Source organism: Phodopus roborovskii, unplaced genomic scaffold, assembly GCF_943737965.1.
Source record: "Phodopus roborovskii unplaced genomic scaffold, PHOROB, whole genome shotgun sequence".
Lineage (NCBI taxonomy): Eukaryota > Metazoa > Chordata > Mammalia > Rodentia > Cricetidae > Phodopus > Phodopus roborovskii.
Genome location: NW_026126566.1, coordinates 2,631,799 through 2,753,959, shown reverse-complemented (window position 1 = coordinate 2,753,959; position 122,161 = coordinate 2,631,799). Strand labels below are relative to the sequence as shown.

Here is a 122,161-nt window from a genome sequence, read left to right as displayed (position 1 = left end):
GCTGCCTGACTGGGTGGAGGTTGGGAGGCCAATCAGAATTTAAAAAGAAGGAGCTGAAAGATGGTAAGGTCTCTTGGAAATAGGAAAAGCAGTCACCCATCCAGACAGAGTGTCGGTTAGAACTAAGCCATATTTGTGTCTTTGTACCCGGAGCGGTGTGTGAAGTCGGTTTGCCAGTGTGTGGCAGGTTGTGGGAAAGGGTGGTATGAGGTTAGACTGGGAGTCAGTACACAAGCAGATGTCTCATGTCTGGGAGAACTGCTGGAGTTTTCCTTCTGCAGGACTGGGAAGTACGCAGTGAGGAATGTGTGCACAGGGTCTGATTAGCTGAGCGGAATAGCGAACATAAACAGCTAAGAATCTCTGGTGTGAGAGGGGGTGGGGCATAACGAATGTGTTACTGTTACAGGGCGTGGGGGGGGGTGGGTTCCTGGTCCTTTTTGTCTCTTGATATCCATGTGTGTGAGAGCAGCGTCCCTGGTCATAAAGAAACAGGTCAATGAACTTAAAAAGAAATTAATGCCTGAGTGAATACCCAGAAAACACAAACATAAGGCTGATGGAAATGGTGAAGACAATCCAGGATTTGAAAATGGAATTCAACAAACAGAAACATCGAATATAACTCAAGCTGAAATTAAGATGAATTGAAAGGCCCAATAACCCAGCTAAAAGCTCAGGCAAAGCCTCAGGATTACAATGAATCAAGCAGAAAACAGAATATCAGGACTTACAAGTAGAGGGCTGTCTTAGGGTTTCTATTGCTGTGACAAAACACCATGACCAAAATGAAAGTTGTGGAGGAAGGGTTTATTTGGGTTACACTTCAACATTGCTGTTCATCACTGAAGGAAGTCAGGACAAGAACTCAAGCAGGGCAGGAACCTGGGAGGCAGGAGCTGATGCAGAAACCATGAAGGGGTGCTGCTTACTGGCTTTCTTACCATGACTTGCTGAACCTGCTTTCTTATAGGACCCAGTACCAGCAGCCCAGAGATGGCACCAACTACCATGGGCCGGGTCCTCCGGCATTGAACACCAATTTGAGAAGATGCCTTACAGCTGTATCTCATCAAGGCATTTCCTCAGCTGAGATTCCTTCCTCTCTGATGACTCTAGCTTGTGTCAAGTTGACACACAAAACCACCCAGTACAAAGGCCTAGAACAAATAAAGAATATGAAGGAAATTATTACTCTAAGTACCACATAAAAAAATCAGAACACAAACAATGCATTTTAAAGTTGTGGAAAAACAAGAATAAAACATAACCCCAGCAGACAGCAGGCAGTAATAAAAATCAGAGCAGAAATTAATGACAGAAAAAAAAAACCAAAAAACAAACCAATTCAAAGAATCAGAGACTCTAAGATCTGGCTCTTTGAGTAGATAAACAAAATCAACAGACTGTTGACCCTACTTATCTAATGAAAGAGAAGACTCAAAAGAACAGAACCAGAAATGAACATGGAAACATTACAACAGAACAAAGTGGACCACTTACATCTGCCTATAACTCCAGATCCAGGGGATACAATGCCCTTAACACAGAAACACATTGGCACACACACCTCTCTCTTCTGATGCTCTGTCACCAGAGCTTTCTAGTTTTCCCCTTCTCCCAGAATAAAGTGCTTTCAGTGCTTATTGTCTTAGCATTCCTGGTTAAATAGCTGATAGCTGAGAGGAAAGTGCATACGTGTCTCTCTTTAGAATGTCATAGTTACAGCCTGGCTGGTGTCGCACGCCTTTAATCCCAGCTCTTGGGAGGCTGAGGCAGGCCTGGTCGGTCTATGGAGCTAGTTCCAGGGCAGGCTCCAAAGCAATACAGAGAAACCCTTGTCTCGGAAACAAAACAAAAACCAACAACAAAAAGGATGTTATAGTTATAAGTCTGTCCCTGTTTTGCCGTAACACGCCTTCATTGCTACTAGCCGTCCACCTCCCAAAGACTCTAGAACAGTGGTTCTCAACCTTCCTAATGCTTCAACCCTTTAATACAGTTTCTTATGTTGTGGTGACCACCCCACCATAAAATTATTTTTGTTGTTACTTCATTTTGCTACTGTCATGAATCATAATATAAATAAGTATTTGTGTTTTCCAATGATCTTGTGGGGTCACGACCCACAGGTTGAGAACTTTTACCCTAGACTCACATAGGAACCAAATCCGATATCAGAGCTCCCAGAACACCTTTAGCATCATTGGCCTCTTGTAAGGATAAAACTACTAAGAGTTCCAAGGACATTTCTTGTGATGATATATTATTTATGACTTAATAAAGCTACTGGAGAACAAAATGCAAAGAACCACAGATAAAGAGTCAGGCAATGGTGATACACAACTTTAATCCCAGCAGCCATACTAGAAAGCCATAAAGGCCAGGCAGTGGTGGCACACACCTTTAATCCCAGAATTCAGGAGACAGAGGCAGGCAGATCTTTGTTAGTTTAAGGCCAGCCTGGGCTACACGAAACTGATCCAGTCTAAAAGAGAAACAGCTCACACGAAAGTGATCCTAGCACTTGGAGTCACATGCCTTTAATCCCAGCACTAAGGAGGTGGAGACAGGACTGAAATGGCTGGGTGGAGAGGAATATAAACCAGGAGACGGGAACTGAGAGGCTGGCAGACTGAGCTGGTGAAAAGCAGTGCAGTCTGCATTGCACTCTGAGGGCTCATGGACACAGGATCACCCATTTGGGTCTGATCTTCAGCTTGAACCCCAATATCTGTCCCTGGGGTTTTATTATTCGTGTCATAATTTCTGGTTTCAGTCAAAGAAGAAACTGGCTACATTTCCCTCCTGTTTTTACCCTAAACTGCCTCTTCAATTTCTACTTCCTGTCCTTATCATCCCTTCACTCTCTGAAGAGGAAACCTTAACTGCCATTGTGGGATTGGGACAGTGACAGGTTTGGCTTCTTACAACTGGACTTGGGGTGTCAGGTGGGGCAGCATCACGGCATCCCTCCAGAGTGCCTATTTAAAAGAACTGAACTACCAGATGCAGGGAGAAAAGGAAGATCTTCGTTGATGTCTAGAAAAGATTTAAAATGTCCAAATCAAAGTTCATTAGAATCTCTCTGTGGGCTCACAGGAGCCCACACATACAGGCTCAGCAGATACACTCTCTTCTCCTAAAAGTGACCAGCGGAAAACATGCATTGGAAATGTAGGATTGGGCCCTGGAGATATGGCTCAGCGGTAAGAGTGCTTGCTATACCAACACAAGGACCCGAGTTCAGATCCCTACTACCCATATAAAACAGCTAGATTTGACTGCATGCATGCCGGTAACCCCCAGCCTTTGTGGGGGATGAAAACCGGAGGATCACTGGAGTTTGCCTAGTTCTAAGTTCAGAGATACTCTATCTCAAGGAAAGGAGATGGAGTAGTGGCTCTCAAACTTCTTAATGCTGTGACTGTTAATACCGTTTCTTACGTTGTGGTGACCCCAACCATAAAATTATTTCCATTGATACTTCATAACTGTAATTGTGTTACTGTTATGACCCATGATGTGCTTTCTGATGGCCTATGGTGACCCCTGTGAAAAGGCTGTTAGATGCCTAAAGGGGTTGTGACCGAAAGTTGAGAACTGCTAAGTGGAGAATGGTAAAGTTGTCTGACCTTTGAATATGCATACCTGTATATGCATGTATACACACACACACACACACACACACACACACATAATTTTTTAATTAAAAATATACAAAACTAACTTTGTTCTTTGGTGGTTCTTTTGCTTGTTTGTATTAAGGAAGTCTCAGTATACAGCCCCTGTTGGCCTGGAATTCACTATATAGACCAGTCTAGTCTCAAATTCATAGAGATCCACCTGCTTTTATCTTGAGTGCAGTGGTTAAAGGTATGATCCGTTAGGCTGGCTGCTGATGGTTCTTATTTATGAACTGAGCAAGGATGGTTTCAGGAAGAGTACACAGTCACTTGATGTAACCAAGAGTTCAGTTTACTCAAGTGGCTGAACTCACAGCCTTAAGCAGGACATGCATCAACAGAAAACAAATCAGCTAATATTCACACTAACAGTCATTATGTAATAAGAGCAATACAGAAACAAAGAGAATTTCTAACCTCCTCCAGCTAAGCTATACAAAACAGTTAACAGATCTTAGAACTGCTAGAGGCTATACATTTGTCTAAGCAATTAGTCATCATTAAAATCCCAGAACATCCTAAACCAGCCCTGAAGAAGTAAAGATCGTAACTGGGCTGATGAAGCAGGAAAAGGAGCCACACCATATAAAACTACCAAGAACTGAGGATGACAATAGAGACAGTTTGCAGCAGTTCAGCGCTCCATCTCCCTTAGCTGATAACGTGGAGAAACTGGATGCCCTAAGTGAACACAAGATTGCTTTTCAATAGCCTCATGGGACACTATGAGCTGCTGAACATGTCAGAGAGCTGCAGGCTCCAAATTTTAAGGATTAGCTGGGCAGACCTAGCAACTGTGGAGAGAGCCCAAAGTTTTGGGCCTCACTCTGGGAGTGCAAAGCTTGGCGAGATGGAACAAGCCATCAGCCTTCTGTCAGGCTCAGTTTCCCCACATGGCAAATATGGGGTATGTGTTCAAGTAGAAAGTTCTAATCCTCGTAGCTGACTTTTTAAGTCCAGAGAAATCAGATCTTTAATGCTGACCCCGACTCTTGTACAGAACCACTAGGTGGCCCTGTATGAGCAGAAATAGACCAAGCCCCCCCTTCCTAAGATTGTTGGTCTGTGTGCTTTTACTCAGTGCCAGTGAGAAGAATCTTTTGTAGCTGCTTAAGTGGGAGGATGTCTCAGAAATGTTGGTCAGTGTAAAACCAGGCTTAGAATATTATAGCCCTGACACAGACCTCTGTCCTAGTCCATGCCCACTCAAATTTTACATGTCAACTTGATTTAGGAATCCCTAGCACCCTGATAGGGCGTTATTTGAGTGTGCCTTCTGGAGAACATTACTATATGGGCTGGAGTGGTCTAAGAGGGGAATATTTGTCATCGATGTGGGTGAGCTCCATCAAATTGTCCAGAGATTCAGAAAGAATAAATGAAGGCGAACTGATCTGATCTGTAAAATCTGGGACAGAAATTTTCTGCTGCCTTAAACATTGGACCTCCAGGCTGTTCAGCCTTAGGCTCTTAAGATTTGCATCAAGAATCCTTAAATTTCCCAGAGTTTTGAGGCCTCTGGATGTGGACTGGGCCACCTTTTAAGTATCTCAGGGTCTCTAGTTGGCAGATGGGTTGAGACATCAACTTCTTAAATTATTTTAAATTGTATGTAGGAATGTTTTGCCTGCATGCATGTCTGTTCACCACATGTGTGCCTGTTGCCTATGGAGGACAGAAGGGGGCATCAGATCCCTGGGAACTGAAGTCACAGGTGGTTGTTAGCTGTCACGTGGGTGCTGGGAATCAAACCTGGGTCCTCTGCAAGAGCAGTCAATGTTTTTAACTCATGAGGCATTACTCCAACCCCTCATCAGCTTCTGTGCTTATATGATCTAATTCTCCTGGCAAATCCTATATTATAGCAAAACTGATGAGCTCTTACCCAAACTAACCAAAAGAAAGCAAATGAAATTCGAGATGAAAGAGGACATTATAACAGATAATATTTAAATTCAGAGGATCATTAAGGAATATTTTAAAAAGTTCGTATTCCAATATGTTTGAAATCTACAAAAATGAACAAATTTCTAGATGCATATGACCTACCAAAATTAAATCAGGAGGATATAAATAACATAAGTAGAGTATAACAAGCAATGACATTAAGACTAAAGATGACCTTGAACTTCTGATAATCTCCCAAGTGCTAGAACTAAAGGTGTGCATCATCGTGTTTATTCAGTGCTGGGTACTGGAGCCGGGCCTCATGCCCGCCAGGCAAGCAGGCTGCCAACTGTGCACGGGAGGTGAGCTACCTGTCCTATAGTTACATTGTTGTGTGTGTGTCAAAACCATAAGTTTCAGTTTAATGGCCTGCCATTAAAAGTTTACTTCTTGCTCTTGTCAATAACATTGGCTTCACTAACAGGGTGAAAATGGTGCTTGGCTTTCTGTGATGCAGTGGTCCTCAACCTTCCTAATGCTGTGACCCTTTAATACAGTGCTTCATGTTATGGTGGCCCCAGCTATAAAATTATTTTGTTGCTACTTCATTATTGTGATTTGTTACCATTATGAATTGTAGTGTAAATATCAGATATAGAGGATATCTGCTATGTGACCCTGCTAAAAGGTTGTTCCACTCCCAAAGGGGTCACAAGAACAGGTTGAGAAACACTGCTATAATTAGTCAGAGGTTTCATTTCTTTCCAATGGCTCTGCTATTCGCAAAGGGGAATTTGTCCCTTCTACTGTATGCTAACACATCAAGGAAGGGAGGAAGGGCACAGGTTGGCACAGGGTTTAAATGAAGCTGCTGTGGCTTCCATCTGGTTGGTCCCCTCTGAAAGTAATGTTTAATTGTGATCCATACTGTGGCAGAGTTGGGAATTAGGTCTATATAAGAATTGTTAAAAGAGCAAGGCCAAGTCAGGACACTTCCCTCAGTCTGTGCTCCCTGCTGATCCGAAGGACCTTCCACCTTTGCCCTACCATCGCCGTGGATGCCCTTTTCTTCTAGCATGCCTTTCATCGGAACGCAGACCACAGCGTCGATGAGCACGTCAACAAAGGAGACTTCAAAACATATAAAGTACAAGTTTGAGAACAAGAAACAATTCCTCACCTGGGGTGGGGCAGTTGGACAGGTCCACCTATTAGCTGTTGGCCTGGAGTTAGGGGCTCAACCTGAGGCTGTCTCGCTATACCTCATGGATAGCCTATAGCTATTGGTGAGCTATGGCTCCACCCCACAGACTCTTAGTTTCTGCTTGATTAAAGTTATCAGCAGATATATGTAAATTGCTTGTGATTTTTTTTTAAAGGCATGTCTAGGTGCTAGATAGACCTCTCTGTGGTTAAGAGCACCGTGTAGGCATGAGGGCCAGAGTTTGGCCCCACATAAAAAGCTGGGTGTGGTGGCACAAACCTGTAACCTCAGCAGGGTGGGGGATGGGACAGGACAGGACCTGAGGGGATAGAAGGATTGTTGGAGCTTGCTGGCTGTCAGCCCAGCTCCAGGTCTCAAGGGAATAACGCGGAGAGAGATAGAGCAGGGTACTGGATGGTCTCCTCTGGCCTTCACACCTGCTTTCCCATGAGCGTGTGCCAACACCACACACACACACACACACACACACACACACACACACACACAGGGACCCTCATGAATTATGGTTCATCTCTTCCAATGCTTGCTTTTACTTTCACTTTCTGCCATGCTTTGAAGCTCCTGCCAAATGTCATCATTATGACCTTGAAATTCGAAGACTCCAGAACTGTCAGTCAAGACCAGATTCTTTCCTTTCTGAATTCGGTGACAGAAAACAGAGCAGAGGGAAGAGCACTGCCTAAATATGCTCCATGCCTGCTCCTTGGCATGAATGAGTCTGAGAAGAGAATTATAGCTGTAGACCAGGAGGAACTGGAAATTGATCTTTGTATACAGCAAGTGCTCCAGGAAGGGGTAGGAAATCTATACCAGGGTTTGGTGACAACTCAATGTCAGTGCTTACCTAACAAGTACAAAGTCTTATTAGATTCCACTCCTACTACCACAGATGACTATGGCGACAAATAAATTAATTAATTAGTTACATGTAATCAAATATCTCTTAGCAACAAGCCATGAGCACATCAGTGACATTTGCCTCATGTGTTGAGTTTTCACACAACCAAGCTTGAGTACTCTCTCCCAAGTCTTTCCGGCTCTTTGGGGCAATAAGATCAGAAGCTGGAACATAGCTTTGTTGAGTGCTTTCTGCCTGGGTGTAAGAGTCTGAGTTCAGATCCCCAGCACCTGTGGCAGTGCTGGGGAGATGGAGGTGGAGGGGTCTGTGTAGAGAAGAACGTGATTCTTCCACACTGAGTACCTCTCCCCCACTTCCTGTTGTCCTGGATGGCCCTCTGAGTGGGCACCTCAGAGGCTTTGTGATACTAAACCACCATTAGCAAAGGGTCCTTTCACCCTGAGAATGCTATCTGGATCATCAGGACTTTTGTTTCCATGTCCATCCGTTCTAGAAGAGCTACTGGTCTAGAAAGATAAGTACTGCGTGTGAGTATTTCAAAGTCCTCTAGGAAGCATGGATGATCCCCACCATTCTTGTGCCTTCCCGTCTTGATGAACTTCCTACCTCCTAAGGCAGCCAAGGGCAGGGTTCACATTCCAGGAAGACATTTGCCTGGCCCTATTGACCCCCTCCTTATCCTAGCCTTTATTGCACCTATGACCCATACATGGTTCCCAACTAGGTGTGCCTCTGTCACTCCATAGACATTTGGCAATCATGTCTGGAGACATTGTGACTTGTCATCACTGGGTATGGCACACTAGTGGGTGTATTAGTTACTTTTCTTATTTCTGAGACAAAATAACCCAATAAAAAACTTGACATTATATTTTAGAGATTTTCATAGAAGAATATGATGGTCAATATTCATTGTCAACTTGACTGGATATATTGAACAACTTAGACAAACTTCTGGACATGTCTATGGGGGAATTTGTTGTTTGCTTTTTGTTTTTTGTTTTTCAAGACAGGGTTTCTCTATATAGCCCTGGATGTCCTAGAACTCACTCTATAGATCAGGCTGGCCTTGAACACAAGGGTGAGGGATTTATTTTTAAATCCCAGTTGGAGGATGCAGTCCCTCATAGTTGGAAACCAATGGCAGCAGAGCACGAGATAGCTAGTCATACTGTACCTTCAGCCAAGAAGCTGGTGCTCATCTTGTCTTTTCCCTTTTAGGAAGTCCGAGGCCCCATGACGTAGAATGGTCCTGCCTACATCAAGGGTGTGATTTCTCACCTCTACTAATCATCTACAACTCCCTTACAGACAGACATGCCCGAGGTTTGTCTCCCAAGTAACTAGATCCAGTCAAGTTGATAATCAATGTTAAATACCACAGTCTCTTCTGAAAGCCTCTGAAATATGATGTCTCAGGCTGGACGATATTGTGAATAAGGAAAAACAGGCTGAAGAGATGTTTATTTAGGGAGAAATAACTTACAACAGAGACAGATGAACACCAGCAGGTTCCTGCTCCCAAGGATGCCAACGGATGCTCTCTGTCCCTGTCCAGCAAGCAAGAGGGTGCTCTGGAGCCCCTTCCCCAGACCTAGTTCCTCCAGGTCACATCTGCCCCTGTCCCCATCCCCAATGGGCGTGGTCAGTGCCTCAAGTTCAGACAGAGTGAATATCTCACTACAGGACCTGGTGGTACATACTTGTAGCCTTGGGAGTCTAAGACAGGAGGATTTAAGTTCAAAGCCAGACAGAGCTACAGAGTTAGTTCAAGGCAGATTCTAGGCAACTTAGTGAGATCCTGTTTCAAAACCATAAGTTTGTTTGTCTGGATTAATTTACTAAAACAGCAAGAAAGAAGAGGAGGAAGAGGTTGGAGGAGAATGTCTTATCCATCAGGGTAGGTGGGAGAAGATGGAGTCAGGATTCAGTGGGGTTGGCACATTGTAACCCAATGCAATAAACACTGGGTATGGCATCAGACTTTGGGCCATAGTTTATTCCTGTACCTTTGGTCATATGACTTGAGCAAGGTTTTCAGTTTTTGACCGTAGCTCTCTTACTATGACAAAACAACCTTCACAATAAACAACCTTCATGAGTAGAGTTTTGAAGAGGATTGAAAGAGACCCTGTTGCAAAGAGGCTAGCATAAAGAACACACTTGTTACCCGGACGCTGCAAAACACTGCGAAGAGTAGCTGTGTTATTGTACAGAGTTAGTGGATACTATTATAAGCCAGATAGGAAGGTGAGGGAGGCTGTGTGCTTGGACGGTAGAGCTGAGATGGGCTCCTCACTGTGCTGTGGATCGTCATTGGATAGTTTGCCCCATAGCCATCTTCCAACTCATCTCAGAAATATCTATTTAAAATCTAGCAGAATATGGGGCTGAGGAGATGGTCCAGTCAGTAAAGTGTCTGTTTTGCAAACATGAGGATCCATAGCACCCACATACAAAGTTGGCTGCAGCATGCACCTGTACTCCCAGCACTAGGAAGGCAGAGATGAAACGATGCCTGGGGCTTTCAGTGAGAGTCTGTTTCAAAGATAAAGTAGAGATGCAGCTGATGAGGTGACAGCACCCAGAGTAAAGTGCTTGCCATGCAGTTGTAAGGATCTGAGTTTGAATCTCTAGAACTCGTATAAGAGCTGGCCACAGTAGCACTGATTTGTAATCTGTCAGCACTCGTACAAGATGGGAGAATCCCCGGAAGCTCATGAGCCAACCGGGAGCATGTCTCAAAGGGTGGAAGGAAGAACAGACACTCAAGCTTGTCCTCCGATTTCCACACGTGCCCTGTGACATGCACACACCCACTCTTACGAGCATACATGTGCTCCCACAGCCACAAGCATATCATACAAACAAAGGTTTTTTAAATAAAAAGAATAATGCGAAGACGTGATTGAGGATTGGCCTCCAGGCAAACACATACGTGCACCCACACACATGGACATATAACACTAAAATAACAAAAACTAAAGGTTAATGTAACACTTGACTCACTGGCAGAATTTTTGAAATAGCACTAGGTTGGGAGGGAGCCAACTTGGTTACCAGGCTGACCCAGAAGGACCTGCCCTACATGTCCCTTCCCTTTTCTTGATTTACAAAGCTTGGGGTTCTTGAAACATAGTCCCAGGGGAATTGTCTGTCAGGATGCCCCCCACACACACACTCACTCACCCTCTGACTCTCAGAGCACGGAGGCCAAGCCCCTGCAGTCGTATGCCCTCCTTGGGATGTGGCTGAGGGCCTGCATGCTATGGAGCAAGGTTGGCGGCAGGAGTAGTCAGTAGTGGCCCTGCTGCAGTACGTTCCTCTTTGGGCCTTCCCGTAGCACAGCCATGGGCACAAATCTGTTCTTTGCAGTGTTGGGTAGGATAGTAAATGATTAAATGCCTCTGGATGTCTGTCCAGGGAGGATTGTGACGCTATAAAAGAATGAAAAAGAGACGTTTGTTCATCTGTAAAGTGAAGTGTGTATGTGTGTGTGTGCACACGAGCATGCACGTGGTCACCCACATGCTTGCACGTGTGTGGAAGAGAGAGGGCAACCTTGGATGTCATTCCTCAGTGTACGTCCACCTTGTTTTTTTTTTTTTTTTTTTTTTGAGACGTTGTTTCTCACTGGCCTGGAACTTGCCACGTAGGGCAGACTGACTAGTTAGCTAGCCCCAGGTTGCCTGTCCCAATCTCCCCATTGCTAAGAATGCAAATATACAACATCATACTCAGCAATTTTTATGTGGTTTCTTAGGATCAAACTCTTGTCCAGGTGCTTGAAAGACAAGTGTTTAATTGACTTAATTGTCTCCCAATCCCTTTAAAGTGAATTTCTACTAAATAAAGCATAAGACACGCTCTGAACAGAAATGTCATACATATGCTTTTGTGCCACAAAGGTATGTTTGCTCCTTGCTTACCGAGTGCAGAGGAGGAGGGTCATGGAAGTCTAATATACAGCAGGAAAATATGGGGTTCATTGTCTTTGGGAGCTCTGACAAAAGCAGCCATAATGCCAGAGCAATGAAATGATCCCTTTGTAAACCAGAGAATCTCCAAAAGTGAAATTGAGGGAACACTGAATAATCTCTCTTGCCTTTACTCACTCACCTTTGTTTTAGTTTTATTTTTGAGGAAGCCTCCAGCCAGGCTGGCCTCCAACTCCCCACTGCATTCAAGGATTCCTTGAACTTTTGATCCTGCTGCCTCCACCCTGCTGTGTGATGGGATCACAGGCATGTGTTCCCATGTCCAGGTTATGGGTTGTTAGGGGTGGAACCTAGGGCTCCTTGTATGCTGGGCAAGCATTCTATCAACTTGGCTATATTCCCAGTTCTTGTCCATTTAGTTGCTTTTATTACTAAGTCTAGAGATTGTGAAGTGAAGTCCTGGTACTGTTAGAATCCGGAAAGCATTGCAGAAGAAAATTGTAGTTAGACTTTCTTTCGGGATCGCCAGCTCCCAAATAATGACACAGAGATTATTTGTTAATTATGAAAGCTTGGTCTTTAGCTTAGTCTTGTCCCCAACTAGCTCTTATCATTTAAATTAACATGTTTCTATTAATCTACATTCTGCCATGTGGCTTTTTGACTTCTGTTCCATTCTCTATACCCAACTTGTTCTGTATCTTGCTGGCATCTCTCCCACACTGAGATTCGTCCCACTAAGTTCTTCTCTCTGCCTGACAGTGTCTCCTAACCTCTCCTACCTATTTACTGGCCACTAAGCTTTTTATTAAACCAATCAGGTCCTTTAAGCAGGCAAGTAAAACAGAGACACATCTTCACACAGTGAGATAAAATGCCCTACAACAGAAACTGTCCCTACATGGGCTCATGGTAGGAATGGTTACTAGATGAATTTCCAGGACTCGGAAGTCACTTCTGTCCATCTCAGTCAAAATGACTGCTCTTCACTTGGACCTTTGCAAATATCCAATAGGTGGACTCTTGTACAACAGAGGGCCCCAAACAGCACTTTCAGAACACACCAGCCCTGCCATCTTCTGGACAGGGGCACCATGAAGAGCCATGATGCTCATTAGATGGGTACACACCTGGGCACTTCATTTTCTCTTCCTACCAACCACCTCTCTCAACTAGGCTCACCCTGCTTCTGCAGCATTAAAAATGTCAGAATTACACAGAATAAAAATGTCACTAAATGAAGGGGGATGTCATTATGTAAATATGTTTCTCTTATTGGTTAATGAATAAAGCCCAGTTGGCCAATAGGAAGCAAGATAGATGGGACTAGGAGACAAGGAGGATTCGGGAAGAGGTAGGAGGAGATTCAACATGTAGAGATTTGAGAGAGCAGAACTCTGGACCCTCTCTCGGGTAAGATAAGACCACATGGAACTACTTAGATTGATAGAAATGGGTTAATATTTAAGACAGAGCTAGCCAATAAGAAGTGCTAGTAACAGGCCAACAGCTTTATATCTAATACAGTGTCTCTGTGTTATTTGTGGCTGTCGTGGCTGTGGGACCAGGCTGGCGGGAAAACTACGCGTAACAGATGGGTACACACCTGGGCACTTTATTTTCCCTTCTTACCAACAACCTTTCTCAACTAGGTTCACCCTGCCTCTGCAGCATTAAAAATGTCAGAATTCTGCAGAATAAAAATGTCACTAAATGTGGTTGTATCATGCCTGAAATTTAAGCACTCAAGTGTAGAGACAGAGACAAGATTAAAGGCTTGCCTTGCTTCATAGTGAGTTCAAGGCCAGCTTGGTCCTGTCTCAAAACAGAAAAAAAAAAAACCAACCCAATTAGGTAGGTATTGTAGGGTATTCCTGTAATCAGTCTCATTGGTTACAGGTGGTAAGAGCTAAGGCACCAGTACCTCAAGGATGTCCTTGTTCACACAGAAAGTTCAGAAAGTTCAATACTTGTCTGGGCTTCAAGAAATCTTATCTGAATTTTTGTCTTCTCCAGGAAGTCTCATACTGGAGTAAGAGTAGCCCGAGTCCCTGGTGCCTGGTGAGGAATGGCGGGAGGATCTGCAGAAGGGAATCTGTCATTTTGGGAAGGAAACCCTTATATGTGTATTTTCTGGGTTTTCTGTCATCATGGCTATAAATTGTCACACTGCTGCTGGCAAAGTAGAGAGAGACAGAATTCTTTCTTTCTCCAGTTCTGGCCCAAACTGTGACCAACCCTCCTTCTACGAATTCCTGATGATTTTGATAAAATGAGGAGCATCAGACCTCAGATTCCGGCTGCATTTCTTTACATCTAAAGCCCCTAACCTGAACCCTGAAGTGGGAGATGGGGTTTTTCTCCCTTATCTTTCCCTGTCTAATTGTGGATAAACCCTCTGCAAAACCAATCAGCTCAGTGCCTAGTATAGAGAGGACTTGTGATGGACATAACAAAAGCGTAGTGCTGATCCATAACCAGACAGGAGTTTGTGTGGCTAAGGCTAGTCAGAGCAGTGGTACACTCTGAGTGAGAGTACTGGCTGGAAGAACAGCTGACAGCTTTCTCCAGGTACCCTGGGTCACTTCCCAATTCCCTGCTCTGGACGAGGGCTGTCTGGTGGAAAGACCTGAACATACTTCTGAAATAGGAGCACTTTTTTTGTTTTGTTTTTAGGGGTGTTGTTATTATTTTATTTTGTTTTGTTTTGTTGAGACAGGTCTTATGTAACTCAAACTGGTCTCAAACATACTTTGTAGCCAAGGATGACTTGCAACTCCTAATCTTTCCCAGTCTTCCAGACTTAGACTACAGAAAGAGCCAATATGCCCTGTCTAGACAGGGGTTCATGCTTGCTTGCTAGGGGAGCACTCTAACAACTCTACCAAATGAGCTACATCCGCAACCCTCAACAGGAATGTTTAGATTTATTTTATTTTATTTTTTCCAGAGTCTGCCCTGAGAGAGCACAGGAAGTTCTCTGACTGTGGACTTCCAGCAAGTGTCCACCCTGCAGCACACCCCTTTACCCTTTTTTTTTTTTCCTATTAGGGCTTAGCTTATGTTCCCAGTAAAGGCCAATGCAGTGGTTCTCTATTGTGGGTTGCAACTACTTTGGGGTTGAAAGAACCTTTCACAGGAGTAGCATATCAGATACCCTGCATATTAGATATTTACATTATGATCCTTAACAGTAGCAAAATTAGTTATGAAGTGGCAATGAAAACAATTTTATGGTTGGGGGTCACCACAACTGAGGGTTGCAGCATTAGGTAGGTTGAGAAGCACTGGACTAGTGGTTCTGGATGCTACCCTGACATGACCTCAACTTTCTCTCAACGGTGACAGCTCATTTCCAAGTCTGTGCCTGCAAGGCCAAGTGCCTCCCAAATCCTAAGAGAGAAAGGGGGAGGGAGGGAGGGAGGGACAGGGATGGAGGGAGGGAAGGAGGGAGGGAGGGAGAGATCTGATTGGCTTTAGTGAAACCTATGCCTTTATATTGCCTGCCTGATTTTTTAGATGTGCACAGCCACTTCTAGGGTCTGCCAGTCCTGCCGCTCAGAAAGCAGTCATCCATACTCTTCCTCACAGTATCTGTACTTGGAGACTATGGATGTGGCTCAGTTGGCAGAACCCTTGTTTGGCAGGGGTCAACACTTTAATGATAGATGTCCAAGCAATTCTCTAATGTCCTCCCACTGGGTCTCCTATAATACAGTTTAAGTATGTCACTATCTGGATTGCCTCCTCCTAGTTTATTTTGTCATTGCAGTGTATGTCTGTGTGAGTGTGCCATAACACATATGCTTAAGGTCAAAGCTCAGAGGACAATTTGCAAACGTAAGTTCTTTCCTTCCACCACAGGTGCTGAAAATCAAGCTTATGCAGTCAACTCTCAGGCCCCTTCCTCGGCTCTGTTAGAGATAGACTCAGAACCATATAAACACTTAGAGATTGTGACCACTTAGTTAGAAAGGGATTTAACAAAGGTTATAGATGAATGGCCAGGAGAAGAGATACAGAGGCAGGGTATGGGACAACAGGGCACAGAGCCTTTGGGCCTTCTTTGGAGCCTCTCTCCAAGCATCTCATGTGCACAGTACACGAAAGCTAATGAAGTCTTGTCCAGGAGTTTTACCTTCCCAGCAGTGTGTGTGTGTGTGTGTGTGTGTGTAAAGTTTAAACTCTCCACTTAAATAGCATTTCTGGTGACTGATACCATCCCAAGACACTCGGGGGTCCACCAGCTAAGTAGAGCGGAGCATAAATAAATCTCAAGTATCATCAGAGAGCTGCAGTGGGAATAATGAAACACTCCACACACTTAGGGACCGCTTAGGGTTTTGTAAATTTTGTGAGACAATTAGGAGTAAAGATATTCTAGAGAGTATGGAGACGTGGGTGTCCAGAATTCGAACTTCCTGGGGAATCTCATGCTGGGAGAAGGCAGAAGCACAGGGCCAGTCAAAAGAGGAGCTTGTCTGAGATTTCACTCAGAACTAACCAGTTTTGATAATTTGTTAGGTCACCTTGCAAGAGAGATGAGCTGAGACAATGGTGGGTCTGTAGTGGGCAGTACCACACCCTTGCTTAGTTATCTATACCCACTTCTTACCCTCTGTCTAAACCTAGAGCCCATATCAGGATCTAGAATATGGACTTGGGAGGGTCACTGGATCTCTGTCCCTCTACACGAAGTGGCTATAATGAATGGGATATTTGAGAATGCCGCCTCTGAAAGCTCATAGATTTGAATACCTGGTCACCAGGGAGTGCCTCTATTTGAAAGGATTAGGCAGTGTGGCTTTGTTGGAAGAAGTGTGGCCCTGAGGGTGGGCTTTGAGGTTTTAGGACGCCCATTCCAAGCCCAGAGTTTCTCTCTCTCTTCCTGCTGCCTGCAGACCCAGATGTAGAACCCTCAGCTTCCTCTCCATTACCATGTCTACCTGTGTGCTGCCATGCTCCCCACCATGATGACAACAGACTAAAACTATTGATGATGGATGGCTTAGCCAAGCAGGGTAGGGCTGCCAGGGCCCACCTAGGTTCTGATTATTATTAGTATTATTTGTTTTTGTTTTGTTTTGTTTTGTTTTCGAGACAGCGATTCTCTGTGGCTTTGGAAGCTGTCCTGGAACTCACTCTGTAGACCAGTCTAGCCTCAAACTCACAAAGATCTGTCTGCCTCTGCCTCCTGAGTACTGGGATTAAAGGCGTCTGCCACCACTGCCCAGCCTGATTCTTTTTTAATTTCATGTACATTCATGTTTTGCATGTATGTATGTCTGGGTGAAGGTGTCACATCTGAAACTAGAGTTGTTGGCAGCTATGATCTGCCATGTAGGTGCTGGGAACTGAACCCAGGTCCTCTGGAAGAGCAGTCAGTGCTCTCAACCACGGAGCCATCTCTCCAGGTTCTGATACTTACAACTCCAGCATCAATACTATATCTCAGCCAGTACTTGGATACTTGAGAGCAGAGGCCCTGCCTGGCTGCCTTGGAGCCTCTACCACCCTTTGAAGACACTGAACTGTCTGGACAGTCAGGTGATTGTCACCCAGGACTTGGCAAGTGATAAGCAGAGCTCTTCAGAGGACAGACCCTGAGGCCCCCAAGAAGTGATCATCCACGGGTCTGCTGAGGAGCAGCAGTTTCCAGGCTGCTGGCTGGGGCTTCAGGAGGCCTGTGGGAGTGGATGTTCCTGAGACAGAGGACAAAGTCCTGTAATAAATTACGTATACCCACAGTGCTTAGCCACTTCCTCTTTGGACCCTTCTACCTCTTCTGTCCTTTCTCCCTCATACTGCCGGGAGCTTGGAACCTGTCTCCCTACCTGGATCTTTCAGGTGCCCAGAGTGGGACACAGGGAGTCAATAGGACCCCCATACGTGATCTTGACAAGGTAAGAGAGTCCTGGGATATGGGAAGGAGGAGAGCTCCAGGCAGAAGGTGGGATTGGAGACACAGACCGGGAAACAGGGTGGGGCATGCCTGTGGAGTAGAGGGCTGGAGCTGCCCCTTCAGACCTAGGAAGCCCCAAACCTCTGTCCAGCAGGTGAGGGGGCAGTTGACTGGGGCAGCAGGCTTCCTATGGGAGGCTGAGAAGGGTGAAGAAGGGCTATCAAGTCCTATGCTACAGGAGGGCTGGCACTACTCAGAAAAGCGGCCACTGCTGCCTCTGCCCTCCAGTCGTCTCTTCTACTGGAAGGCCTCCCACAAAATCCAAGGGGCTGAGGACAGCACAGGTGCCCGCCTTGTACCATATGAGGAGTCCCAGTGTATTTGTGAAATGCTCTGGTGATATTGTCTCCATTTTATAGGCAAGAGACTGAGGTCTGGGGCTGAGGTGATTCGGCAAGAGTACGGCTGATCTTGACTTCCACCAAATCCATCCGCTTGACCCACAGAGGCGGGTTACTGTGTTTAGTCAATTCTGGGGGCAGAGGCATTGGTTGGTGGCAAGACAGGCACTCACTGGCCTCAGAGCCTTCTCAGGGTTTGAGGGCTGGGTGAATGAGATGGTAAAAGAGACAGATACAAGGCTGTGGGCACCTCGGTTTTGGGGTTTGGTAGCTGGTAGTGTGTGAGTCCCTACCCCGAGTCTCCTAAGATGGGTATGTGTGTTTCCTATTGCTAGGCCTCTACTTGGGATCTATTTTATATCTGTGGATGCCAACTTTGTTCTAATTCATAAGATCTCTGAACTCTGTTCAGAATTGTAGCTTTTTAAAGAAGGGAACCATGAGGATCGTGGCATTCTCTTGCTTGTACAGTAAGCACTTTACTGACTAAGCTATCTCCCCAGCCCTCCTCTATGCTTGAGCCCTGGTAAAGTTCATTCAGTTGGTATTGCTTATTCTTCATGATTCCTATCTCAAACCGAGCAAAAGAACATTAGGAAGCTTGGCACCAGCATGTCTGACACATGAATCAGCCAATCTCTTCTCTGACAGTTTTTTGGTTTTTATTTATCTCTCTAGAACTGTCTCTAGCTCCTAGAACAAAGTAGGGACTCAAGAAAGAACTGTGTTGAAAGTTTTCTGGTACCATCCTATTAACTTAATATGAGTTCAGAAGGTATCCACTAAGATTTCCAGGTTCTGTGTCCCAGAACAAAGAGCTGGGCCAGGGACACATGGATAATGATAGAAATGGAGACCATTTATTAAGAAAGAGAAAGACACCTTCCCACAAACAAACCTGCATTATTGAAAGAAGCAAAACAGAGGCTTTACATAGCATACATATATACCAATAATAGAACAGGAGTAAAAATAATTGATAAAGCAAGATAAAGGGAAAGCCAAGGTGGGAAAATACAGTGTGACTGGGGAAAGAGAAGGGAAATGGGTCAGGGAGCTGGGAAAGGTCCCAAGCTTTGAGGCCCTGAGCTGCAAGTCTCCATCTTCCATAGGTCATCGATGTAGCCTCTGCCTTACCTGGGATATGGAGATGTTGGGGCTGTTTTTAGCATCTTCTGCATTCTTCTCTCTTCTCTCTTTCTTCCCCCTACCCCACTGACTTGTGCCCCTGCTGGGAACCCTTTCTGTTGGGCACACAGGCTCTGGCTTCTCGCCAGTGTGTGATCTTGGGTAAATCTCTTTACTTTGCCAAGCTTCAGTTCTTCCAAATATGAATGATTATAAGAAACATTATGTATATACATATATAAATGATTATCTTGCAACTAAAAGGAATATTGCATCTTCAACTCTTGAACTCATAAATTCTGTAACAATAACAACAGCTGGGGTGTGGCTCAGTTGGTAGGCTGTTTGGCTAGCATGAACTAAGCCCTGGGCTCAGTCTACCTCAGTCCATAAATTGGATACAGTGTAATCCCAGTATTTGAAAGAAAGAAGGAATATCAGAAGCTCAAAGTTATTGTTGTGAGTTTAAGGACAACCTAGGATACATGAGACCCTATTGATAGATAGATAGATAGATAGATAGATAGATAGATAGATAGATAGGTAGATAGATAGAAAGAAGAGGAAAGACAGGGAGGAAAGCAGAAAGACAGGAAACAAGTTTGTTCTTGTATGAGAGAAGTATAGCAGCTTTTGACTCTTTCTTTAAGGCTTCTTCAGGGCCTCTGGCCAGGCTGGGTTAGTCCCGAATGCAGGTTTGTCTGGCCTAAATCCCATCCTTTGCTGAAGTGTACTGATGTGGGCCCCTGAGCCCCTGGTCTGCTGTGGCTCCTCCTCCTGTATCAGCCTTCCCTTTCATTGGGTGGTGACTCCCATGTCCTGGACCCCGTCTCTTGGGCCATGTAGAATATAGTCAATCTCTGGTGACCCAGGATAGTGTCTGTGACTTACTTATGTCTTGCCCAGTCATAGATGTCCTTTCTGCCCAGAGAATACTCATATCTCTTTGGTAGGCAAAACTCTGATAACCTTGGGGCTGGCATTTCACAGGCCAGGGTCAATGCTGGATTTTCTCTTTGGAGCCTACTCTCCTGTGAGGCATCTCCAAGAAGAGCATAGGTTCTGTGGCTTACATGACAGAATCTAGACCAAGTTCCCATATGTTCTGGCACAAGCCCCCAGCACATAGCCTGCCCCCCTTCCTTCATTTTCTTGATACCATTTCACAAGTGTCTTCCTACTGCTCAAGTTCAATGACACCTGGAAGAGGCACTAGTGTGGTAATTCTGTGAAAGCTTTAAGAGCCAGAAATCCATACTCCATCCCCTCAAGGGCAGTCACCCTAACAGCTCTTCAGGTGACCTGAGATGCTGACCCCATGTGTTCAATTCCATTTTTTTTTTTCAGAGTTTACAAGGGGCCTGGACTAGGATAAAGGTCTCACATTCCTAAAGGGCAGAGACTTTCAAATATAATAGTGTTCCTTTCAGGACAGTGCCTCATCTGCCTTCCTGGGCAGATCTATCTATGTAACTACATATGTGTGTGTGTATGTATGTATGTATGTATGCATCCATCCATACATTTGTTCATCCATTCACCCACCCCTCCATCCGTTCATCTACACATCCATCCATCCATTTGTTCATCTGTTCACCCATCCACCCATCCATCCATCCACCCACCCATGCATCCATCCACCCACTAAGGTATTAACTATCTGCTCTCTTACCTCAATCCATTTGTCTGTCCACCCATTTACTGGTTCATGCAATCATTTAGAAAGCTGAGTACTGCACAGTGGAAAGTTCTCAAGTCTCACACAGTTGTGAGAGAGCCATACACAGTGCCTTATAAAAACAGAACCAAGTGCTAAGGCAGAAAGTGGCAGCTTCTGAATGTGACAGGACATGAGTGTGTGTTCCAAACCCAGATCAAACACAGAGACACAAAGGTAAGAGAGAGAGAATGAGGTACTTCAAGGCCTGCCTGAAGTCCAGGATACCCTGTATGTAGGGGCATGTGAGATGGACTATAAGCTAAAAAAAAACTAAGCAGGTTATGATACTGAAGGGTCTTAAAAGGCAGCTGGGGAATTCAAATCTACAAGTCTATAGGGGTCATTCTTATTCAAACTTCCAGATTCTACTCCCTTGTCCTTGTCAACTTTTTTTCAGAGCTCTTCCTGTCTCAGACTCCCCATCTGGGATTACAGGGGTCACACAGTTTCCATCCCTGATACTAGCAAATTGTATTTTGTGCTTTTCATACGCTTATGGATTTTTTGTTTTGTTTTTAGATTTTTGTTGTTGGGTTTTTTTGGGGGGGGCAGGCTTCTGGTTGTTTTGAGTTTTCCTTCTTAATTTCTTGTTTTTTTTTTTTTTTGTACCAATTTCTGACCTACTTAAAAAAAAAAAAACAACTCATTTCTCTTCTCCTCTTACTTTAGGGTCATATTCATCTTCTTTCCACAGCTTCTTAACAGGGAAACTCAGGTCATAGACCTCAGGCTTTCCCTCTCTTGTAATATGTGCTCTTCGTGATCTACAATTCCCATGTGTACTTCCTTCCCTGGATTTCACCAAGTTTGGTCAATTGTATTTAGTTTGTATTATTTAGTTGACATTATTTTACTTTTTTCTTGGGACTTTTTCTGGCCAATGTGTCTAGAGGTATGCTTATTAATTTCCAAATATATTAGGACTTTTCATTTGTTTGTTTGTTTTGCCAAGACAGGGTTTTCCTGTGTAGCCTTGGCTGTCTTGGAATTTGCTCTGTAGACCAGGCTGGCCTTGAACTCTCAGAGATCTGCCTCTCTGCTTCTGCCTCCTGAGAACTGGGATTAAAGACATGCACCACCATCAACCAGCAACTTTTCACTTGTTTGTTATTGATTTCTAGTTTAGTTGTGTTGTAGTCTGAGGGGATGTTTTACATGATTTATTTTTTTAAAATTTGGTAAGGTGTGATTTATGGCCCAGAATGGAACATGATCTCTCTTAGTGAATGTTCCATGTGAGACTGAAAGGAATGTCTACTCTGACGTTTCTGGACAAAGTGATATATAAAAGTCACACTTTGCACACTTGTGGTATCATATTTGGCTGTTAGTGGTGCTGTTTGCCTATTGTCCATACTGACTTTCTGCGTGTTGATTGTCTGTTTCCAAGACTCTGACTGTAATGTTGGATTTTACTACTTTGTCTTACAGTTTCAGCCCCCCTTTGCCTTATTATTTTAGCACCCATGACAGGGGTCAGTGTCAATGCAAGTGATCACATTTCAAGCCAGGAAGCAAGGAGAGACTAGACGGACGAGACCAGGTCACATACTCCCACTCAAGGGCACACTACCCCCCACGACCTAAAGTGGTGACTCCATGTCTTAAAGGTCCACAGAAGCTCTCAGTTCCACCACGGTGAGGACCAAGCTTTTCATTGGTGCTTATGAGGGATACTCAAATCAAACTCAAAACAGAGCAGCATGTCAAAGAATGGCTGAACTCTTCTAGACTACTGCAGCAGCTAATAAAAGCAGAGCTCTGATGTAGGAGCCCAAACGGATGAGTGTGGAGCACTGAAGCCCCTTCACATGGGATGTCACCTCAGCATGCAGAGGGGTGGTGGACAGCAGGGAGCGGTGGAGCTGGAAGCTGAGGGTGGCTGCTCTCTTTTTATCCGTATTTACTTATTGTAGGTGGCAGGGGACATGTGTGCCATATATAAAGCCTTCGGGAGTCCGTTTTCTCATTCTACAGTGTGGGTCTTCAGGGATTGAACTCAGGTCACCAGGCTTTGTGGCAAGCATCTTTACCCTTTAGTCCCCATTGGCTTTCTTTTTTTGTAACACAATGAGTCAAAATACACAGACTAAATAACAGGAAGGAGGTGTGTAAACAAAATACTTCTTGTTTTGTTTGTTGAAAAGGACTGACCAAGGGCAGGGTCAGGTTCCTCTAAGTCGTTTCCTTCCAACGTCTCCCTGCATTCTGTGAGATGGAAAGAGGGGCCAGACTCCCTTCAAAAATCTTGGGCTTGTCGAAGGAGTTCTCAGCATTTTGACAGACGCTAAACTTTCCCATAGCAGAGGATATGGGGATAGGAGGCAGATTTTAGAATGAGGAAGAAGATTCTCCTTCTTTGCTAATCAGATGAAAAGCCATGGCGAGCAAGGTAGCTCAGTTGGTAAAGAGTTGGGAACATGAACTAGACTACCTCTCCCCCAAGCCCAAATCCTACATTAGAAAGAAATTCTGGGATAAACGCCTGCAAATTCTGGGAAACTAGAGATAGGTGGGTCCCTAGGGCTCCCTTGCTGGCCAGTCTAAACCATTTGCCCAGTTGCTCCAGGTCAATGAGAGACTCTGTCTCTCAAGCCCAAGATGGCTGGTGCCTGAGGAACAATGTCTGAGTTTGTCCTCTGGCTCCTGTTGTGCAACAAGCTTCCTGGGAAGATGTGAACAAACATTCAATCACCATAGAGAGAGCCCCCACAACAAACCAAACTAATGATGCCACTGAAGTCCAGCCTGGTGAGCAGTGAGTTTTATTGGGGTTACTTACTAGAGTAGAAGTAACTCAAAAACAGCATGTGTGACAGCTCACAAAAGCTAGAAACTGGGAGCATACCGCACAGTTTGCAGGAGCTTGCCTTCTTTCCTTCCTTCCTTCCTTCCTTCCTTCCTTCCTTCCTTTTTCTATTTCTTTTTTCGTTCTCTCTCTCTTCCTTCTTTCCTTCTTCTCTTTCTTTCGTATTTTAGATTTTATTTATTTTAATTTTATGTGTATTTGTGTTTACTTGAATGTATGTCTGTGCACTGAGCGTAGAGTGCTCCCAGAGAGCAGATCAGGTGTCTGGTCCCCTAATCACAGATAGTTGTGGACAGATAATTGTGGTGCAGGGAATTGAACTCAGGTTCATTTGAAAAGCTGCCTGTGTTCTTTTTTGTTTGTTTGTTTTGTTTTGTTTTTCGAGACAGGGTTTCTCTCTATTGCTTTGAATCCCGTCCTGGAACTCACTCCGTAGACCAGGCTGGTCTCAAACTCACAGAGATCTGCCTGCCTCTGCCTCTTGGGTACTGGGATTAAAGGTGTGTGCCTCTAACGCCTGGCTCGATGCCCGTGCTCTTAACCACTAAACCATCTCTCCAAAGCCCATGGTCTGGTCCTTTTCAAGGCAGCTTGACTTCTCTCTGCCTCTTCTGGATGCTCTAGGCATCTCAGTTTGTTGAAAGTCTCTCTTAGTAGTTCTAACTGCATCTATAAGTTGTGGGGTCTAATGAATCTGATTACTTTCAAGGACCTCATGAGACTATTGCATTATTTTCTTTCTGTTTTAGCAATATTCCCTGCAGGACAGAGGATGGCATGTTTCACCTCCCTTTAGAATGCCCTGCATCTTAATAAGCTTCCCTCCAAAGATGAATTTTTTTAAGGAAATGATTAAACAACACCTTCACCACACATTTGCACCCATGCACATACATACCCACACATACATGAACATACATATACCAAGCTTTAGGAAAGCCTCAGCTTTCCCCAGCTTCCGTGTTCTCCCCCTGTAGAATGGTTAATGCCATCTCTCCTCAGAGCTGCCCCACTACTGGGCATTCTTACCCAACCATATAAGCCATTATTGTAACAACATCACTTCCAGGGGTTTCCTATTAGATAGCTAATTACTGTGTCCTTTCTGGCTCAGGTCTCTGCTAGAACACCACAGATTTAGCAACTTCCTCTCCTGCTAACATATCAGAAAGGGAAAGACAACAGCACTAGAGTCAGGGCAGCTGGAAGGGCATCTCAATGAGTGGGAAGATTGGGGATCTGACTTCTCCCGTCCACCTGAGTGTTTCTGTAACACTCAAGAGCAACCAGAAGCTGGGACGGCTTTGGAATGTGGTTAACCTGGGCTCAATTCTCAACTATACTGTTCATTGACAAAGTGACTTTCCCTTTTGGATCCCCAAGTGAAAATCAAATGGCCAGGCCTGTAATACCAGCAATTGAGAGGCTGGAAGAATGCTAGCTCAGGACCATTCTGAAGTACAGAATGAGATATTGCTGTAAAGATTTAGATCGAGCACTGTCTTAGTCACTGTTCTATTGCTGTGAAGAGACACGGTGATCATAGCAACTCTGATAAAAAAGTATTTAGTTGAGGGCTCGCTTATGTTTACAGGGGCTTAATCCATTATATCATAGCCGGAAGCATAGCAGCAGGCAGGCATGGTGCTGGAGAGGTAGCTGAGAGCTACATCCTGATCCACAGGCAGAGGAAAAGCTTGGCCTAGCAAGGGCTTTCGGAACTTCAAAGCCCACACAGTGATACACTTCCTCCAACAGTAGCACACCTACTCCCATAAGGCCACATTTTAAGGTTTTTCCTGCCGGCGCCAGTCCCACCGCCATGCCAGCCCCAAATAATACACAGAGACATTATATTAGATATAATGCTGTTGGCCAGGCCAGTTACTTGTTTCTTATCTTAATTATCAACCCATTTCTATTCATCTAAGTGTTTCCACATGGTCTCATCTTACTGTAGAGTAGGGCTGGCGTTCTGCTCTCTCCAGTCTCTACATGCTGACCCCTCCCTACTACCTCCTCAAATCCTCTTTGTCTCCTAGTCCTGCCTATCTTGCTTTCCTATGGCCAACAGTGCTTTATTCATTAACCAGTATGAGAAACATATTTACAGAATGACATCTCCCATCACCATATCTCCTAATCCTTCTAATCCTATCAAAGAATCCTACTCCCTGATGACTAAGCATTCAAATATATGAGCCTATGAGGATCATTCTTATTCAAACCACCACAAATAAACAGCCTGTATATAGTTGACCCCTTCCTGGGATATATGGTGATGACTACTTTGCATAGATATGGGACCAGTTAGAACTCTTGATTAGGTGAGCATGGTGGCACATGCTTGTAATCCAGAACTGGAAGGTAGAGACAGGGAAATCTTGATAATTCACTGACCAGACAACCTAATCTACTTGGTGAGTTCCAAGTCCCAGTGAGAGACCTTGTCTCAAAAAAACAAAGTGGGTACTGAAGAAGTAGCTAATTTGTTATACAAATATGACAACTGAAATTCTGGTACAAGCATCCATGTCTATACCATGAGTATGGGGCTGCCCATCTATAACCTTGGTTTTGGAGGTGGAGACAGATCTCTCCCTTCTGCCTAACTAGCTATCTGAGTCAGTGAACTTTGAGTTCAGGGAGAGATCCTGCCTCAATACATAAAGTAGAGATGACCAAGGAAAACCTCCAGCACCAACTTCTGGTCTCTACGTGTATGTGGGCACATGTATGCACCCCTCATCACACACACATACCACACATACACAAAAGGAAGAAAGGGTGAGAGAGAATGAAAGAAAAAAAGAAAAAATGGAAGAAAGGAAGGAAGAAAGAGAAATGTGATGGATGGTGTCTTAGTGTTTCTATTGCTGTGAAGAGAATCCAGAGCATTTAATTGGCTTCCAGTTTCAAAGGATTAGTCCATTATCATCAGAGCGGGACATAGTGGTGTGAGGCAGATATAGTGCTGGAGAAGGACCTGAGAATTCTCTGTCTTGATCTACAGACATCAGAAGGAGTCTATGTCCACACTGGAGGTAGCTTGAGCATAGAAGACTTCAAAGCCCACCCCCATTGTGACACACTTACTCCAACAAGACCACACTTACTCCAGCAAGGCCACACCTTCTAACAGTGCCACTCCCTATGAGTGTATGGGGGCCAGTTACATTCAAACTACCACAGATGGCTCTTGAGAAACAACTCTCAGGGTCAACTTCTATCTTCTATCTTCCATGTGCATTCCCTCTCTCCCTACCTCAAAACTTGTGCTTCTGGCTGACAGGGCACTGCCATACTCCCTGAATTGAGCCCAGAGCCAGGGACCAAGTGTTCTCTGAAGGGGACATAGGATGAAGAGGACAAGAAACGCCTTCTTGCACATAGGCTGGGAATGTGGCTCACATGTCCAGCTATTTAGAGCTGTTTCTGGGGCCAAGCTCTAGTCAAGACACTTGGGGACAGGGCTGACACACTCACACAGGTCCTGTTCTTCAGGGACTCCACACTGGCAGGCTGTGGGGCTGATGTTCTTGTTTTTCTCTTACAGGCTACGGGGAGCTGCTGACCCGGGATGTCAGCGTTCCGGCTGGTAAGGATGGTATTTACTGTGGAAGTTTTCCAAGGCTTAGTCAATCACTTCAAGGAAATAAGAGAGTCAAAGAGACCCCAGAAGGCAAATTCCAGAGACTGGGGATGGTGACTGAGGACTAAGAAGGGTTCTATTACTGGAAGAAAGCAAGTGTGGCTAATATTTGCATCTCTGCAAAGTGGCCACTTGTGCACAGAAATTTTCCTCTCTTATATTCAGGGACTTAGGAGGGGGGGTTCCTGGGATGGGAGGCAGCTCATTCAGTAAAATGTTTGCCTTGCAAGCATAAGTGTCTGAGTTTTATACCCAAGAGCCTACCTTGAAAAAAAGAAGAAGAAGAACGATAACAAAAGAAAGGGGGGGGCAGGTATATTTGGTATTTGCTTGTAATCCTAGCACTGAGTCTGTTGGTACCAGTCTGTGAGAGATCTTAGCTCAGAAAACATGGCAGACAACCCTGAGGAATAATAGCTGAGATTGCCCTCTGACCTCCACACGCATGCGTGCACACATACATTCACATACCACCACCTCTTACACACGTGGGGCAGGAGCTTGCTCAGAGATAACAGAGTAGGAATGAGCCTGGGTCTGTTCACTCTGACCCTTGTTCTGTTCATTCTGCAAATGTCTATGTTGCTATGGCTTGGCTAGATAATGACTCTGTGTGTAGGAAGTGGAGTGAGATCTTGTTAATTGTTTGAATCCAGAAACACAGAAAACGCTAGAACCTGAGAGTAACTCAAAAGAAACACAAAGTTGGGGTGTGCTCTTATTCTCAGGTGCTGTGAGGTTCAGATCAAATAAACTGTGTGTAGCTGAGCCCCTCACAGGACATAGAGAGATGGCAATTGTTTGCCTCAGAGGACAGTGTTGAGCAATACAACCTTAATAAAAGAAAGCTTAATTCAAACTACATACTTAGGGCAATGTCATGCATTAGCATTACCAGTGTACACACTATTAAACTGCATGGCTTTGTAAGTTCCCAGGTAAACCTCCTAGAAAACACAAGACACTCTTTGTATGGTACAGAGTGGCACCATAACCCTATTTCTGTTTTTGAAGCAGCTGATAGGGAGAAGCAGCAGACACATAGCAAGCAACATCCAATTGCTGGTTGTAGCATCCAGAAGAGTGAAGATGAGGAAGCCCTGCCATAACCATGACTCTGGAGTTAAAAGAAGTTAGAGAGGGATGGCATTGTCCTGGGAGGGTCAAATAAAAGCCAGAGTTCCCAGGACTCGACGGGGTAGATATAAGCAGACAGACAACATGGAGCAAAGGGGTCTTGCGAAGGGACAGAGAACTCTACTTTAGTGAGAGATAAACAGGCTTGGAGGTAGCAGGCAGACTGAGCAGGCATGAAGGGTGAGCATCTCCTGGATCTCCAGGCTGACTTCTCTTTGTACCCAGCTATTGTAGCTGCCCCTAGCAGCAGCTTGTCTGGAACGGGCAACCTCTTCTTTAGATTCTGGCTGGGCCTGGGTCTCCCCAGGTTTTTCCTGAGTTGCTCTGCACATTCACAGAAAATTTCCAAGCCGACTTCCATAACCAATCAGACTCTCATCCTCCACTAATGGTGGTTTTTCATATTCTGATCTTGAATGCTTTGTCTCTGTCAAAGTTGTCTCATGATGTCATGTTTTAGCAAAAATGTCAGCAAGGACACATTTGCTTTGTGTCAACAACATATCTCATTCACTCTTATTCAACATTAAGGATGTCCCAACCAACCAGAAAGTACTTTGCTTTGTGTGTGTGTGTGTGTGTGCAACCAGAAAGTACTTTGCTTTGTGTGTGTGTGTGTGTGTGTGTGTGTGTGTGTGTGTGTGTGTGTGTGTGTTTCATACCTACCTTGGTCTTGTACACAAGAGTAACCTGGTTGCCATGGTATTTTCTCAGCCCTCACTACATTGCTGAGAAACTTTCTGTCCTGGCATCTTTACTGATCTGAAAGAGAGTTGTTTACCCTAAATCCTGGGGATGAGGGATACCACAATGGGAATGGGGTATACTGCCCTCAAGAAAGGATATCAGATGTTCTCTGGCATGCATTTGAAATCCCAGAGGTTCCCTAAATTGTTGGGAAGTAATAATCTGTTTCACAAAGTGAAAGTACTTTGGCAAGGCAATTTCTCTTTTTGCAAAAAGGATGTGCCAGAATCCAACCCAGGCTAGTGAACATACTCTACATTTATCCCTAACCTGGGCACTGACAGAAAATTATCCCATTGGTGGGAACTCAGTTTCACAGTCTGACTCCGTTTGCTAATTGGTGCAGAAAAAGGGGAGCAGTTCAGGAAATATGAGTCCTTGTCTATCTGATAGAGAAACAACAAACAAGCCGGGAGATGGTGGCGCATGTCTTTTATCCTGGCACTGGGGAGGCAGAGGCAGGAGAATCTCTGTTGAGTTTGAGGCCAGCTTGGTCTATAGAGAGAGTGCCAGGACAGCCAGAGGTACTCAGGAAACCCTGTCTGAAAAAAATGAAGGAAAGAAGGAAGAAAGGAAGGAGGAGGAAGAGAAAGAAGAGAAAAGCAACAAGCAAAAACTCGCAAACATTATCACATGGGCTGATTCTTATCTATTATGAATAGAGCAACAATGAACACAGATATGCAAGTTTCTCTGTGGCAGGGTACAGAGTCCTTTGGGTGTGCCCAGTATATTTGAGGATATTCAGGAAGAAACTGCTGATATGATTTTATTAAGGTTTTTATTGTAGATATGAGTGAGAGAGAGCAGCCAGAGGCATCTGGAGAAGTCCAGAGTGGAGAGAGTGGAGAGAGAAAGAAGTAGACCGGACATGGCCAAGGCTATCTGTGAGAGAAGAGAAAATAGCCAGAATGAGAGAGAGAGAGAGAGAGAGAGAGAGAGAGAGAGAGAGAGAGAGGGAGAGGGAGGGAGAGAGAGAGAATTCACAAGGAGGGGGCAAACTTTGTAAAACAAACAGGTATCTGAAAGGAGAGAAGCCTGGAGAGGTAAGGAGCCTAACAGGTACTTGAGATACTGAGGAAGCCTGGAGACCAGCTTGTGCTTTGATATGCAAGTACAGGTATATGTCAATGGAGCCACATGTCCCTTCTGCCAGCAGTAAGGGAAATGGCTCCTTCTTTTGGTAGATGTGAACTGGTTTTTTGGTTTTTTTTTTTTTTTGGTTTTTTGTTTGTTTGTTTGTTTGTTTGCTTGCTTGTTCCCAGAATGCTGGCTTTTTAACCCAGAAATCCTCCAATAGTCTATGCTGAGCTCATTTCTGGACATTTGGCCTGCCTTTAGAGTTTGCAGAATTGGGGTTCCCTTTGAACCTAACACCAGGAGTGGTCCAGCTGGTACTATCTGCTCTTTTACAAATTCTTGAACAAGGTGCTAGTGGCTGCTTGGCTACTCATTCATTTCTTAGAGAAGGTTGTCCAAGCGGCAAACCAATCATTCCTCTCCTGGCAGTCTGCACACTCTGGCTCTTTGTTCTTTCCATTCCCATTGGCTGACACCTCATCACTTGGTTCTGACTGGGAATACTCTACTTCTCTTTCATCTCTGGTTAATGTAGGTTTCTCTGCATGGTATTTATTATCTGTCTTTGACCGCTATTCTTCTCGCTTTTGGATTGGTCACACTGCCCAGAGCAGTCTCTTACACCAAAGCTCAGCCATGTAGTGTGTTGTTCACATTGACTTAGGCAGCAGGCAACTGTCAGCGATAGCTTCACTTTACTTGATAAAGTTGTATAGGCAAGTACTTGGGAGATAGAGAGCTCAGTTGTTATAAAGTGCTTGCCTTACAAGAAATGGATCTCTGGCCAGCCAGCCAAGCCTACTTGGTGAATTTCAATCACGTAGGAAACCCTGTCTCAAAACCAAAATCCAAGGTAGCTGACACCCGTGTATGCATGCGCACGTGCACAAACACATGCCCACCAAGGTTACAGATAAGAAGCTTAGAGTCTCAGCCCTTTGTTTTCCTGCAGACTGCTTAAACTTTTAGTGGCTCCCCCCTCAACCTCCCTAAAGAACTTAGGTTCTATTTGATATTTTGGTTTAGGTGTTCTCTGTTATTGACTTCCTTAAGCATAAGAAAGGTCTTAGCCCCTTCCCCAGCACCAGCCTCACCATCTGCGTGCTTACAGTGCCTGTCCGTCTTCCACACAGGGTTAAATCCTAGTTTCCAGCAGACACCCAGGCTGGCCTTCTATGTAGCTAAAGATGACTTCAAACCTCTTTTTCCTGTGTGTATATGTGCATGTGGTGCACTTGCCTGTGTAAAGCATGTTCACATGTATGAGCAAGTGTGGGTGTGCATACATATATGCGTATATGCACATGGAGGCCCAAGGTTGACATTGGATGTCTTTCTCAATCACTCTCCACCTTGAGCTGAAAATCCACTGGCCCAGCTTGTCTAGCTAGGCAGCTTGCTCTGGGGATCTCATGCCCCTGCTTCCTGAGCACTGGGATTATATAGGCAGACTGGCACGACCTTCTGGTTTTATGTGTAGGCACTACAGTTCTCATGCTTGTGTGGCAAGCTCTTTGCCCATTGAAACATAGTCTCTGACCTCAGCTCAATCTTATCAAAGTTTTCTGAGAAATTATTCCTGGACAGTTTTGTTGGGTGAACATAATGGAGTGTACCTGTACAAATGAAGACAGCTACTATTACTATGGGGTATAATGGGATCACCACTGTGCGTGTGGCCATTGTTGACCTAATTGCTCTTATGTTACCTAAGATCATATGTGAGATTTCCCTTGCTGTATTTTTAATTGTCTTTTATCTGTGTGATAGTTGATATTGGTTGTCAACTTGACAGGATCTATGCCTTAGTCTGCTTTTCTGTTGATGAGGTAAACATCGTGACCAAAGCATGTTGGGGAAGAAAGGGTTTATTTGGTTTATTTGTCACTCATTTCCTCCCTTTGACTACATTGAAAGTGCTCACTGAGAACCTGAGTTCCAAACCCTGGCACCCATGTCAAAAAGCCAGGGATAGCGGTGTGACTCTGTCATCCCAGCCCTTGGAAGGCAGGAGTAGCATGGTCCCTGGAGCTTGCTGCATAGCTAGCCTGTCCAAATCAGTGAGCTCCAGCTTCAATCAGAGATCCTGTCACAAGTAAAATAAACAGAGCAGAAAGCAATTGAGGAAGACCTCTGACATTGACCCCTGGCCATCACAAAAATGTACACACACACACACACACACACACACACACACACACACACACACACACACACACGCACGCACGCACGCACGCGCACGCCTCATAGAGACATGTACACAACACCTGTCTGTGTGAGCCCCTTTGGCTTCACTTCTGTTACACCCAGTGTTCTTAAATCAGAAGGAGGTTTCTATGACGATGGTGGGGGGTGGGGTCAATGTGATATGGTGAACTAGCAAAAAAAAAAAATCTGATGAGTCCTTTTCAGCCCGTATTTTCCCAGCCAATGAGCGCGCCTCATAGAGACATGTACACAACACCTGTCTGTGTGAGCCCCTTTGGCTTCACTTCTGTTACACCCAGTGTTCTTAAATCAGAAGGAGGTTTCTATGACGATGGTGGGGGGGTGGGGTCAATGTGATATGGTGAACTAGCAAAAAAAAAATCTGATGAGTCCTTTTCAGCCCGTATTTTCCCAGCCAATGAGCGCGCCTCATAGAGACATGTACACAACACCTGTCTGTGTGAGCCCCTTTGGCTTCACTTCTGTTACACCCAGTGTTCTTAAATCAGAAGGAGGTTTCTATGACGATGGTGGGGGGTGGGGTCAATGTGATATGGTGAACTAGCAAAAAAAAAATCTGATGAGTCCTTTTCAGCCCGTATTTTCCCAGCCAATGAGTGCAGTACTGGGAGATTTCCACTAGGGGAAGCTCCTCCTTTGCTGCCCACAGACTGATTTGTGCAAATACGGATCCACTCTATTAAAATGAAGGCAGGCTAGGAAGCTTCAGCTGCTGTTTCTAGTCCTGGCCTGGCTGTTACTGATGCAACAAGGCATGTGCCTGTAAGGACCTGGGCCCAGTGAACACTCTGGCTCTTTCTGGATTCTATGGATGGCAGGGGATGGGGGAGGTGTCCGTTTCCTCCTGCACTTTCCCTCCTGTCTGCTGCACAGCTCAGCCACCTCCCAGTATCACTAGGTTTTTGTCTCTGTTGTTCACGCTCCTACTTGCTTATGGTGACTCCTGTGAGGGTGCTGACTCCACTCTTGGTGCCGCTTTCAAGATCATTTATTTTTAGTTACGCTCGCATTCTGTGAGCATGTGTATGTTTGCATGTTGAGGGGATACATGTATGTGCTTGAGCACATGTGTAAGTATGGATGTAGAGGCCAAGGCACTATCTTTAGCATCTCTCCTTAAGTGCCATCCATCTTTTTTGTTTTGATTTGGGTTTTATTGCACTTATTGTGTGTGTGTGTGTGTATGCATATATATATATATATATATATGTATATATATATACATATAGTGTGTGTGTGACCCCACATACGAATGCACACATGCATGTGCATAGTGTATGTGAAGGACAAAAGACAGCATGAGTTCACTTGACCAGTGAACCCTAGCATTGGGTTTATAAGCATATACCAGTATCCTGCTTTTTAAAAGGTGGGTGCCAGGAATTGAACTCATCTCCCCAGTACTCCATTTTCAAGTTTGAGACAATCTATTCTTAATCATCTTACCTTACTGCCTTCCATTGATGGGCGATGTCTGTAAATCTGTAAATATGTTTCTGTAAATATGTTTCTCTTATTGGTTAATGAATAAAGCACTGTTGGCCAATAGGAAAGCAAGATAGGCAGGACAAGGAGACTAGGAGGAGAGAGGAAGTAGTAGGGAGGAGTCAGCATGTAGAGACCGGAGAGAATAGAACGCCAGCCCCTCTCTCCTTAAGATGAGACCACGTGGAAATACTTAGATTAATAGAAATGGGTTAATATTTAAGACAGAGCTAGCCAATAAGAAATGCTAGTAAGTGACCAACAGAATTATATCTAATACAGTGTCTCTGTGTATTATTTGGGGCTAGCATGGTTATGGGACCAAACCAGACTGGCCAGGGAAAACTACTCATAACATTCCATGATTATGTTTGGATGTTATTTGTTTCCTTTGATATTTTACCTCTTAGTAAGAGGTTCTATAGGCAAGGCTGAGCCATGGCCCTGCTGAGTGTATTGGCCTTGAAAGGATGGACACAGGCAAACTTGACTAGTATGAGGAGCCTTATGAGAACAGACAAGGGAGAGGGCAAAGAAACAGAGAGAGCTCTTGCCACCTGGGATCATGGAGTTGCAGGTGACAGCCCTAAGACATGTAAGACTCTAGTGGGAAAGGGAAGAATAGGACTCAGACCACACTGTCTGTTCTCTGCTTTCTAGGGTGACCATGTGTGGCTGGACCCTCCCTCTACCAGCAAGACCGGTGTGGCCATCGGGGGCATTGTCAAAGAAATAAAACTGGGAAAGGTCTTAATTGAAGATGATGAGGGCAAGGTTGGTATTGGGTTTCTCTCCACATTCCTCCCCACAGGGTTCAGGCATTTGCTCAGCAATACCATCAAGGAAATCCATTTATCCCTGGGGCAGGATGCCCTGGCGGAAGGACATATTTGTCTTGACAAATATGGAGAGACAGTGAGAGCTATTAGGAGAGTAGGAAGGAGTGAGGAGCTGATTTGAAGCAGAGAGGATGGAGGTCCAAAAACAGATGTGCGGAGAGGAGGAGGCAGGAGTGACATCTTGGTGAGGAAGATGTACGGAGGAGGAGGAAGGGACAAAGGTGTCCAGGATAGAAGTGGACAGCTCATGAAAGGACAAGTACCAGCCATCACATCACTTAACTCCTCCTTGGGCCGACCTCCCTGCCCCCAGGGGCTATTGGGAGAGACACAAGCATACAATGGCCCACAAAGGAAGGTTCTGACTGCCTAGGAACTCTGAAGACTGGAAGCCAATAAAATAACGTGTTCCTTCTACACTTGAGCAGTGCTGTGGAATGTTAAAGCTATTCTTATTTGCATGATTCTACTCCAAGAACTCTTAAGGTTTCCAGCTGCAACCCAGTGCTAAAGCAAACTCCCAGCTGCTAACTCCTACATCCCTATGCAAAGCTCACGCTGCCCCAGCCTCAGCCCCACACAGACCCTGGTCCCTGGACAGGGGCTGAACAAAGACATAGATGGATTTGACTCTGTCATAGGTATCTCTTGACCCAAACCAAGATCAAGCTTGCCCAGAGACCTGAGAATGTGGAAGAGAGAGCAGAGTTTAGAGGGCTGGCCTTTGGGGTGAGTTTGTGCCTGTCGTTACAGGAACACTATGCTGAAGACCTCAGCACCCTCAGAGCCATGCATCCCAACTCAGCCCAAGGAGTGGATGACATGATCCGCCTAGGGGACCTGAACGAGGCAGGTGTGGTACACAACCTCCTGGTCCGATACAAGCAGCACAAGATCTACGTGAGTTCACCAGTGCTATGTCCTTGGGAAAGCTGGGGAGGTCTGGAGCTTGGCACAGCTCCCCTTATCCTCACTCGGTGAGGTGGGCCAGGTGCTTGGGCTTCCTCAGTCTCTGCTACCAATCCAAAGAACAGGAGCAAGGCTAGAGAGGTGGCTCAATTGGTGCTCGCCTAGAACGCATGAAGCCCTGGGGTACATTCCCAACACACAAACTAGACATAGCCATGTACATCTGTAATCTCTGCACTAGGAGTGTGCTGTGGGAGGTGGTGGCAGGAGGATTGAATTAAAAGTCACCTTCAACTACATGAGCTTGGGGCTCATGTAGACAGGGCTACACAAGACTGGGAGAAAAAAAAAAAAAAAAGCAAAACTGGGACATCATTCCCTGGAGGACAGGAGACTAGTGCAGAGAGACAGCACAGTGCCAGGCACACAGGAGACGCCCAATAAGTGCTTTCCCTTCTGCTCTTCTCTCTCTGTGCTGAGCAGCCCTGGGTGGATACTGGGGGATAGCAGGGTGGGCACAGCCTTCAGTCATATTGCAGAGTCAGTGTCATCAACAGAAGACTTTACACACTTGAAATAGAGTCTTGTGGTGGTCCAAACCCAGGCTCCCTCCCACAGGTTGAGGGGAGCTTAGAGACAGGTAAAGGGTCCTCTTTCAAACCTGGCAGTAGGTGGAGGCTGGAGCCAGCCCCCACCCCACTTCTGAAGTCTGAGATGGAGTTCAGACTTTGTATCAGTGTCTCTTGGAGTGATGGGGGCTCTGTCCAAGTGGATATGATCTGGAGAGTTACTGCCTGCGTGGTCTGAGCAGTCAGTCAGTCTGGCTAGTCTGGGAGTAAACTGGGGAACATGAGTCAAGGGAGCGCTTACAAGAGGGGGAGAACTTTAGGGAGGGGTTGCTGAGGGCAGGCTGCTTCTGCTCTGGTCCAGGGTAGATCAAAGCTCCTAGGACTGTACATTCGGAGCTCCTCCTCCCCTGCATTCCTGCAGGGCCCTCACAAAGATAATCCAGTGGCCTACTGGGACTCTCTGGTCTTGCCTCCACAGGGGCAGCTGTGCTGAGTGGGGGCAGGGTACTCAAGAGCAGGCTATATCCTGGGCCGGAAATTTATACAAGATGTGATTGGGGTCAGTGGGGACAGCAGATGTCACTCAACCTTCACAGAGACCTCTAAAAGAGGCAGGCAAAAAACTCATTTATGCAATCAGCACTTTTTTTAATTCTTTCCTAAAACTAGATTGGGCGCTACACATCTAAGTTACTGGGAACAAGCCTCCAGAAGCTCATTGTCCTAGTAGATACCCCATCTTCCCAGAGGAAGGAGCTGAGCAGCTGAGGACAGCTCTGGAGGTGTTCCAGTCAAGGCTGGGGCCTAGGCAGCAGCTCCCTCCCAGGATTGGCAGGCACTCACTACCTACTCCCTCCCCCAGACCTACACAGGATCCATCCTGGTGGCTGTGAACCCGTTCCAGATGCTGCCCCTGTACACTATGGAGCAGGTTCAGATCTACTACAACCGGCACATGGGGGAACTGCCTCCCCACGTCTTTGCCATTGCCAACAGCTGCTACTTCAGCATGAAGAAAAACAAGAAGGACCAGTGCTGCATCATCAGGTGAGGCTCAGGCCCCATTCCTGGGGAGGACGTCAGCCATGGCCTCCAGGCCCCGGAGGCTGCCAGAAAGAAGGAACGCTCCTGTCCCTGAAGCTCTTGCGGGGCCTCTTCTTAACCACGGTTCTTAGCAGAGGTGCTAGCCCAGAACTGCTCCTGCTGTCCTTCTTCCAACGGCATGTCCATCAAGAACATGCCTTCCACACCCTAAGGACATGCTCCTCCCCATCCTAAGGACATGTTTACCACATGTCCCTGAGGATATGTTCTTGAAGACACGTCTTCCATACTCTGAGGGCTAGGAGTGACATGTGCCCCTCTAATCTCTGGTTCTGCTTCCCTGCCTGGCCCAGCCTGGCCTCCCTGTGCACACACCTTCCTCCTGCTGAGGGAGGGGACTATGAATGGAAAGAGAAGGAGTAAGAATCCCAGGTCCCTCCCTAACTTGTAATCATCTCTCACTCACTCATTTGAGATCTTTTTGCGCCCCAGGCAGAGGTGTAGCTTAGCTGCTAGCATGTTTGCCTGGCATGGAGAAGGAACGGGCCCTGCCCACACCGTAGCATGGACCAGGTGTAGCTGTGCACACCTGTCACCCCAGCACTCAGGAGGTGGGGGCAGGAGAATGAGACACTTAAGCTCATCCTTGGATACATAGCAAAATTTAGGCCAGCCTGGGTTAGTTACATGAAAACGTAACCCTGTCTCAGAAATGAAAATAAACAATAAACAAAAAGATCTTCTGGGCCCTGACCTAACAGGGGAAACGGCAGCAGGTAAAAGAGACGCCAACTTGTGCCCGAGGCTCATGGCACAGAACAGTAGAGAGGCAGGCTGGCAGGGGCACATTTGCATGCAGACGGTAAGAGCGTTGAAGGCAAGCCTGGCAGAGGCAAAGAAGCAGGGGAGGCTGCCTCTCTGAGTAGGGACACCAGCACGGCATCCCACGCCTTCAGTTCCCCAAACCTCTAACTGGAGAGGTCGATGTCCTTGCCCACTGATGTTACAGGTACGGATCGAAGCCCCAGGTACATACACCTGCTGAAGTGTCTAGGCTCTTGGGTCCCAGGTCACGTGGTTAGAAATAGATACTCTTTTAAAGAAAGGAAATAGACTCCCTAGAGTGGGAGTGAGTTAGTAAGCTGGGGGGAAACAGCCAGGCCACAAGCCACAGAAGCTTTGGTAGGTCGTTTCTGTAGCGCCTGCTCTCTGTCTGTAGTATCATGAGCTTTTCTCCCACGAGCTCTGCTCCACACAGCCCAGGTGGGAAGGGCTGTAGTCTTTCTCTGCCAGCCGTTTCTCTGTACGTTAAGTCTGGTGCAGCTGGCTCCCTGTTTCTGTGATAGGCCCACAGGTGGAAAATTTAAGTTCAGGGCTCCAGAGAAGGCAAGGAGGTGTTCTGGACCTACCTATCTTTATCCCTTCCTGCCTTGCTGCAAGAGGCGTCCCACACAGAGCGAGGCAGAAAGGCGGGCTCCCTGGTGCCTGGCAGGAGCCTGGGCTCTCTTTTTGTCCTGGCCTCTTAGCCTTTACTTGGCTGCTGTCATAGAAAGGCAGACAGTACTTCATAGACATCCTGTGGCTCCAGAGGGTGGGGACTCCAAGTGGCATCAGGCCATCTTTTACCTAATCACTTTTTTGTTTTGTATGTGTTTCTCAGAGACAGGCTCTTATGTAACCCACCCAGCCTGACCTCAGCTTTGCTGTGTAGCTGAGAATGGCTTTGAATTTCTGACCTTCTTAGCTCTAGCTCCCTAAGTGCTGGGATTGTAGGCATGCAGCACAGTATTTTGTTTAAGCAAAGCTGGATATTGAAACAAAGCTGGCTCTCCAGGACAGTGAGCAAGTCCCAAGAGTCCCGCTGCAGTAGTCAGTGCCAGCTTCAACAAGACACCTAAGGAAGCAAGAAAGCACTTAGAGTTTCAGCACGGCGGGGAAGGCACCAAGGAAAGGGTGTGAGGCAGCTGTTCACATGGCATCCTCAGTCAGGAAGCAGATGAATGCTAGTACTCAACTTCGTGGTTCCTTTTTATTGAGTCCAGGACTCCAGTCCATGGGAAGAACCCATCCATGTTAAGGGCGATTTTCCTGCTTCAAGCAACCAGTCTAGATAAGTGCTCACAGATATGCCCAGAGGTTTGTCTCGATGTGATTCCAGAGCCTGTCAAGTTAGACACCAATACCAACCATCACACAGAGTTCCTTACATAAAAACGCAGATTCTGATTAGGTCAGGCAGATGGAACCCGGGATTCTGGACTTCTGTCCAGGCGACAGATGCCACTGCCTGGGAGCCATATTTTCATCAGAAAGACACTGAGTCACCTTACTTGTCCTGCCAGGTAGCCCTGGAATAACACAGGTTACAGTGTGCTAAGAGTCTTTCAGTCTAGCAGAAAAGAAAAGACAATGCACTAACTTCCACCAGGGGTGATCAACTTGTTGACATTGTCGTCTACAGCTGTACTGAATGACATCATAGCTATCCTGGAACACATGTGGCCCACAAGCCACAGGCTGAACATGCTTGCATCATAGATAGTCTGAGATGCCCAAGGGGAACTTCAGGGCAAATGCAATGTGGGATTTCTTCATGGGAAAGTGTGTCCCTGTCAGCATGTACCAGATGTAGGCCTGAGGGACTGGGGAGTGGGGTGGGTGTCATTTTTAGAGAGTCGCTAGATGGTGGTAAGTCTCTGTCTAAGGCCTTGTTTTCTTGCTCTCTCTGCCAGTGGCGAGTCCGGGGCTGGGAAGACTGAGACCACTAAACTCATCCTTCAGTTCCTGGCCACAGTCAGTGGCCAGCACTCATGGATTGAGCAGCAGGTCCTGGAAGCCAACCCCATCCTGGAAGGTAAGCCATGATCCTGAGGACCTGGACAGGAATGACCCTCCCCACATGTGACATTACACAAGCCATGACCTTCAAACAAGGGTGGGTGAACAATAGTGCATGGTCCTGAGGCAGCATGGAGGGGACAGGTGATTACTATGGTGAGTGGTTACCGCCAGATATACAGAACATTTCAGCCAGATGTAGTAGCTCTGGGAAGCCAAGGCATGGGGATGTGAATTCAAGGCCTAGGCTACATAACAAAACCCTACTTCAGAAAGAACCTAAAGGAGAGGCTGCAGGGACAGCTTAACTGGGGAAACACTTGCCATATAAGCATGGGAACCCAAATTTAACCCCCAGCACTCACATCAAAACCAGGCGTGGTGGCATTTGTAATCCTGGCATAGGAGAAGCAAAGACACTTAGATCCCCAGAGCTCAAATAGCCAGCCCAACTTGATCAGTGTGCCTCAGATCCAAGATCAAGCTGTTTTGAAGCGTTTGTGTGTTTTGGGGTCACTGAGAAATTGCTTCTAGATTACATACCATTAAGGCTGCCATGGGTAACCCTAGAGAAGACAAAGAGGAAGAAGCAGGAGTAGACAGAGCAAGGATTCAGGCTCAGATGCTGATTGGAAAGTTTGGGAAGGGACAAGAGGAACCAGGATTGGGCAAGGAGGTGGTCAAGCTGGATGCCTGGCATCAGAGCTAATGCCCACAACCACTATCTCACTGATTACACTGAGAGGCCCTGCAGGTGCACTTTATAGTGAGCTCACAAGAACAACCTAATGGTAGGCTTTGGATCAAACTTCCCCTTTGAAAAGTTGCATTAGGTGTCAATGCCCCACCCTTGGGTGTAGTCCCTGGTAGGGGTGTCCCAGACACAAGTTAGTTGGCCCCGGGTCTGGTAGCTGCTACACGCAGTTTATTTCTTTCTCTTTCCCCATCTCTGTTATTTTACCTTTTTATTGCATGGAGGGGTGAGCATGTATGTGCAGTTGTACACATGCACATGTATGTATACACATATGAAGGTCAGAAGTCAACCTTACGTGCATTCCACTTTTGGTTTGAGACACTGACTTGAAACTTCAACAAAACAGGCTACTCCTCACCTATGTAGCAGGAAGACTCCCCCTTCTTCTGCAGCCTGTAAGAAGGGACCCCCCATACACACACATACTCTGCCACATGGACCTGAACTCTCCTCAAGTCTTCACACATGCTGTGTTTGGGTCATGCTGTCTGTCTGTCCAAAGCATTAATAACTCTAACAACGAACTCCTTCCCCCAAAGGACAACCACCCCACTGTTGGTCTTTGAACCCTAGACTCCAGACCCTTCCATCCCCCTCCCCTGAGACCTACCCAGATGACCCCTAAATGGAGACTTTTTCTTTGGCTCCTGTGTGAGCACCTTCCTTTCACCCTCAGCCTTTGGCAATGCCAAGACCATCCGCAACGACAACTCCAGTCGCTTCGGGAAGTACATCGACATCCACTTCAACTCTAGCGGGGTGATCGAGGGCGCCAGCATCGAGCACTTCCTTCTGGAGAAGTCGAGAGTCTGCCGACAGGTGACACTCTACCACCCCCTGGCGCTTCTTCACTGCGGTGGCGCTGTCATGCTCCTCCCACTTCTGTCACCTCCCAGACTGCCTGTGCTTCTCAATATTGCTGCAAAGGGGACGACCATACAACTTGTACATGTGCATATGTGGTATATGCATGTATACATGTTTGTAAGGAGTAAGGCTTTTCCTCCCGCTGCTGGTCTTGTCCCACCGCCACACCAGCCCCAAATAACACACTGAGACTCTGTATTTGATATAATTCTGTTGGCCAGGTACTAGTTTCTTATCGGCTAGCTCTGTCTTAAGTATTAACCCATTTGTGTTAATCTATGTATTTCCACATGGTTTCACCTTACCGGGGAGTGGGGCAGGCGTCTGATCTCCCCGGTCTCTCCATGCTGACTCCTCCTTATTATTACCTCTTTCCTCCTTGTCTCCTAGTCCCTCCTATCTTCCTTTCCTATTGGCCAACAGTGCTTTATTCATTAACCAGTATGAGAAACATATATACAGAATGACATCTCCCATCACATGTTAGTGTGTGCGCAGATACACAGGTGTGCACATTTGTGTGGTGGACAGACAGTCGATGCTGAACGTCTTCCTCTATCACACTCCAGCTTATTTTTGGATACAGGTCACTCACTGATTCAATAAGATTAGCTGGCCGGCATGCCCCAGGGATCCTGTTTCTGTTTCCAAGTACTAGGATTACAGGTGTATACCACCATATTTAGCATTTTACATGAGTTGTGGGGACATGAACTCATGTGCTAGCACTTGCATGGCAAACACTTTACCAACTGAGCAACCTCCCTAGTCCCAACATATCTACCTATCTTTCGTTTTTCCTTCCTTCCTCCCTTCTTTTCTTTCTTCCTTTCTTTGTTCCTAACTTGCTATATAGGTGCAAGTAACTTTGAACTTCTAATCCTCTTTTCATCCATGTGCTTTTCTTTATTCTTTGGTGCCTACCATGCTCCCTCCAGTAGAATTAACTCTGAGAACTGGCTAGAACAAATCTGAGGCAAGGCTCTTTGGAAGCTATGACAGAGGGACCTGGGGACAGGAGGATCCCTGGGGTTTGATGGCCTACCTTCTTGGTTCTAGGCCAGTAAGAGACCCTGCCTCAAAAAAACAAGGTAGACTCCCAAGTGACTACATCCAAGATTGTCCTATGGCCTCTACATTCATGCTCATACATGCATACCTGCACACAGAAGAACATACACTCATACACAAACAAAACTATATATAGATACACTATATAAGTCAATTACATGAGTGAATTTAAGGTCTAGAAGAAACACTTCTAACACAGAAAGGGCTTCTGTGGAAGAGGAAGTGGAGATTTGAGGAGGGGGAGAAGCAAAGTAGTAAGCAAGCTTATTTCATGATACTACACACTCACAACAGTCTGAATTTTCACAGTGAGGATATGGTTATAAATAGTATTTACAAACCCCACATCTAGCTGGGTGGTGGTGCATATGCCTTTCAATACCAGCACTCAGGAAGCAGAGACAGGTGGATCTTTGTGAGTTTGAGACCGCCCAGTCTACAAAGCAAGTTCCAGGACAGCTAGAGCTGCTATATAGAGAAACCTTGTCTCAAAATCAAAATAAAAAACAAACAAACAAAAAAACCAAACAAATGAACCCACATCTACACAAGCCCATGGCCGTTGGCTCTCCAGAGCATCACTGAGTGAGTATAAATCCCATGAAACCATGAGTTGCAGAGTCCCCGCGTGACTTTCTGGGCTAGGAAGCCACATCAAGATGAATCTAAGATCAGGGTAACCTCTTGGCTCCTCAGATGATACCCAGATCTTCTGCTCCTTGGAACACAGGTGACCTAGGTGTGCAGCCTGGCCCTTAGGTACATGCCAGAGCCACACATGGTTGAGAGTTCTTCAGGATGTAACTGGAAAAGTTCTGAGGGACTTGCTCACATGTCCCTTTCAATGCCCCTCCTCTTAGGCTGCAGAGGAACGCAATTACCACATCTTCTACTGCATGCTGATGGGGATGAGCCTGGAAGAAAAGAAACTTCTGGGTCTGGGCATGTCCTCTGACTACCATTACCTGACCATGGTGAGCCCCCAGCTCTTCTTCCCAAGTTGCTCCTCAGAAGCCATGGGAGGAAGGGAAGGACTAGCACATGTTTAAACCTCTATCTTGACTGTCAGGTACTTCTCTAGCTGGGCCCTAAGGGCCCCTTTCCTTCCTGTTCGGAGACAATTTTATGACCACCTTAGTGTCCTGCCACCTATTTCTCTTCTGCTCCATGTACTCCTGGGACCCCAAACTAAGGCTCTGGTCCTTTCCCATATACCCCATCTTCTTCTGAAGCCCTTCCGGTCTACAAGAGGCTCCCAGAAGAGTGAGTGGTAGATGGTTATCCACATACTCTTGATCCCGCCCCCTGTGGCTCACCTACACTACAAGCTCTGAGAACATGAGCCATGTTCTCCCTGACCCCTGCTTTCCAGGACAGTGAGATTCAAGCAGTTATGGGTGACATTGGATCTTTGAAGTAGTGGCCAAAGTCAAAGTCTTCATCAGTCCTTACCTAGAACATGCAGTAGTTGTCCTTTGGAGTGTCCCTGTGACCAGCTTTGATCTCTAATCTATCATCTACTTGCAGCTAATCTATCATCTACAGTGCAAACCTCTCTGATAACAATTAGTTACTAGAAGTTCAAGACATTTGGCACAGCTTCATTCTTCCCTGAGAGCTGACCCTTCTTGCAGCAGCCCTTGCACCCCACCTCTCAATTCTGTCTTATCAACATCTGCCCTGTAAGAGGCCCAGCTCAGACCCCTTCTTCAAGGAACCTCTCCCTACCTCCCAGTAGGTCTGGGCTTGGCCTCTGGTCTTAGCACTGGTAAGAGGTCATAGCAGGTCACTGGCTTCTCGCTTGCTCCTCTTAGACATACAGTAGCCGTGTAAATACATAGTAAGAACTACAGGCGGTTAGTTCATGACTCCTAGCCAGGAGCACAGATCCTGATACGTCATCAAACTTGAGAAGTGCTTCTGAAGGGAAGACACCCACTGTATCCCCTAGAGACAGGCTAGGCAGGCTCAGTATGGATGGATGACAAATAGAAGCCTAGAGAAGGGACCCGCTCATGGTCACCCAGTCCTGCCAGCAAAGCCCAATTGTGCTTTAGCTGTGATGCCAGCAGAATTGTCATGGTCAGAGCCTGGGCCCTTCCTTGAAGCTTTAACAAGTCAGGCTCAGCCACCTATCCTCAGTAAGCTAATTAGAGGCACAGAGCAGGGAAGGGTTTCTTCAACGTGGCTACAATGGGAAGGTGCACAATGAAGCTCCTCCAGGCTGTACAGCATGTGGGTTCCTGACATGAAATTTAGGTTTAAATGGAAGGAGAGAGCTGTACATAACTAAGCAGCCTTGTCTCAGCTCTAGTCCTCCTAAGAGGTGGCTTAACTGTGTGGAATTTCTCCCTCTGGCTGGCACACTAGGCCTTTTCTTCTCCTCTTGTAGACCGGAAGGGCTTCGGAAGAAGATGGGGTATATGGGAAAAGGACCAGAGCCTTAGTTTGGGGAAACTCCAAATTCTTTTTTTTTTTTTTTTGTTTTTTTTTGTTTTTTTTTTATGCATATAGAGTATTTTTTATTTAATTTTATATAACAAAGTCCAATTAAATGAAAACAAACATTTATACACAATATTTGGGAATTTGGGCGTCGTTCTTTCCAAACTACTTCCTGCTGGTAAGGGGCGCTGTCTTGGGGGATTCGAAGAAGATTCAGATATCCTGGCTGTAGTCTGTAGGGCTGTTTTGTCCAGCTGTTTGGAATGTAGGATCAGCTTGTACTCTGTTTCAGGCGGTCTGGTGTGATCAAACCACATTAGTCTGGAAGGAATCCACATCTTTTCATTTTCTGTGGAAACAAAAATAGAAATACTTTTCCCCAGTAACTTGTTCTTCAACTTAAATTTTGGAGTCAAAGCGTTTTTTTTTTTTTTTTTTTTTTTTTTTTTTATTATTATTATTTTACATGTCGATCCCAGTTCCCTCTCCCTCCCTCCCTCCCTCCCCCCAAGCCCTCCCTCCCTCTTTCCCTCCCTTTTGCCCTCTCTACCCTCTCCCATGCACTCTAAACACCCTCCCCTCCCAACCCCCCACCACAATACAATATGTAGGGGAATGCCATCCAGTTGGGGTCATGTAGATCTGACAGGTCCTGTGAAGTAGGGACTAGGGCTTCTCTCCTATCTCTAGAATAAGGCAGTTATCCCTCCATGGGGGATATGTTTGCAAAGTCCTTTTGTGCACCAGGGATACATCCTGGCTCCACTGTCTGAGGTCTCTTAGGCTGCTCAGACCTTCTGGCTGAGACCCATATTCAGGGGGGTCCGAGTCAGACCCCTGTTGGCTTCCCAGCTATCAGTCTAGTGGCCCTTAGCTCCTCCTTGTTCAGGTAAGCTGTCTCTATGTACTTCTACCGCATGGTCTTGTCCTCTCCATCTGCTTCTGGGTTCTAGTTTGACTCAGTGTTTATGTATGGGTGTTTGCTCCTGTTTTCAACAGGCATTAGTTGAGGACTCCATGGAGAAGTTAGTTGTTGATCTCACTCTCCGGGAAGGGCATTTATGATAGCCTTTCCACGGAAGCTGAGATTGTTAGTTGGGAGCAGTCTTGTAGTTCCCACGACCTTTCTTTGTGTTCAACTTTATCTTCAAACCAATATTGGCTCCATCTTTTATGTTCTCTCTCTCTGTCTCTGTCTCTCTCTCTCTTTCCTATTTTCCATTCCTAACCAGGCTCAATCCTCCTGGTCGCACATGCCTTCCTCTCCTCCCTCTCATTTTCTCCTACTTCTCTCTCCATTAGCTGTCCTCCCCCACTATACCTGAGGTCTGGGGGACTTGTCCCTTCCCAGTTCTGTGAGGGACTTTATATGAATCTCTTAGAATACAACTTGTATCCTGGTTCCTCTGGTGATGTGAATTATAGGCTGGTGATCATTTGATCTAGGTCTAAAATCCATATATGAGTGAGTACATACTGTGTTCCTCTTTTTGTGACTGGGTTACCTCATTCAGGATGGTTTCTTCAAGTGCCATCCACTTGCCTGCGAATTTCAAGATACCATTATTTTTTTCTGCAGAGTAGTATTCCATTGTGTAGATGTGCCACATCATTAACCATTCTTCAATTGAAGGGCATCTAGGTTGCTTCCAGGTTCTTGCTATTACAAATAGTGCTGCTATGAACATAGTTGAACAGATGTCTTTGTTGCATTGATGTGAATCCTTTGGGTATATGCCTAAGAGGGGGATTGCCGGGTCCTGTGGTAAACTAAGGGAAATTCCAAATTCTTAGGATCTGTTGTTTCAACAACCTCCATGTGGTCTTACCTCTGGGAATCCCCCCTTTTTTCTCCTTTCTTCCTTCCTTTCTTTCTTTTTCTTTTCTTTCTTTTTTCTTGCTAAGTTTGTTTACACGGCTGCTGCCCTTCAGAGTCCACTCAGAGCTTATAAGTTGGCTTTTCTGGGACCTTTAACTAAGTTCCTAAGCTGTTTTGACCTTGCTGGTTCCTGGCTGGAGGAGGTGAGATCTGGGATGACCCTGTCAGCTGAAGTGTCCTTGGTCTGGCAGGGGAACTGCACATCCTACGAGGGACTCAGTGATGCCAAGGACTACGCACATGTTCGCTCAGCCATGAAGATCCTCCATTTCTCAGATTCTGAGAACTGGGACATCAGCAAGCTGCTGGCAGCCATCCTCCACCTGGGAAATGTGGGGTTTATGGGTAATGTTGTTCTGGTCTTGATAACACCCCTGGGGAGGTCAAGTAGAGAGAAAGGGACAGCAGGAGAAAGAAGTCTGTGTGTCCTTGTGCCAGAAGGATTATGTGATCCAACCCAGTCTTGGAAAAACATATCCTGAGACAGGATGACCCCTGAGACTCACTAGCCCGTCTAGCTAAACCGAGTGAGCTCTAGGTTCAGTGAGGCCCTGGCTCAAGAAAGTAAGGTGGAGTTTGTGTGTGTTTGTAACTCTAGCGATGGTGAGAGGGTGGTGGCCATGACAGGCAGGTCCCTGAGCTCACTAGCCAGCCAGTCAAATCAAATGATGAGCCCTGGGTTCAGTTATAGACACTGCACAGTGTTTGCCTGCCTGGGCCCTCTATCACATCAGATTTCTCTCTCAAGATTACTGCTTCTCTACCCAGCTGCAGTCTTCGAGAATCTCGATTCCTCTGATGTGATGGAAACTCCAGCCTTCTCCTTAGCAATGAAGTTGCTAGAGGTATTGGATCATCATATCTGCTAGTTCCGATTGGGGGCTTCGACTGACAGAGCCCTGATTCTCATAGCCCTGTCCAGTTCTCCACTTCTATCTCCCACACTTTCCCAGCTCTGAGCCTGCATACTGTGGACTCCTGGGGAAAAGCACCAGGGCAGGGCAGGATGAGCTGATTAGTAACAATTCAAGTGACCAGTGTCTTCTCCCTCTTTTCTGTATATACCCTCTTTTAGTGGTTCTATACCCACCCTCTCCCTATGGGATGCTCTCGGGCTCCAAGCCCCATACTCATCAGAATGTTTGTTTTGTTGGAGGGCTCATTCCCCTCCAACCTTCCCTTACTCAGAAGACTTGCTTCCCAGGCCCAGAAGACTAACACGATCAGCATCACCAATAGGCAATCCTCCATAAACACTGTAATGGCACTCGTGAGACCAAGGCTGTCACCCCCACAGCCCTGGCTTTGTTTCAAGGCATTTCCATCTCCAAGGGGTCTTTGGTCACAAGAGGGAATAGGAGCAGGCGCAAGTCCCAAGCCAGGCTCTGCTGCACAGGTATGACCCGGTCCCACTTCCTTCCCAGGTGCAGAACCAGGCTCTTCGAGACTGTTTGATCAAACACACAATCCCCATCCGTGGAGAGTATGTCACCAGGCCCTTGAACATTGCACAAGCTACAGATCGAAGGGACGCCTTTGTCAAGGTACAAAGCACAGGGCGGGGCAGAACAGAGATGGTTGGGCAGGTCCCAGCTTGGGGGTAACATTCCTTGGGTGGCCAGTGTCACCAATCTGCATGCAGTCTTTCTGGGTAATGGCTTCTTCTGTTGGCTCAGAGACTAAATCTTCAACCTGTGTCTCCCCAGGGCATCTATGGGCATCTCTTCCTGTGGATTGTCAAGAAAATAAACGCTGCAATCTTCACACCACCCTCCCAGGATCCCAAAAATGTGCGGAGGGCCATCGGTCTTCTGGACATATTTGGCTTTGAAAACTTCCAGAATAATAGGTATAAAGACCTTAACCTATATTATTTCTGAAAATAGTATATAAAGGACTAGGAAGACAGCCCAGTCAGTGAAGTGTTTGCTATACGAGCTTGAGTTTTCTCCTTCAGAGCTCATAGGGAAACTGGGCTTGGTGGATTTGTAATGCCAGTGCTGGGGAGGTAAAGACAGGAGGACCCAGGTGGCCCACTAGCTAGCCAGGCTAGCTTATTGGTGAAAAGACCCAGTCTCAAAAAGCCAAGCTGGATGGCATCAAGGACTAATATCTGAGGTTGATTGAGTGCACACACACACACACACATGCACAATGTATCCGTGCATACTACACACATGCACATTGTGCCACGCACACTATATACATGTGTAATGCATTCATACACAACACACACACACACACACGCACACACACACACATACAAAGATGAGCAATGATTCTGACCAAGCTTGAGGGTACCTGTCCCCTTTCTCCACCTTACCCTGACCACTAGGCTGGGAGCACGGACTTCATACTCCCAATTCATAATGCTGGGGTGTCTGAAAGCAAGTCTGGACCTTCCTGCAAATATAGCCTGTGTACATTTTAACATCCCAGTGCCCAAAGAAGTCTATGTAACTAAAGGTCATCCCCAAGAGTCAGCTCACTTCCTAGTATCCACCTCTCTCTCTCTCTCTCTCTCTCTCTCTCTCTCTCTCTCTCTCTCTCTCTCTCTCTCCCTGGGAACCACTGATTCTCTTCCTGATTTTACCACATGGGGTCAGAGTGGCAGCAGAAATCAATAGCACGGACTCCTCTAGGAGCCTTTGTGGACCATTTCTGGCCTTAAACATGAGTAAGTTTGGGCTGGAGGGATAGCTCAGCTGTTAAAGGCGAGGCTCACAACCAAAAATATAAGAAATGAGTAAGTTTAGGCAGAGCATCACTGATCCCGTGTCCCAGAACAACTGGAAGCAGGTGTGGACATTGCCGCCAGACACCACTGTGATCAAGGCTGGGGAAGAAAACTAGGTGGGCAGGGGTCCAAATCTGGGCAGGTGATATCCAGGGCAAAGTGGAAGGCAACAGGTGGCCAGAGGGGAAGTAAAGATAGGGGTGCGCTTCCAGAGATTTTAGAATCAGTACCTGGGCCCTGATAGTCCCCTGGAGTCAGAGCAAAAGGAAGCATGTACTTAAAGGTGTGTGTATACAGCATATGTCTGGGGCAAGGATGCCTCAGGGCTCCCTAGGGCTCCCTAGACTGCAGTGGTACCCAGTTGACCCTGCTCCATACTGAGATGATGGTGGTGGTGATTCCACAGCTTCGAACAACTCTGTATCAACTTCGCCAACGAGCATCTTCAGCAATTCTTTGTGAAACACGTGTTCACAATGGAGCAGGAGGAGTACCTCTCTGAGAACATCACCTGGAACTACATCCACTACACCGACAACCAGCCCATTCTAGACCTGCTGGCCCTCAAGCCCATGAGCATCATCTCCCTTCTAGATGAGGAGAGCCGCTTCCCACAGGTAGGTGTCTGCCTCTTCCACCGAGTGGAGCCTGGATCCTAGTCTCTTCTCTGAGGTCAAGCAACTCCATGGTGTGGCGTGTGGAGGGTATTCTTGTGCACAGGGTTGTCACCACCTCTGCTTAACAAGCTCCAGCTCAGCACACCTCCTGCAGGATGACTTCCCAGATTGCTAAAGATCTGGATGTTTGTCCAGTGAGTAGAGTAGGAGGGCTGGCAAAGAAAGGAATAGCCCCTAGTCCCTATCGCTGAGTCTACAAGTCAGCAGCCAATGTGAGCTAGTTGTCCATCCACAGTGAGCTGTAAGTCATCCTGAGCCACCTTGCTTTGCCTCCTTGCTTGGCCTCCCAACCTCCTCGTGACACTGGGGCCTCAGCCCATAGAGCATCTGGTTTCTTCCAGGGGACCGACATCACTATGCTTCAGAAACTGAGCAGTGTGCATGCCAACAACAAGTCATTCCTGAGACCCAAGAACATCCACGACACCCGATTTGGGATTGTACATTTTGCGGGTGAAGTACACTACCAGGTAGAAGGTGAGCACAGGTCTGTGTATGACCCATCTGGGGCCAGCGTGGGGTACCATAGGAAGGAGGTAGCCAGGGAAGAGAGAAGGATGACCGCAGACTGCTGCTCAGCCCCCTTTCTCCACGTACTCAGTCCTGGATTCTAGCCAGGAAAAGGTTCTACCCACTGGGGGCTGGGCTTTCTGCCTCAACCAAAGCAATCATGATAATCCCCCCAGGTAGGCCCAGAGGCCTGTCTACCAGGTTGACTAGATTCTGTCAAAATGACAAAACACTCACTAAGCATTGCACACACTAAGGATGCCCTTTGTGGCTGGTTTCTTTCACTTACTCTAAGGTTTTGAGGTTTGGATGTGCTGATGTAAGTGCGTGGGATCAGCCCAATGTTCTCATTCTTGCACACTAAACTCTTTACTAACAGAGTCATCTCGCCAGCCCCCTTCGTTTCTTTTCATTGCAGAAGAATAGTCTGTGTTACTGGCCCATATTTTGTTTCTCTCTTCAATCGATGGGTATTTGACTTATTTCCACTACGCAGCTATAATGCAGCTGTGAACATCCAGTGCGGGCTTTGGTGTGGACACAGATTTCAGTTTTTCTCAGCATATATCCAGCAGTAGATTTCTAGGTCAAGTGTAGTTTTTGAGGACCCACAAAACTGTTTCCAAAGTAGCTGTGCTGTTTTACATTTTAAAATAAGTGTGTATGAGAGCTCCAGCTTTTTCACATGCCTTTGAATTTGTGTTAGCAGAGCATGACTTCCAGGAGTCTGTCCTCTCCTCTCACAGCTTGGGTCCTGAGAAATGAACTCAGGTCTTCAGACTTGGCAACAGGTACCTTTACCTGCCTAGCCATCTCAGTGGCTTATAATAGTGTTTTCCATATTCTGGCTATAAGTACCTTGTCAGATATATGGTTTCTAAAATTTTCTCATCCTGAAGGCTTGTCTCTTTCCTTTTGTCTTGGTGCTCAGGGCCTAACACACAGTAGGCAAGTGCTCTTTCTCTCCCACTGAGCTACATCCCAATTCCTTGAGTTTTGTTTTTGTTTGTTTACTTGCTTGCTCGCTTTCTAGAGAGGGGCCGGATGCATAGCTCATCCTCCACCTCCAAAATAGCTGGCATCACTCCCGGCTTCATAGCACTTTATTACCGGTGCCAAAGGTTTGATTTTAAAGAAGTCTGGGTTGCCCCTTGTCCTTTTGTTACTTGTGGCATAGCTTGCAGTCCACTGTAAGGTGTAGTGTCATGAAGGTTTTCTTTTTCGTTGTTTTTGTTTTGAGACAGGGTCTCCCTATGTAGCCCTGCCTGCCCGGGAACTTGCTGTGTAGCCAGGCTAGCCTCTAATACCTCTGCCTTCTGAGTGCTAGAATTACATCCATGAGCCACTTCTCCTGTCTTTCTCCTACGTGTTCTTTTGTTGTTGCTTATTTCTGTTTTGTTTTGTAAAGCAGATCACTATGTAGCTGAAAACCACCTTGAACTCCTGATCCTCTTGCCTCCACCTCCCAAGTGTTGATATTTGCACCACCATGCCCAGCTTATGTGGTGTGGGGAATTGAACCCAGGGAATCATGGATGGTAGGCAAGCACTGTACCAGCTGAGCCATATCCCCAGCTCCTTGCAACATAGTCTTATGAAAGGTTTAGATTTTACTCTTAGACATTGGATCCATGAGTTAACTTCACATTGTAGTCATGTCACTTGTGGTTTTGAGTAGAGGAACAAAGGAGTAAGGTGTCAGTCCTTTGTGCTTAGAAGAGTGGGAAGGTGGCCAGTGTGCTCTTGTGGTAGAGGGATATCATCTGCAGAAGTCTTTAAGCAGAGATGCAAATCTAGGTGCAATCCTTGCATGCTTTTCCTTTAGGGAGACAGATGGGCAGAAAGGCTGGTAGCTTACCCAGAGGAAGCAGGGTCTGGAGGTGGGGGAGCTGTGTTGGAAAACTAGGAAAATGGGGCTCCTTCATAGTCCTTGCCACCCCCTAGCCTTAAGCTCTTGGAAAGGAAGAGTCCCTGTATAAGTCAGGGTTCGCTAGAAGAACAGAACTAATGGAATCAATCTATATTAAAAGGGCATTTATTAGAGGAGTTTACAGACTGTGGGCCAACATTGGCTGTCTCCCCTTGGGGAGGACAAAAATCTAGTAGTTGTTCAGTCCAGGAGGTCGGCTGTCTCAGTTGGTCTTTGGTATATGCTGGGATCCTGAAGCAAAGGAATGCCTGAGCCACAGGACTGATGAACTTGCCACAGAAAGCGAGGGCAAGCAAGCAAAAAGTGAAAGCTTCCTTCTTTTTGTCCTTTTATACAAGCAGCCACTGGAAGGTCTGGCTAAAATAGGTCTTCTGACCTCAAATTATCCAGATTTAGGGTGTCTTCCATTTCTTTTCTTTCTTTCTTTTTGTGTGTGTTCTAAAAATTTATTTAATTTTTTCATTTCAATCCCATTTCCCCCTCCCTGCCCTCCTCCCACTCCCCCCACTTCTCTCCCCCCCCCCCATCTGCTGCTGGGAGAGGATAAGGCCTCCCTCTCCTAGGAAGTCTAGGAAGTCTGTCCCATCATCTCGTCCCATTTCAAATGACCCAATTAAGCAAAATCCCTTGCAGATCTGCCCAACTGCTTGGGTTTTAGTTGATTCCCAATGTAGTCAAAGTGACAACCAATATTAGCAATCATAGGTCTCAAACGCAAAGAGGACATTGAGCCCATCCTCCAGCACCCCTATGTATTCAAGAGTTAGGATTTTTTTTTTTTGTTTTGTTGTGAAGTGACATGAAACTTAAGAATGAAGGGACCAGAGTCGGCACAGGACACAAGACCAAGTTCTCAGCACAAAGATTTATTTGCTGTAGGGACAAAGAACTCCCTCTGGGTAGAGCGGAGAGACACATGTGGCCTGTAGGCAAATGACAGTTTGTAAAGGTAAAGAGGAGAAACCCTGCATTAGGATAAGGTGTTTAATTTTGGTTGGACAGGTCAATTAGATGAGCCAAAAGGGGGCTTTTGATTGCCAGACCTCAATACTTTCATAGCTGGACCTTGGTGGTCAGCCTCGGGAGGAGGAAGAGGCCAAATATGAAACTTTGGTGGCTAGCTTTAGGAATGTAATCTAATGGTTTAGAAAGCAGAGAGAATGGGAGGGAAGGGTAAAAGGCAAAAGCTGTCTGTGCCTCATTTGCCATGCTCCAGCCTGCTAGCGCCCTCCAAAGAGGATGCTAAGATTCAGAAAAATTCTTTCTCCAGGCACAAGGACCTAATTTAGAATACCCAGATTCCAGAAAAGCAGACACTTCTCTGGTGAGACACAGCTCACATCCATAGTCTCAGCACTGCTGTGGTGAAATGGGACATGGACACAGGGGAATCCCTGGGAGCTCAAGGACCAACAGCCCGGTGTACATAGTGTTGAATAACAAGAGATCCAGCCTCACCTGAGACAGAAGCAGGGGTATCCTCTGACCTTCACACACACAGGCACTATGGTATGCCCATGCCCATACTCTCACACATGATTGCATGTACACACACACACACACACACACACACACACACACACACACACACACACCACAGAGTATTTTTAAAACAAAAGCAAGGTTGGGTAGTTAGCACCAAGCCTTACCTAACCTACATGAAGCCCTGCCATTTGATCCCCAGCACTAGGTAAACTATGAATACTGGTACATACCTGTAATCTCAGCTATTAGGAGGTAAAAGCAGGAGGGTTAGAGCATCCTCAGTTACAAAGCAAGTTTGAAGCCAGCCTGGGCTATGAATGCCTGATCTCAAAAAGTGTAAAGCAAAAAAAAAAAAAAAAAAAAAAAATACTAACATGTCTTATTTTCCTTATTTTCCTTTGGGCTTCCCTGTTATACCCATGGTTTCATATGGTCATGGCGCATCTCTCCTTGTAGCCATCTCTCCTTGTAACTTCACACAGTCCCCTCTCAGAGTTTAATGACACTGGCCATACTGGGTCAAAGCCCACCCTCATAATCTCATTTTGCCTTAATCATTAAAGGCCTCCCTCAGGTTGGAGTAATAGCTCATTTAGTAAACTGCTTTCTGTGCACATTTGATGGCTGGAGTCAATCTTCAGAAGTCATGTTAAAAAAAAAAAAAAAAAAAAAAAGGCGGGGGAGAAAGAAAAAGAAAAAAGCTGTAAGCCCAGCACTGGGGAGACAGATCCCTGGGGCCTAGCCTATTTGGTGAATTGCAGGCTAGTGAGGGACACACACACACACACACACACACACACACACACACAGAGAGAGAGAGAGAGAGAGAGAGAGAGAGAGAGAGAGAGAGAGAGAGAGGCTGACAGCACCTGACCTCCACATACATGTGCTCTAGCCTCCACATCCACAGGCACATACGGGCACTGCACTTACGCAAACATGCACATTTACAGGCATACAAACCCTTCTCTTCACACAGGAGATCCATATTGGATCCATAGTACTGAAAGCAAGGACCCCCAACAAATAAATTCAGCCCAGAACACTATCCTCCCATTTCTGAAGGCTAGTTCGAGTTGGGAAACTAATCTTATCAGAATGTCCAAGACTCAGAAGCAGAGTAACCATATTCTCTAGGCAACAGTGGGGAGTGGGATGGGTTGCAGCAGGGGGTTGAGAGTTTCGAGGTCAGAAGTGTCTTAGTGCTGGGTGGAGACAGGCATTTGGTCTGAGTGGAAGATAGAGAGTATGCTACAGTGAGACACTCTGGAGTCCCTCCAGGCATTCTCATCTTACTCAAGTGATGGGGGACATGGCTCGTTTGGCCTGAAGGGTCACTATGCTGTCCCCACAGGCTTCCTGGAGAAGAACCGAGACATGCTGAGCACAGACATCCTCAACCTGGTTCATTCCTCAAAAAACAAGTTCCTGAAAGAGATATTCAACCTGGAGTCACCACAGATAAAGCTGGGTCATGGCACCATCCGCCAGATGAACACAGGAAGTCAGTTCTTCAAGGTGGGCTCCTCACCTGCCACCCTGACTCTAAGGCACTGGCCCACACAGATATGACCAGAGAGAGCCTTCTAGGGGTATGCAGCATCCCCAGCATGCAGCATTTTAGTATGCAGCAACCCCACTGTGCAGCAACCCCAGTGTGCAGCATCTCCAGCATGCAGCATCCCCCAGTGTGCAGCATCATAAGTGTGTAGCTGGCACCCAAGAAGGCTTGTACTGGAATGAAGGAGAGAAAGAGGGAATGAAGGAGAGAGAGGGAGAGAGAGAGAGAGAGGTAAGGATGGAAAAGAGAGGAGGAAAGAAATAAATTCAGAGGGAAGAAGGAAGAGGGGAAAGTAAAAAAGAAGGGAAATGGGCTGGAGAGATGGCTCAGTGGCTAAGAGTGCTGGCTGCTCTTCCAGAGGACCTGGTTCAATTCCCAGCACCCACATGGCAGTTCACGACTGTCTGTAACTCCTGTTCCTGAGGATCTGACACCCATGCAGACATGCAAGCAGGAAAAACACCAATGCACATGAATTTTTTCTAAAATATCATTTTTTAAAAAAGAATGGAAGTAGAGAAGAGGAAAGGGGAGGAAAGAAATGAAGGGGAGGAAGGAAGAAAGGGAAGAAGACAGGACAGCGGGAAGGAGAAGGAAGTGAAAGGGAAAGAAGGGATGGGGGAGGGATGAAGGAGGAAGTGTGTACATTTGTTCCAGGCGGCGACCCTCACTGTGACATGATCCCCAATTCCGCAGGCATAGCTCCCCTGTCCTCGCGCCCCTTGTTTCTCTTTGCAGTCATCAGACTCCACCAAGCGCCCCCTCACCCTTGCGGGCCAGTTCAAGCAGTCCCTGGACCAGCTGATGAAAATCCTGAGTCACTGCCAGCCCTACTTCATCCGCTGCATCAAACCCAATGAGTACAAGAAGCCGCTGGTAACTAGGAGAGGCTGGGGTGTGCCAGGACGGGGTACTGAGGGGTGAGTTTGACACATAGAGTTGACAGCCAGGGCATGGCCAGCATTATAGCTGCCCACTGTCCCCACGTCACAGAAAACTGGTGTGAGTTGGTTGTAGCTCAGTGGCTTGCCGTGCTTCAGTCCACTCACACTCTTGCTTTTTAGTCCTTCCATCCATCATCTTCTGTGTGTACTTGGCCAGGCTCTTAGCCTCGTTTTCCATATCTTCCATGAAGTCAGACTTACTCTTGTCCATCGGATGTTAGAAATGAAGCTGTAGTCACAAGAATGTCCCCGTGACCCAAAGCATCTTTGGGTGATCAGCAGTGACAAGCTCACCTAGTGGGAAGTCTGCTGGGACTTTGGATTCGGGTTTGGTCAGAGTCTGTTCTCACGTGGTTGGCTCATCTGTATGAAGCTATGCAGTTTGGCCTTTGGGGCCAAAGTTTATATTTGGGAAGGCAAAACTCAGGAGAATCAAAACTTACATTTGGGAACTAGAAACTGTAAATGTATGTAGGGGTTTACAAAATGGCACTTTCTCAAAACTGAATGCTCTTGTCTCAACTAACCTTTTGATAGAAAAAATACTATGTTTCTTGGAAGGGGTATAACAAGGGTAGGAAGTTATGCTATGACATTTCTCCCATGTAAAATCCACACATAGCAGTAGATAACAGTTGTTTCAAATGTTGGCATTTATGAGTCAGGCCCACTCCTGTATTAAAACCTACGGGAGCTTTCTCCCTGAGTGGTAGGGACTAGAGGGACACCCATGATGCCCTAATCTATAGAAGCTGTTTGTTCAAAGGCTGTAAGCACAGATTCTCCCCAAACAAGGAAATATTATTTGCAAAGGCAAAATAACTAAAAACCATGTCACAGGGAAATAAAAAGATATTTATGTGTACATGTTAGCATATGTATGCGAGTGTGTATTGTGGGGATGCACATATGTGTACATGGAGGAAAGCATTTTATGTTTGGTATCTTCTTTTATTGCTCTCCAAGTTATATGGTTTTAAAATTACTTTATTTTATGTGTGGATGTTTGGCCTTGGAGACATTTTCAGCCCTCCCACTGCTGTCTTCAGAATGTCATTTGAAATTCGGGTGCAGTATGACATGCTTGTAATTCCAGCACCTGAGAGATAAAGTAGAATGTCATTCATGTTCAGCTATATATCAAATTCTAGGCAACGACCCCCCCAAAATAAAAACAGTCATTTTAGTTCAATCGTGCATTTGTTACTTTCTTCTGGTCTTTAGGGAATGGCTGGATGGGTCCCTAGGCAGGTTGACACCCCCCACCCCCCCACCCCCGCAGTAGCAACAGTGAGTGATTTTGGAAGGTGGGATCCTTGGCTCCTCACCCCAGTCTTCTCTGCCCACAGCTGTTTGACCGAGAGCTGTGCATTCAGCAGCTGCGTTATTCTGGCATGATGGAGACCGTACAAATCCGCAAGTCAGGTTTTCCCATCCGCTACACATTTGATGAGTTCTCACAGAGGTTCTGCATGCTGCTGCCCAGCCCTGAGCGCAAACAGGTGTGTCTAGCCACTGATAGAACCTTGTACCTCCCATTGAGTCCTCTCCACCTTCCTGATCACCTGGACCATCCCTGGATCCCTAGCGTCAACATGATCTGTCTGTCCTTCCTTTTGTTCTCCTACTCTCTTTGTGCTGTATCGGCAAGATGGCTGACTCACAATGGCTCCTTCTTGATGCTGGTGGCTGTGTGTGTTTCTTTTCGATGCCTGTGGGTTTACTCTACTCTCCTGAGGACATCAGGTCCAGGATCTGAGGGGTGGCTAGGAAGCATTGTGGGATAGGATGTTCTGCCATCCTTTTGTAGCCTGCAACCATCCCAAAGTTTGGATTGGTCTGAGGCTAAGTGTTCCCAAGCTACATGGAGGCTCCAGGCCCACCAAGTACCCTATGTGCCCCTCATCCACTCAACCTGGCGTGTACGCAAGTGTCTGAGTGTAGTCAGACAACCCTTGTGGGGAGGCTTGTATGATAAAGGGACCTCTGCTTGAGCAGCCCTGGAGGAGGCCCTCACCGCTCTCCAGAGGCCCTGGCCACCCCTGGTTTTCTCAACAGTTTCAAGACAAGCACCGCCAGATGACCTTGCGCATTGCTGACCGGTGCCTGGGGACAGACAAAGATTGGAAAGTGGGAAGGACCAAAATCTTCCTGAAGGTGAGATCCCCTCCCCCTGCCTCCTGGGAACAATAGGGAGGGAAGGGGAAGGGAGGGGAGGGGAGGGGAGGAGAGGGGAAGAGCTCCGCCCTGCCTGCCCTGTCCCAGCTAGACTGTATGCTGGTTTCTCTAACCATCAATTTATGCAGTTTGTCCCATAATGGGGATCTGGGATCCAAACAGGAAGGAAATAGAGAGACAGGGTAACAGGGACTATCCCAAGGGAACTGCCCAGGAAGATGGAGTAGCCACGAAAGGCCACACAGAGCAGGGCTTAGTTTGTGATGGAGAAGGAATGAGAAGAGAAAGTTCACCCCTACATTCCTGGCTCCTGAGTCCATACCCAAGGTCTAGTCCAGTCTGTGTCCCCAAGCTCACCAGGGCACATGAGCACCTCAATCCTCCTGATGCTAAACAGAAGAAGAAAGCAGGAAAGGAGGGAGGGAGGGGGAAAGGGTGAGCAGGACCATACCTCTGTCTTCTGTAAAGACAACCCCTGCCTTCCTGGGCTATGGTGAGGCCTGTGATTCCTGTCTCAGGCCTCAGGGAACTAGGAGTAAGAGGCAGGAGAGACACCCACGGGTGAGGATACCCATCTCCTCATGCCAGCTCCCGTGAACTCTGCTCCTGGGCTGTGGGAACTATTTTCACACAGAAATGAGCTCGGGTGTGTTATACAGTCCACTGCAAATGTGTGGCTCTGGGAAATGAAGACTGACAGATTGAAAGAGCAAAAGAAGGCACTAAAATAAGTTTGGCATTAGGGTAGGATACAGTTAGAGCTCCTTCTGATCCCCATCATGGAGTCTGGGACATAACTGACTTCCAGAGACCAAGACCTGGTCCTGAGCAGGGCAGTGGTGTGAGGGAGAGGTACCAACATGACGTCACCTATCCTCAGGACCATCAGGACACAGTGCTGGAGATCCAGAGGAGACTGGCCCTGGATGGAGCAGCAGTCTGCATTCAGAGAGTCCTTCGGGGACACAAATACAGGTGCCTGCCCCACAATTCATCCTAAAGTTTGGATTGCTCTGGCGCTAAGTGTTCTACAGCTATTTGGAGACCCCAGGCCTAGCAAGTTCCCTATGTGTACCACACTCACTTAACCTGGAGTGCAGGCAAGTCATCCAGCACACCATGTCCCTCAGGCAGGCCTGGGAGACTGAGGCACAAGATCTCCTCAGTGGGGACACTCAGCTATGTTGAAATTCTAATGCATTACTGGAAAGACACTCCATAAGCAAAAGGTATCTGCCTTAATCTCATCTTTATGTGTGTCAGTATACATCACACACACACACACACACACACACACACACACACACACACACACACACACACACACACACGGTCTTGTTGATGATTTCAGCTGCCAGCCAGCCACCATGTTTTCTGTCAGCCTCTCACCTGAATGGAGCTTGCCAAGTAGACTGAATTGGCTGCCTGTGACCCCAGGGATCCCCCTGTCCCCACTCCAAGGCACTGGGATTATAAGTACACACTACTATGACCAATAGTAAACTCAGGTCCTTGTAGTTGGGAGAGAAGCAGTTATACATTACATTTTTAATGAGCTATATAAACACAATACCTAAACAAGAGGAGAAATATACTTATCACAAAATTGACCTTAAGTTTGTATCATTAAATGAAAATTCATTCCAAAACAAAGTAATCATTTCTATACCATAATCCCCTTTTTACCTTTAAAAAGAGATTGGTTGTGGTCATTAACCATTTATAACCAACCCCATTTAAGCGAAAACAAACATTTGTAAACAATATTTGGGAATTTGGGCATCATTCCTTCCAAACTGCTTCCTGCTGGTAGGTGGCACTGTCTTGGGGTTCCTAAGAAGATGCAGAAATCCTAGCTGTAGTGATCTGCAAGGCTGCCTTGTCCCAGCTGTTTTGAATGTTGGATCACCTGGGACACTGCTTCAGGGGATCTTGCTGACCAAACCATGTTAGTCTTGAAGGAATCCACAGCTTTTCATTTTCTGTGGAAATAAAAATAGAAATTCTTTTCCCCAGTAACCTGTTTTTAGACTTAAATTTTGAAGTCAAAGCATTTTTAAAATATATAAATTGGAATAATACATTTCTTTGAACAATTGTTGCTATTTCCTCAGCAGTCAAACAACACAAAGACAACACAATACCATACAGTATCCAAAGTCTCTGTGTGCTCTCCATCTTTACATGGCTTTTTTATTACTTTATTTCTTGTACTTTTTTTTTTTTTTTTTTTTTTTTTTTTTTGAGACGGGGTTTCTCTGTGTAACTTTGGCTAACATCTCAATTAGTGGCTAACATCTCAATTAGATATAACCCAATCCCAATACTGAAAGTTTCATTTGGTGACAAGATATAGGCAGTTGGGTCTCTGTATTTCCCATTGTTTGGTGATTTCAGGTAGATCACCTTCATATATGTATGTTTTAGGAAGTTTCTACTGTATTTATACAGCCCCTCAAATGACCTCTATTTTAACTGTCTCTCTATATTCCCTCCCTTGTCCCCATCTTCTATTCACCTCACCACTTGATTCTCCTGTCCCAGTCCCTCACCCATCTATCAGTAGCTATCTATTCTATTTCCCTTTCCTAAGAAAATGTATCTGCTCCTCCTCGTTAATTACTCTAAACCTAACCTCTGTGGCTATATGGACTGTTATCATTGACTTGGTTATCATTGACTTAGTAGCTAATATCCACATACAATAATTCACATATAATACAAACCATATTTGTCTTCCTAGGTTTCCTCACTCAGAATATTTTTTTTAATTTCATATATTTACCTTCAAATTTCATGATATCTTTTTTTTAATGACTAGGATATTTCCAGTTTTTGGCTAGTATAAATAGAGTAGAAATGAACATGATTGAACAAGTATCTCTATAAAAGGAATGAAGAATTCTTTGGGTATACACTCAAGAGTGATATAGCTGAATCTTGAATTAAATCTATTTGTAGATTTATTTGTAGATCTATTTGTAGCCACTGATTTCCACAGTGGCTATACAAGTTTGCAGTCCCACCAGCAATGGATGAGTGTTCCCCTTACTCCACATCCTCACCTGCACGAGCTGTCACTTGTTTTATTGATCTTGACCATTGTGATTGGTGCAAGATAAAATATCAAAGTAGTTTTGATTTGCATTTCCTTCCTGACTAAGAACATTTAATTTTTCTTTAAGAGTGTCTCATGCATTTGGTTTTTCTCTTTAGAGAATTCTATCTAAATCTGTACCCCATTTTTTAATTGTGTTATTTGTTTACTTGATGCCCAGCTTTGGTGGGGTGTTTTTGTTTGTTTGTTTGTTTGTTTTTGAGTTCTTTATATACTTTGGATATGAGCCCTCTATAGTATGTGTAGTTGGTAAAAATCTTTTTCCATTCTGTAGGCTGCCCCTTTGTCCAAATGATGGTGTTGTTTGTCATAGAGAAGCTTCTCTGTTTCATGGGTCCCATTTATTGATGATCTTAGTGCCTGTGCTATCCATGTTCTATTCAGAAAATCTTTTTCTGGGCCAATGAATTCCCCACTTTCTCTCCTGTCATGTTCAGTGTGTCTGGCCTTATGTTGATGTTTTTGATCTATTTGGAGTTAAAGTTTTTGCAGGGTAATAAGTACGGATATATTTGCATTCTTCAATATGTAGCCATCCAGTTTGACTAGCACCATTTGTCAAAGATAATGACTTCTTGTCCCCTCAATGTATAGTTCTGTCTTCTTTATAAAAAAAACAAAAAACAAAAAACAGGTGTCCATGGGTGTGTGGGTGTATGACTGGGTCTTCAATTCAATTTCATTAATCAACACGTCTATTTTTATGCCAATATCATGTTGTTGTTATGGTTGTTTACTATAGTTCTGTAGTACAACTTGATATCAGACAGGATGATGCATCTAACAGTGATTTTATTATCCCAGATTGTTTTAGCTACCATGGGTTTTCTGTGTTTCCATATGAATCTGAGAATTGTCCTTACAAGATCTGTGAAGAATTGTATTGGAATTTTGATGGAGATTGCATTGAATTTGTAGATTATTTTTGGTAGGATGGACATTTTTACTGTATTAATCTTACTGATCCATGAGCATGGGAGATCTTTCCATATTCTGATACTTTCTTCAATTCTGTTCTTCAGAGTCTTAATGTTTTTCATCATAAAAGTCTTTCACTTGTTTGGTTGGTTCGTCTTTCTAGGCACTATTGATATTACAGACTAGTTAGATGGGTAGTTTTTTTTTAATTTTTAAAATTATACTTATACACTTATTACATGTGCGTTTGTGTAACACAGCATGTGTGTGGAAGTCAGAGGACATCGTTCAGGAGTCATTTCCCTCCTTCCACTATGTGAGTCTTAGGGAATTGAACTCATGTCATCAGACCCCACAGGAAGCACCTTTACCTGCTAGATCATCTTGCTTGGCCCGTTAGTTCTGATGCTGGGACTGATCACACACTAAGCTTGGACTCCGCCACTAAACTACATTCCCAAGCCTTTAGCTAACTTTTTTTTTTTTTTTTTTTTTTTTTGCCACATAGGCAGTACTGTGCATAGGATACTTAGCAGAACTCCTGATCTTCATATACTAGACATCAGTAGCATTCTTGCCCACTCCTCTAACACAGCAACCAGAATCTCATAGACTTTGCTGAATGTGCCCTGGGGGGCAGCTACCTCAGACCGCTGCTGTGAACACCGGAAGGAAGCTTTGCTTTGTGGTGCTTTGGTTGTTACCTTGGCTGCCTTTTAGATCATGTGGGAAGTTAGTTCCACGCTTTCTAGTATATCAAAACCTAAGCGGTATAGTCCTTTATATAAAACAGCATTGCAAGGCATGGTTGTACATGACTATAATTCCAGAACTCAGAAGGCAGAGGCAGGAGAATCATGAGTTGAAGGCCAGGCTGAGCAAAACCCCGTCTCAAAAAGCTTTTATTTTATTTTATATTTTTAATGTATGTGTTTTGCCTGCATGCATATATGTGCATCATGTGTATACCTAGTACATGTAGAAGTCAGTGAAGGGCATGGTTACAGATGATTAAGAGCCACCATGTGGGTGCTGGGAGTTGAACTCAGATCATCTGAACGTTCAACGAGTGCTCTTAACTGCTGAACCATCTCAATAGTGCCCCCCCAATAAAATGGCACAATATTGACACATATAACCTAAACATATCCTCCTGTATGAATCAACCAATATCCAGATGATGTAATACAATACCATGTCATGCAAATAGCTATTAAACTGTATCACTTGAGAAACAGTGATAAAAATGAAAGTCTGTGCAGGCTCAGGGCAGGTGCAGTCTTTCCAAACATTTCAGTTTGTTGTGGCTGAGCCTGCAGCTATAGAGCCTGTGTGTACACTAGCGGGCTGACTGACTCACTCTCTTTGTGTGTCTGTCTTTGTCTCTCTGTCTCTCACTGTGAGTGTGTGTGTACACTAGCGGGCTGACTGACTCACTCTCTTTGTGTGTCTGTCTGTCTCTCTGTCTCTCACTGTGAGTGTGTGTGTGTGTGTACACTAGAGGGCTGACTGACTCACTCTCTTTGTGTGTCTGTCTGTCTCTCTCTGTCTCTTTGTCTCTCTGTCTCTCGCTATGTGGTGTGTGTGTGTGTGTGTGTGTGTGTGTGTGTGTAGACTAGACAAAGTTCAAACAGCCTGATGTAATTGTTCTATACCGAACCCACGAATAATCGATATTGAAGTTCTTTGTATGGTTTTAATATGACAGAGGCAAACTATTCTAAACCTAAGAAATTCATCTGCAAAAGTATTAAAAGTGGTAAGAAAACACACAATTGAGTACGAAATAAAAGGTCTATGTGGGCCAAGCTCACTTGAGAGGTCTCTGGTCTCTGGAGCCCTGCTTCCAGACTCTGTGTCCAGCCCTGGGTGGAGGGGCTGGCAAGAATTGACACTGCCTTCTCAGATGACTGAGGCTGTGTCAGACTGACAGTGAAAGCTAACTAGGACACAATGTAAACACCAGATGGGTGTATCATCCTGACTATAATTTCCGCTTTAGAAGTAGGAGATGAGATCTTCAGAGCAAATTGGTTGCAAAATTAATCATATCAACAAGATCTGGGCTTGGTTGAGAAACTCACAGACTGGAAAGGTGGAAGACTGGCGATAATTGTTATATCCTCTTCAGGCCTCCACATATATGTATACACAAGCATATGGGCCTACACACATGCAAAAACACATGCGCACATACACATGAAAACAGAAAAAGAGAAATGAAAAGGTGGTAATAGATTGGGCTCCTTCATATATCCCATCATTCAAAAGTGTGGGGAGTTATTATTTATTTATTTAACTTTAGCTTTTGCTTGGGGGTTTTTGTTTGTGATGCTTAGGACTGAACCTAAGGCCTCCCTTATACTAGACAAATGCTCTACCACCGAGCTACGTCCTCAGCCCAGAGATGTGGATTGTTAATAGTAAATCTCAGTATTCTAACCTGCATGTCCATCTTGTGGTCTTGTAAAGGCTTCCGGGCCTGATATTTTATTATCCACCTTTGTTTCCAGATCAACCCCTTGGCTCCTAAGCACTTTGCAGAATGTAGAAGAGTTATTTAATGCCTCTAATCTGCATTTTCCCTCTAGGAAGGAGTTCCTGAGGCAGAGACAGGCAGCTGTGACTGTTCAGGCTGTGTGGCGAGGCCAATGCCAAAGAAAGAATTTCGAGCTGGTGAGAGAGAGCTTGGGAAGATGGGCCCTCTGGGGCAGCAGAAGACTGACCCATGAAAGACCCGTCATTCATGATTGTTTCCCTGAATTAGATCTCCCAGGCAGGAAGCGTTCCATTGCGAACTGACACAGAATACAGATTTTTAAACCACCAGACACCGGCCCTCCATCTATTCTGTTCTTCTCATAATCTCATTTGTGGGGGGCTCAGAATGTTCCCCTCCAGAATTTTTGGTACCCTCCCAGAGCTGGACTGGGTTGCTGGCTTCTCTGCCCTAGTGTGGAGTCAGTAGACTAACCAGCAGGAAGGGCCTCACATTGCAAGCTTTCTTCCTCCTTTGCTTTCCACCACAGGCCCCAGACGGTGACCCTGCTCTCTGTGTATCAGAGTGGCCATCACTGCATTTTCTTGGGCCTTGCTTGACCCCTTGTTCTTGTCACGGCTATGACTGTAACTGCAGCGTAAGAGGGTCACATCAGCAGCTGGCCCCGACTTTTGGCACGCTGTGCTAAAATAGTATGTGGTAGTAGCCGACAAGAATGGAGGAGCCACTTGGGGACTTGTTATACGGAGAGCATTGTTTTATTAAATATTAATCACTCTGCAAGTAAAGGAACTGAAGCAAGAGGCTTAACTAGATTTGCTCAGAAGTGAATACATCTGGCATCCATGAGTCCGTGTGACTTTCAAACCCTTAGGCTGGGCCACTGAATCTGTCTTTGATTACCCAGCAGGCCCATCCTGGACACCCAGGGACCTCTGTGGCCTGGTATAGATTGGCTGTTCATCCATTTCTTACTCTCCCATTTAAAAGACACCGCCCTGCCTTAGTGGGCTCACACAGGAGCTCATTGTCCAGCAATCCGGTGAACTCGGCTGGTTATTGTAAAGCCCATGCCAGTCTACTACTTATGCTGCATTAGATATTTCCTTGTTGCAACAACAAAATGCCTGATAAAAGCAACTTAAGGAAGGAAGGGCTTATTTGGGCTTACAGTTCATTATGGTAAGGAAATCATGGCAGCGGAAACATGAGACTGCTAAGTACATTGCTTCCACAGTCAGGAAAGAGAGCAATGCATTCCTACACTCAGCTAGGCTTCCCTTTTTTTATACAGTGCAGAAACCCAACCCATGACATGGTGCTGTCCACATTTAGGGTAGATCTACTTACCTCAGTTAGCCTTACCTTAGAAACTCTTCACAGACAAGCCCAAAGATCTGTCTCCCAGGTGATTCTAGAGCCTTCCAAGTTCACAGTCCATATACGCTTTTTACCAGGGGCTTATTCAGTGCTTATTTGACTGATGGGCTCTTCTCCACCTCACAAGCACGTTAGCATGTATGGATACTTGTAACACCAGCACTGCACCAAAAGCCAGGTGACCAAATTACATTGAGGATCTCCGCTCTCTCAGGAAGGTGTCTTGTGGTAAATCGAATTATCTTCTGCTCCCACAGATCTTAGTGGGCTTTAAGCGCCTGCAGGCCATTGCCCGGAGCCACCAGCTGATGAGACAGTTCCAGACCATGCGACAGAAGATAGTGCAGCTGCAGGCCCGTTGCAGGGGCTACCTGGTGCGACAGCAAGTCCAAGCCAAGAGGAGGGCAGTGGTGATCATTCAGGCACATGCCAGAGGCATGGCAGCCCGGCGGAACGTCTGGCAACAGAAAACCATTGTAGGTGGTCAATTGGTATGAAGAAGAGGTGGGGCTGGCTGGGCCAACAGGGAAATTGATGAGCAGCGATTAAGAGTACGTATGAAAAGTACTTTAGAATATCCAACATTCTCAGACAAAGATGATCATCCCCTTAAAGGTACAGGGAATAGGGGTTAGATGTGCTGAGAGGCGCTGTCCCATGAAGAAGAGCAAACTGTTCAGGAGGCAGGAAAGACCAACATTCATTTAGCATGTGGGAGACTGAGAGAACTGGGGCCAGTAGATCAGCATCAAGAGACCCTTGTATCCTTGTATTCGGGGCTAGGGAGAGAGCTCCATTGGTACAGTCCTTGTCTCATTAACTTGATGACATGAGTTGGATCCCCAGAACTCACATGAAAAGCCAGATATGGTGGCCTGTATCTATAATCCCAACACTGGCAATATGGAGACAGGAAGATCCCTGGAGGTCACTGGCCAGCCAGCCTAGCCTACTGGGTGAGCTGTCAATGAGAAAACCTGTCTCAAAAAACCAAAAAGCTTACAATGTAGACAGCTCCTGAGGAACAACATAATGGTTGTCCTCTAACATCCACACACATACACACAAACATAAACACCACACACACACACACACACACACACACACACACACACACACAGAAAGAGATGCATTTTAAAATCTCACTCTTGCAAGACCTCATTCTTTATTTCCTGGCTCATTTGGCAAATATGATGAGGCAAAGGAATGGAATAACATTGGCTTTGTCTCATAGACACACATGGGTTCTACTGCACAAACGACAAGCAGACCATCTGAGAGGACAGACCCTCGGACCATTGGTAGCTGCAAAGCACTTGGTCATGCTCATTAGTATAGGTCCCAAGGCTTTCCCTGTGGTCCCTTGATAAAATGAAGGGACTGAGGGGGCCTGAGTGGTGGCTTAGCAGCTGGTGTCTGGGTTCCTGAAGTTTGTGGAATGCCTCTAAGCCAGTGACCACAGCTCTCCTCCCTGATTAATACTGAGAAAGGAAGAGCCCTGATGAATGGTCTCCACTCATTCTAGATGTTAAATTGCATTATTGGGCAGAGTATGTGGCTCAGTTGGTAAAGTGTCTGATATAAGGGCCTGAGTTCGAATCCCCAACATGCATAAAATATCCAGCCACAGTGACATTCACCTACAAATGCAGCACTGAGGAGGCAGAGACAGGGCCCTCCCTGGGCTAGGTAGCCAGCCAGTCTCACCAAATTAAATGGAGAATGATTGAAGAAGACATTCATGTACATACATGTGCACAATCACAAAATTATTATTTTAGGGGGGACATCTTGATTCAGGCCAGTGATAGCAAGATGAGGGTCACTAGGCTTCTAGAGTGCTTTGCCCTGTGGAGGTAGGCAGAGTTGAACCCTGGAGGCCAGCCCTGCGTGCAAGTGACCTTCTCTCTATGGGCTGTGTATAGGGACCTCATGTTATTCTGACGAATGAGCCGAAGGATCGGGGTGCTGCTCCTGACAGGAAGCGTCAGTCCATCTACGACACCGTCACTGACACAGAGATGGTGGAAAAAGTGTTCGGCTTCCTCCCAGCCATGATTGGAGGTCAGGAAGGCCCAGCCCCAACACGCTTTGAGGTAAGATAGCCCAAGCAGGGATGGAAGGAACCTTCTTGGGTTTGCGGGGCTTGTGGTCAGATTCCATTGACTGAAAGCTCGGCCTATGTCCTCCCTGTTTGGTCCTCTCAGGACCTGGAAATAAAGACCCAGAAACTGCCTGAGATTGACCTGGATACAGTGCCTATGACAGAGATGCCTGAGGATGTGGATGGTCTGGCTGAGTATACCTTCCCCAAGTTTGCTGCGACTTACTTCCAGAAATCAGCCAGCCATACACACGTCCAGAAGCTCCTCCGATTCCCACTGCTCCACCATGAAGATAACACTGACCACTTGGTACCAGCTGTTCACTGGTTTACATGTAGCCCAGCCCCACTCCCTAACCCCAAGCCCAAAATTTGAGCTGTGGTTCCAAGGGAATAAGCAAAGAGCCCAGGTCACCATGGGTTCCAGCACTGAAATCAACCAGGCTTTCTGTTCATTCTCCAGGCAGCTCTAGCTGTGTGGCCTATCATCCTGAGGTTCATGGGTGACCTCCCAGAGCCAGTGCTCTATGCCAGGAACAGCTCAGTGATGCAGGAGAACCATGACAGGCTGGGAAAGGACAGTGGCGCTCAGGATCTAAAACACAATGAATATGCCCAGGTATGTGGTGAGGGCAGCAGACAGGTGTCCACCAGAGAAGGACCTAGGAAGCTAGGCAGAAGCATCATCCCCTGAGCCCAGTGTCTGAGACTTAAACGGCATCTGGGAAGTCACAAGTCAAGAATGACACCAGGCCTGGGGATCTGGCTCAGTTGGTAGAGTGTTTGCCTAGCATGAACAAAGCCCTGATGTGGAACATACTTGTTATTCCAGCACCCAAGTCCCAGAAGCAGGAGGAGCAGGATGTCAAAGTCGTCCTTGGCTATATAGAAAGTTGGAGGTCAGAGAAAGATAAGGAAAATAAATAGGGTTGGGGAGATGACTCAGTGGGTAAGAGTATTTGCCATGAAAACCAATGCCAACTCCCCTGAAACCAAGCCGGGCACAGTAGCTTGAACATCTAAGCCTGGTGCTTCCTCTCTGAGGAAATGGGAAATAGTCAGAAGACCCTCGAAGCCTGAAGACAGCCTGGTATGTACAGTGGTGATGAGGCCCTGTCCCAAAGAAGATAGAAGGTGAGGATTGATGCCTCAGACTGTCCCCTGACTTCCACACATGCACTGGCCATGCACAATCCTACACATACACCACACACACACACACACAGAGAGAGAGAGAGAGAGAGAGAGAGAACAAACAATCCTACATATACACCACACACACACACACACACAGAGAGAGAGAGAGAGAGAACAATCCTACACATACACCACACACACAGAGAGACAAACAATCCTACACATACACCACACAGAGAGAGAGAGAGAGAACAAACAATCCTACACATACACACACGCGTGCACACAGAACAAACAATTCTACACATACACCACACACACACACACACACAGAGAACAAACAATCCTACACATACACCACACACACACACACAGAGAGAGAGAGAACAAACAATCCTACACATACACACACGCGTGCACACAGAACAAACAATTCTACACATACACCACACACACACACAGAGAACAAACAATCCTACACATACACCACACACACACACACAGAGAGAACAAACAATCCTACACATACACCACACACACACACACACACACACACACACACACACACACACACACACCACCACCACCACCAAACAAAGCAGGTGCCACTACTGAATGATAGCCCACTAGATGCCAGGTGCTTGTCTTCATTTAATCCACAGGTGTACCAGTTCTATGAAGTACCCATTATTGTGTTTATCAATCACAGTGAACTGGTATGCAGGAGCTGATTTAAACCCACTCTGCTGAATTCAGAGAGCAAACTCCTTTCTTATTCCTTCCTATACCCGGGATTGAACCCTAACCCTGGTGCATGCTAGGCATTTTGAGCTGTGCCCCCAACCCAACATGGAACAAATTCTTGATCCATGATCTGTCACTCCCTCTGACGGAACTGGGGGGATGAGAAGATGGCTAGTCTGGTAACAAGCTGTTTCATGGAAGTAACAACCTGAGTTCAAGACCCCTAGGACTCTCATGAGAAGCTGGTTATGACTGAGACTAGAGAGATAGCTGAGCTGCTTTCAGCAGCACATACTGCTCTTCCAGAGCACACAAGTTCGATTCCCAGCACCCATATCAAGCAGTCCACAAACACCTATAACTACAGCTCCTGGTGGACCCAACACCTCTGTCCCCTGTGGGCATCTTCACTCATCTGTACACATTCACGCACAGACACACATAATCAAGGAGAATTAAAATAAAAGCTTCTGTTTAAGCTGTGTATGGCAGCATGTGCCTGTAACCCTAGCACTGGCAGGGTTAGGAGTAGAGGGCAAGAGGACCCTTGCATCTTACTGGCGGGCTAGCCCAGCAAAGTCAGAGAACTCTAGGTTAGGTGAAAGACCCTGTCTCAGAAACGAAAGTAGAGGGGCCTGGAGGGAGGGCTCAGCAGTTAAGAGCTCTGGTTGCTCTTCCAGACTTTGGTTCCCAGCACCCACTACCTATAAACACTTCTAATCCCAGCTCTATGGAATTCAACATCTTCTGGACTCTTTGGGCACAGGCACATAAAAAATAGTTTAAAAAAAATAATACTGAGAAGTGATTGAAAAAGATCCCTGATATTGACCTCTGTGCATGTATATCTGTGCCCTCACCCCACCACACACAAACATACACACACACACATGAACACACACAAATGCCTATACACATATTTACATATACACCACTTAAAAATATTTTACAGCACCTTTTGATCAAGGCCTCCTCAAGGCCCAGTTTCATGCAATGAACTAACCTAAATCCAAAGAAATTACTTAAGCATGAGTGACAGCAGGCAGGGGTCCTCTGTAGTAGTCCAGGAGTCACCATGTCACAGACTCAGCATGGGTACCTATGAGGTCCCATGTTCTGGCTAGCCACAGAGGAGTCTAAAAAGTCTCTGCAGACCTGGTCTCATGGACCACCCAGAGCCACTGAGGCTTCCCAATCTCCAGAGGCATGAGCTCCACCAGAGTGTATTATGTAGAGACAGCTGTGTAACAGGTCACCTTGAAGCACAGCAGCCTAAGACAGGGCAGATTGGTTCTTTCTGAGTTGGGGGTGACTGGTTGGTTCTGATTCAGGGTCTCTTTGGAAGATGCTGCCAAACTGTCAATTTTCACTGGAGTAGTCTGTAGGCTTGACCTGGGTCTACTCCCAGACCATGGACAGTATGTCAGTCCTGGCTATATGGTGCCTGTCCTGAGCTATCTGAGAATTCTCAAACATGGTTTTCCTTCACACCCAGTGATCCGAGAAGGAAGATGTAGCATCTAGTCTTGGAAGTCACATACCTTATGAGACAAGGGCATAGCCAGAACGGAAATGTCAGGAAATCACATTGGAGACAGATGGCCTTCCTAGGCTGGACTCCAGAAGACAATCTAGCTGCAGCTCTGTCCTAAAGGGTGGACATACAGACACTGGACTGGCTTTGCATTCAGTTTTCTTCCATGCACAGTTTTATTACACGTAGTCCAAGCAAACCCTGCCCACACTCCAAGCCAATGTTTCACACTTAGTTCCTGTACCCAAAACCAGTTTTACCCAGACAGAGCTGGTATCTGGCAATGAGTTGACCTCAACCAGGCTGAATCTCATACTGAGCTCTAATTTGGGCAGCAAATTCTCACAGTGATGCCATCATGGCAAGGTGCATCCTCTGCCCCCACCTGTGCTACTGGGTTTGTAAAGTAAGCCAGAAAGTGATTCAACATCAAAGATAAATGCTCTAGCCCTGGTGGCTACAGGGTCAACCACATGAGCACTAGCATTCCTTGGTCCCCTGTCTGCTTCTACGGAGAATAAGCAGCTGGGACAAAGGGTCCTGTGATATCCTTCATGGAACTGAAGTGGTCCTCATGGATCACTGGCCAGATGCACCCAGCTAGGTGTGTGTGTGTTGGCTCAGTATTAGATCAGTGCAGGCCATTCCTTCTATCCCATGCATCTGTTTCCTCCTTGGTAAATAGGGATGGTCACAGCTGTGCTAACAGCTGTCTGTGGACTTCTAGGTGGCCAGAAAGCTGAACACCGGTGAAGACGCATTCAAGCCTGATGTCCCTGTCTCAGAAAGACCCATGACTAACCTGGAGAAGGTGCACTTTATTGTGGGCTATGCCATCATGCGTCCCGGCCTCAGGTCAGTCTCTTCCCTGGCTTCTGTTCAGTGTTTTCAGCCACTTCACTGGCACTTAGCCCATGGTGGCATCATCCTTATCGTCTGCCTTGAGGTACCAGCTCTTCTCCTACTCTCCAGCCTGGGCCTCTAGGTCTCAGCACAGCAGATGTTAGAGCCACCCAGGGCTCTCTGTTAAGAAAATCATGAGAGGCTGCAGGGATGGTTCATTTTGGTAAAGTGCTTACCACACCTGCATGTCAACCTGAGCTTGATTCCCCAGAGCCCATGGAGAGACAGAGAGAGAGAGAGAGAGAGACAGACAGACAGACAGACAGACAGACAGACAAAACTGTGAGCTTGCAATCCCTGTGCTGGGGAGATGAAGACAGGAGGGTCTCTATGACTTGCCAGCCAAATCAGTGAGTCCCTGTCCCAAAACATCAATAAGTAATGTGGAGAGCCACCAAGGAAAATTCTAAAAGCCCACACATTCCTGGGCATGAGAGGGAAGGGGAAAACACACTGGGCAAACATAGTTTTTGAGCTTTTTTTGCTTGTTTGTTTTTGTTGCTGTTTTGTTTCGTTTTTGCTGGAGAGAGGTTTAGTATAGAGTTTATTAATTTTTAAGATTTTTTTTAAAAACACGGTTGAATTTTAATATGATTCTTCCTGTAAGCCTTGGGATTCATAATTCGTATGCCTGTAGAATATAACAATTACTTTTTAAAGTTATTTTTCCCAGACATAATTATTTTTATTAATTATGGCCAAACATTGTCTTAAAATAGGCTCATCATGGGCTAGAGGATCATTCACTTTATTTTGCTTTTTAATTTTCTGAGGCAGTGTCTTACTATGTAGCCTACACTGGCCTGGAATCCATGATTTTCTTGCCTCAGTCTCCCAGGTGCTGGGATTATTCTGGGTCTGGGTATTCACACTAGAATAGACTACAGGACCCTGTAAATGAGAAAGTTTGTCATTATATTATATATGTTAAAATATATGTATTTAAGCCAAGTGGTGGAAGCTCCTGCCTTTAATCCCAGCACTCAGAGGCAGGTGGATCCCTGTGAGTTTAAGGCCAGCCTAGTCTACAAGAGTGAGTTCCAGGACAGCCAGGGCTATACAGAGAAACCCTGTCTCAAAAGACAAAACAAAACAAACGTGTGTGTGTGTGTGTGTGTGTGTGTGGTGTGTTTATAATATATATATATATATATATATATATATATATATATATAGTGCAATTTGCTTTATAAGAATTAGGAGTCTGGGTTACCTCACTCAGGATTATTTTTTCTACTTTCATCCATTTACCTTCGAATTTCATGATAATTCTTTTTAAATTGAGTGATACTCAGTTTAAATGTACCACGTTTTCTTTATCTTTCCTCCTATTGATAGAGAGCTAGGTTGTTTCCAGTTTCTGGCTTTTATGAAAAGAGAGCATGGTTTCAAGTGTCTCTGAAGCAGGATGAAACATCCTTTGGGTAGATGCCCAAGAGCAGTACACTTGAATCTTGAATTAGATATATTCCAAGCTTTCTGAGGACCTGCCACACTGATGTCCTTAGTGACTGTACAAGTTTGCACTCCCACCAGCAATGGATGAGTGTTCCCTTTACCCCACATCCTCATCAGCATGAGCTGTCATTTGTGTTATTAATCTTAGCCATTCTGGCCGGTGTGAGATGGAATCTCACCGTAGTTTTGATCTGCATTTCCTAATAGCTAAGGATGTTGGACACTTCTTTAAATTATTCTAGATCATTTGTATTTCCTCTTTTGAGAATTCTCTATTTAGATCTCTATCCCATTTTTAATTGGGTTGCATGTTTTCTTGATGTCCTGTTATTTAGTTCTTTATACATTTTAGACACTAGCCTGCTATCAGAAGTATATATAGTTGGTTAAAAAAAAACTCAAGAATAGAAATGGAAGAAAGTACACAAACTCATGAAATTTAAACTGCTGAATGAAAAGTCAGTCAAGACAAAAATTGAGGAAGGGAATTAAAACTTTTCTAGAATTAAATTAAAATGAATATGTAACATACCCATAATGAAGAGACAAGCTCATAGTACTAAGTGCTTACATTTCTTTTAAAAGATTTATTTATTATGATCTCTGGTTATGCCCAGAAAAGGGCATGAGATCTCATTATAGATGGTTGTGAGCCACCATGTGGTTGCTAGGAATTTAACTCAAGTCCTCAGGAAGAGCAGTGAGTGCTCTTAACCTCCAAGCCATCTCTCTAGTCCTTCCTAGGTTTGTCTTAATCTAGTAAGTTGACAAGCAGAAGCAGACCGTATACCCCCTCTTTTCTCTCTGCTGGAGGACGTGACCATCTTCAGGGTATGTCCTTCAGGGAGGACAAGAAAAGTAATTTGAAGTAACTGTGAGGTTGGGGGAAGGAGCGGATTGGCTTAAACGTGAGCCAGGGAGAGAGGACCAAGGACAGCTGCAAGGGCAAGGAGGCCCTAACCCCCATCCCCATCCGATGATGGGGGCTGGGGAGCACAGACTCAAGGGAGGAGCTGCTTTGTAGTTCTTGGCCTAGGGGCTGGGGAGCAAAGTCCCAAGGGAGAGGATGTCTTGGAAGGAGGACTGAAGGCAAGGCCTTGATGAACTGGAAGGGGGTGTGGTAAGGGGCATCTGGAAGACATCATGTGCTGGGCACAGTCCTGGGCTATGCTAAGACTGAGTCAGATGAGACCTTTCATTACCCTGTGCCTGAGCAGCCCGTTGTGCTCCTCTCTCAGAGCCTCTGGTCTGTATCTTTCAGAGATGAAATCTACTGCCAGATCTGCAAGCAGCTCTCAGAGAACTACAAGACCAGCAGCCTGGCCCGGGGCTGGATTCTGCTCAGCCTCTGTCTGGGCTGTTTCCCACCCTCGGAGAGGTTCATGAAGGTGATGAGAGCTGGGCAGGAGGTGGGACTGGACTAGGGAGGGAGGCAGTTTACAACAGAGACAGGCTCTGAGTCCTGAACCCTGGACCAAGTCCAAAAGTCACAGCTAGTGAACAGCAATACTACACAAAATACTCTTGGCCTCGTTTTTCACACCTGAGAGGATGCTTTACTTGGCTCCTTTAAGCTCTTATGTGGCAGTGCAGGGTCACTGCCTCTGTTTCCAGGCACAGAGACACTCTTCAAGACTAAAATGGAGACAGACTTGGGATGTAACTCAATTGGCAGCATGCTTGCCTAGCATGTATAAAGCCCATTCCCCAGCACCACATAAAAACGGAAATGGTGATGTATGTATGCCACAGCCCTTAGGAAGTAGAAGCAGGAGGAGCAGACCTAACTGTCCCACAAGGTGTTGGACATACTGATGGACAGTTAGGATCTGTCTTAGTGTGACTAGAACCCAGGGTTTCATCTATGCTCGGCAAGCACTACCAACTGAGCTATATACCTCCAGCAATGCAGAGCTTTAAATTGACTTGGGCAGAAAATAGAAGGAGCCTCCATTCTGAGCGTCTTCTTCTTTCCACCATTTTCTCACACCAGTATCTGCTGAATTTCATTGGTCAAGGGCCAGCCAGCTACGGGCCCTTCTGTGCTGAACGCCTACAACGCACCTTCACCAATGGGGTGCGTGCAGAACCCCCCACCTGGCTGGAGTTGCAGGTAGGTGCTGGCAGGGATGGGAGATGAGCGGTATAGGGCAGGACACCCTGTCCAGGCTTTTGTCCTTGGCTCCTTCCACCTTCTCTGTGGCATCTTCTTGAAAAACAAGTTTTTCAGTGTGTGTATGTGAGAGAAAGAGAGAGAGAGAGACAGACAGACAGACAGAGAATGTGTGCACACATGTGCACGCACCTGCATACTGAGGTCAGAGGACAACTGGCTGGAGTTGGTTCTCTCCTTCCGTGTGGGTACCAGGAATTAAACTCAGGTTACCAGTCTTTCAAAAAGTGCCTTTGCTTGCTGAGCCTTCTCATCGGCCGCTCTGTTGCATCCCTGGTACTTAGCATGGTTTAAACTTCAAAGCCACCCTCCCCACCTCTCAATCCACATTTCTGTTTTGTTCCTGTCTCCCATTATCCTGGATGGACAGATACAGCTGCAGTGCTCCATATACAGAGCACAAACAGATGGCTTCCAGTTTCCAGAAGGCGATGGTCCTTCAAGTCTCTTGCCTTTGTAGCTCTATTTGTTGGGAGCTGGCACCACATCTCTCTGCTTTGTCTCAGACACCTTCGAGTTTTCAAGTCCTCAGAAAGGGTCACTCCAGACAACCAGGACAGAGGGAGCACTCTGGCTCACACCACAAGACAGTGGGCCTCCTCTGGCCACATCTCTTTCATGTCCTCTCAATTCTAAAGCCCACAGAGCTTCCTTCCCATATGCCCTCAACTGTTGGTGAACATGAAGCCACTCACATCCACACAGTGGCATGCCTAGGACCCAATGTCTCAAACTATTGTCTGAGTTAACCTCAGAACCTTGGGTTTTCATCTAAGTGTGGCCAATTATGGCCTGCAGGCTGCACCCTGGGAATTGACAGCCTGCCTCTCAAAAGTCCATAACTCACCTGCTATGTGTGGGCAATGAAGACCATCGGACACTGTGCCAAGTCTCAGCCAGACCCTGGGTATTCTGAGGGACCCACCCTCAGAACTCTATAGGGACAAGCAAACTTAGGGATGGGGAGCCTCTAGAATCTGGTGATTCTGGGGCCCAGGACTACGATGTGCCATCTCTCTGTCCCCAGGCTGTCAAGTCCAAGAAGCATATCCCAATCCAGGTTGTCCTGGCAACTGGAGGGAGTCTGACTGTCTCTGTGGATTCTGCCTCCACATCACGAGAAATCTGCCAGCATATTGCTCAGAAACAGGGCCTCAGGGACCATCTGGGCTTCTCCCTCCAGATCGCTGTATATGACAAGGTATCAACTGGGAGTCTTAGCCTACACTTGCCTCCCATACATACCTGAGCCAGAGCAGCCTGAAGCTAGAGTCTGTATCTTATCAACCTGCCCTAGCTGCCTCCGCAGCCACCATACAAACACTCGTGGGCATACACATACAAACATGTGTGCACAGACATATGTATACAGGCACATGCAAACACACATCAGAAATACCTCGCATGAGATGTTCAATCCTCCTGCCTGCATATTCACAGGTCAGCAGTTACACCTTTACCCAGACAGGGCCAGACATGAGTCTTCACCCTCAGAACACATGAACACTCACATTTGCCTCTAAGGGTCTAACTCTACCTCCTTTAGGAGGCATTATGGGGAGTGATGGACAGATCATGATCCTTACAAAGGCACCTTTTGAGGGATGGGGAGACAGTTCAGCTGGTAAATCATGGATAGTAAACATGAGGACCTGAGTTCAGTCCCCCCAGAACCATGTAAATAATATGAGTGTAGTGAGATAGTCCTTCTGTGGCACTGACCACGCCCATTGGGGGGTGGAGCCATGGGCGGAATATATGAGCATGGTGGCATTTGCTGCAGTTCTTTAAGAACGGTAACCGGAGACTCCCGGGAGCTCATTGGCCAGCCAGTCTAACCAAATTAGTGAGCCCTAGATTCCATAAGAGATCCTGTCTCAAAAGCTAAGATGGAGAGCAATTAAGGGAGATTTGCTGCTCACCCATGCCCTCCACAAGCATGCAAGTATACACATAAATACATGTGCATATGAAAGAAGAAGAAAGGAGCTTTGGTGTCCAGGGGGACTTGAGAGTGCTTCCTGGCTCACACAGGGTACCACAGTCCCTGTCTTCCACAGAGGGTGTTAAGGGTAGATGTCTCCATGGGTCATGGCACATACCAGCTGTTAACCCTCTTTGCCCCCAATTCTGGCCTCAGTTCTGGTCCTTGGGCAGTGACCGCGACCATGTGATGGATGCTGTGGCCCAGTGTGAGCAACTGGCTCAGGAGAGGGGAGAGAGCCAGCGCCAGGCCCCCTGGCGCATCTACTTCCGGAAGGAGTTCTTCACCCCCTGGCATGACTCCCAGGAGGACCCTGTGAGCACTGAGCTCATTTACTGTCAAGTCCTCCGAGGAGTATGGTCTGGCGAATATAATTTTGAGAAGGTGAGGAGCCCTGAGAAGTAGCCCCATTCCTAGCATGTGGCCATCAGGATACTCCACAGTAGGGGGACGCGGAGACAATGGAAGTGACAAAGAATGTGGCAGATGGATGAGGAATGGGAGGTAGTTACAGGGTGCAGGTGTGGGGTCTACCATGGGTGCAGCCATCTCCCCCCCCAGGCCTGGCTTGTGCCTTCTTCCTGTGGGCTGCAGGTTGGCTTGGGCATCTGGGTTCCCTGACACCCACAGTATCAGGCAGGGATGGCCTCCCTATCTGCCCCAGGCTGTCTGGCCTCTCACAGCAGCTGCCTGGTGGAGCAGCAGGTCCTGGGGATCAGGAACATGGCCTCAGACCTGGAGCTGTAACTCTGCTGGTAGTCTGAACGACTTGACTCCTGGCACTGCATAAACTGAACATGACAGTGAACGCCTATAATCCTAGCAGCTGGGGGTGGAGGCAAAAGGAGCAGAAGTTCAAGGTTATCCTTGGATACGTAGGGAGTTTGAGGCCAGACTGAGATATGTGAGACCTATCCTAAGCTTGGGGCAGGAGGGAAGCTGGGTAAGAGGAGGATGAGGAGGAAGAAATTGTAGAGGAGGAAGATGAGAAAAAGAAGGGAAGGGAGGGGAGAGAAGGGGGAGGGAAGGAGGAGGGAAGGGGGAGGGGAGGGAGGGGGAGGGAGGGGGAGGGAAGGGGAAGAGGAGGGGGAGGGGAGGGAAGGGGAGGGAAGGGAAGGGGGAGAGGGAGGGAAGGGGAGGGAAGGGGAAGAGGAGGGGGAGGGGGAGGGAAGGGGGAGGAGAGGGAGGGGAAGGGAAGAGGGAGGGAAGGGGAAAGGGGGAGGGAGGGGAAGGGAAGAGGGAGGGAAGGGGAAAGGGGGAGGGAGGGAAGGGGGAAGGGGAGGGAAGAGAAGGGAAGGGAAAGGAGAAGCCTTGGGTTCACATCTGCAATGTATAAAATGCCAACAGCTCTATCAGCGGGGTGCACTGTGGCGATGTGGCAGCAGGTACAAACATTGTGCCACATCCGGAGGCTGGTCTTGCCATCCCAGACGTCTGCCTGGATAGTAAGGCCCTGTGCTCCCTCTCTTGGCCTGAGAGGCCCGTACCCACTCAGAGCAGCAGTGCTGAGGTGCCGCTCCTGCTTCCTACCTTGTCTGGGTGGCAGTGAGCCCCAGGGTGCTGAGCTGGGAGCAGCCTCATGTGGGCCCTTACTCACACCTCCCGTGCTCGCTCCCGCCATCGCTGGCACACAGGAGGAAGATCTGCTAGGCCTGCTGGCCCGCCACTGCTATGTGCAGCTTGGGGCCACAGTGAAGAGCGACGCTGTCCGGGAGCTGCTGCCCAGCTGTGTTCCCTCCAAGCTGTACCGGACCAAGTCTCCAGAGAAGTGGGCTAGCATCGTCACCGCTGCCCATGCCAAGGTCAGCCTGGGGCAGGCTGGGCACTTGGCCCTAAGCCTTTCTTTGAGGGGAGATGAGAGGGATGGATCTCCTCCCCCATGAGTCTCCCCACATGCCAGGGGTCAAGAGCTTTAATAGGCACAACCCTGACTCGAGGGACAAATGCCTCCTTTAGCTCAACGCCTCACCACAGGTTCCTGTCATCTTGGTCTTAAGTTTCTCTGCCCAGCAGCACCTAGCTACCCCTGCCTTCCAGGGCTAGAGATTCCACAGCCACTGAATGCTGACAATTCTGTGGTCCTGGCATAGGCTCTCGATCACTTCACTTCATGCTGGCCTCCAAGCCTCTCCAGGTCCCCTCACCCGGCACATGGGAAATCGTAAATCAGTGTGCAGACATCTTAAGTGTTTGGTATACATGGCAAATGGCCAAAGCGCCGTTAATTTATGATATGCCGTTAACAAGCCTAAAGTCAACACATGAATGTTTCAAAGTGAAAACAACAACTGAAATTTGGTTCATTACAGACACAGCACAGTGGAACGTGTTAGGAAGGGAAAAGACAAGCCCGATAAAGAAAGGAGCTAGAAGGAAGATAGAAGCAGAAGCTTCTGCGAGAGGCTCCCAAATATGAAGAAAGTCAGAGCGAGGTACCTAGGATCCAGGGACATACAGCAAATGGTCATCATAGACATGCATTAGCGAGAGTAAACCTATGATCGTCAGTTTGCTATTGCTGTGATGAACCAGCTGAGAACGCTTTTTAAAAAGAGGAAGGGGTGCGTGAGATGGCTCGGTGGAGGAAGAGCTCGCTGTGCAAGGCTGACAACCTGAGTTCCGATCTCCAAGCCTGTGAAAAGCTGGATGATGTAGCACAAGCATGTGCAATCCCAGTGTACACCTCCAGGGAGATGGGAGGCAGGGACATGAGACTTTCCAGAAGCCTGGGAGTCAACTAGCCTGGCCCATGCATCAGTGAGCAGCAAGAGACCTTGTGTCAACTTGGTGGAAGGCGAGGACCAACACTGGAGGTTGTCCTCCGCCCTTCCACATGGCAGGGTGACGGAGGTGGCCTCTGGGGTTTTGCACTCCATGTAGGCCCCGTATACCCAGTCAAAAGCCTCACCACTGGAGGTGAAGGAGCAGACAGTGGACGCTGCCCGTTTGCTGTGGCCCCTGCTCTTCTCCCGGCTGTTTGAAGTCACCACACTCTCTGGTAAGAGCATTTGGTGTGGTGGGGTGGGGGAGGATAGCGAGCTGCTCCTGGTGGCCAGCATGGCCTTCACTCTGGGTCACCTTCTGTCCAGGCGCCCGCCTTCCCAAGACGCAGCTGATTTTGGCCATTAACTGGAAGGGGATGTGCTTCCTGGACCAGAAGGAAAGGACACTGCTGGAGGTGTCCTTTGCAGAGGTCATGGGTCTGGTCGCCAACAGGTAAGCCTCAAATCTGTTACTTCACAACCTGAGTCCTTGGTTTAGATGTATGTGGAACTCAAGGACAGATATGGAGAAGGGGGAACTTGTCCCCAGGAGCCAGGCTGCAGTAGTGGGGCAACCACAGGACTTAGGGACCCACCACTCCTAGGGTTCTCAACCCCTAGGGATTCTTCCCAGGCTCTACTACAGCTCCTTCATCATAGTGTCGACAGGTGACTCAGACCAGGCTCTCTCCAGGACAGTAGAGCAGTCCCTTGCTTCCCCGTATGTAGCCGCAGGATTGTCACCTTCTCAAAGGCTGCTTGGGGACTGAAACAAAAGAGTGAGGCAGACCCCAGTTCACACTGCCCCTTTGTGCCCTCAGGGAGGCCCCAGGCGGACAGAGGATGCTCCTGTCCACATTGCATGAAGAGTACGAGTTCCTCTCCTCCAGTAGTGTGGCCATTGCCGAGCTGGTGGCCTTGTTCCTGGGAGGCTTGAAGGAGAGGTCTGTGTTCGCCATGGCCCTTCAGGACAGGAAGGCCACAGGTGCCTATTGGAAAAGGGAAGGGGTGGCAGCTCATGGGACTGGTGGACAAGGGTGGCTTTCTCATATCTACAAGACACAAAGCAAGGCTTAGCGACACAGGCATCCATATTACGGGGTCGGCAAGTCTCCATCTGCAGGGGCTAAAGGAGGGGAGGTCTCACACACCACCGAGGCCACCAGAGCTTGCCATCACAGGCAAGGCTAACTCATACCTGGAGGGTCTTACACATGGGCTCAGAAGTCGGGTCACAGAGCACTCTGACCAGGCATGTAAACCACCACCTACGTACTCTGCCTCCTGCCCAGCCCCTACCCAACCCTAGTCAGCCTCCAGAAGTCTATTAGGCTGGGGATGCAGTGAGAATTCCCATGCCCTGCCTGCCCAGGGCAATCAGGTGACATTTCTACACCATCCTCTCAGAGTGACTTTGGGCCCATGGTTATGTGCCTCAGTTTCTCCATATACTAAATACCATCTCTGAAATGTCACTGTAGTCTGGGGACTTTGGCTATCTCTCAGCAAATGTATTTTTGTCTCTATATGTGACCGGGACCTGCAGATGATGCTAACCTTCTGCCCTTCAAGAAAGGAGACTTACTGATCCTGACTAAGAAGCAGGGACTGTTGGCCTCGGAGAACTGGGTCCCAGGCCAGAATGACAGAACAGGAAAGACGGGTCTGGTACCCATGACCTACCTGTACATCATCCCCTCGGTCACCAAGCCTTCAGCCCAGCTGCTGGTATGTCACACACACATCTCTGACCAGCTGGGGCACTGAGTAGGGTTCTGAGATGCTTAGTCTGGGACCTCACTCACCGTCTTCCTTTTAGGAATCCAGAAGGGACACCCACACGGCATTAGGGCAGCTCTGCCGATACCTGTTAACCCCAAGTGATGGAGGAATTGGCATATTTATGCAGGCACTTAGTAGGTGTTCAGTGAAGGTTGTTCTCTTCCTCTCACCAAGGAAATGTCCTAGGGACAAACTCAATCTTCCTCATCCCAGGTGTCCACATCACACCTGGCCCCAAAGACACCCCTTGCCAGCCAGCCCCAACAGCTGTCCTTTGAGAAGCCAGAGACAGGCCTGCAACTCAAGGCTGCCATCCACAGCAGCTCCCAAATCCCTGACCAGAGATGTCCTAGGGAAAGAGAGCCATGGATTGTGAGACCCAGAGTTGCCACACCCTGAGAACAGGGTGGGACAGACTCCACAGCTAATTGATGCTCAATAAAGAAAAGGAATGTCTTAGAGGGGTCCAATCAACGTGGTCACATCATTGGCAGAGGGCTATCACCTCTGTGTTCTGACCTCTTGCAACTCACTGAGGCAGCTAAATCAGGAAAAGCCTAGAGGAAGAGCCTTGTGGGCAGTGTCTCCTGGGTAACCTTAGCCTGTTCCCCTGCAGAGCTTGCTGGCCATGTCACCAGAGAAACGGAAGCTGGCGGTCCAGGAGGTGCAGACGGCAGAGCTGCTGCTTGAGGAGCAGGCCACAGAGTCGCCGTACACCCTGGAGGAGTTCTCCTACCAATTCTTCAGGTGCACTTTTCCCACTCCAAAGGCTGCCAGGAAGCTGGGGTGGCAGGTGCATGGCCACGGGTACAAGGAGGAGGAGGCAGCAGCCACCGTGAGGGGCTAAGCAGGGCCAGAGAAAGCCTCGGCACAGGCCCTTACAACAGTTCTGTCTCTGGCAGGGCCCCAGACAAGGAGACCATCAGCAGGGCCTCGATGCCTATGGCCCGCAGCCGAGGCCATCTGTGGGCCTACTCCCCAGAGCCACTGCGCCAGCCACTGCTCAAAAGTGTCCACGAAAAAGCCAAACTTCGGGATGCAGCCTGCCAGATCTTCCTTGATATCCTTCCTACCAGCCTTTCCTAGGGGCAGGCGAGCCTAGGGGCCTAACCACCTGGGTTCACTCCAGGGCCACAGCCACCTGTGAGGGGTCAGGACTCCTGTGAGAAAGCACATTGCAGAGCCAAAACTCGGCTCCCTGCAGGGGTATCTGAGGCTCAGTAAAGGGCCTGGAGAAAATGTCCATATGGAGTGGGGTCCAGCTTTGGGGCCAGTGTGAGCCTGGGTCAAGGGCCAGTGAAGGACTTGATTCAGGGGGGCCAGTGTGAGCCTGGGTCAGGATTTAGTGTGCACTGGTCCAGAGGTCAGTTTGGGATTTGGTTCAGGGATCCGTGTGAGCATGGTCTGGGGGTCACAGTGAGCAGCTTGGTTCAGGGTTCAGCCTGGGCCCTGGGGTAGCATTGGGCCAGGGTTAAGGCTGTGGTGCAGGTTCAGCCTGAGGCTGCCGGGGTACTGTTCTCCTTCACAGTCACACCCATTCTCAAGTACACGGGCGACTACCCTTCCCGGCAGTCATGGCACAGCCTGGAGCTCACGGATCAAATGTTCTCGTTAGCCCAGCAGGATCCGGCCCTTCAGGATGAAGTCTACTGCCAGATTCTGAAGCAATTGACCCACAACTCCATCAGGTCTGCTGAGGTGTAGCCTCCTGTCCTAGACCCCAGACTAGTCCTCTGCTAGGGCCAAACAGCCACACATAGGTCTGGATCCACACACAGCCACCAAAGCAGCCGTGGGAAGTCCAGGGCCCTGTGTGTTCTGCTAGTATCTGAGGATGGCTGACAAAGGAGGGACAGCCCTGCCCTGCACCCTGCCCACTGCCATCCTTCTTCTGTGTGGCCTGGGCAGGCATGGCCTCTCTGAACCCATTTCCATAAAGTGGACTGTAGCACCTGTAGACATGAAAAGTGCCCTGTTGCTCTGGGCAGCTGGATTGCAGGCTGCATGGCAGCCTTGATGTGTGCTATGTCCCCTTCCCCTTTCCCATCCAAGCTCCCAAACCCACAGGCCCAAGTGTTCAGTCTCTGCTTCTGAAGTTCTGTTGGCCTTGGCACAGCATAGAACTCTGCCACTGATCAGGGCTACCCCACAGGTACAGTGAAGAGCGAGCCTGGCAGCTACTATGGCTCTGCACAGGCCTCTTCCCGCCAGGTAAAATGCTGCTGCCCCATGCTCAGAAGTTCATAGACTCCCGGAAGAAGAAGCCGCTGGCTCCTGACTGCAGCCGCAGGCTCCACAGGGTTCTCAGGTAAGCCTGCTGCCTTGCACCCCAGAGCACCAACCCTGGGCCAGCTCAGGGGTAGAATAGAGGAACATGGCTCTGGGGACCTCACGTCCCCTGCTGGGAAGATGGGATCAGATGGAGGAAGGGGCAGCAGGTCCAGGAGGGTCCCAGGGAGGACTGAGTAGGTCGGGGATGCTTCTATCGGTATCAATAGCCATCTTTACCCCCTGACTCCCCTACCCCATGTCCGCCAACTCAGAGCATAGCAGAGTCAACTGGTGTCCCAGCATGTCTGTGGTATCTTAGTCCAGCCCAGGGTGGCTGAGGTTAGAGGCCTGCCTCTCTTACTCCCTGTACCATCTCCTTCCTCCCTACTGTCATCGAGAGGGTCTTCCCATGGAGCCCTGTCAATCGCCATTAACTCTAGAGTGACAGTGAATTTGACATGTCCGTGCAGGCACTTAGTAGGTGCTCAGTAAAGGCTGCACTTTTTCTCTCACCATGGATATGTCCCGGATACAAACTCAACCTTCCTTGGCTCGTTTCAAACATGAGACCAGAGTGTCCATATTTTCCCCTGTCCCTCGGAGTCTCCTGCCTTCTCTGTCTTCGCCTTGACCGTGATGAATGTGGGCTGACAGTGAGTGACCACACATAACTATAGTCGTGGAGGAAGTAGCATCCTTTGAAGGACCACACTGGAGTCCCCACCCCCTGCTCAACCCCCTGACCTGTGAACTCAAGAACATTCCTGTCCATAGTGCCATAGCCAGCAGGCCCTGTGTTGCTAGGGAGCCCATGTGTCCCCAGTCTCCTTGAAGGTAGGTGGGACTGGACTCATCTTTATCCCAGGGTCATAGGCAGAGCCCACCAGGCAGAGACAAAGCCCAGGAAGTGTGCGGAACAGGAATCCACCTGCCCCTCTGCACTGGTCATTGAGGGCTCTTGGTTCCACACGAGGCTGAATGCCTCGAATGAGGCTGGCAGTTGGGGTGGGTAAAGGAATGAAAGGCAATGTGACTCATTCTGTCCTCCTCAGGATGGGACCTCGGAAGCAGCCCCCGCATCACTTAGAGGTGAAGGCTGCTGAACAGAATGTCTCCAAACTAAGCCATGAGGTCTACCTCCCCAATGACACCTGTAAGGTGAGTGCCTGATATCTGCAGTGAGTCTCAGGCCTCAGGAGGATGCAGGACACATCCTCACCATCCCAGCATGCTCTTTGTTCATTTAAATGGATCCACAGTCTAGGTTCCGAATGGACTTTCTCCCTCCTACTGCCCCTACCCACATCTGTGTCATAGCATGCCTGCCTCCATTCTCCAGGCCAGCGTGGGAAGCAGTGCACTGAATTAAGGGGCCATGGAGAGGCTACCGGTGAGAGTAGAAGAGGGATTTTCCCAAAGGTATGAGTTAGGATTCTCCCCCAAGGAGGAAAGAGAAAGGAAGCCAGAGGCTGCGCAGTAAGGCTGAGTCTGGGGCTAGTGGACCCCTGGAGACATCTATGGTGAGCAATAGCAACGGGCCTTTGGCCCAGAGCTTGCCCTGGAGACTTGAGGAAGGACAGGTAGGAGGTAGGTGACCACTGGGTCCCAACTGAGAAAAAGAAGCATCCAAGTGGAAGATGACTAAGGCCAACCTCTCTCTCCCTCTCTCCCTCTCTCCTCTCTCTCTCTCTCTCTCTCTCTCTCTCTCTCTCTCTCTCTCTCTCTCACACACACACACACACACACACACACACACACACATCCGTGGTACATGAGCGTTGGTGGCTTGGGTACATTTAAGTCCCCACAATCTGGCTATAGGATCACAATACAGGTCCAAAGGGCCAGACCTCCTGGGTCCAGCCTGGGCCCAGGATAGTAAGAGTTGTACAAAACAGTGTGCTATGTGGTTGATTTTCTGGGGGTGATTCTCCAGACAGAACATGGCCAGCCCAAGGCTTATAGATGATAAAAAAACAATTTCAGGGTGATGGTTCAGTCACTAAAGTATTGCCAGACAAACAGGGGGATTTTAGTTCAGATCTCTGGCCCCTGAGTAAAAGCTGGGTTCTATGGCACTTGGGGCAGTAGAGACTCCCTGGGACTTGCAGTCACCCTAGCCAAATGGATGAGTTCCACATTCAGTGAGAGACCCTGTCTTTGAAAATAATGTGGATAGCAATTAAGAAAGACACATGAGTAAGTTGAGTACCTTTAAAGGTGTAGTGGTGAACACTTTTAATCCCAGCACTTGGGAGGCAGAGGAAGGTAAATATGAGTTCAAGGCCAGTGTGGGCTACAGAGTTTGTTTGGGGATAGCCAGGGGTACACAGAAATTGGGTCTCAAGAGAAAGACAAAAAGAAAGGAAGGAAGGAAGGAAGGAAGGAAGGAAGGAAGAGGGAGAGAGGGACAAAGGGAGGGAAGGAAGAAAGGACAGACACTAGAGTTTCAACTCTGGCCTTCACATACATGTGTACACAAATGCACATGACCCACATGAACATGGATAAATAGCACCCCCCCACACACACACACACAGGTAAAGGAGGACATAGGCTTGGGAAGCCTTCTTGCCCTGCCCATGCTGGGACCTGGGCCTCACCCGCTATCTCTCTGTGCAGACAATGGATGTGAACAGCAGTAGCCGGGTGCGAGACCTGTGTGAGGGCATCGCCACTAGGCTGAAGCTGGCCTCCTTGGATGGCTGTAGTCTCTTCATCAAGATCACAGACAAGGTGAGCAACTTGCTAGGCCAAGGAGTAGGACAGGGTCCTCTTGCCTGAGGAGGCCTCCCATGACCAGCAGACCTCAGCCTGCCTAGAACACTATGCTAGCCAGGCCCTTCAGTGCACCCCTGGAGCTATTGGGATGAAGGGGGTGGTGTCTTGCAGTGGCGCCCTCTGCTGGTCAACCCCAGTGAGCCCACCCAGCCAAAACATGGTTTCTGGATCCAGCTCTACTGGCTCTCCTTGGAGGATACTCCCCGGAAGCCGCCATGCCTGCCCCTGCCTCTTCCCTAGGTCATCAGCCTGAAGGAAGGAGAGTTCTTTTTTGACAGCCTGAGGCAGGTATCTGACTGGGTGAAGAAGAACAGACCTCAGAAAGAAGGTGAGGGGCATTTCTGTGGAGGAGTGGCTGCTTCCTGAATCACACCCATTCTCACTCACCCCCATGTGCCCTAGACATGCAGACGGCTACTCCCTGAGGGTGGGGGAGGGGCGTCCAGGGACATGTCAGGAGTCGGGGAGGAGGAAGTACCCAGACTTTCCAGGCCAGAAAGCAGCAGGAGTCCTGTGAAGGCTAGGACTGTTTTCTTCAGGATTGTGTCTTTGGAGCCTTCCGGGATAGGCTTGGTGCCCACTGCCGCCCCTCTTCTAGGGGCCCCCATAACACTTCCCTACCAGGTGTTCTTCATGAGGAAATTGTGGCTCAACGTGACCCCTGGGAAGGATGTGAATGCAGACACCATACTCCACTACCACCAGGTACCCATCAGGGGTACCCTTGGGGTCACAAGAACCATCGCCATCCTATCCCAAACCAGTTCTGAGACATGGGAGGGAGGGGTGGGCCAGGGAGGGACTGGCTTGCCCTAGGCAATTGCAATGAGGAGAGGAGGCCAAGACCCTGAGGGTTCTGGGGACAATAGGGCACGCACGGTAGCTCTGAGGACAAGGTCTACATTATGAGCTGGGAAGAAGAGCACGCAGAAGGCTGAACTTGATGCACCAGCCCATGCCCACCACAGCCCAATACCAGGGAGCCCTCACTTAGGGCTCTCCCTGAGGTCCTCAGCCTTTGGCCTGCTCAGTTAGTGAATGGGAAGGATAAGACACCCCCCCAGGCTCCTGTCACCTGAGGCCCAGCATGTCTGCCACTCAGGAGCTACCCAAGTACCTGCGAGGTTTTCACAAGTGCTCCCGGGAGGATGCCGTCCACCTAGCAGGTCTCATCTATAGAGTCCAGTTTGGCATTGACCAGTCTCAACTGGCTAGTGTCTCAAAGATCCTGAAGGAGCTGGTGCCGCAGAACCTCATGCGACTGATGTCCTCCGAGGAGTGGAAAAAGGTCTTTAAGAGGGACTGAGTGGATGCGCAGGCCGGGTGGCTTGGGATGCGGGCTGCCTGCATCTGGTCTTTTCCTGCCCTGTCCTTAGTACTTCTGAGGCCCTGCCTCTACTCTGACTTCCAGATAGATGGGCATTGCCCTGGCCTGAGTCTCAGAGCCCTGGGTGTCCATGCCCTGTGTGCCAGGCCCCATCCGGACAGGGCAGCCTGCCTGCCCAGGTCCTCAGTGGCTCTCTTTTCCATCAGAGCCTCCTTCTGGAATGTGACAAACACAAAAACAAGACCGTGGCAGAGGCCAAGGTGGAGTTCCTGAAGTGGATCTGCCGCTGGCCTACCTTTGGGTCTGCCTTCTTTGAGGTGAAGGTAGGCTTTAATCCATGCCCAGCTCCTGCCCCCAAGCAGGCCCCATTCAGCTGAGCCCTCAGTGAGTATGACTGGGGGAGTGGGTGTTCCAACTGTAGCTCTAACGAAACGTTTAGAAAGTGGCCACCTAGGAGCTGAGGAGATCTGGATTGACAACGTGCTTGCCTTGCAAGCAGAAGGACCTGAGTTTGGTCCTCAGAACTCAGGTGGAAACACAATAACAAAGCTGGGCATGATGCCACCTGCTAGCAATCCTAATGCTGGGGGGATGGAGATTGGGTGGCCAGCCAGCCAAGCCTATTTGGTGAGCTCCAGGACGGTGAGAGACCTTATTTCAAAAACATATACATGCATGCAATGTATGTACATACAACCAGTGAGATGGCTCTGTAAGTTAATGATCTGAGTTCAATCCCTAGGACCCACATGGTAGGAAGAATGCATCGATCAACTCCTGCACTTGTCACTGACCTCCACTCACACACGTGCCATGGGCAGACACACACAATAAATACATGTTTGAAAAGCAAAGGTGACTGGCACCTGAGGAATGATACCCAAGATTGACCTCTGACCTCCACACACAGGCACATGTGTGCACAGACCACACACATGCGCATGCATGCACACCCTGTGTATACATGAACACACACACAAGCTGGTTCCCTGACCCCCAGCCTTGTCTACCATCATTGTGTCTCTCTCTCCTCAGCAAACCTCTGAGCCTTCCTACCCCGACATTCTCCTCATCGCCATCAACAGACACGGGTTGCTACTCATCCACCCCAAGACCAAGGTAGAGCATCAGGGGCTGTGCAGGCATCACAGCAGTCATCCAGTTGGGGCGGGACACTTGCCTTTCTGTCTGCCCCTCCCCTGCAGCCAGCCTCCTGCCACTTGCCTCTCTGTCCCCAGGAACTGCTGAACACCTACCCTTTCACCAAGATCTCCAGCTGGAGTAGTGGCAGCACCTACTTCCACATGGCATTGGGGAGCCTGGGTCAGGGCAGCCGTTTGCTGTGTGAGACCTCTCTGGTGAGCATGGGCCCCCATCTGCCACCCCTACGCAGCACCCCGAGATGCTGGGGAGTTCTCATTACTCACTTCCACATGGAAGTTTCTCACTGTGAGAGACTGCTTACCCAGGACCAGGCTAAGCCAGCCAAGGCATGTCGGGAGGTTAGATGGACCCCCAAGGCTGGCAGCCAGCGGTCACGTCCAAAGACTCTGAGCTGACTCTGGGCCATGGCAGCCCATTCTGGGGAGAGGGTGGGACTCAGGTCCACTAGAGAAAGCAGCAGCGAAGCCCAGCATGAAGGAGTTTGCTGTCCTCCTCTCCTTCAGCTCTACCACGAGGCCTCAGGGCTCTCCCTGCACCCACAGCCTCTGACCTAGCCTGTCCTATCTAGGGCTACAAGATGGATGACCTGCTGACCTCGTATGTACAGCAGCTCATGAATGCCGTGAACAAACAGCGTGGCTTCAGGGCCCCAGCCCTGGCCAACCCCTAACAGGTCCCATCTGCACTCAGCCTTCCATGTCGGGCTTCCATACCCTTCTCGGCACATCAGACCACCCCTCCTGGGTAGAGAGGCTGACAGAGGTCTCAATCCTCCTGGGAGGTGATGGGTAACTCTCCTGAATTCACAATAAAAATTCACCTACCGGGAGGTTGTGTGTGTCTCGGAGGGGTAGGGCGGGAGGGTAGGCGGACAACCTCCAGTCTGGGAAGCTCTCCACCCACCAGAGGGTCTCATCCAGATAAAGCAAAGGGCACTATGATTTTTTCCCGAAACCAGGTGACATCATACTCTCCAGGCATGACTTCATCTGCCTTTCTCCTTCCTCCCCTCCCCTGCCACCGCTCCCTTCTCTATTGTCGTCAGAGGGGTCCCTGGAGACCCTGCTTCCTGCTGTGCCACCTGGAGGGCCTGGTGGAAAGGACATGTCCATGGCGGTAAACAGGACTTTGGGGACCTGTCCAGTTGATAGGCTTTGAGAGATAACCCACCAGCACCACACACTCACCAAGCTAGCCCACATGGCCACTGCCACCTAGGCCTGATTTTGTCTACAAATCCTGGTGGCAGCCAACCTGGGAAACCCGAAAGTCTCTGGCCTGCCTGTCTGGGGGTGTCTCTGAGTGCTGATCATCGGCCGCAGAGGTAGCTCTACAGCATGGTCCTCTTCCATCCCTCCCACAAACCACGCAAGTACTCCCAGTGTGTGAATCAGCCTTCATTGTGCAGACTGCTTGCAGGTCTGAGCTGGCTGGGGCAATCCCCCCCCCCCCCGACACATACACACATACTGGGAAGTGGGACCCCAGCCTTGGTGGGCAGCCTAGCGGCTTTCTGCAAACTCTCCTGAGTAGTGAGGGCGATGGGAATCTCAGCCCTCCAGCTGGGTCACCCCAGAGGTGGCTGGATTTGCAGTGTAAGCACAGGGACCTAATGTGGTTGAATAACTATAGGATTACCTCTCCCCCAGAAGCCTCCATCTGCATGGTGCTGGCCCTGGGGCTGGAACAGCTTCCCAGCCAAGCCCAAGGGTCTCTCTGAGACTGAAACATTCCCAGGAGAGTGGAAAGGACAGGTGTCAGGCTGGGATCCGTGGGCCGAGCAAATGGCAGATAACCCTGGCCCCAGTTTGTTCCTGCCCCAGAGATTGTAGGCACCTGAAGAAATGCCCATGAGGGCAGGCCAGGTCTCAGTGCAGAAGGGAGTACTATGTAGCCCAAGGTAGACTGGGAACAGAGGGAGGGGCCGGGGATGGAGCAGAAGTGCGAGGTGGCCAGCGGGAATTGGGGCAGGCAGGCACATGGGGCTGAGGCCCTTCAGACTGAGTTGATGTCCACAGACTTGGGCTGGGCCTTGCGTGAGGTCATGTCAGACAGCTTCTTCAGCCTCTTCTTCAGCTCCAGGGGGAACTTTTCATAGCATCTCTTACACACAGGCTTCATATCGAACTCCACAAACTTGTTCCTGCAGACAGAGCCCCAGCAGTCTAAGCCTTAGCAACCCTGACTCCAGACAGTAGCCCAGAGACAGAGGAGCAAGATTCCCTCAGCTGCCAGCCCTCTGCCCTCCCACCTCAGCCTGTCACAGCCAGCAGACCAGGCTCCAGGGAAAGATGTTGGCCAAAGGGCCCAGGAGAAGAAGAGATGAGCCTCTATCCTCCCTTTCCTCATAGAGGTGTCTCTCTAGAACCCTCTATGGCTTTCTGCTGCTCTCGGAAGCCTGAGCTCCACCCCACCTCACAGTTCCAGACACCCCATACCCTTAGAGTCTTGAGGAGAGAGCCAGCCACCTGACAGCTTGCCTTTACATATACTGTTCCCAAAGCCCAGGATTCTTGTAAGGGTGTAACTGCCTCCTTCATCGCTCGCTAGGGTTCCTGGGGTCCCTCATCTGCCGGGCCAGTTCCTGCCTCACACATGCCCAGGGCTTGCCTGAGCGTGGAGTTCAGGGAAAGCAGACTGGAGAGTCAGGGATGCAAAGTGCCCACCCGCCACTCACTTCAGAGTGAGCTTCATGTTGCAGGCAGAGCAGGAGAAGCAGTTCACGCACCAGGCTTTGCTGAGGGCTGACACCACTGTGAGACCAGATGTGGGTTTAGCAAGCCCCACCCAGGCCAGCTGCAGGCCAGATACACACAGCCAGGGCCAGATGGACCTGCAGCTGTGTGACAACCTCCCCTCCACCCACCACCACTCCAACCTCCAACCCCTCCCACCCACCACCACCCCACCAGCGCCCCCCACCCCAGGAGAACCGGCTGGTTGAGAGAAAGCAAGGGAGGGAGGGGTCTGGGGACAGAGGCCTCACCGTCACCCTCAATCACATGACTGCAGTTGTAACAGACATCCCCAAAGAGCTGTGGACAAAGGCATAACAACCCCTTGAGTCATTCCTGGGGACGCCGAGCCCACTAGAAGCACTCCCTGGGAAGGGCCACAAGTTGAGACACTGCCCCCCAATGCCCCTATTGCTTCCCACTGATGCATCCCATGAAGTCCTCCTGCAAGAATGAGGGCCAGGGTGGGACCTCATCCCATCAGCCTCTGGGGCCACAATGGCATTCTATCAAATGAAGACACTGTGTGGACAGCTGCTTACATCTCTTACTTATACTTGGGCTTCAAGTCTAAGCCGGGACCCAGGGCCTGAACACACAAGCCTGGCTTCTGGTGCATACTATGGACTTTCAGGTGCCTACAGCACCCCCCACTCATGTAAGAGGAGACCCCACAAGCCCAAATACCCCAGGAAGCATCTTGCTGTGCTTTTCAGCACATGGGGACACATTGTCCCCCAGAGAGAGAGCAACAGGGTCCATAACCTTTCTCATGACCTTCTCCAACAGGTCACCCAAGCACCATGTCCACACATGGAGATGTCTGAACACAGCTCCAGCTCTGCTCTCTCAAGGTCCTGAGGCCCCTGACCGCCCTCCAGCCCTGTGTCCTGGGGCCCCTGACCGCCCTCCAGCCCTGTGTCTTTTCAGGATCATCCCCGGCCGTACCTGGTTATAGTGGGTCTCACAGTAGGCTAGGCCCTTCTTCTCATAGTGCCGGTGCCCCAGGAATGGCTTCTCACACTTGGCACAGACAAAGTGCTGAAAGAAAGAGGCAGTGACTGGGCAACATCAGGGCTGCTGCGGGGACCCCAGAAGACAGGGAAAGGGACAAGGCTCACAGCTGGGCAGAACCGATACCAGTGTGGATGCTGTAGGAACCAGCTGACCCTTCTGTTTTTACTTTTCTCAAGGCAAGGGCTCATGTAGCCCAGAATGTTTTCAAACTCGCTGTGTAGTCAAGGATGATACTGAGCTTCTGATTTTCCCAAGTGGTAGGATTATAGGCAAGCTCTATCATGCCTGCCTTGATACAGTATTGGGGACTAAACTCAGGTCTTTGTGTACACAATACAGGCACTCTTCCAGCTGAGCTACATACATTGCCAGCCCTCCTCATCATCCTTGAACATATCACAACGATACCCTTTGTCACTGGGATCCTGCTTAGCAAACAGATCATGAGCCCACATAGGTGGAGCTGCCCTGATATTAGTAAGTGCCTCATATGCATACACACACACACACACACACACACACACACACACACACACACACCCCGAGCCTGGAGAATCTAAGAACAACTTACTATCCTTTTGAGCATGTAAGGTCCCACAATACCCCAGAGAGAGGGCAGCGCATCCCATAGCCTTTGCTAGGAGACCAGCCAGGCTCTGCTCATGGACATAGAGATGGCCAGGCCACTGGCACTGCAAGCATCCCCTCCAAGGGTATTCGTAAGAGTGTGACAGTGCTCAGGAAAAGGACAAGAGCTGACCCAGGAGTCTACCAGCTCCATGTCTGTATGGACCTGTGCACCCAACAGGTCCTGTCATCCACAGCCCCACAGTTGCTCTGGGCAGACTGTGCCTAAAGGTTTGTTCCAGACTGCAAAGATAGGTAAAAGGTAAGGTGAGTGTGGCTACCTGATCATGGCCTGTGAGCTCTTGTTTCCTGGCTGTCATAGAGTTCTGTCCAGAACAAGGAGAGGCTGCCCTCAGAGAAATGTTTTCACAGGGAACCAGCCAGTGCACAGCCTGGGATGAGGCTCAGAGAGACTGCTAACCAGGCCACTTCTTAACATGAATTTGTGTCCCGCTCACAGGCTCACCTCCACATGCCACTGCTTGCCCAATGCGTTGACCACACGGCCCTCAATTGGCCGGCGACAGGCCCCACAGATGGGGACGCCCATCTTGTCATGGCAAGGCAAGCAGTATAGCTCACCCTTCAGCTCTCGGGCATCAGCAGTCAGCTCCTTCCTGGAAGACAGCACACAGTATCCTCAGGGGCAGCCCTGACCTTCTCAAGGACCACTGCCACCCTTGGTCCAGGGAACTGTGCCTGAGGCGTCTGCTCTCGCTGAGCCGGCTTGCTCTGATCTCTGGAAACTTCCTGTGTGCACCCCAGACAGGCCCCAGAGCACAGAATCCCCGCCCGGGCATGCAGTGCTCCATCCAGATAGGTTCTTAAGAGAAAGGCATGTTTCTTCTGACTCCCCTTTAAACCCGATGCAGTGTCTGGGGCAAGCACGGGAGGGATGCTGGGGACCATAGGATACTGTCAGCTTTCCTCTCCTCTTTCTCCTCTCTTCAACACCCATATGAATCTTACACACGCTACTCTTTCTTCTCTGTTCTATCTCAACCAGAGTGCTACCGTACAGGGCTGCCCCTTATGTTCTCCTCAAATGACAAGTGCCCCTGGACAGGGAGCCCTGGAGAGAGGGGCTTCCGGCCTCATCCCACCTCTACCCTGCAGCTCTATGCCTCATGAGCACCCTCTATGCATACCTTGTTTGCCTCTGTCCTGGGTGGGACCCCAGAAGCCCTGCTCTATGACAGCCACGATTGCCCTTGCCATTTACAGAACCAGGACTAGGCACCTACCCACAGTGGGAACAGCTGAAGTGGTCCGGATGGTAGGGATCATTCTTGAACATGAGGGCCTGTTCATCAATGGCTAGGTGACACCGCTGGCAGATGAATTTGCCCAGGCCCTTGGCTTTCTCACGGCTGTGGCAAGGCCGGCAGAGGTGCCTGTAGGAGATAAGAGGCCTGTCAAGGAGAAGTCCTCCCTTACTTTTTCCCAGAATTGCCTGACCACCTTCTGGGAAAGGACATCTAGAGACCTGCGTGTAGCCTCATTAACATCTGGGTAATTCAAAGTGAATGAGCCCAAGTTTGAGAAAGTTTTTCTGTCGCAAGACATGGAAAGTCATAGGTGATGATTCTGGAAGGGGTGCCCCGCACTCTGCAGAAGATGAGGGCAGGAAAGCCAGCTCGGCAGGTAAAGGCACTCGCCACTAAACCTGACAACCTGAGTTTGAACCCCAACACCATATTCTGGAAACAACACACATACATTGGCATGCCTGTATTTGCTGTCATTGGAAAGCATGCATCTTTGCCAAGGTTTCCTGAGCCTGGGCATCCTATAATACAGAAGAGATACTTAGCTGCTATTTGCTGAGATGAGATGTTTTCCTTGTCACATGTCTCTTAGAGCAAGTCACAGGGAAGGTGAGGCACAGAATGCCACAGTGCATGGCAGAGTAGCCAGATCCAAGCAGGGCTCACTCATCCCTTCCTTTGGAGTCTGCCAGATGAAGAGGGGCCCTAATGCTCACAAGTGCTTTCTGTCCCCAGAGACAAGTAAAGCTGTGTCACATGGAGGCTCCTGAACCCAGCCACTGCCATCACAGAGCCTTTTTTTGTGAAGACTTTAGTCATTTCTGATTCTGTTCCTTGCCCTGAGCAACAGCTGTGGTCTTAACAGAGAAGGAAATCAACACAGGTTCTGTTTCCTCATCATTGAGGGTGCAAAGAATTTAGATTCAGGGTCCTCAGACAAAGGATGCACAAAATCTCCAATCCAATGCCCCTCGCCCTCCATTCCCCACTTGTCACCCCAATAGGGTAACCCTGCTGGAACCTGGCCCTCCTCCCTAGGCTCCAAAATCCACAGGGGCAATTCTCCACCTGTCACTAGCCTCCACAGCTAACCAATCATTAGCCCTCTTTCTCTGTGTGTGTGTGTGTGCGCACACACACACACGTGGGAGCATGTATAGCATATACATATGTGTGTGAACTGCGCACCTGTGCCTGAAGTTGTATATACAGGTGTGCACACATGTGTGCAGGTCAGAGGTCAATCTCAGGTCAAACTGTTCTCCATCTCATTTCTTTTGACACTCATGTCCCGTCTCACAGGCTCTGTCACAGAGACTGACTCACGAACCCCCTTATCCAGGTGGACCCCCGCTACCTCTGTGTTCTCTGGAATTGTGCCACAGAGCATTACTCTCTACTTGCCCTGAAGTCTTATCTTCTGAGACCAGCACAATGTTGAGACTCAAGCAAGGTGTCTGATGCTACTTGCTGAGCTACTGACTCTGTGAGTTCAAGGTCAGTCTGGCCTACAAAGTGAGTTCCAGGGTGGACAGTGCTACACAGAGAAACCCTGTCAAGAAAAAAAAAAAAAAAAGCCAGGTGGCACTTAAGGAACAACATCTAAGGTTTATCTCTGGCCTCCACACACACAGCTCAGCTCCCTAAAATTCTATTGCAAAATTGTGAAAGTGTCAGTGTCCTTGAAGCTACCTCAGTAACAGAAAACCTGTGATGAGCTGAAGGAGTAACTCCAGACCCAGCGTGCACAAGGTCCTCGAGTCAATCCCTCGCCTCAGAAAAATGAAAAACCATATGTGAGTCCAAGAATGCTCTGCTCAGGACAGCCAATTTCATGTCCAGCCCATGTGAGCAAGAACCTAGGTCCTCCACAAGGGCAGCAAGTGCTCTTAACTACTGAGCCATCTCTCCAACCACTGACCTTTTCTTCAGTGACGAGATTTCTCCCTGGCTTGGAACTTTCTGGTCTGGTTACTATAGCTGGCTAAAGAACCCCCAACGACCTCCCTGCCTCTACTCCCCCAGGGCTGAGATGATTATAGGCAAATGCTACGACACCAAGGTTCTTCACATGGGTTTTGGGGATCAAATTCAGTTTTCTTGCTTCCATGGAAAACACTTGACGAGCTATATCCCCAGCTTCTTAGGTACCACTTTAATTTTCTCTCCAAGAGGCCTTTAGAACTTCGTGAAGTCACCATCTACACACTCAGCTCAGTTTCCTGTTTTATGAGCTCGCTTGTGCACAGTCCTACACATACACTCCACACAGAGAGAGAGAGACAGACAGAAGAGAGAGAGAGGTAAGGTGGAGCATAAGAATTCTCATGTTCTTTAACCCCAGCACTCGGAAGGCAGAGACAAGAGATCTCTGTGAGTTCGAGGCCAGCCTGGTCTACAGGGTGAGTTCCAGAAAAGCCAGAGCTACACAGAGAAACCCTGTCTCCATCCCTCTCCCCCTAAAAAGAATTCTGTTAAAACGCATCAGGCAAGCAGAAAGGAACAAATGTGCATAAAGCCTTACTTCTGCAGTGGCATGTGCTGGGGTGTAGAGCCAGGCTCTGCCACTTGCTAGAGCTTGCCACAGGGTGAATGATTTAGTTTTCTGAGCCTGGGCTTCCTCAACTGCCAAAGGGGGCACAATCCCCAGCTGCACAGTGCTGTGTGAAAAGACAAACTGAAAATAGATGCCACTGGGTAGCAGGGCCTCTCCGGATGTTAAGCACACATAATTGTAAATGTTTTGCTTGTTTATTTTTGAGACAAGATCTCATGTCTCTCAGGCTGACTTCAAACTCACTAGGCAGATAAAGATGACCTTGAACTTCTCATCTTCCTGCCTCTGCTTCTCAAGCACAGGGAACACAGGTATGGGCCACCACAGTTTATGCAGCCTTAAGGATGAAACTCAGGGTTTTGCCCTCACACTAGACAAGCTCTGTGCTGGCTCGGCTGTATCCCCCCAGCCGTAATTTCAAACACTTCAACTGAAAACTTTAAGTCTTTTGAAACTAAGAATGTTGATTTGGCTGTGCTGTATGGCTGCCACAGTAGTGATATCAGCCTTGATGAACTTGGATGAGTCACAGGCAACGCCCAACACATCTCAACTTTGAGCCACCCCAGAAGAGCAAGAGCCGTGGTCATCGAGCCACTGAGGCCCTCCTGCTGGCCATGCTCTGCTGAGAAGCCCTCCCAGGCAAAAGTCAGGCCTGCTGAGCTGAGCTGCAGCCCCACAGCACAGACAGCACCCCCTTTATACGGCGCCTGCAGCTGTGCCGGGCTCTGCATGAAGGCCATGATTTATTCCACACACCCGAATGGGGACTAATTATACAGGACAGGACACAAGGACCCTACAGCAAGTGTCTGAAAGAATCCCCTCTCATCTGGCCCTAGACTCCTCAGCTCCAACCCTGGCATGTATAACAACATCCCCCCACCCTCCCCACCCCACCACCAACCCAGTAAGCTTGGGATCCTGGCCCGTTGCCATGGTAGCTGACCCCTCCCTCTCCCCCCACTAATAGAAAAGCATCCCCTTCTGAAATGTCCTGTTGTGTCTGTCAATTCCAGCTAAAGACCCCCACCCGGCCCAGCCCTAGCCCACTCCCAGGCTCCCAGGACGGTCACACACTTGGCCTCTGTGATGCTCTGTGGCCTGACGGGGGGGGATGGGGGTATGCACAATCTGAGGACACACTGGAATATTCAGTACGTGCTCTGTGGAAGCAGACCCAGCTGGAAAAGCAGCCTACCCCACAAAGGACCCCTCAGGAATGAAGCTGCTTTTCAGGTTCCGAGGCGCTGTGGGCTCTCCTTAAATAGTCAAGCCTCCTTCCCACGGCTACAGGGAGTCCACCTGGAGCACCATCCACGGTCCGCTCACAGCTTACCTGCTCCCTTTCCTTTCCCTCCTGGATCCTCTGCAAGAGGTAAGGGGCAGGGATGGGCAGGGAGGGCTGGGAGGCAGGGGTGGGCAGGGAAGGGTGGAGGTCTCTGGAGACTAAGTGGAAGTGACAGAGCGGAAACGCCATGCAGTCACACGGGGCCCTGAGCTGTTTACCGATGTCCAGGACCCTGAAATTCTTACTTTTTAGAATTATTATTATTTGTTAAAGCCATGGCTTAGGCTGGTCTTGAACTTTCTATATAATGGAGGATGACCCTGACCTCTTGCCCACGCTCCAAGTGTTGGGATTACAGGCACTTGCCACCACGCCCAGTTCATATGCTGGGAATCACACCCAGGTCTCATGCACATCCGGCAAGCACTCCCCCCCTAAGTTACATCCTCAACACAAATCCTTCTTTTTTTGAGTGAGGGGATATGCATTTTCATTTTACACTGAGCCCCCAGATTTAGGCAGCCTGTCCTGGAAATGCCCCCACGAAGGACAATGGGCGACTCCAGTGCGTGGTATGTGATGAGCCACTCCCAGCTCTGGCCACAGGGTCACCTTGGCCCCCAGAGGTGAAACAGTATCCTGGAACATGCAGGACTCCCCCATACCCCAACTTGGGCTGTGGAACACCTTGGCTCGGAAGGGACTCCTGGCCTGAGGCCCTGGCAGAGGTTTCCTAAACCTAGCTCTCACCCAAAAAAGCTGGACAAAATGGAGTTGACCAGCTAAGTGTGGAAAACTCTTGAATGCTATGACAGACCAGTGCAGCCCTGTTGGAAACCCTGCTAAGAAACACGGGAGGAGCAAGAGTGTGGGACAAAAAGTAGTGACATATTGCTCATTGCAGACCAGGCCAGAGTTCAGGAAGGTCCCGGAACTCAGAGTGAGCAGGCTCACCAGGCAAGCCAGCACAGAAGGACTGGTGGGTGCCACACACCAGGCTCTTAGCAACAGATCCTACGTACTCAGCTCTGGGGAGTATGTTTAAGGGACCTCCTCACACATAATGCTACCCCTGCCTTCGGGTGGGATTAGTAAAGGAAATAATGGCTCTTCTTGTCCTCACAAGCGCAGGCTATCAAGCTTGCTTCCCTCCAGTGCTAACTCCACCCTGAAAGCCTGAGGGAGTAGATCACAGGCACAGTGCAGAAAGCAGCTTCCAGGTCTGGGTCTTCCAACAATTACCCCAGGCTCTCCTTACTCACGGGAACAACCACGCCTCAGTTGGATTTGCCTGAGATTCAACCAGCTCCAAAGACAGAAAATCCCCCAGACACAAGAGTTACCTTTGGTAGTTTAGCAGCTATGCCAAGCTTAGAAAAGCTCTGCTCCTTCCAAGGTAGTGCCAGGAGACTCTGAAGGCATCAGGGGCCTTGCCTCTGACTTTGGGGGTGCACTCTGGGATCCTATAACTGGTTCTGTATTCCCTCCAGCTCTGTTCCCCTGTTCTGCCACAACATGAATGGCCTGGAAACAGCCCTACCAAGTCTGACTGACAACTCCTCCCTGGCTTACTCTGAGCAATGTGGACAGGAGACTCCCCTAGAGAACATGATCTTCGCTTGCTTCTACCTTCTGGATTTCATCCTAGCTTTTGTGGGCAATTCTCTGGCCCTATGGCTTTTCATATGGGACCAGAAGTCAGGGACCCCGGCCAACGTGTTCCTGATGCACCTGGCTGTGGCCGACTTGTCTTGTGTGCTGGTCCTGCCTACCCGGCTGGTTTATCACTTCTCTGGGAATCACTGGCCATTTGGGGAAATCCCATGCCGACTCACCGGCTTCCTCTTCTACCTCAATATGTATGCCAGCATCTACTTCCTCACCTGTATCAGCGCTGACCGATTCCTGGCCATTGTACACCCAGTCAAGTCCCTAAAGCTCCGAAGGCCTCTCTATGCCCACCTGGCCTGTGCCTTCCTGTGGGTGGTGGTAGCTGTGGCTATGGCCCCACTTCTAGTCAGCCCACAGACTGTGCAGACCAACCACACAGTCGTCTGCCTGCAACTGTACCGGGAGAAGGCCTCCCATCATGCCCTGGCATCTCTGGCTGTGGCTTTCACCTTCCCATTCATTACCACAGTCACCTGCTACCTGCTGATCATCCGAAGCCTGCGCCAGGGTCCCCGTATAGAGAAGCACCTCAAGAACAAAGCCGTGCGCATGATTGCTATGGTTCTGGCCATCTTCCTCATCTGCTTTGTGCCCTACCACATCCACCGCTCGGTCTATGTGCTTCACTATCGTGGTGGTGGGATTTCGTGCACTGCTCAGCGTGCCCTGGCCCTAGGGAATCGTATCACCTCATGTCTCACCAGCCTTAACGGGGCCCTGGACCCTGTCATGTACTTCTTCGTGGCTGAGAAGTTCCGCCATGCCTTGTGCAACTTGCTCTGCAGCAAACGGCTCACAGGCCCACCTACAAGCTTCGAACGGAAAACCAACGAGAGCTCCCTAAGTGCCCGATCTGAGCTGTGAGACTCAAGCAGGCCCTGTCACCAGGCCAGCTGTAGACTGTTGTAGGGGGACCAGCTGTCCACTGGGGCACATGCTACTAGAGCCAGCTAAAGAAGTCTATCTTCCCTCACCACACCCTGGGCAAACAAACTGAAATGTCAGCACTTCTCACCCTGCTCCAAGGTCTTAATGCAAGGCCATGCAGTCTGAAAACCCATCCAGAGGGAGTGCTAACTACAGGATGCCCCGCCCTCCCTTCCATGGGGACAGGGTTGGCCTGCCTTATTTACAGCTCCCAGACACTCAGTGACTTCACTGGAGCTAAATAGGGAAGAGAGCCACAGGGACATTTCTGGAACAATGGGAATCTTTCTTCCCCACGAAACTTCCATCTTCTTTCATACCACAGATGCCCAGAGCAACAAAGCCCTACAGAAGAACCCAGAAAGAAAGCTGCCTGGGACCCAGAAAAAGAGGCAGCACAGATCTCATTGGAACTAGAGGGGTGTCTAATATTTCCTTTGAAGTACATGGTATGTTCCTTACAGTGCCCTTGCTAGCCTTGGGAGATGGTCTCTTTAGGAGTTTAGGGGACACAGACTCTATGATAGCCACACATGAGTATATTTCAGACTGGCTGCATGTGAGTCCAGCAAACACAGCTCTGGACTCTCCTGCTATAACCATGTCCCACACCTGCCTCTACTGAGAAACTCTAGACATAGCAGGTGGCCTGGTCAGGCATATGGCATAGTTGGACAGCCATTAGAGCCTGATGAGGGCAGGGAGCCAGGTGTGTGAACCTGTCTTCAGTTCACTGAAGCCCAGAAGGGACATCCCCACTCTCTCCCAAGAGGCTTCTGCCAGCCTCAGCTGCCTGGGTTTGAACTGTTGGACTTGTCAGCATGTGTTGGCCAATCTTATGCATCCATTTTTTTTTTTATACTTGTTTTTACTACTCTTAAACATAATCGAGCCTTAAAGTGAATGAAATGTTTGTGCCAGTTCAACATGACACATGATGCCCTCCCCCTGACATTCTCTTCCCTTCCACTAAGAATGACCAAGCCAATGCTTCCCTTATTGCGGTTCTAGTGGCCCCATGGCATGTCTGCCCGAGGCTGATCTAAAGCTGTGCATCTTGAAGATCCAGGCCATTCTAGGTTAGAAGGGCTCTTAACTTAACCCTTCAACCACACCCTGCCCATCAATGGAGAAACCCTATCTTCGTCTGTTACATTTTGTGTTTCAAAGCATGGGGTAGTGGCCTGTTCATGGCTCATCTCAGAAAGAGCACAGCCCAGACTGATGCCCCTGATGTGCAGCATTACTTCTCACCAGTACAGGCCTGTCCACCCTTGTGGTCCCTCACCAAGACAGCCTGCTGAATACAAGACCATGCTTTACAGATGCCAGGACCAGAGCGAGGTCTTGTGCCTTCCCAGTGGCATAGCAAAGGAATAAGATCACCGTTGGCTGGGACAAAAGTGACAGAGGGGCTTTGACAGAGAACCGAGTACTCAGACAGGAAGGGCAGTCTTGTGGGAAGCCGGGGGATTTCTGGAAGACAGCAAAGCCTTTCCTGGAACAGAAGATGCAGAAGCAGACTTGGGTCAGAGGAGCAGAAATTTGCAGCTCTATTTGGAACCTGTTGTGTTGGAATCTCAAATGGAGATACCACACAGGCAGGGGAACTGAGCAAAGGAGAGAGCTGGAAGAGGCCGCCGTGTTGTCTAGATGTGCCACTTGAGAGATCCAAGACTTCATCTTCAAGGGCAAGTATGAGCATGGGCCCAAAGAACACCTCTGTGCAGGGAGAAGCTGGAGGAAGCTAGCACAGAACAGAGGCCTCACTGGGAGAGGATGTAGTTTAGTCAAGCTGTGAGGCCACTGGGGGTCAAGGAGGGACTTGGTGATACCCACACTTGACCTGAGACTAGAGGTCAACATGCTTGGAAGGGCTTCAGGGCACAAAGGTGTTTCTGGGAGCTCCCCCAACCCTTTCCCACACAGGTAGGGGACCAGGTCATGGCTGCAGGGGAAGTGTAGAGCCCACAGTGATGGAGGCAGGTGTGAGAAGAAAGTCTAAAAGCTTCTTGGAAAGGGAACTGCCAGAGTACCAAAGAAGCTTACAGTTCTGAATTTAGGGTAAACTGAGCAACCTGGTTAAGGGGTATCATCCAGCATTCTCCAGCCAGTATGTACAGCAAGAAGACAGACATCCGGGGCAGCATGGTTCGGTAGCAGCAGGTAGGATACCAGGCATAACAGGGATTTGCCTGCTCCTCATCCATCCATAGCCACCCAAGACCCTTCATGCCTGCTGCTCCCAAAGAAGTATCTCTTGCCCAGAGGAAGCCCTGTCTGTCCTCACTCTCCTGCCCCCATCCTTACCCATACCCTGGAGACCTTGTTCTCCGTCTAGGAGAAGTAGAACAAGGACTCGGCAGGCAAAGCCTGGAAGGCCCCTGCTACTTTGCTGGACCTTGACACCTAGAGTGCAGCTGCCTCACCTGCCTGCATTCTTCACAAAGCCCAGGTCAGCCAGCTCCACGTCGCACAACTCACAGCGGAAGCAGCCTGGATGCCAGTTGGTGTTCATGGCCTTGATCACGCGTCCAATGACAAACTCACCTAGAAAAGGAGAGGGCTCAGCTGTCAGTCACAACATGCCCCACCCTTCAGCACCTCCCAAGTCCCGTGTAGCTTGGTGCTCCTCCCAGTTCAGCCTTGTCCAAGAACCCCTCTTTTAGGGACCTGAAGAGCAATGGTCAGAAATACACAATGAGATGATGAGTAAAACCCCAGGCTAAGTAGTGTGCCAGGATTGTCTGTTCCCTACTTGTCCCTCCACACCTCCTAGGTGCGGTCACCAGCACTTACCGCAGAATCCGCAGCATGGAGCAAACAGCATTTGGAAGTCATGTTCACAGTACTTCCGGCCCTCAAACTGCAAATGGGGGCCACAGACAAGAGACAACAAGCAAGTCATTCATACAGTCCTTGCCCCTAATAAATAACGGGGGTCTGGGGTCTGGAGAAGAGAGCCTTCTAAAGCTAACTGGAGCAGGGGACTAGCCCCAGCAGTTTATCAGAGTGCCAAGTGGGGGGTTCACAGAGACGCTGAGGCCAGCTCTTGGGGATTCTGCTCTCTGTTGAGGACCCTGACAGTAGACCAAACTGAGGTGGGAGGTGGGTGGGAAAGAACGGGTCAAATCTGCATCACTGTCCCGCTTTGTTCTCCATGTCTGACCAGATCGGTGTCCCCAGAAACTACAGAAGAGCCACAGAGGGAAGAGGAAAGAAAGAACACGGGCAGGGCCTGGGGAATTGGGCTGACAAAGAAAAGCACCCAAGGGCTGCTGTCAGCCACTGCCATGTATGACCAAAGCATGACCAAAGCTTGCCTCTACGTTCCTCTCCCTTAAAGCTTTGCTTTCTTTAAAAGGAAAAAATCTGGGGCTGGGGATGTAGCTCAGTTTGTTCAGTACTTGTATAACATGTAGGAAGCCCTTGTTTCGGTTCACAAACTTGCATAAACAGGGTTTGGTAGTGCACTTGGGAGATGGAGGCAGGAGAGAGCAGAAGTTCAAAGTCACCGTCCATAACTCCCTCCTCCTAAAGCTACAGGCAGCTCTCCCCAGTGAGTCAGAGAGGCTACAGCGGCTGGACCTTGCTGAGCAGCAGTGTCTCCCAAACACCCACTCCGTGCTTTGCTTGGCTGTGGTCTACAACTCCTCACAGAGCTCTCCCCAATGCTCTGCTGCCTCTGCAGCCAGCCAGCACCTCTCAGGAGCCTGGAGAGCGACAGGAGACCCTCATCTGACATGTGAGACATGTACCCACATCGGTCAAGCACCGATACCATCACCGCCCTCCCCAAGAGAGGACAGTCCCCTCTGAGCTCTAGCATCCCTCCACTGCAGCCCAGGGTGTGGAGTGCAGCCAGTGTTTAACCAACTCTGAGGGGGAGGCCGCAGAGGCTCTGACTTTGGGTCCGCCTGATGCTGTGGTGTAGATCTCACTGCCAGGCTGGTACCATGCTGATGTCACAGTGGCACCACACAGACGGAAATAATCTCAGACACATCAATGATGTAAAAGTCTAATGAAATAATGGGAAGTAGGACATTTTAATATCTTTTGTATCATAAGTATCTTTGTTATCTTCATTTTAAATAAAGTACTATACTCCTGGACATTGATATGGTTCACTGTGTGTGTGTCTTTATGTGTCTGTAGGTGCCTCTCTCCCTTGGGGACAGGGTCTCTCACCAGCCTATGGTTCACCAAACAGGTTGGACTGACTGACAGGCCTGGAAGCCTCGGGGATCCACCTGTCTCTAGTTTCCCAGTGCTGGGACTACAGCATACTGCACAAGCCAGTACGCCATGATTTTTTTTTTTTTTTTTTTTTTTAAACATCGGTTCTGGGGATTAAACTCAAGAGCTTGCTTGCAAGGCGAGCACTCTGATGACTGAGGCATTCCCTCTCCCATGCATGAGTTACTTGGGAGCAACAGCTGTGTTTAGAAAGGACTTAACTTCTTGCCCTTGTGAGCTGCTGTGGGCAACTCAGGACCCTTTAGTTTTATCTGAACTGCCTCAAGACTCAATGACACCCCTCCTGTGTCCCCTGGTTTCCCAGCTTCTCTCTCAGTCTCGGTACAGCACAGGGCCTGCGCCCCCCTCTCTCTCCCACTTTGTTTCTGAGACAGTGTCGTTATGGAGACAGCCCCGTGTGTTGCAGGCACAAGCCGCATGCCTTGCATCAGAAGCGTCTTCTTCACATGTGGGACAATGGTGTAACTCCTCTGTTCCAAACCCAAGTGGCTCCAATCTCCCACAGAAAAGCTCAGGACCCCAGAGGAGAGCCACTAGGGTAGAAAGATCCAGAGTCCCTTGTCTCCCTTCTGCCACTCCCTTCCTGCTTCTACCTCTACTACACCAGCCTCTCCCCAAATGTCCCGTGTGCCTTCGTTTCAGAACCTTCACATATGTCGTGCCCTCAAACATCACCTGCTCACCCAACTCGTATCTGTTAGCTCCCCCCACAGATAATGGAACCACGCAGCCATTGCATTTGCCGTCCGACCCAATGGAGAGCAAGCATGGTGGCAGAGTTCTTTTTGCCCCAGGATCTGCCCAGAACCTGTCGAGGGGCAGCTGAAGAAGAGTGAGTGACTCCAGAAGTTCCCAGGTGAGGGATGGGCCAGCACAGGGTGTGAAGCTCCACTTTGCTGCCTCCGAGCCTGACCAGGTCACAGGAGCCTCCTCACCTCATAGAAGAGCCCCTCGGGGAATGGCCGGAAGCACTGTGCGCACACAAAGCAGTGCTCGTGGTAGAGTTCCCCATTGCTGTTGACGATGCGCTCTGTGGGGCTGAACCGGGCCTGGCAGCGCTGGCACATGGCGTCGGCCAAGCATTCGGACATGTTGCTAGAGGGGACAGAAGGAGGAGAAGGTCAGCACTGGCCAGTAGACTTACAGGGCTGGCCCAGGGACAGACATGTCCCTGATTAAACGGTTCCGGTGGATCCAGCCTTTAATGGTGACAAGCGTGGCACAAAGTTGTAAACGTCCTTAAAACATGAAATTTTGTGTGTGGGGAGGACACATGTATGGGGGGGGGGCGGAGGGATGCAGGGGTGGAAGCCAGAGGGCAATCCAAGCTATTGTTCCTCAGGCAGGCCCAGTTCACGGTGGGTGGTCCTGGCTTTTAAGAAAGCAGCTGAGCCAACAACTGTGGGGGACAAGCCAGTGAGCCACTTACCTCCGTGGTTTTTGCCTTGGCTCCTGCTTGAGTTCCTGCCCTGACTTCCCTCAAGATAGATGGGGATCCAGTGTGTAAGCCAAATAAACCCTTTCTTCCTCAAGTTGCTTTTAGTCAAAGCATTCCATCACGGTAACAGAAAAGTAAATCCGTCCACTCATGAGTAGAGTTTTTGTCACAGGGACAAAAAGCTAACACACAAAAGAGCAAAGACTTTTGCAAGGAAGGAGAGATGAGGGCAGGGCCAGGAAGGCAAGGGAGGAGAGGAAGGAGAGACTGGGCCACGGTCAGAAAGTCACGGAAACAGAGATGGAGGCAGGGCCAGGAAGGCAAGGACTCTATGCTTACTCCACACAGTCCAGTCTGACAGCTCCAGCCAATACCTGCTGAACCTGGAAGAAAGTGGAGGCCTCTCTGTGCTCAGTCAGTGAGGTGTTTGCCACACAAGCATGAAGAACTGAGTTCCAGACCCAGAGCCACCCCTTCCCCCACAAAGCATACTGGTACCCGCTTATAGTCCCAGTGCCAGGGAAGCAGAGACAAGCATATCTCTGGGGCTCACCGACCTGCCAACCTAGTCTACCTGGGTGAGAGCCAGGGAAAAGTAAGACATTCTCTCTCTCTCTCACACACACACACACACAAATAAAGGTGATCTGGAGAGAAGGCTCAGATGCCGTGCAAATGTGAGGACCTGAGTTTGAGTACCCAGAACCCATGTAAAAGACAAGAACAGTGTCTGGAGTGTCTGTAGCCCCCGAGTTCCTAGGAGGATGTGGGAGACAGGAATAGGAGAACCCCAGAAGTTTGCAGGCCAGCTAGGCTAATGTGCCCAAAGTGGAAGGTGTGGACCAAGCTTAAGGGTGTAGCACATCCTCACATAGTGCAGGGCCAAGCAGATCGCAATTGCATAAGGAGAGCTGCCATTGTCCTGTAGCCCCGGATGCTTTTCAGAGTTCCCTGACCTGTCCAGGGAAGGACCATGTCCTCCTGCATCCCTGCCACAAAGCAAGGTCAGAGATGGATGGACATTCCATGCCTTCCTTCACAGTCAGTCCAAGGGCAGACAGCAGCTTACCCAGCTTCCTCTGAGGAGACAGAGACAGCAGGCCCCACTCCCAGAGCACAACACTGCACGGTTTTGAGAGCCAAACCCAGAGCTGAATAAGTGTACCATCCTGCTCCCCTTATTCAGCCTTCACCCCCACAACTGCAAACACTCATAGTCTGGACAGATGACGCAGCTAAATTATCACAAGACATCCCTAAGGTTGACAATAAAAAGGTAGTCTGGGATGAGATAAGGAATTCTTTCTGCTCCAAAGACACAAAGCTTGGGGGTAGGGATCACCTGAGGCTAGACTCATGCCTCTTCCTGTCCCCTTGTCTCCCAGGGATCACACAGGTCTGGCCATCTAGACGGTTCTTTCCTCCCCTCCAACCCCTGCATTCGAGTGAGAGGGCCTGGGAAGAAGGACGATGGGGCTTCTTTTAAAGATCTTCTTGAAGCTGACATGGCGCCATACCCCTTTAATCCCAGCGCTTAGGAGAAGCAGAGGCAGGTAGATCTCTGAGTTTGAGGTCAAACTGGTCTACACAATGAGTTCCAGGCCAGCCCAGGTGTGTGTGTGTGAGAGAGACAGAGAGACAGAGACAGAAAGAGAGAGAGAGTGCCTGTGTGTGAGCACTTGTGCACACATTTTGTATCTTGTCACCGTGTATGGGAGTCACAGGACAACTGGCAGGAGTTGCTTCTCTCCTTCCACCTTATGGGACCCAGGGATTGAACTCGGGTCATCAAGCTTGGTGGCAAATGTTTAAGCCTGATCTTGAACCTGACCTTCCTGTCTCTGCCTTCTGAGTGCTGGGAATCAGTGCAGAGCTTCATGTATGCTAGGAAAGCACTCCACCAACTACATCCCTAGTTCATGCATTAAAGTCCTATGAACTTTAGTACCTCATCTGTAAAACAAGTCCAGCATCAACTGACAATAAAAGGCAATGCCTGCAGGAGAACACGCAAGCTACTTCTTGCCTCCATCACGGGGTCTTCACTGAGTGTCTGTGCTGTTTCAAGCGCTAGCCAGGTTCAGGGTAAAGAGAGGCTCTCTGTTCAGCAAGCACAGTCTCTGAAGTTCCGATGGAAGCTTCCTTCACAGCTTCCACCCCTGGAACGATTAGGCCTATCTCCCTAGCAGCATCAGCATCAGAGGTCTCCTGTGCACATTAACAGGGTTTGACACAAAGACAGCCCTATTCCTTGTCATGTGAATACCAGGAAATGAACACGCTGCCTTGGACAGCTGGACACAGGATGCGTTTTCACCATCAGAAAAACCTTCCAGGAGCCAAGGACATGGTTCAGTTGGCAGAACACTTGCCATGCATTCAAGAAAGTCATGGACTGTATCCTCAGCCCTGCATAATGCTGGGTACAGTGGCTCACTCCTGTAATCCTAGCACTGTGGAAGCAGAGGCAGGAGGATCAAGGTCATCGTCAGCTACACAGAAAGTTAGAGACCTACCTGGAGCACATGAGGACCTGTCGCAAAAGGAAAAAGAAAAGCAGAAAGGAGAAGAGAGCCGAGAAGTGGGAAGGGGACACATTCCTATCCAAATCTCCAAATCCATCCAAAACCCGTCAGAGGTAACAGCTTCTTAGAAGCCTTACTTATACCCCCTTGGTCCAGCTGCTTGGCTTCCTTTTGTCTAGAACACTCCAAGTATGTCACACCTGTCACAGCAGAAAACTGGTAAGAAGTTCAAAGAAAGCCTAGTCAGGTGTTGCATAAACACGAGTGCGCACATTCCCGGGCCGTGCTGGAGCTCCAGTTTCTTTGCGGTACCCTTACCCCTCCTTGCGCCTCTGTCATGCTGTTTGTTATAGCCGCCTCAAGGTTACTCTCAGTTCCGTGGTCACCTGTACCCTGTCACCACAGTTCATGCCAGACACAACCAAAATTGACCAGGGAGGGCTCCACTCCAGCTGGGCAAGTGCGGGCGAACCACAGGTCCCTACCTGAGCAATGGGATTGCTCAGGCCTGTGCTGGCCTCTGCTGGGCTCCGGAAGAACCAGCATATGGTAGTCACCCAGCTGATAATCATTGATGACAGCAGCTGAGTCAGTGCTGCCTCCCCAGTACCTTCCCTCTGTCTCTGTTACCAAACAAAGACGGTGTGTGCGCACACACAATCATGCGCATGCATGTTCTGTGGGCGTGGAGGTCAGAGGTTGAGGTCACATGTTTTCCTCAAACTTCTCCACTTTTTTTTCACAGACTCTCTTACTGGACCTGGAGCTCACCAGTTCAATGAGGCTGGCCAATGAGCTCCAGGCATCTGCGTGTCTCTGCCTCCCTGGTCCTGGGGTTACAGACAAGAGGCCAGCTTTCTTTCTGTTTTTAAGATGGGTGCTGGGATCTGAACTGTGGTCCTCCTGCTTGCACACTAAGCATTGCATCAACTGAGTCATTTCCTGAGCCCCACAAAGACCTTTTCCAGGGCTACCCTGCCCGCCTGTGACTGTGGCTCTCTGGCCCCCTCCCCCACACTTCTTCTTCCTCCTCCTCTGGGGCCATTTGTTCCTTAATGCCAATGACCCTGTGGCCACTACTCTCTCCCCCAGGGTTTTACAGGTCTCTTCCAGCCAGATGTCCCTGGGGCAACATGTATAGGAGCCATGTCCTCTGGTCTCACTCCTCAGGGACTCCCAGGACCCTCCTAACCCCAGGTTAACCCCCTGAGCGGCTATGGGGACCATCCCAAACCCTGCTGTCCCCATCTCCCTTCTCTGCCTTGTCAAGTTTCTAGGAGATCAAGCAGTTTCAGCTTTAAAGATAGTCTAACCAGTTCTGGGATCATAGCCATGTTTTGGCTAGTGATGTCCTGACCACTACATGTGCCTCTATAAGGTGACAAAAATCACCCCTTCTGTAGCAGAGAACATGGTTCAGTTGCTGGAGTGCTTGCCTAACATTCCCCAAGCCCTGGGTTCAGTCCTTGGCATGGCATAAAACCAAGTCTGTAATTCCACTACTTGGGAGATGGAGGCTGAATCAAAAGCCCAAAATCATCCTTGTAGCTATTGTTAGCAACGGCTAGTTTAGGACACAAGAGACCTTGTCCCACAAAATGAAATAATCTCAATCTGAAAGTCACCAAAGGGATGACATGGGACAACTGGTGCCTATCTTCAGTGCCTTAACCTCCTTAAACGCTCAAATCTCAGACTACATCAAAACCAACCCAGCAGTGGCGCCTGCTCCCACCCTGTCTCCAGCCCAGCCTCTCAGAATGTCCAGGAGGGGTTTCCTAAGCAAGTTCTGCAGCCAAGTACTAGCTTTTCCGGCCATTGTTGTCTGCAACCCCACCCAGCCTCTCACTATTTTCCTGATCTCTTCACAAGCCTTGGTTGGCCAGAGTGGGGCGCTGCAGGTACACCCCCCACGCAGCTAGCAGGCCTGCAGGCAACCAAGCAAAGGTTGTCAGCAGCATTCCCCTGGTAAGGCATGGCAATGGGAGCCTCCTCCACAGTCCAGGAGTTGAGTTACTGGCTGGATCGCTAAAGGGCAGCAGGGTCAGATCTGAATAGAAATAGTGTTCCTGCTGAGCTGCACAGTCAGCTCCCAGCAAGCAGGGCCTGAGGAGGGGACTGGGCCTGGGCAGGTCTCAAAATGGGGCTGGGTTCTATCTATCTATTCCTATAATATACGGTGGGAGCCTGAGCTCTGTCCAGTGCGTACTGTGGTGGGGAGTACAAACCAATCCTTGGAACGGTTAAGAAACTGTCAGCCAAGCAGGACTTGGTAGGGTGTGCCTTTAATCCTAGCACCCGGGAGGCTGAGACAAAAGGATTTCTGTGAGTCCAAGGCCAGCCTGATCTATACATCATTAGTTCCAGGCCAGCCAGGACCACAAAATGAGGCTCTGTCTAAAAGTTGAAGAATAAGGAGACTAATAATAAATGAATAATAATAATAAAAGAAACCAGCTGCAGGCCCCACACACGTTCACATGCCTCCTTGCTTCCTTCTCTGAGAGTCTGCAGCATGAATGCCAGCTTCAGAGCCCAAGCCCTGGGCTCTTGTCCCCTAGATCTTGGTCAACCAAGAGCTAAGTGTCCGTGCTAGAGGATGGTTCAGCTGGTAAAGCACTTGCTTTGTTAGTGTGGGGACCCGAGTTCCGACCCTAGAACCAATCTAAAAAGTGAGTGCAGTGGTTTGCCACTTGGAATCCCACAGTGGTGACTCCAGGGGTGGGTGGGCAAAGCAAAGCTAGGAGGGTCTCTGGGAACTCCCTGGCCAGCTATCCTAGACAGTGTAGTGAACTTCCAGGCAAATAAGAGAGAGACCCTGTCTCAGGACAGAAAAAAAAGTACCTGAGAAATGACATCAAAGGGTGTCCTGACTGCCATTCATGTTCTATGTTTTATGTTTCCTACACGCTCTGTGTTCTGTTCCCTCACCCCAAATATTCAATTGCCCATGAGTGTACATACACGAAAGAGCCAAGCATTCCAAAAAGAAGCCCACATGATTTCTACTTGTAGTGAGTGACTTGCCACCCCAAGACAACTGTCCTAGGAGCATTGTGGCCACTGTGGTCTGAGCTATCACTGTAGTCACTAAGGCAGAGGCAGAGCAGGGAACCCTGGGCTATCGCTGTGAGCCTTCTGGGTAAGATCAGGATGCATGAATAGATCTGCCCAGCCCATCCTAAAAAAAACATTCACCATTGCTCCTGACAAACAAGGGTCAGCAGACAATCGAGTCCAGGGCCTGTCTTCCGCACTCAGGGGCCAAGAACACACATCAGCAAATCCAGAGACAGAGTGCTACTCATTAACCAGCCCTGCCCAGAATACCATTTGTATGGCCGCCAACTCCAAAATTGCCCAACCATCTTTGATTCAACAAATATTTTTAAAGGCCATTTAGAGGCTGAGTCCAGAGGAGACAAAAGGCTCCCAGATGCCCACATACCCACTTTCTGACGTAGATGGCTGCAGGCATACAAATGCTTAGGCAGAGAGTTTTGGTAGGCAACATTAAGTTCATACCTCCAAAGTATTTCAGCCCCTCCCATTCAGAAATCTTAAATGCTAGAACCCAGGACTGTCTCGACAATGTACCATTTTAAAGACATGTGAGTGTGGTGGCACACACCTGTAATCTCAGCACTCCAGAAGTAGAAAGAGGAGGACCAGAAGTTCAAGGTTGTTACCTTCAACTACATATTGAATAATATTTGTTTATTTCATTTGTGTGTGTGCATATGTGTATGAGTGGTCCTGGTAAGATCAGGGTGAATGCAACTGAAGACAAAAGATGGAGGGAGCATCTGCAGAGCAACCCCTCTATGCCTACCTTAGGATGGTCTTCCTCTTTCCTGTAATGGCAGTTGCATGCTCCCTGTGATGGGCAATAAAACACACAAACAAAGCCATGCCATCTGAAAGCAGAACATCCTTGGGGGGAATCCCAAAGAAACTGTCTTCCTCTGTATGATATGGGGTGTTATGCCTCTTTGATAAATGGAGTCTATCATGCAAGTATGGAAATGCCCCCCCCCCCGAAAATATACTTTGATCTACAGAAGTTAAGTGTGGGACAAACTGTGGTAATTGCTACATGGTCTTTTGTTGATGATAAAGCATGTGACTGAGTCATGTGATCTTCCAAGAAAAACAAAATAAAACAAAACAAAAAAACTTGCCCCCTGTAAGGGAGGAGCCACAGTAGGGAAGAGACAAGCAGACACTGTCCCCTGCGATTGTCTCTGTTGGAATAATGGATGTGGGGTGGTGAGATTAGGGTGCTGGCTAATCCTTTTTACAGCTTGCAGAACTCAGGGCAAGAAGAATGTCAATTATATCTATGCTAAAGACTCTTCCAAGAATCCAAAAACTTAATAGAGAATAGAGAGTGAGGAGGAAGAGAACATGATAGAAACTGTAAAAGATATCCTTGTTTGATCTTTAAGAGAGAATGGAGAATCCATGATTCAGCATGCAGATAGGGACATTAATAAAGGACTAGTACGGGAAATTGCAGTAATGAGGGAATACTCTGTGTTTGAACTGAATGAATTGGGGAAGCCTTTTAAACAAGAAATGAAAGTTTGGACCTGAGCTGGGCAAGACAGTGCAAAGGGGTGAGGCGAGCTGGGGTGAGGAGTCACACAGTGACTCCATGGCGACAGCAGCACACTAAGATGAAGCTGTGAGAGGGTTCGTGGGGAGTGGTTGTGGATTATGGAGGGTTACAAGGAGTAGGGTCTCCCACACACAACTGTAACCGTTACTATTGATGGTTGCACTAATCACATCTAGAATTGCCAAACTGGCCTCTGGGGCCCTGAGCTGCATTGGAGGGAGAAGGTTAGCTGAGTACCAGCAGACATCCTGCTGTGCTTCCCAAATGCACATGCAGCTGGTCCAGCTGCCTCACATTCCTACTGCCATGTCTTCCCAAGTCACGATGGACTGACTGTGTCTTCTCAAACTGTGAGCCACAGTAAATGCCCTCTTCCTCAGGTTGCTTCTTGTTGAGTGTTTGATTACATCAAGTTTGTTCCCAACATCGTTCTTTTAAAGAAACAATTGATAGGGAGTAGAATTTGGGCTTGGGGGGGGGGCGCTTACTGCTTCTTTTTAAGCATTCCTTTAGCTATCCAAGACTAATTGATACATGCTTGGAGTGGATGATGGCAGGCCTTGAGAGATCCTGCCTACACTCTATAAAAGGTTTGTTTATGTAATGCTAATCCGGGAATGTCTTGCAGCTCTCTAAATGCATCTGAAAGAATGGTACAGGCAGAAGTTTAGGACTTTACATAAATGCATTGATACTACTTCTAGTTCTTTGAAGAACATACATCACACTTTAGAAGTGATTGTTTTAGCCAGAGAAGCCACTTACTTGGTCCTGAGATTCTCTGGAGAGCTTGCTTAGAGATTTTAACAGGAGAGTACAGCTGTGACTGTCACAGAACCTGGCTTTGAAGTTCCAAGGTCATTACACTGCCCACTGGCTGGGTCCTTCTTTAATATGGCACCCTCCCTTTCTCCATAATACACGTAGCTCCCGTCCTCTCCAGCCCCACCTCTCTTGAGTTCTCCCCTAAGACTGGCCCACACCTAGAACTCCCTTTCTCCCTCTCACATCTGTTGAAAACAAAGTCTTCACCAAATACTCCCTGCTCTGCACCCCACAACAAGCTATTAGTGACCTGTTCCTGTAACTGCAAGGAAGATGTTCTCAGGAGATTTTTGTGTCTCTCCCTTTGGCTATCAGACAATTTTTGTTTTGATTTTAGTTTTTTGAGACAGGATTTTTCTATGTAACAGTCCTAGAACTCACTCTGTACACCAGGCTGGCCTTGAACTCACAGAGATGCCCCTGCCTCTGCCTCCCGAGTTCCGGGATTAAAAGTATATGCCACCACACCTGGCTTGGCTCTCTGACTATTGAAAAAATAATCCCCCAAGAAATCAGAATTGCCCTGGGATTCTCATCATGGGGAAGAAAGATGATGAAGCCTGGGAACAGCCAGAAGAGGGGCTTGTTCCCAAGAAGAGATTCCACATGATTCTGACAACTCTCAGGCTATCTTTAGGAGAGCCTGGAGATGAGACCTTGACAGGTCAGTGATGGATAGCGCCACACCCTGACCAGGACCTGCTATATTCCTCTTGCCTTCTTTTAAACCTGAACTTCCTGTCAGGACCCTGAAGATGGATTGGAGAGGGAGACAATTTAGGCAGTCATGGGGCCCCACTTCTCTTCCCAACGTGACTGCATGGAAAAACTTTCCTTGCTCTGTTTTCCATTATTCCTGTCTATTAATTGGCCCAGTGAAGTGGTGGCTGACAGAGCCTACGCCCTGGCTCTAACAGCTCTGACAACGTCCTGTCCACTCCACCTCCAGGAGGCCCTGCCTCCCAACTCCATCCCCTCAGCATCCCTGGCTGCTAACATCCCAGATGTGTTCCCTAGCTCCTTCCAGCCCTCTCTCTGCACAGCACTAAAGGATGCATTTACAAAGGATGCTATGCCAGCTCTTCTTCGGTGGCTTCCTGAAGCCCTCCTTCTGCTCTTCCCTACCATTGCCTAGGGGGAAGAAGGGCCCTGAGGGGTGTGAGCAGAGAAGGTGTATCCTTGCAGCCTGGCTCCAAGCAGCATGAAGGACTGGCAGGGGACCCGGGACCCACCTCACTGAGGCAATGGACACAGAGCTCATGGCACGGGGATGAAGAACCCCCACAGCTCCTAGGACAAGAAGAGACTCACCCACTCCAAAGTCTGAGTCAGATGTCTGCTCCTCCCAGACAAGCCTGGCTGGGCTCCCTGTGTGTACAAGGGAGGGAAGCCAAGCCTGGAACCTGTGGTGGACACAGTGTCATCTCACAGCTACTTAACACACATGAACAGGGAAATGCTTGAAGGCAAGACCTGAAGAGAGTCACCAAAATGTCCAAAGAGGGTGTCACTGAGGAGGGCACTGCAGAAATCTCCTGTGCTGCTGACGTCCCGTGTCTAGGGGTTTTTCTGTTCTCTAGGATGAGCAGTAGTACCCAGAGCAGAAAGGAGCACATTGTCCCCTGTGACCCCATGGCCAGCAGATATCCGATCTCTGCTCCCACCACCAAAAACCTTCCTGAATTTTCCTTGCTGGCTGCCCATGACTGACCAATCCAGAGAGGGCTGAGAGACCCAGGATTAACAGTGTCACATGTCTCTACTCTAGCTTAAGATAATAGTTGGGTGCCTGGCTACTTTTCTTTCAAAGCTGAGGGCTGAGGATGGACAGCCAAGAAATTGGTAAGGATTTCTGCCAGGAACTGGGGAGGGGTGGGAGGCAAGCTGAGACTCACACAGAAGCCACCACAGCGACCACCACCCTCCCGGGTGGGACAGGTCCTTGCAGTGCACTGCCTAAAGCAGCAGTTTTCACGCTGGGGCAGTACCCAGAGCTGGGTGGGTGGGGAGTGGGGGGATGGCGAGAGTGCAGGGCGGGTCTCACTCCATGACAGGCTACATAGTGTTCCAAATCCAAGGCTAACCCACGACTCCCAGCCACAGCTTCAGCGGTCAGCAGCAGTGTGTTCCTGAGGCAGACAACCGTCCTGTCCCTCAAGGGATCTTCAGGCCACTAGCCCACATTCCTGGGTGTTGCCCTGGCCTCAGGACCCTTTACCAAAGGTTACAAAAGCGACAGAGCTCCCCCAGGAGCTCCGGTGTAGCAAGGCATAGTGTAGAAAAAGCACTCCTGCGTGCTCTTGGCTATAAGGGGGTCCCTTGGAGGCTCAGCACCCAGCTTTGAACAGCACACGTGTACCCAGAAGTAACTACAGAAGCCAACACTGCCTGGACTCTTGTGGACATGTGACCCACCTCCCGAACCTCTGGAAGCTGAATTATCTCGTCCTTGAAATGGTGGGAAGAGACCTGAGAGCCTCGCCCAGGGCAGACTTGAGGAATATTCCCTGCCCCTCACCAAGCCGCTACACTTGGGGTTTAGAGACAGTCCCCACAGGACCCTAAGCACCCTTTACCCCTCCCCCGCCCCCGTTTCACAGAGGAAGCAATGGAAGACTCTAGAGTGACTATCACCCAGGATCACACAGAGGGTTGCCAGGAAAGTCCATGGCTGTCAGCCACGTTTTAATGCTTTCGTCTATAGTTGGCCGGTGACCTTGGACAAGTCCCTGATCTGGATCACCCGGAGAGGATCACGGGCGGTAGAACTTACCTGCCATTGCTCACACATGCCCGCCCGCCCGTCCACCCGCAAGGAAAAGAGTGAGACCCCCTTGTCGGGTCCTCTCAGTCCCAGGGGGGTTTGCAGCCAGGGAGCAGCCGATTGCAGGCCTTCCCGCCACGATCTGCAGTCCCGCATCCGTCCCGGCCCGTGTCACCCTCCACCCGTAACCTAAAGCATCTGTTACCTTCCTGTCATGGTGGCCACGCGCCTAGCAGCCTAGCACCAGTCCGATGGCAATGCACTGGCTGTGTCCCTGACAGAGGAGTCACGGTCTGCTGAGGGAGGAACACACCCAAAGTGAGAGGACGAGGGCGCTCCGCCCAGCCGGCAGCCGGGATGAGGGGTGCAGGGAACTGTCTCAAGGGGCACAGGGGATGCTGGTGCTAGCGTCAACCCTGGAAACATTAGAGACTGACACTAGAGACACCCAACTTGAGTAGGTCGGTCACGTCCTCTCCAAGCCAGACTCCGTTGCCACCTCCCGGATTCCGGGCATACTTTTCCTTTTAAAGGGAATGAACTTATAATAAACATGCACAAGTTCGCACCCCACCCCACCCCCATGCACCCTCCCTCCCACCTCATCCACCCTCCCCTAAGACACTTTTAAGGGATGTGGTAGGGAAGCAAAACCGAGAAAGAGAGCGCGCGTGTGTGTGAGTGCGCACTTCCTTGGAGTTCCCACCGCTGCCCCAGGCAGGAAAAAACAGTTGGATTTATGCCTCCAAGACATTTCTGGGCACCAACTGCCTCTCTGAGCACTGAGGGACTCCACTAGTCTGTGCAGTCCCCTATCCGAGAGGGCAAGGTTCAGGGTATCCTTCCTTGCATGGTGAGCTTAATCTGCCCTTAAGACCCAACACCAGCGCTTTTCTGAGAAACGAAACGGACCACACCGCACTGTTTGTTTGTTTTTGACAAGGTCTCTGGTAATCTGTGCTGACCTCAAACTCCCTTTAATGTTGCCAAGAATGACCAGAGCTCCTGCTCCTCCTGCCACTGCCTCCCATTGCTGGGATTACGAAACAGCTCAGTTGATAGAATGCTGAGGATGGAACCCAGGACTTCGTGAATTCTAACTAGACACTCCACCTACTGAGCCAGCCAAGTAGTATATGGTATAGACTCCTGTCTATAGCGAAACACCACTGATAAATCAAGGAAGATTACCCTCCCTAAAATAATCGGATGACATAAAAGTACTTAGGAAATCATTTTCTCATCGCTTGCTGAGAAAAACCTGTTCTCGTGCAGCTGATATCGTCAAACAGCAGGATCCACAGGTGTTGTTACTATTACTTTTTTGCACTTGCCTTGGCCCTTTCTGTCAAGTTGTAGTTTGAGGGTTGGTTATACACAAAGTGTGAAATATTCTGCAGTTCCTCTGCCAGTGTCAGGGGAAATGTTTCCACAATTGTCGACACAGGAATAGGTATGCAAGGCTGAGCAGGAATTGCCTGCTGAGTGGTTTAATCAAGCACAGAGGTCTCCGGGGAACCAAAGGAAATGAAAAATCAAAGGCAGGAGCTGGGAAGATAGTTCATGGCACAAGCATGAGGACTGGGGTTCAAGTCCCCACCATGTAAAAGAAAAGCAGATTTGGTTAGTCCTATAAGCCTGAACCCCCAGTGCGGCTCACTGGCTGCCTGTTTAGCTCTGGGATTCATGAGAGATCCCATATCAAAGGAGTATAGTGGAGAATGATTCAGTAGGACACTCAACATCTTCCTCTGGACTCTGTATGCATTCACCTGTCCACACTGCTCACACACCACACACACTCACACAGGGACATTGTATGACTGTTGTATGATTGTGGGCATGCAGGGATCTGCCTATGGACCTAGGATCATTTGTTCAGCTGCTACTCGGTGGACATTGCTTAGCCCCACTAGAGATGCAGAACTTCCGAACAAGACCAGCCCACCCCCCGCCATGGGGGCACAGTAGACACTACAGCGTTCTATTGTGTGTTGCCTTGATTGAGCCAGGAAGCAAAGAGGTCAGGCACTGTGTCTTTTGCAACTGTTAGAATTTGCTGGAGATATGAACGTGGGTATGGGCCTTGCTAGGCATGACAGGTGCTAGTGTGGCACATGCGGTGCAAGTGTTCATGCACGGAAGGGGTAGGGGGCGGCTTTCCTGGACAGCAGTGGGGGATAAGAGTGGGACAAATGGGTGTGGGGATGTGGCTTGTGTTGGGAAGCAGGAGGGAGCAGGGGATGAACTTAGAACTCTACCACAGATGTTGGAAGTTTGACTCAGGTGCAAGTTCAACCTTAGGGTCACATGGGTCCCTGAGGATGTCTGTGTGAGCAGAGAGCCCTCCATGAGAAGGGAAGGAGCAGAAGTCCTGGCTAAATAGAGCAGGCCTGGTAAGGAGGAGTGGCTGGGGAGAATGCTCTGTCCGTTAAGTTCTTACCTTGCAAGCATGAGGCCAAAACCCATT

The 122,161-nt window shown here is 48.4% G+C and overlaps 3 protein-coding genes across 3 annotated transcripts; 2 read left to right on the top strand and 1 right to left on the bottom strand.

Annotated features, from left to right (window-relative positions):
- The first annotated feature begins 27,108 nt into the window (after positions 1 to 27,108).
- Myo7b (myosin VIIB) lies at positions 27,109 to 91,913 on the top strand. The gene is made up of 46 exons (XM_051202320.1): positions 27,109 to 27,153; positions 34,546 to 34,659; positions 35,478 to 35,624; positions 37,065 to 37,249; positions 39,979 to 40,100; positions 41,518 to 41,660; positions 43,640 to 43,753; positions 47,295 to 47,448; positions 47,872 to 47,948; positions 48,528 to 48,647; positions 48,810 to 48,952; positions 50,247 to 50,457; positions 50,859 to 50,994; positions 55,797 to 55,960; positions 56,742 to 56,879; positions 58,297 to 58,449; positions 59,006 to 59,104; positions 60,006 to 60,100; positions 65,753 to 65,837; positions 67,299 to 67,517; positions 68,967 to 69,137; positions 69,249 to 69,455; positions 69,609 to 69,764; positions 73,288 to 73,415; positions 76,183 to 76,309; positions 76,915 to 77,034; positions 78,122 to 78,295; positions 79,235 to 79,462; positions 80,713 to 80,880; positions 81,959 to 82,076; positions 82,168 to 82,294; positions 82,662 to 82,825; positions 83,387 to 83,568; positions 84,239 to 84,369; positions 84,525 to 84,682; positions 85,157 to 85,310; positions 85,775 to 85,930; positions 86,946 to 87,051; positions 88,516 to 88,629; positions 88,915 to 89,002; positions 89,273 to 89,379; positions 89,777 to 89,962; positions 90,208 to 90,324; positions 91,037 to 91,120; positions 91,240 to 91,359; positions 91,734 to 91,913. The coding sequence occupies exons 1-46, from the start codon at positions 27,136 to 27,138 to the stop codon at positions 91,833 to 91,835; spliced, it is 6,330 nt and encodes a 2,109-aa protein (XP_051058277.1). The 5' UTR covers positions 27,109 to 27,135; the 3' UTR covers positions 91,836 to 91,913.
- Positions 91,914 to 92,616: 703 nt separating this feature from the next.
- Lims2 (LIM zinc finger domain containing 2) lies at positions 92,617 to 120,186 on the bottom strand. The gene is made up of 10 exons (XM_051202315.1): positions 119,897 to 120,186; positions 108,454 to 108,613; positions 106,058 to 106,124; positions 105,688 to 105,808; positions 96,789 to 96,938; positions 96,011 to 96,161; positions 94,849 to 94,941; positions 94,152 to 94,200; positions 93,843 to 93,918; positions 92,617 to 93,308 (listed from the first exon to the last, which is right to left on the bottom strand). The coding sequence occupies exons 1-10, from the start codon at positions 119,905 to 119,907 to the stop codon at positions 93,161 to 93,163; spliced, it is 1,026 nt and encodes a 341-aa protein (XP_051058272.1). The 5' UTR covers positions 119,908 to 120,186; the 3' UTR covers positions 92,617 to 93,160.
- Positions 102,174 to 103,195, top strand: Gpr17 (G protein-coupled receptor 17). The gene has a single exon (XM_051202316.1). The coding sequence runs from the start codon at positions 102,176 to 102,178 to the stop codon at positions 103,193 to 103,195; it is 1,020 nt and encodes a 339-aa protein (XP_051058273.1). The 5' UTR covers positions 102,174 to 102,175.
- Positions 120,187 to 122,161: the final 1,975 nt, after the last annotated feature.

What these genes read in the sequence shown, in the direction of transcription:
- Myo7b (XM_051202320.1), top strand. An exon ending in GGACCAAAATCTTCCTGAAG is followed by an intron (nt 59,105 to 60,005) that starts GTGAGATCCCCT and finishes ACCTATCCTCAG; the next exon opens with GACCATCAGGACACAGTGCT. An exon ending in TCCCCAATGACACCTGTAAG is followed by an intron (nt 87,052 to 88,515) that starts GTGAGTGCCTGA and finishes CTCTCTGTGCAG; the next exon opens with ACAATGGATGTGAACAGCAG.
- Gpr17 (XM_051202316.1), top strand. Translation starts at nt 102,176, where the DNA reads ATGAATGGCCTGGAAACAGCCCTACCAAGTCTGACTGACAACTCCTCC.
- Lims2 (XM_051202315.1), bottom strand. An exon ending in CCGAGGGGCTCTTCTATGAG is followed by an intron (nt 106,125 to 108,453) that starts GTGAGGAGGCTC and finishes CCCCATTTGCAG; the next exon opens with TTTGAGGGCCGGAAGTACTG. An exon ending in GTGAGACCCACTATAACCAG is followed by an intron (nt 94,201 to 94,848) that starts GTACGGCCGGGG and finishes CTTTGTCCACAG; the next exon opens with CTCTTTGGGGATGTCTGTTA.